Source organism: Macaca nemestrina, chromosome 10 (assembly GCF_043159975.1).
Source record: "Macaca nemestrina isolate mMacNem1 chromosome 10, mMacNem.hap1, whole genome shotgun sequence".
NCBI classification, from domain to species: domain Eukaryota; kingdom Metazoa; phylum Chordata; class Mammalia; order Primates; family Cercopithecidae; genus Macaca; species Macaca nemestrina.
The window spans coordinates 72,511,549-72,655,727 of NC_092134.1; the positions used below are offsets into that span (position 1 = coordinate 72,511,549).

The 144,179-nt window shown below is 35.7% G+C and overlaps 1 long non-coding RNA gene across 1 annotated transcript; it reads right to left on the reverse strand.

Moving 5' to 3' along the window:
• Positions 1-33,390: 33,390 nt before the first annotated feature.
• LOC105474049 (uncharacterized) lies at positions 33,391-101,407 on the reverse strand. The gene is made up of 3 exons (XR_011608551.1): positions 101,319-101,407; positions 88,707-88,954; positions 33,391-33,550 (listed from the first exon to the last, which is right to left on the reverse strand). It is a non-coding gene; the product is annotated as an uncharacterized lncRNA (long non-coding RNA).
• Between the last annotated feature and the right edge of the window lie 42,772 nt (positions 101,408-144,179).

Consider the following 144,179-nt stretch of genomic DNA (forward strand, 5'->3'; position numbering starts at 1 on the left):
ACATGACTGATGACTAGAGATATGCAAATCAAAACCACAATGAGATGCCATCTCACGCCAGTCAGAATGGCAATTATTAAAAAGGCAAGAAACGACAGATGCTGGCAAGGCTGTGGAGAAATAGAAAACCTTTTACACTGTTGGAAGGAATGTAAATTACTTCAACCATTGCAGAAGACAGTGTGGTGATTCTTCAAGGATCTAGAATCAGAAATACCATTTGATCCAGCAATCTCATTACTGGGGATATACCCAAAGGAATATAAATCATTCTACTATAAAGATATATGCACATGTGTGTTTATTACAGCACTATTTACAATAGCAAAGACATGGAACCAACCCAAATGCTCATCAATGATAGACTGGATAAAGAACATGGTATACATATACATAATGGAATACTAGGCAGCCATAAAAAGGAATGAAATCATGTCCTTTGCACACCCATGGATAAAACTGGGAGCCATCATCCTCAGCAAACTAACACAGTTACAGAAAACCAAATACTGCATGTTCTCACTTATAAGTGGGAGTTCAACAGTGAGAACACATGGACACAGGGAGAGGATCAACACACACCGGGTCCTGGGTTGGGAGGGTATGGAAGGGAGAGCATCAGGACAAATAGCTAATGCATGTGGGGAATGTGGGGCTTAAAATCTATGTGACCAGTTGATAGGTACCGCAAACCACCATAACATGCATATTCCTATGTAAAAAACCTGCATGTTCTGCACATGTATCCTGGAAGTTAAAAAAAAAAGATAAGAATGAATAAATAAAAATAAAAACAAAATAAAAAAATAAATCCTGTTATATCTAGCAACATGGATAAACCACACTGGAAAAATTGAAATCTGTCCCTTAAACCATACTCAAAAATGAACCTAAAGTAGATTAAAGACTTAAACAAATGGCCTGAAGCCAAACATTTTCTGGAAGAAAACATAGAGGAAAAGTTCATGGCATTGGTCTTAGCAGGTTTATTGGGTATAAAACAAAAAACAGTCCTAGCTACTCGGGAGGCTGAGGCAGGAGAATGGCGTGAACCCGGGAGGCGGAGCTTGCAGTGAGCTGAGATCGCGCCACTGCACTCCAGCCTGGGCGATGAGCAAGACTCCATCTCAAAAAAAATAAATAAATAATAATAATAATAATAAAATAAATAAATAAATAAATAAAAATAAAATAAAATAAAATAAAAGCAAAAGCAAAAGCAACTAAAATAAAAATATACAAGTGGGACTACATCAAGCTAAAAAGCTTCTGCACAGCAAAGGAAGCTATCAATCAAAAATATAAAAAGGCAACCTATATAGCAAGATAAAATATTTGCAAACTATATATCTGATAAATGTTTAATATTTAAAATGTATTGGAATTCCTACAACTCAGAAAAATAAAATAATCTGATTAAAAAACTGGAAATTAACTTGAATAAATTTGTTTTTTTAAAAAAATACATATAATTAGATAACAGCTAAAGGAATAGATAAGGTTTTTGTTTTGTTTTGTTTTGTTTTTTGTTTGTTTTTTATATTTTTATTTTACTTTAAGTACCAGGATACATATACAAGGCATACAGGTTTATTACATAGGTATGCATGTGCCATAGTAGTTTGCTGAACCTATCAACTGGTCACTTAGGTTTTAAGACCCACATGCATTAGCTATTTGTCCTGATGCTCTCCCTCCCCTCCTCAACCTCCTACAGGCCCTGGTGTGTGTTGGTCCCCTCCCTGTGTCATGTGTTCTCACTGTTGAACTCCCACTTATAAGCGAGAACATGCGGTATTTGATTTTCTGTTCCTGTGTTAGTGTGCTGAGGATGATGGCTTTCCGATTCATCCATGTTTCTGAAAAGGACATGATCTCATTTCTTTTTATAGCTGCCTAGCATTCCATGGTGTATATATACTACATGTTCTTTATCCAGTCTATCACTGATGGACATTTGGGTTGGTTCCATGTCTTTTCTATTGTTCTGCAATAAACATACATGTGCATATGTCTCTATAGTAGAATGATTTATATTCCTTTGGGTATATACCCAGAAATGAGATTGCTGGGTCAAATGGTATTTCTGGTTCTAGGTCCTTGAGGAATCACCACACTTTCTTTTTTTTTTTTTTTTTTTTTTTTTGAGACGGAGTCTCGCTCTGTCTCCCAGGCTGGAGTGCAGTGGCCGGATCTCAGCTCACTGCAAGCTCCGCCTCCCGGGTTCCCGCCATTCTCCTGCCTCAGCCTCCCGAGTAGCTGGGACTACAGGCGCCCGCCACCTCGCCCGGCTAGTTTTTTTGTATTTTTTTAGTAGATACGGGGTTTCACCGTGTTAGCCAGGATGGTCTCGATCTCCCGACCTCGTGATCCGCCCGTCTGGGCCTCCCAAAGTGCTGGGATTACAGGCTTGAGCCACCGCGCCCGGCCTGAATCACCACACTTTCATGCACAATGGTGGAACTAATTTCATTCCCTCCAACAGTGTAAAAGCTTTTCTATTTCTCCACAGCTTTGCCAGCATCTGTCATTTCTTGCCTTTTTAATAATTGCCATTCTGCCTGGCATGAGATGGTATCTCATTGTGGTTTTGATTTGCATTTCTCTAGTGGTCAGCGATGTTGATCTTTTTTTCATGTTCGTTAGCGGCATGATGTTTTTTAGAAGTGTCTGTTCATATATTTTGCCCACTTTTTTAAAAATTATACTTTAAGCTCTGGGATGCGTGTACAGAACATGCAGGTTTGTTACCTAGGTATACAAGTGCCATGGTGGTTTTCTGCACCTATCAACTCATCATCTACATTAGCTATTTCTCCTAATGCTACCTCTCCCCTCGCCCCCTACCCCACAACAGGCCCCAGTGTGTGATGTTCCCCTCCCTGTGTCCATGTGTTCTCATTCTTCAACTCTCACTTATGAGTGAGAACATGTGGTGTTTGGTTTTCTGTTCCTGTGTTAGTTTGATGAGAACGATGGCTTCCAGCTTCATCCATGTCCTTGCAAAGGACATGAACTCATCCTTTTTTACAGCTGCATAGTGTTCTATATTGTATATGTGCCACATTTTCCTTATGCAGTCTATCACTGATGAGCATTTGGGTTGGTTCCAAGTCTTTGCTATTGTGAATACTGCTACAGTAAACATGTGTGCATGTGTCTTTATAGTAGAATGAGAAAATTTCAGGCCAGTATCCCTGATGAACATCAACGCAAAAATCCTCAATAAAATACTGGCAAACCAAATCCAGCAGCACATCCAAAAGCTTATTCACCACGATCAAGTCAGCTTCAGCCTTGTGATGCAAGGCTGGTTCAACATATACACATCAATCAACGTAATCCATCACACAAACAGAACCAATGACAAAAACCACATGATTATCTCAATAGATGCTGGAAAGGCCTTCGATAAAATTCAACACCCATTCATGCTAAAAACTCTCAATAAACTAGGTATTGATGGAATGTATCTCAAAATACTAAGAGTTATTTATGACAAACCGACAGTCAATATCATACCCAGTGGGCAAAAGCTGCAAGAATTCCCTTTGAAAACTGGCACAAGACAAAGATGCCCTCTCTCACCACTCCTATTCAACATAGTGTTGGAAGTTCTGGCCAAGGCAATCAAGAAAGATAAATAGGCCGGGTGCGGTGGCTCAAGCCTGTAATCCCAGAACTTTGGGAGGCCGAGGCGGGCAGATCACGAGGTCAGGAGATCGAGACCATCCCGGTTAATTCAGTGAAACCCCATCTTTACTAAAAAATGCAAAAAACTAGCTGAGCGAGGTGGCGGGCGCCTATAGTCCTAGCTACTCAGGAGGCTGAGGCAGGAAAATAGTGTAAAACCCGGGAGGCGGAGCTTGCAGTGAGCTGAGATGGCGCCACTGCACTCCAGCATGGGGGACAGAGCGAGACTCAGTCTCAAAAAAAAAAAAAAAAAAAAAGAAAGAAAGATAAACAAATAAAGGGTATTCAAATAGGAAGAGAGAGAGGAAGTCAAATTGTCTCCGTTTGCAGATGACATGATGGTATATTTAGAAAACCCTATGGTCTCAGCCTAAAATCTCAAGCTGATGAGCAACTTCAGTAAAGTGTCAGAATACAAAATCAGTGTGCAAAAATCACAAGCATTCCTACACACCAATCATAGAAAAACAGCCAAATAATGAGTGAACTCCCATTCACAATTGCTATGAAAAGAATAAAATACCTAGGAATACAACTTACAAGGGATGTGAAAGACCTCTTCAAGGAGAATTTTGCCCTTTTTTGACGTAGTTTTTTTTTTCTTTTTTCTTTTTGAAATTTGTTTAAGTTCCTTGTAGATTCCAATATTAGACCTTTGCCAGATGGGTAGATTGCAAAAAATTTCTCCTGTTCTGAAGGTTGCCTGTTTTCTCTAATGACTTTTTGTTGCTGTTGTTGTTGTTTTGCTGTGCAGAAGCTCTTCAGTTTAATTAGATCCCATCTGTCAATTTTAGCTTTTCTTGCAATTGCTTTTGGCGTTTTCATGGTAAAATCTTAGCTCACGCTTATGTTCTAAATGATATTGCCCTGGTTTTCTTCTCAGGTATTTTTTCTTTCTTTCTTTCTTTTTTTTTGGGGGGGGGGGGGTTTCTGTTTTACATTTATTTCTTTAATCCATCTTGAGTTAATTTTTGCATAAGGTGTAAGGCAGGGGTTCAGTTTCAGTTTTCTGCATATGGCTAGCCAGTTTTCTCAGTGCAATTTATTGAATAGGGTATCTTTTTCCCATTACTTGTTTTTGTCAGGTTTGTTGAGGATCAGATGGTTGTAGATGTGTGGTGTTATTTCTGAGATCACTGTTCTGCTCCATTGGTCTATAAGCCTGTTTTGGTACCAGTACCGATCCCTTTTGGTTATTGTAGCCTTTTAGTATAGTTTGAATTCAGGTAGTGTGATGTCTCCCACTTTGTTCTTTTTGCTTAGGATTGTCTTGGCTGTATGGGCTCTTTTTTACTTCCATATAAATTTTAAAGTAGTTTTTTTTTTTTTTAATCTTTGAAGAATTTCAGTGGTAGTTTGATGGGAATTGCATTGAATCTATATATTACTTTGAGCAGTATGGCCATTTTCACAATACTGATTCTTTCTATCCAGGAGGATGGAATGTTTTTCCTTTTGTTTGTGCCCTCTCTTATTTCCTTGAGCAGTGGTTTGTAGTTCTCCTTGAAGAAGTCCTTCATGTCTCTTAGATAGGGTAATTTTAGTGAGAATTACCCTTCAAACTTTTGCAATGAATGTAATTTGTTGAATAGATTTTCATTTGGCTACTTAAAATTTACTTTAAATATAAAGACCTATGCATCTGTTTTAAATATTAGATATTGACATATTGTTATAAAATCTGCTTTCTCTCAGTGAATGATTGGTGAAATAAGTTACCTTACTTGGAGTCGAAATAGGTAATTGTCTCCAAGTTAAGTAATTTGATGTTATAAACGGCTAAGATAATTATTGTATATTTGAGTGAGATTCTTCTTTAATATTTTATACTTTTATATTTCCTTCTTTTCAGAGTTCTCATTTTTAATTTATCTCAATTCCTTCGTTAAAAGTTAAACTTACGCACATTCCATTGTTACCTTGTTAAGCATTACTGATTCCTCCAAAATGTTAAAATTTTGATTGCCCCATTGTATGAATTATTCTAAGAATTACTTCTTTGTCACCTTTGTGTGATCATGTGGTATGTGAGCCTCAAAGAGTATCTTAAGAATGACCTAATGTGCACATCATTTCCATTTATACTTCTTCCCTCACCAAGCTTTTCCAAATAAGCACACAACCTAACCAAATATCACTGTGATTTCATTGGTATTCCTTGGTCATTTACAGCCAGTTTGCTTTCTTTTTTTTTTTTTTTAAATATATAAACAAAGTAGCTTTCACAGGCTGAAGCTCTGTGTATCCCATCTAAACCCTGTCTATATAAACTTAAACATCTGTCTATTTTATTAGAGAACCATGTGTTTTGTCCACTGTCATAGTATTATCCTGCTTCTATTTAGGATAAAAAGATGACTTTTTAATTGGGATCTAAGTTGAAAGGATTCATTGGGCAGAAACATAGAAATATTGACACTTTGTATATGATGGCACTATTAAATATCCGATTTATCTGCAGACTCAGATGTTTTCCCATTTATTCGTTTCAGCTAATTATTATTTATTCAATATCAACACTGTCTTGGAAATATATTTTAAATTAATATCACTTTCTTCTCAGTGAATGCACAAAATGACACTTCAATGAATGCTTATTAGCTGACAATACTGATGCATGACAGTGAAGTAGTAACATCCAAATTTCAAAGTGATTACACTTATTAGAATAAATTTTTAACTGTTGACATTTTAAAACATCAGGGTCAGGGGCAGTGGCTCACACCTGTAATCCCATTACTTTGGGAGGCCAAGGCAGGTGGATCGATTGAGATCAGGAGTTCAAGACAGGCCTGGCTAACGTGGCAAAACCCTGTCTCTACTAAAAATACAAAAATTAGCTAGAGGTTTTTGTGCACACCTGTAATTTCAGCTACTCAGAAGGCTGAGGCAGGAGAATCACTTGAACCCAGGAGGCGGAGGTTGCAGTGAGCCAAGATTGCATCACTGTACTCTAGCCTGGGCTACAGAGTGAGACTCTGTTTCAAAAAAAAAAAAAAAAGAAATTTTAAAATATCAATATGACTTGAATCTTAAAACCAATGTAATTACTAATATTCACACTATAACAATAGTTTAAAAATAGATTCGATATAAACTTTTCAGAAGAAAAGACAATGAATAAATCAACAGGGTATTCTTGAAAATACAGAGAAGTAACTGAACTAACTATTTGAGGATCATCGTGGCATAGAGAAAGACAATAATAACCAACAGGTCCAGTAACACGTGATTTACCCAAATAGTAAGATAAGCATGTTTACACATAGATATTTATCAAATAGTTATTTGTCTATTGTTCTTTAAAAGATAGAGCATATAATTTTTGTCTGTGTGAAGTATGTGGTTGAATAAGCCTTGTCACCATATTCCTTATTCTAAAGTTGAGGAAACACTAGGTATTCTAGCAACTTCAGTGGATTGTGTGTCACATGATAGCTTTCTTTGAAGTTCATTTTTTACTACATTTCCTGCCATTGTGTTTCAGATTGTTTCCTTAACTCATTATTATTTGGTCCTTTATAATAAAATTGCTGAGTTTATCCAAGTGCCTGTTCTTTGTACATACTTGCCAAGTTTATATTTCTCTAAAACTCTTGCATGTCAAAGGTTCATAGAAAATATGTTATTGTTGCACACTAAAGTCTTACATTTCAGAATTACACCTTCGGTTCAGAGTTAGAGAGCTTTTCTTCCCTATTCTGACAGGATAGCCGATTCAGGGTGTCCAGTGGAAAATTATAGCCATTTATCAACGAAGGCGAGGGAGTCATCTTTTATTGTAAAACGTTAGGCTTCTGGATGATTGTAAACTACCACAGACAGAATTACTCCCATTGTACTCCTCGGGGGCGTCTTGCTTCTCAGAAAAGAAAAACAGAGATAGTAAAGTTTGTTTGTTTCTTAACCACTGTCTACCTGGAGACTCCAAATATGTCCTTGCTTCAGACCTCGTCTAGATTTTAGGCACTTTTCTCTCAGAAAGTATTAAATTGCAGCATTCAAATCAGTATGACTTATAAAGTAGTCTATTCTGCTGTTGAATTTTCTGTGTAGTTTATGCACAAGAAAGGCATTTGTTTATAAATGGATGTGGCAGTTTGCTACTAGGAGAATAAAGAGGCAAGGTAAATATTTTACTTTTGCTTTTGGTTTAATACTCTTTTTATTTCTTTTCTCAGTAACAAATTCATGGAGGGAACTCATCTGGGTGCCTACCTGAGAACCTTAATGAAGCACACAATTTCCTTCACTGTAGTGTAGAAGATGCTTTACATTTTCTATGGGAGTTCTTATATAACTAACTTACCCTCTCTATGTATTTAGTTTGGCTAGTAAAATAGAAAGGAACATTAATACTTTACTAAGAAAAAGTGATACGTTGTAATATAATGTTCCACCTTTCTTACCACGTTTATTTTCCTAACCACATCTATTTTTATTCCCAAATATTTGCCAGTCTAGAATTTTAGGGCTTTCAGAAACAAAAACCTTCAATCATCATATTTCAAGGCCAAGTTAATTTAATAATAAATAACTAAGTAGTCATTGATAATTTATTTTTTAAAAGTTAAGCCTGGAAATAGTGCCCCCTCTTTTAAACTAATTTAAAAATTTTTTATATACAAACTGATTTATTTCAGATTAGAACATTCTTAAAGTCAAGAGCCAATTATTAAAGTAAAGGAATATAATTCAACTGCTAATAATATTATTATGTGTAATAGATGCTATCTTAAATGTTAATAGCCAACATAGTTCTCGTCTCTTTTACACTAAAACCATCTGGAAATAAAATTCAGTAAAACCAGTGTGGGAGTGAAAGACAGCTAAAGGGTAACTACTTTATATGTATCTGACCACCAAAACCAACCTTAAGCTGATTACAACACAATATTCTTCAAAAGTTGAATTAAGTTAAATAACATTCATGGAGAATTGCTTAAAAGAGGGCAGTTGACTTATTTTTACAGATATTAAAAACTTCTCACAGTCTATTTGACTTGAGCCATACTCATCTACTCAATATTTTTGCTCTTCCTTATAGACATTTTTCAGACTATAAATTTATTTCTAAACATTTATTCTACAAATATATATTGAGCACATATTATGTTCCAGGAACTGTTCAAAGTGCAGGAAACAACCAACAGCAAAATAGACAGCAATCTCTGCCATTATGGGGTTACCCTTTACTAGGTGTAATAGGTATAATAGGGAAAATAGTGTAAGGTAATGGATATATTGTTTCACTGTACCTACGGAAAACTTAGATTATGATACCTAATTTTGATCTTTTCCCTAGTACTTCAATTTTTTTATTTCTATTATCTGTTTACTTTATCACAATTTTTAATTAATCTTAACTTGAAATGCTTTTTATGCTATGAACTGTCTTAAATTTCTTCTGAAACAACGTGAAGTAAACTACACAAAATTAGTGTAATATTCATCTCCCCAATTTGATAAGTGTAAATTAACAGAATCAAACTTACTAAAAATTTAGATTTATTGTAATCTTAGGCATTAAAATTTTCACAAACTACAAGGACATATGTTTATTTCAAGGAGAAAGGATGATTCATGATAGAAAACTATCACTACAGAAGTTAAGAGAACTGAGATTCATTTTTCATTGATTTTATATGTGGTTATTTATGAAGCATGACCTCTCAAGGTCACAAATGATAAAAATATATTTTACCCAATGGAATATAAAAATTCTACATAATTGTAAGTCTATTGCTAATGTATGCTAATCAATTAAGAATTACTTAGTGCTTATAAGGTATTGGCATTTTCTTTAAGTTTCTTAAATACCTTGTTTATTCAGTTTAGTCTATTAACTGACTTATATTTATCAGTTATTAACCCAAAGTAACCCTATATGATAGATATCCTTATTTTGGAAATCAAGGAAATTACAGTTTGGAGACACTAAGCCACTTGAGCAAGTTATCACAATCAATATGCAATTGTATTTGTAATTGTAGACAAACTTACATCATAGCTGACAGAACTGATCACTACCCAGCTACAGTATTTACTGTGTATGAGACATGGCAGACACATTAATTGGTATATTTAAGTGAAGATATAACTAAATATAACTAGATATACATTTAATGTATTAAATGTATTTTGTATTACATGTATTTTGGGGCATAGGAAAGTCTAGTGCAAATGGATTTTAGAGCAAGAAGAAAAATTATCTTTGAATATTGTTGAAAGGAAGTTCAAAACGTTGGACAATATAGAATGGGCATTTTCAGGAAGTTGAAATATTATTAAGAAAGCCATATTGTATAATCATAGACTTTAGAATTGAAAGAGCCTGGAACGACTACTTGTGGTAGATAGATTAACGGCCCTCAAAAGACGTCCTCACTCTAAGTATGTGGAACCTCTGAATATGTCATGCTATCTAGCAAAAGGGACTTGTAGATGTGCTTAAGCATTTAGACCTTCTGATGGGAATATTTTCCTGGATTATCAATGCAGGCCCATTCTAATTCATGAGCCCTTAAAATTAACAAAGCTCTCCCATCTAGAGTCAGAGAGACAGTCAGAGGGATGTGACAAAATGAGAAGCAAGTGAGATTTGAAGCTTGAGAGGGACTTCAGTAGATATTGCTAGCTTTGAAGATGGAGAAGGGGGCAGGAACCAGAGAATCTGGTGGACAATAGACGTGAGAATGTCTTCAGGCTGACATCCTGAAAAGACGTGGGGACCTCTGGTCTAGAATAGCAGGGAATTGAATTCTTCTAATAATCTGAACGAGTTAGGAAAACAATCCTCCCCAAGAGCCTCCAGAAAGGAATTCTGACAGCTTGCTTTTCCCTCAGTGAAACTCATATCAGGCTCTTGACCTACAGAATTGTAAAAAAGAATGTTTGCATCATTTAGACCCTTTAATTTTTGTCAATTTGTTCTGGAGGCTATAGAAAACTAATACACCACCTGAAAAAACATTCTTTACATAGGTAGGTAAGTTATACAAGGGAATGTATCTTAGATATGTGAGGTGGAGTTTTTACATGTAACATAGCTGTAATGTGGCAGTTTCATCTGAAAAACTCAATACTGACAGGTATTCATCCTGGTTTTTAAGATCCCTTGGAAAATAGGTTTAAAAATCGTTGTTAGTAATATATTCTAAGGAAGTAAACACTTCAGTAAAACTTAGGTCTGGTAAGAAGGATTTCAATTTTGTGTAATTAAATTTTTCATAAAATTATAGAACATTTAAGTTGGAGGCAAATTTGAAGATATTCACTGTCAGTCCTGTAGTCCAGCATATAAAGATGCTGAGGCATGGAAGTTGTCTATGTAAACTTTAGTTTCCAAATCAGGAAAAGATTTTGGAAATAAACTTTCAAATTGAAGAATCTACTTTTTCTTAGTGTTCATATTTGTTTATGTTATGTCTATTCTGAGGTCAGATGGAAAACCACAACCTCAGCCTCATAAGTGATTTTCTACCCATAAATCTACAGCCTGATTATAGAATCAAATGCTAGAGGGAAGTGTGAGCCTAAATTCCACTGGAGAAAGCTATTGTAATGATTTATTATGAAGATGATTCATTATATCATCACTAAGATGGGAACAACACCTGTATTACAAGGGCTACATGGCCTGCACTTTTCACACCGTATTTTAGAAACCTTAAACCCAAACTGTGACAGTTATATATAAAGGGAATTGATTTAAACTCCCTTAAAAATGCAAATGCATTCATAACTTTAAGTCTGCACATATATTCTACTACTGACTTGGACTTCTAAACAGTTTCAATTTTCTCCAGACCTTTTTATGGAGTTCCTATATTTGTTTAATATAAGGGAATCACTTCTGTCATTAGAGACACAAATGCTTCCTCAGGATCCTTACACACTGTGTATCACAAAGGAGTTTAGCAAATCATCTCTGACAGTTAATAAAATCTATATAAAAAATGATGCAAAGGCAGACAAGCATCAATATATTTTGTCTTAGTCTTCCCCATGTTGCTGATAACAAATCCGAAGAATGTCATTTATTCTTTACCCAAGTTTCTTTGGAGGAACTTGAAATAACACATGGAATGAGTATGGGAATAGCTCCAGGATGATATTCCATTCTAGGATTCTTGAACCCTATCATTATTCCCATTAATTAGGAATATGTATTAACATTAAATCAGATTGGAATCTGGCTATAAATCATTTCCACACTTGTCATTGCAACTGTTTTTGAGAGAATTGGGTCAGGAAAAATTCTGTATGGTAATTTACATCTAAAGTTCTTGGTGTATGGTCAAAGTCACTACCAGTATATATGATTACCTCCTATTTGAGGTGATATTTCTCTTTGAATCAAACACCTATTTTTTTCAAATTGAATCACAATGATTTATAGATGCTATGAATTATCACTGTGACTGAATTAGATTGTCATTTTATAGTGACACTGATGCTTCCTAAATGTTTTAAAGTAGGCTGTAACTCAAATAATCTCACAGAAATTTCTAGGATTTGAATCAAAGTATTATTGAAAACAACCATAACTTGTTTTTACATCTGTTATTGCTTCTTTATGCAGCCAACTAATCATAAAACATGAAAAGTTTTTCATGATAGAGAGATGGAGGGATAGAGAAAATGATCTCTTCCAAGAGGTCTGTCATCTTTGTAATTTAGAAATTCTTGATTTGAAGCTTAAATTTTTGGTGTTTTTAATGATATTTGTGACATTTAATGATGATGATGATGACAGCAGCAACAGTAGATAATATTTATTAACTCCCTAATTTAGGCCAGGAATGACTATACTTTATCTCATTTAACAGAGAATACTGCAATAGAAATATACCATATACAGAAATAGTTGATTATTAAGATAACAAAAATAAGAACATAATATATAACCTTGTTAAAATTTTGAGACAAATCTCAAAAATAATTTCTGAATATATATGCAAAATGCACAACCGTATTAACAATAATTTTGTTTCTAAAACATATACATTAGGAGATATGACTAGACAAATTGGGGATGCCTCATTTAACAGACAGACATGGTATTGTGATCCAGGAAAGATGTTTTAGGAGCAGAGTTACTCTAGTATTTGAGTAACAAATATGCTGTATCCTGCATAACAATTTCCAAAACCAAGGTTTTATAGGATGAAGCAGACCTGTCTGCTAGCCAGAACTAAACTTAATACAATTTAAATGTGGGCAAAAAATAAGCTTCCAGCATCTGCCTTGTTCAGGATAGAGTTAAAATTACTAGACACGTAAAGAAGGAGGTGACTATGACTCTTAAGTAATGGAAAAAAAGCTATAGTAACAAACTAGGTGACACAGATGTTTGGGGATTTAAAGATAAGTATAAACAAGTTATAAAAATTATATATACTTAAAAAAGGCTTAATAAATGAAAGATTGGGAATCTCTACAGAGATATGGAATGGATACAAAGAACTTAACTAAAATTCTAGACCTGAAGAATTCAATATCTGAAATGAAAATGTAACAGCAGATCAATTTTTGCATCTTATAAATAAGAACACCGGTTTTAGGAAATATGAGTCTGTTCATTCAGTTTGTTATAAGAAACGTCAGTTATTAGCATGTTTTCAAGGTGACTAGACCAAGTCACTTGCTTTTTTTCTTCCCCAGGGGTTGAGCCTGGGTAATTAGGAGAGAAATGGATCAAAGGCAAGTCGTTTAAACTGCTTTCTCTTTAGTCCCTTCTCTTTCTTTGTCAACATCTTCTTGCCACATATATCAGGTAGCTAGTCATTATTCATATCACAACATTTCCTGCAAAATCTTTTATAAAAGAATATGCCTAATAACATTAGAGGAGGATGAAAATTTGAACCATATGCATTCAGAATAGGAGTTTTCTGTATAAAGCATGTAAATTTTTTATGAGTCTTTTTTTCCCAGTTAAAATACTTGGTAATTCATATTACTTAACATTTTTTATATGTGTTGATGAAGGTATTTATTTGGATATCTATGACCGCAGTCACTTGTTTTCATGGCCAATGGGTTCCCATTTGAATTACATTATTTGGAATTTTCAACTCAGCTTAGTAAAATATGTTTCATCTTCACTTGCATAAAATTGTTTTTAATTTAATTACATAAATGAACTTCAAACCTTTGTTATACCTTTTAGCTATAATGGAGAGTTTAAAAATGGTCTCAGTATACAACAATTCAAGTTACAGTATCATCCGGTATTCTATCCCAACAGAAACAACCTCTTACAATGTACCAGACATTCGCAATTAATGGATTGGTGACTACAGGTCACTATTCAACAAATTCTGGCTTTCGTTTGGTTTGTAGATACAATTATATCTAAATATTACAGTGCCAGTTGTTACAAACACATGCTTCTCGGTACATGGAACAATTGAACCACAGGGGAGATAAATCTTTGTATTCATGAAATTCAGGCTATTAAAGAATAATTAAGAACATACTGCCAGGTGACTTTGTCATGATTTAGACTTTCTGTAGTTTTTTTAAAAATAAATTTACCTATTTGGTTCAGTTTCCTAGTAGCTGGAACCTGTGACCTTTACAGATATTCAATATGTTACGTTAAGATCCAATAGTCCTTTCTTAGTGAGGACATAATCTCATGCTAACTGATGTTTATATGGATGATGTACCTAAATATTCCCAACTTAACTTTTTTTTTTTTTTTTTAAAGATAGAATCTCACTCACTCTGTCGCCCAGGCTGGAGTGCAGTGGCGTGATCTCTGCTCATTGCAATCTCTGTTCATTGCAATCTCTGCCTCCCAGCTTCAAGATATTCTCCTGTCCCAGCTTTCCAAGTAGCTAGGATTGCCGGTGTGCACCACTAGACCTGGCAAATGTTTATATTTTTGGTAGAGACAGGGTTTCACAATGTTGGCCAGGCTGGTGTTGAACTCCTGACCTCAACTGATCTATGCTTCTTGGCCTCCCAAAGTGCTGTAATTATAGGCATGAGCCACTACACCTGGCCCAGATTTAGGACATTTATTTTTAAGTTATTGCATTAGTTATCTATTGCTGTGTAATGAATTGCTACATACTTATTTTTGCTTTATTTTTGATTCACACACAATAACTGTACAAATTTATGGACTAAAATGTGTAATGATCAAATCAGAGAATTTAGCATATCCATTACCTTATTTATCATTTCTGTATGGAAGAATATTAAAATTACTCTTCTAGCTATTTTGAAATATGCAATATATTATTATTAACTTTAGTCACCCTACCGTGCAATACAACATCAGAACTTATTCCTCCAAACTGTAATATTGTACCATTGACCAACTCCTCTTCTCCTAATCCCTTTCCCATTAGTAACCAAGATTCTACTGTTACCTTCTATGAGATGAACATTTTTAGATTCCATATATGAGTGAGATCATGCCATGTTCGTCTTTCTGTGCCTGGCTTATTTCATCTAGTAAAATAGGTTCTCCAGGTTAATCCATGTTGTTATGAATGAAGGTATTTCATTCACATTTATGGCTGAATAGTAATATGCCACATTTTCTTTATCCATTATCCCCAATGAACACTTAGATTGCTTCCATATCTTGGCAACTGTGAATAGTACCACAATAAATGTGAGAGTACAGGTTTCTCTTATACATGCTGATTTCATTTTCCTTTAAATATATAACCAGTAGTTGGATTGCTGGGTCATATGGTAGTTTTTTTTTTTAAATTTTTTGAGGAAACTCCATACAGTTTTGCCTAATGGCTGTAATGCTTTAGTTCTCACCAACATTGTACCAGGATTCCCTTTCTCCACATCCTCAATAATACTTGTAAATCAACACACACTTGTCATCTTATAGTTTCTAAAGTCCAGGACCAACTTAGCTGGCCCCTGTGTTTAGGAGCTCACAAAGTAGCAGCATAAGTACTGGTTGGCTGCATGTTGATCTGAAGACCAGACTGGAAAATAATTGGCTTCAAAGTTCATCCAGGTTTCGATGGAATTCAGTTCTTTGTGGGTATAGGTCTTAGAGCTTCCATTTTGTTGTTGTTGTTTACTTTTTTTTTTTCCTGGATGTCTGTAAAAAGTCACACTCACTTCCTAGTTGTCTGCAGTCTGTAGAGGCTGTTCATACTCTCTTGCCATGTGGGTTTTCCCAACATAACTGTTTATTTCATCAAGCCAGCGAGGGAAGAGGGTTTCTAGAAAGAGTCTGATTGTAAGACAGAGTCTTTTATAACATAATATATTCACACAAGTGAAATATCATTACCTTTGTCATATTTTGTTAATTGGAAACAAGTCATGGTTCTGATATACTTTGAAGAAAATGGGTTTAAACAAAGGGTATAAACACCAGCATTCAGAGATCATTCACAAGTCACCTTACAGTCAGTCAAACACACCAATGAAGCCAACGCTTAAGACCTTTCTCACCACCTCCTGTATATGTGTTTCACTTGCTCATTTGAATTTTGTTAGACCACTGTTCTGAGAGTAATAAAGAATATGGTATGCTTGTGTAATATTATGTTTCCTAGCCCATTTTGTAAATGATCATAAAACAGGCATGTAAGTAGTTCAATTTAATAGAAAATATATTGCTTCAAACTTTGAAATGTATGCTCCAGATTAGATCTACTACAGAATAAGTGCAGTCTAAAGTAGAAAAGATTTTTTTCCCACTTAATACTCACTTTAAACTTTCTCTGGCTACTGGTAGAGGTCCAATGTGATCTACTTGCTTTGGGTAATTTTACCTATGATCATTGACAAGAGACTCTATATTTGTTTATATTGGACACAGTAATTTGTCACATTAGTTGTTTTATAGAGTGTAAGGGAAATATGTGCTATCTTAGGTCTGTGATCTAAGAATCAATACACTGCTCATTTCATTAACATAGGTAGATAGTCTAGTGAACTAAATAAGTCTTTCTTGGAGAGATGGTGTTTCAGATGATCCTCTTCAATACTTCTCAACTCTCAAAAATATTTCCATGAGTGCCTCGTAAGGATGGATATTATCTATTTTCCATTTTCTAAGGCCAATGTGCCTGACCAAACAAGACTACCGGCCAACAGTAAAAAATCTGGTAATATACATAATGTTCTCCTGAGTGAGTACTTAACTCTTCTTCCACTACCAAATAAACACTTAGGAGTTCATAGTGAAGATTTGCCCTTGCCTTCTTACATCAAGGTTTTACCACTTGCAAGGTATATTGCTACTTATTTCCAAACAGCAACATGCCCTCAATACTGAATCCCATGATAGTGAGCCAGAAAGGTTGCTTTTTCTCAGCTAATAGAGAATCATAGGGTCACAGAGTTATGCAAGGTGTTGTTGGGGGATCGGGGGAAGAGAGAGAGAACAGTGTATACAACCATACAAAAACTGAGAAAAATGTGTTTTTTTAAAGTCACATGGAACATTATCCAAGATATGGCTACAAAGCAAGTCTAAATTACTTTTAAGTGATTAAAATTATAGTGAATATATTCTCTGACAAAGAATTGGATTACGAATAAATAAAAATAAACCAATTGTATCCGTAGATATTTGTAAATAAGCAACATACTTTTAACATTTTTATATTTTAAATATGGGGATACATGTGCAGGACATACAGGTTTGTTACTTAGGTATACATTTGCCATGGTGGTTTGCTACACCCGTCAACCCATCCAAAAAAATTTTAAAACCCCACATGCATTAGGTACTTGTTCTAATGCTATCCCTCACCTTTCCTCCCACCCCCCGACAAGACCTAGTGTGTGATGTTCCCCTCCTTGTGTCCATGTGTTCTCATTGTTCAACCCCTACTTATGAGTGAAAACGTGTGGTGTTTGGTTTTCTGTTCCTACGTTAGTTTACTGAGAATGATGGTTTCCAGCTTCATCCATGTCCCTGCAAAGAACATGATTTTGTTCTTTTTTATGGCTGCATAATATTCCATGGTGTATATGTGCCATGTTTTCTATATCCAGTCTATCATTGATGGGCATTAGAGTTGGTTGCATATCTTTGCTAGTGTAAGTAGTGCTGCAATAAATATATGTGTGCATGTATCTTTATGGGAGAATGATTTATAAACCTTTGGGTATATACCCAGTAATAGGATTGCTGGGTCAAATGGTAATTCTAGTTCTAGATCCTCAAGAAATTATCACACTGTCTTCCACAATGGTTAAGCTAACTTAAACTCCCACCAACAATGTAAAAACATTCCTATTTCTCCACATCTTTTCCAGCATCTGTTGTTTCTTAACATTTTAATGATTGCCATTCTAACTAGCGTGAGATGGTATCTCATTGTGGTTTTTATTTGATTTCTCTAATGATCAGTGATGATGAGCTTTTTTCCATGTTTGTTGGCGACATAAATGTCTTCTTTACGAAGTATCTCTTTATATTCTTTGCCCACTTTTTGATGTCATTTTTTTTCTTGTAAATTTGTTTAAGTTCATTTTAGATTCTGGATATTAGCCTTCTGTCAGATGGATAGATTGCAAAAAATTTCTCCCATTCTGTAGGTTACCTGTTAACTCTGATGATAGTTTCTTTTGCTGTGCAGAAGGCTTTTAAGTTGATTGTATCCCATTTGTCAATAATGGCTTTTGTTGCCACTGCTTTTGGTGTTTTAGTCATGAAGTCTTTGCCCATGCCTATGCCCTGAATGGTATTGCCTAGGTTTTCTTCTAGGGCTTTTATGGTTTTAGGCCTTAAATGTAAGTCTTTATCCATCTCGAGTTAATTCTTGTATAAAGTGTAAGGAAGGGGTCCAGTTTCAGTTTTCTACATAGGGCTAGCCACTTTATCCAACACCATTTATTAAATAGGGAATCCTTTCCCCATTGTTTGTTTTTGTCAGGGTCATCAAAGATCAGATGGTTTTAGATGTGTGGCATTATTTCTGAGGCCTCTGTTCTGTTCTGTTGGTCTATATATCTGTCTTGGTACCAGTACTGTGCTGTTTTTGTTACTGTAGACTTGTGGTATAGTTTGAAGTCAGGTAGTGTGATGTCTCCAGATTTGTTCTTTTTGCTTAGGATTGTCTTGGCTATATGGGCTCTTTTTTGGTTCCATAGGAAATTTAAAGTAGTTTTTTCTAATTCTGTGAAGAGTGTCAGTGGCAGCATGATGGGAATACCATTGAATCTTTAAATTACTTTGGGCAGTATGAGTATTTTCACAATATTGATTCTTCCTATCCAAGAGCATGGCATCTTTTTTCCATTCGTTTGTGTCCTCTCTTATTTCTTTGAGCAGTAGTCCATACTTCTCCTTGAAGAGGTCCTTCATATCACTTGTAATTTGGATTCTGATTATTTTATTATCTTTGTAGCAATTGTGAATGGGAGTTCCCTCATGATTTGGTTGTCTGTCTATTATTGGTGTGTAGGAATGTTTGTAACTTCTGTACATTGGTTTTGTATCTTGAGGCTTTGCTGAAGTTGCTTATCAGCTTAAAGTGTTTTTGGACTGAGATAATTGGGTTTTCTAAATATACAATCATGTTGTTTGCAAACAGAGACAATTTGACTTCCTCTCTTCCTATTTGAATACACTTTATTTATTTCTCTTGCCTGATTGCCTTGGCCAGATCTTCCCATACTACGATGAATAGCAGTTGTGAGAGAGGGCATCCTAGTCTTGTGTCTGTTGTCAAAGGGAATGTTTCCAGCTTTTGCCTATTCAGTATGATATTGGCTGTGGGTTTGTCAAAAATAGCTCTTATTATTTTTGAAATATGTCCCATTGATACCTAGTTTATTGAGTGTTTTTGTCATGAAGGTGTGTTGAATTTTATCAAGGGAGTTTTCTGCATCTATTAAGATAATCATGGGATTTTTGTCATTGGCTTTTTTTATGTGATGAATTACATTTATTAATTTGTGTATGTTGAAGCAGCCTGGCATCCCATGGATGAAGCTGACTTGATCTTGATGTAAAAGTTTTTTGATGTGCTTCTGGATTTGGTTTATCAATATTTTAATGAGGATAATTGCATCGATGTTCATCAGGGATATTGGCCTGAAATTTTCTTTTTTTTTTCTTTTTTTTTTTTTTTCTTTGTGGTGTCTCTGCCAGGTTTTGGTATCAGGATGATGCTGCCCTCATAAAATGAGTTATGGAGGAGTCCCTGTTTTTCTATTGTTTGGAATAATTTTAGAAGGAATGGTACCAGCTCTTCTTTGTACCTCTGGTAGAATTTGGCTGTGAATCTGCCTGGTCCTGGGCTTTTTTGGGGTTGGTAGGCTGTTAATTACAGCCTCAACTTCAGAACTTGTTATTGGTCTATTTGGGGATTCGACTTCTTCCTGGTTTAGTCTTGTGAGGGTTTATGCGTCTAGGATTCTATTGATTTCTTCTACATTTTCTAATTTATTTGCGTAGAGTTGTTTTTAGTATTCTCTGATGGTAGTTTGTATTTCTGTGGGATCAGTGGTAATATCCCCCCTTATCATTTTTTATTGGGTCTATTTGATTCTTCACTCTTTTCTTCTTTATTAGTCTGGCTAGTGGTCTGTTTTGTTAATCTTTTAAAAAATCCAGCTCCTAGATTCATTGATTTTTTGAATAGTTTTTCATGTCTCTATCTCCTTCAGTTATGCTCTGATCTAAGTTATGTCTTGTCTTCTGCTATCTTTTGAATTTGTTTGCTCTTGCTTCTCTAGTTCTATTAATTGTGATGCTAAGGTGTCAATTTTAGATCTTTCCCTATTTCTGATGTGGGCATTTAGTGCTATAAATTTTCCCCTAAACACAGCTTTAGCTATGTCCCAGAGATTCTGGTACCTTGTGCCTTTGTTCTCATTGGTTTCAGAGAACTTATTTATTGCTGCCTGAATTTCATTATTCACCCAGTGGTCATTCAGCAGCAGGTTCTTCAGTTTCCATGTAGTTGTGTGGTTTTGAATGAGTTTCTTCATCCTGAGTTCTAATTAGATTTCACTGTGGTATGAGAGACTTTTCTTATGATTTCCATTCTTTTTCATTTGCTAAGGAGTGTTTTATTTCCATTGTGTGGTCAATTTTTGAGTAAGTGCTATGTGGTGCTGAGAAAAATGTATATTCTGTTGACTTGTGTTGGAGAGTTACATAGATGTCTATTAGGTCCGTTTGGTCCAGAGCTGAGTTGAAGTCCTGAATATCCTTGTTAACTTTCTGTTTCATTGATCTGTCTAATATTAACAATGGGGTGTCAAAAACTCCCACTCTTATTGTGTGGGAGGCAAAGTCTCTTTGTAGGACCCTAATAACTTGCTTTATGAATCTGGATGCTTTTGTATTGGGTGCATATATATTTAGCTCTTTTTATTTGATCCCTTTATGATTATGTAATGCCCATCTTTGTATTTTTTGATCTTTGTTGGTTTAAAGTCTGTTTTATCAGAGACTACAATTGCAACCCTTTATTTATTTATTTATTTATTTTGCTTTCCATTTGCTTGGTAAATATTCCTGCATCTCTTTATTTTGAGCCTATGTCTTCACACTTGAGATGGGTCTCCTGAATACAGCACACCACTGGGTCTTGGCTCTTTATCCTTTTTGCCAGTCTGTGTGTTTTAATTGGAGGCATTTAGCTCATTTACATTTAAGGTTAATATTGTTATGTGTATATTTCATCCTGTCATCATGATGCTAGCTGGTTATTTTTCACATTAGTTGATGTGGTTTTTTCATAGTGTCATTGGTCTTTGTATTTTGGTATGTTTTTGCAGTGGCTGGTAATGTTTTTACCTCTCCATATTTAGTGATTCCTTCAGGAGTTCTTGTAAGGCAGGACTGGTGGTGACACAATTCCTCAGCATTTGCTTGTCTGTAAAAAATTTTATTTCTCCTTCACCTATGCAGCTTAGTTTGGCAGGGTATGAAATTTTGGGTTGAAAATTATTTTAAGACTGTTGAATTTTGGCCCTCACTCTTTTCTGACTTGTAGGGTTTCTGCAGAGAGATCCACTGTTAGTCTGATGGGCTTCTCTTTGTAACCTGACCTTTTTCTCTGGCTGCCCTTGTAATTTTTTCTTTCATTTCAACCTTGGTGAATGTGACAACTGTGTGTCTTGGGGTTGCTCTTCTCGAACAGTGTCTTTGCGGTGTTCTTTGTATTTCCTGAATTTGAATCTTGGCCTGTCTTGCTAGGTTGGGGAAGTTCTCCTGGATAATATCCTGAAGTATGTTTTCCTACTTGGTTCCATTCTCCCCATCATTTTCAAGTATACCAATCAATAGTAGGTTTTTGTCTTTTCACATAGTCCCATATTTCTTGGAGGCTTTGTTCATGACTTTTTATTCTTTTTTCTTTAATCTTGTCTTCACACTTTATTTCATGAAGTTGATCTTCAATCTTTGATATCCTATCTTCCACTTGATTTATTTGGCTGTTGATACTTGTGCATGCTTCACAAAGTTCTTGTGCTGTGTTTTTCAGCTCCATCAGGTTATTTATGTTCTTCTCTAAACTAGTTGTTCTAGTTAGCAGCTCCTCTATCCTTTTATCAAGGTTCTCAGCTTCTTTAAATTGGGTTAGAACATGCTCCTTTACCTCAGAGGAGTTTATTATTGCCCACCTTCTGAAGCCTACTTTTATCAATTCATCAAACTCATTCGCCATCCAGTTTTGTGCCCTTGCTGGCAAGGAGTAGTGATCCTTTGGAGGAGAAGAGGCATTCTGGTTTTTGGAATTTTCAGCATTTTTGTGCTGGTTTTTCCTCATCTTCATGGATTTATCTACTGTTGATCTTTGATGCTGATGATCATTGGATGGTGTTTTTGCATAGGCTTCCTTTTTGTTGATGTTGATATTATTGTTTTCTGTTAGTTAGTTTTCCTCCTAACAGTCAGGCCCCTCTTCTGCATGTCTGCTGGAGTTTGCTGGAGGTCCACTTCAGACCCTGTTTGCCTGGGTATCATCAGCAGAGTCTGCAGAACAGGAAAGACTACTGCCTGCCCTTTCTTCTGGAAGCTTCATCCCAGAGGGACACTTGCCAGATGCCAGCCAGAGCTCTCCTGTATGAAGCATCATTTGACTCTTGCTGGGAGGTGTCTCCCAGTCAGGAGGCGTGGGTATCAGAGACCCACCTCCGGAGGTAGTCTGTTTCTTAGAAGAGTTTGAATGCTATGCTGGGAGATCCACAGCTCTCTTCAGAGCTGGCAGGCAGGAACATTTAAGACTGCTAACACTGCACCCACAGTTGCCCCTTCCCCCAGATGCTCTGACCTAGGGAGATGGCAGTTTTGTCTATAAGCCCCTGACTGGGACTGCTGCCTTTCTTTCTGAGATGGCCTACCCAGTGAAGGAGAATCTAGAGAGGCAATCTGGACACGGCAGCTTAGCTACACTGAGGTGAATTCCACCCAGTCTGAACTTCCTGGTGGCTTTGTTTACACTGTGAGGGGAAAATAACTTACTCAAGCCTCAGTAATGGCAGACGCCCTTCTCCCACCAAGCCTGAGCATTCCAGGTCAACTTCAGACTGCTATACTGACAATGAGAATTTCAATCAGTGGATCTAAACTTGCTGGGCCCCATGGGAGTGCGACCCACTGAACAAGACCACTTGGCTCCCTGGCTTCAGCCCCCTTTCCAGAGGAGTGAATGGTTCTGTCACGCCGGAGTTTCAAGTGCCACTGGGGCAAAACACACACACACACACACACACACACACACACACACACACACACACAAAACAACAAAAAAACTTCCTGCAGCTAGCTCAGTGTCTGCCCAATCAGCTGCCCAGTTTTGTAATTAAGCAACATACTTTTAAATAACACATCAGTCAAGGTGGAAATCATATGTAATTGTACATGAATGAGACAATTTTCAAGTTAAATGTCAATAAAAGCAGAAAATACTAAATTTTGTGAGATACAGACAAAGCAGCTATTAGAGGAATATAATAGCTTTAAAATGTTTACATTAAAGAAGAAAAAAGTACAAAATAATGATTTAGGATTATGCATTAAGAAGCTAGATTACAAAGAGCAAATTAAACCCAAAGTAAGTGGAAAGATGTTTAATACATACCTTAAATTAATTTATGCCAACAATTTCAATCTTAGGAATGTATACTCCCGCAAAAAACAAAAATAGATGTTCAAAAAGAGATTTGCAAAATAAATGTTGTAGTAGCTTTATTCACAATAACCCATGCTGGAATAAACCTTAATGACCATAAACAAGAACAAACAAATTGAAATATATTCATAATGACATGCTAGTCTGTGATAAAAGGGAATAAATTACCAATTTACATAAGATAAATAAATATCAAAATCAAATAGAATAAGCTAGAAACAAAAATGAATTTACTGTGTCATGTCAATTATATACAATTTTAGAAGAGGCCAGACTAATCTATCATGATGCCACTGAATTGTATAAAATTTTACTATTTTATAAAGATGTTCCTTGAAACCAATGGGAACAAAGATACAACATACCAGAATCTCTGGGACACATTTAAAGCAGTATGTAGAGGGAAATTTATAGCACTAAATGCCCATAAGAGAAAGCTGGAAAGATCTAAAATTGACACTCGAACATCACAATTAAAAGAACTAGAGAAGCAAGAGCAAACACATTAAAAAGCTAGCAGAAGGCAAGAAATAACTAAGATCAGAGCAGAACTGAAGGAGACAGAAACACAAAAATCTCTCCCAAAAATAAATGAATCCAGGAGTTGGTTTTTTGAAAAGATCAACAAAATTGATAGACCGCTAGCAAGACTAATAAAGAAGAAAAGAGAGAAGAATCAAATAGATGCAATAAAAAATGATAAAGGGAATATCACCACCAACCCCACAGAAATACAAACTACCATCAGAGAATACTATAAACACCTCTATGCAAATAAACTAGAAAATCTAGAAGAAATGGATAATTTCCTGGACACTTACACTCTCCCAAGACTAAACCAGGAAGAAGCTGAATCCCTGAATAGACCAATAGCAGGCTCTGAAATTGAGGCAATAATTAATAGCCTACCAACGAAAAGTCCAGGACCAGATGGATTCACAGCTGAATTCTACCAGAGGTACAAGGAGGGGCTGGTACCATTCTTTCTGAAACTATTCCAATCAAGAGAAAAAGAGGGAATCCTCCCTAACTCATTTTAGGAGGCCAACATCATCCTGATACCAAAGCCTGGCAGAGACACAACAAAAAAAGAGAATTTTAGACCAATATCCCTGTTGATCATTGATGCAAAAATCCTCAATAAAATACTGGCAAACCGGATCCAGCAGCACATCAAAAAGCTTATCCACCATGATCAAGTGGGCTTCATGCCTGGGATGAAAGGCTGGTTTAATATACGCAAATCAATAAATGTAATCAGCATATAAACAGAAGCAAAGACAAAAACCACATGATTATCTCAATAGATGCAGAAAAGGCCTTTGACAAAATTCAACAGCCCTTCATGCTAAAAACTCTCAATAAATTCAGTACTGATGGAACGTATCTCAAAATCATAAGAGCTATTTATGACAGACCCACAGCCAATATCATACTGAATGGGCAAAAACTGGAAAAATTCCCTTTGAAAACTGGCACAAGACAGGGATGCCCTCTCTCACCACTCCTATTCAACATAGTGTTGGAAGTTCTGGCTAGGGCAATCAGGCAAGAGAAAGAAATCAAGGGTATTCAGTTAGGAAAAGAAGAAGTCAAATTGTCCCTGTTTGCAGATGACATGATTGTATATTTAGAAAACCCCATTGTCTCAGCCCAAAATCTCCTTAAGCTGATAAGCAACTTCAGCAAAGTCTCAGGATACAAAATTAATGTGCAAAAATCACAAGCATTCTTATACACCAGTAACAGACAAACAGAGAGCCAAATCAGGAATGAACTTCCATTCACAATTGCTTCAAAGAGAATAAAATACCTAGGAATCCAACTTACAAGGCATGTAAAGGACCTCTTCAAGGAGAACTACAAACCACTGCTCAGTGAAATAAAAGAAGACATAAACAAATGGAAGAACATACCATGCTCATGGATAGGAAGAATCAATATAGTGAAAATGGCCATACTGCCCAAGGTAATTTATAGATTCAATGCCATCCCCATCAAGCTACCAATGAGTTTCCTCACAGAATTGGAAAAAACTGCTTTAAAGTTCATATGGAACCAAAAAAGAGCCCGCATCTCCAAGACAATCCTAAGTCAAAAGAACAAAGCTGGAGGCATCACGCTACCTGACTTCAAACTATACTACAAGGCTACAGTAACCAAAACAGCATGGTACTGGCACCAAAGCAGAGATATAGACCAATGGAACAGAACAGAGTCCTCAGAAATAATACCACACATCTACAGCCACCTGATCTTTGATAAACCTGAGAAAAACAAGAAATGGGGAAAGGATTCCCTATTTAATAAATGGTGCTGGGAAAATTGGCTAGCCATAAGTAGAAAGCTGAAACTGGATCCTTTCCTTAATCCTTACACGAAAATTAATTCAAGATGGATTAGAGACTTAAATGTTAGACCTAATGCCATAAAAACCCTAGAAGAAAACCTAGGTAATACCATTCAGGACATAGGCATGGGCAAGGACTTCATGTCTAAAACACCAAAAGCAATGGCAACAAAAGCCAAAATTGACAAATGGGATCTCATTAAACTAAAGAGCTTCTGCACAGCAAAAGAAACTACCATCGGAGTGAACAGGCAACCTACAGAATGGGAGAAAATTTTTGCAATCTACTCATCCGACTAAGGGCTAATATCCAGAACCTACAAAGAACTCAAACAAATTTACAAGAAAAAAACAAACAACCCCATCAAAAAGTGGGCAAAGGATATGAACAGACATTTCTCAAAAGAGGACATTCATACAGCCAACAGACACATGAAAAAATGCTCCTCATCACTGGCCATCAGAGAAATGCAAATCAAAACCACAATGAGATACCATCTCACACCAGTTAGAATGGCAATCATTAAAAAGTCAGGAAACAACAAGTGCTGGAGAAGATGTGGAGAAATAGGAACACTTTTACACTGTTGGTGGGATTGTAAACTAGTTCAACCATTATGGAAAACAGTATGGCGATTCCTCAAGGATCTAGAACTAGAAGTACCATATGACCCAGCCATCCCATTACTGGGTATATACCCAAAGGATTACAAATCATGCTTCTATAAAGACACATCCACATGTATGTTTATTGCGGCGCTATTCACAATAGCAAAGACTTGGAATCAACCCAAATGTCCATCAGTGACAGACTGGATTAAGAAAATGTGGCACATATACACCATGGAATACTATGCAGCCATAGAAAAGGGTGAGTTTATGTCCTTTGTAGGGACATGGATGCAGCTGGAAACCATCATTCTTAGCAAACTATCGCGAGAACAGAAAACCAAACACCGCATGTTCTCACTCATAGGTGGGAACTGAACAATGAGATCACTTGGACTCGGGAAGGGGAACATCACACACCGGGGCATATCACGGGGAGGGGGGAGGAGGGAGGGATTGCATTGAGAGTTATACCTGATGTAAATGACGAGTTGATGGGTGCTGACGAGTTGATGGGTGCAGCACAGCAACATGGCACAAGTATACATATGTAACAAACCTGCACGTTATGCACATGTACCCTAGAACTTAAAGTAAAATAAAAAAAAAGAAAAAAAAATTTACTATTTTGCTGTAATTCCATAACATTATAACAAATGCATAATATTGTTTTATATTTACTATTAAATTATTTTAACACGTTTGAAGCTACTGTTTCCTCTCTACAGCTAAATTTTTGCATTTTAAAACTTTGTCTTTAATTTACTTATTGTTTTAAAGGCAAACATTTAGACTGCCCAAATAATGAATCACAATAGAATTGAAAACTTTAATCTTTTCCCTATTTGTCCTGAGAATACTTGCCAGCCATATTTGTGGCTGCAGCGTTTACCCTGAGAGAAATTTGCCATGAAATATTTCACTTTTATTATTATTTTTTATACTTTAGTATACTGAATTTGGAAATAAAATACATCATTCTATTTATAGAATTCTGGTTTTAGTAGCATCATTTCAATTTATAAAATATAGTAATCCTCAATTGCTGAAAATGTCAAATCCTAGAAAATGTAGCATTCCTATGCATGATGTTAACATCGCTCTTGAACAGTTGTTGGCTGAAGATTCATATAATGAATGCAATTTTCCTGAAATAGACAATTCTGATGATTAGGATGATTCTGATGTTAACTCTGTTTAGAACTAACTCCAAGAATAGTCTTTATCTTTTATTTTTACACTGAAACTCAGTCTGCTTTGCTTCAGCCTCAAAGAGCTTCCTTCTGTAAAATTAAATGAATGCTGGCAGCGAGCTGCACTTTTTTTTTTTTTCTAAACAGGAAAAGATTTAAGAAAGTAATTCATGGAAACTACATTTTATAAAATTTATTTATGCAAAAATGTTTATAAATGAATACAAAATATTGTAATTGGTGAAACTGAGTAATTTGACACTTGTTATAGCTTTTCATTATAAAATACATCAACCAATTCTTGAACAGCTTGACAATATTAGTCCTCAGTTGTAATACCTTTTTCCTTAAAAATAATATTGGGCAGTAAAGGTAAATGCTCATTACTTAAATACACCAGGTAACATACATTTAAAATATAATGTATTTCATCAATTCACAAGTACACATATAAGGTAAATAATTGTTTTATCAATATGTATTCATTGAAAGCCCATTATGTTCAAGGAACTAAAATTGTTATATGTCTCAATAGTTTCACTGCTTTGTCTTTCATTCATAAATTAATTTCCAGTTAATAAGGACAACCATTTCTTTCATTTCTATGTTAAAATTTCAACAGAGCAAACTTGGTTCTTTGGATTCTGACTGTATATTTAAATACATAGACATTCTTTATTTTTTCATGGAAATATTGGTAATATTAATTGACTAACTGAGCTAACAGATAGTTATGGAATGCTGTAACCAATACTTTAAAGTACATACTCCTTATCGAGTATTAAAATAAAAAACTTAAGTTTTCACCTAGAAATATGAGTGAACTTTACCAAACATAATACAAAACAAATGTTATAAAAATTATTGTGGTGGAAATGAAATAAAAATTAAAAAAATATAAATAAGAAATGAGACCAAATTTGATTGATTTAGAGCATTAATAATATTTTCAACCACCTATTAAAAATCATATTAGAGGAGATACAATTTACCAATACTAGAAATGAAAAGGTGAGCACCACAATTGATTTTTCTGACATTAAAATGATAACAAATATTATGAACAATTTCATGTCAATAAATTTGTTGATTTATTAAATAGGCAATTTTCTTGTAAAATACAGACCAAGGTAAAATATGGACTATTTACAACAACTCGTAAAATACAGACCATAAGGTAAATACGCATTTTACCTTATAGTTGTTTAAAACATTGAAGTTTTACCTCAAAGCTTTCTCAGGAAAAGACTAGATGTTTTCATCAGGTGAACTCTATCAAATAATTAAGGAAGGCCAGGTGAAGAGACTCATGCCCATAATCTCAGCACTTCAGGAGGTAGAGGTGGGCAGATCACCTGGGGTCAGGAGTTTGAGTCCATCCTGGCCAACGTGCCGAAATCCCGTCTTTACTAAAAATACAATGAATTAGGTGGGCATAGTAGCTCATGCCTGTAGTCCCAGTTGCCCAGAAGGCTGAGGCAGGAAATCACTTGAAATCAGGAGGGAGGGTTTGCAGTGAGCCAAGATCACACCACTGCACTCCATTCTGGGTGACAGAGTAAGACTCTGGCCCAAAGAACCAAACAACAAACAGATCATTAAGAAAAAAAAAAATGTCTGTATTATGTAATTTTATAGAATAGATGAGGTAAATATTACAACTGGTTTCAAATAACCAACATCACCTCATTACTCAACATTTAAAAGAACATAGCTAAAAAAACAGCAACTACAACAATAAAAAATACATGTCAATGCCCTTTACAAAAATAGATGCCAAAATATTAATAAAATATTACATATTGGTTTCATAAATATATAAAAAGGGCAATAACTCACAAACAAGTGACTTATTTCTGGAATGGAGTTTGCATTACCATTAACAAGCCAAACAAACAGTAAAGGAGATCCAAAGGTAGCCATTTGAAGTTTCTGTAGTAAATACACACACACACATATAGATATATAAAATAATTTATATCCAGGCAAAGAATTGGGGAGGGGGGAGAGAGAGAGACACTTAAACCCTTTGTTATTTTATATGTCTAGTTCCTGTTTTTATATAAATAATATATATTAAATATATATAAATTATATATATAAAAATATACATATATAGCTGACAAAAAGTTTAAGCATTTCTTGTCATTAATATTGAAAGTTTTCTAGTTGTTTTATAATTGGCTATTTAAAATAAATGTTATGGTTTAGCTGTGTCCTCACCCAAATCTCATCTTGAATTGTGGTTCCCATAATCTTTAGGTGTCTTTAAAGGGACCCGGTGGAAGGTTATTAGATCATGTGGGCAGCTACTCTCCTGCTCTTCTCATGATAATGAGTGAGGTCTAAGGAGATCTTATTGTTTTACGAGGGGCTTTTCCCCCTTTTGTTCAGCACCTCTCTTTGCTGCTGCCATGTGAAGAACATGTTTGCTTCCCCTTCCACCATGATTGTTAGTTTCCTGAGTCCTCCCTAGCCATGCTAAACTGTGAGTCAATTAAACCACTTTCCTATATAAATTACCCAGTCTCGAGTATGTCTTTATTAGCAGCATGATAATGGATTAAGATAGTAGCTTGATACCACAGTGAAGGGGGCATTGCTGTAAAGATAGATACTGGATATGTGGAAGCGATTGGAACAGGTAATAGGCAGAGGTTGGAACCTTTTGGAAGGCTCAGAAGACGACAAGAAAATGTGGGAAAGTTTGGAACTTCCTAGAGACTTGTTGAATAGTTTTGACCAAAATGCTGATAGTGATATAGACAATGAAGTTCAGGCTTCTTTGGTCTCTGATGGAGATGGGGAACTTATTGGGAACTGAAATAAAGGTCACTCTTGCTACGCAAAGTGACTGGCAGCATTTTTCCCCTGTCCCAGAGATCCGTGGAACTTTGATCTTGAAAGAGATGATTTAGGGTATCTGGCCGAATAAATTTTGAAGTGGCAAAATGTTTGAGAGGAAGCAGATAATAAGCATTTGGAAAGTTTGCAACCTGACAAAGCCATAGAAAAGAAAATTTCATTTCCAAGGAAGAAATTCTATCTACCTGCAAAAGTTTGCATAAATAATGAGGAGCTGAATGTTAATCACCAAGACAATGTGGAAAATGTCTCCAGGACATGTCAGAGACCTTCATGGCAATGCCTCCCATCACAGGCCCAGAGGCCTAGGAGGAAAAATGGTTTTGTGGGTGAAGTCAAAGCCACCCCCACTGTGTATGGCTTTGGAACTTGGTGCTCTGTATCCCAGCCACTCAAGCATGACTAAAAAGGGCCAAGATACAGCCTAGGCAATTGCTTCAGAGGGTGCAAGCCCCAAGTCTTGGAAGCTTTTATGTGGTGTTGGGCCTGTAAGTGAGCAGAAGCCAAGAACTGAGGTTTCGGAAACTGCCTAGATTTCCAAGGACATATGGAAACACCTGGATGTCCAGGCAAAAGTCTGCTGCAGAGGCAGGACCCTCATGGAGAACCTCTGCTGAGGCAATGCAGAAGGGAAATGTGAGATTGCAGCCCCCAGAAACAGTGCCTGCTGGGGCACTGCCTAGCGGAGCTGTAAAAAGACAACCACCATCCTCCAGACTCCAGAATCATAGATTCACTGACAACTTGCACCATGCTCCTGGAAAAGCCACAAGCACTCAATGCCAGGCTGTGAAAGCAGCCAGGAGGGGGATGTACCCTCCAAAGCCACAGAAGCAGAGCTGTCCAAGGCCATAAGAGCACCCCTCTTGCATCAGTGTGACTTGGATGTGACCATGGAATCAAAGGAGACCATTTTGGAACTTTAAGGTTTAATGACTACCTATTGGATTTCAGACTTTCATGGGGCCTGTGACCCCTTTGTTTTGGACAATGTCTCCCATTTTAAATGGATGTATTTTCTTAATGCCTGTATCCCCATTGTATCTAAGAAGTAACTGACTTGTTTTTGATTTTACAGGGACGTAGGCAGAAGGGACTTTCCTTGTCTCAGATGAGATTTTGGGCTTGAACTTTCAAGTTAATGTTGCAATGAGTTAAGATTTTGGGTGGCTGTTTGAAGGCATGATTGTGTTTTGAATTGTGAAGACAATAGATTTGGGAGAGGCCAGGGGTGGAATGATATGGTTTGATTGTGTCCCCACCTAAATCTCATCTTGAATTGTAGTTCCCATAATCCTCCCATGTCCTGGGACATACCTGGTGGGAGGTAATTAAACCATGGGGATGGTTACCCTTATGCTCTTTTCATGACAGTGAGTGAATTCTCATGAGATCTGATAGTTTTATAAAGGGTTTTTCTCCCTTTTACTCAGCACTTCTCCTTGCTGCTGCCATGTGAAGAAGGACATGTTTGCTTCCCCTGCCACTATGATTGTAAGTTTCCTGAGGCCTTCCTAGCAATCCTGAACTGTGAGTCAATTAAATCTCTTTCTGTTAAAATTACCCGGTCTCAGGTATGCCATTATCAGCAGTTTGAGAATGAATTAATAAAATAAATAACAACATCTATCTTTTTCACACTAAGTCCTATATTCATTGGTAGCCTGCCATAGAGAAGACTTTTTAATTCTCTCACTTTAACCTTCTCTTTTGTGAAATACTCAGGTAGTTGCATAAGAAGCAGGAATTTGCCAAATGCCTTTTAGGGCAGTTTTTTTTTTTTTAAATTAATTATTTTTGTGTCCTCCTGCTTCTCTTTTTATAATATTTTGTAATAAAAACGGAATCCTCCTTATTATGTATTTTATTTTTCTTAGCTTATAGGTTACATTGATAATTAAATATAAATAATTATTCAAATTTATCTAACACAAATGAAAGTGTTCTGGGAATTCTGACACACAGATGAATCAAGTCAGAAATGATGGAACAGTTGCACCTGTGCTTCCTAGGTGATCATTCTGAGGATAAGAGAATAATGATATATTTCATAATGAAAAATGCAAATTTAACTATGATATCCTTCAAGAGAGAAATATTGAAATCTATCCTTATATCTTATGAATTATTCTTTTTTTTTGTGGTGTATATGCTATGTATAGTGATAGACTGAATTGATCAAACACAGAAAAAAACCCAACTTATATGACTGGTTCATTCAGCACATCATTTTAAATATTATTTATTTGAGCTGAACATGAGATCATGAGTTTTAAATCAAATTGTCCAAGTTATTGTGAATCGATTTTTTTCTCTATACTGTGTTACTCCCAGTAACCTAGCAATGATCAAAAAGTGTATGTGTGTGTTTTGTTTTGTTTTGTTTAAAGGGCCAGGGAAGCAGAAGGAAGAAAGTAAGCTAGTAATAGTAACAAATATTTAGCATATTAAACAGGAAAATATTTATTTTCAAGATATCCTATTATTGTTTTGTTTAAAATGGTCTATTTCTTTATAAAGAAGGTACAATATTCAAAAGATTTATTAATTTAGGAATTTTAATGGAGATTGGCTTCCTGTTACATGTGCCTTGCTTAAATAAATATAGAAATCTTATCATGAGCAAGAAAGACTTATCTTGGAGTGTAGTGGATTTATGATCATGAAACACATCCTGAAGTTCGAAGACTTTGCTTCTCTGGGGTCCATTTGAGAGGGACATGTCTGCTTCCCCATTCCTGTTGAAACTCTCCTCCACAGATGTCCCCGAGAAAAGACAACAACAAAAAAGGAGCAAAATAAGGAAGAACTGGGAGCAATAAAATCTCCTCTTAAGCCTCCAATGTGGATTTAAAATACAACTAGCAGCTCAGCCTCTATCTCTAATTTATTATATTAAACCTAAATTACTTTGTATTTAATAAAAAAGCACATTCCACCGAGTTAGATGAAACCCAAAGCCTTTCCATGTTTATTTTTTACTTCGAAATAAATGCCTTCACTGTTAACACAGATCTGTATTCCCTTAAATTCTATGTGGATTTAGTAGCGGACTTTTTATTTCACAACAGTTACAAAGAAAATATACAATATATAACCCTGTGTAACTACCATAAAAATACATTCAATAACAATAGAAGTGATACTTTTTATAGCCAAAAGACAATTATCTTTAAAGTACTCCATATCACTTTCTAAACATTAGATGAATAATTTTCAGAAAATTAAGAGAAAGTGGTAACATGCAGAAAATTCAATCATACAGATAATTTTTATCATGAATCCGAATACTGAGAAGGTTGGATAGACTATCTCCACTGATCACGTTCTAGCTGGAATTTACTTGCTGTATTTTCTTTGTTTCTCAGTTTAAATGTAAAGACCAGAGAAATTATTTTATTATTTCTAAAAATTTATACACACATACACGCATATAAAATTAGGACTTTCTATTACATATGTAAATAATATATATTATATAACTATATATAATATATACCTTTCATGCAAAAATCTAAAGACATTTAAATTAAATATATTAATATTTTTTAATTCATTGATTAATTTATTTCAAAGTGGCAGGTAAAAGTAAATTTGCCTTTGAGAACTAAAAAGTAATAAACAGGTATAGAATGTATTTTCCATACTATTTTATCACTAAGAGAGTATTTCATGCCTTTGGGAAAATAGATATTGATTTTTTTTAGTGAATTGTTCATTTAAATGTTGCTCTTCTAATTCTGTCTTAACTAGAGGTAATACCAATTTCTAAATGAGCAAACCAGAGGGACAGATTAGAATTATAGACCATATACTTCTAATCTGGTCCTTCTAACCATAGGGGACTAAGAGAGAAAATATTGGCTTAAATATAATTCAAAATAATTGAATTAAATTATGTTAATATTAATCATTTCTATTCACTCTAAAGGGTTGGCTTGTTTTCCACATGCCCGTGAACTATCCCAGAGGTGCCCAAATTACCATTGATCAATAGTTTGAAATCATGGTTTTTAAACTTTAACCTTCATTTTTGCTATGTAGTATTCTGTGTTCTATCATTAGATTTTGTGGAATTATTTTTTCTGAAATCAGGTAAATATTGTTCAGACACAGAGAAAAAATGTGAACTTCTTTTTATATATAGGGACATACAAATTGAAGAAAACTCTGTTTGGAAATATAGTGGGCTGATGGCCCTTAATTTCCAGCTAAGAGGCATTGAGTAGATTGGAAAAATATAGGGTACAAAAAGATTCAGACACTTGGTTATTTAATACTATTATTTTGATAAAAGAGGACAGAAGGAAACTATGTAATATTACACAACTACTATTTTTCATTGGAAGCAGTCCCCTGTAGTGGAAAGAAAACTGAATGAGCTTTGCCAACACTTAGTAAGGACTCCCTTACTAGTTTTTTTTTTTTTTTTTAATTTTGACAAATTATTCAACTAATTTGAACCTCAATTTGTTCATTTACAAGGTAAGAGCATTAGCGTATTAAGACCCTTAACTGTGAAATTTTATGCTCCTTGATAACAAATTGCCATAGAAACCTGAAACTACTGACTTCATTAAGGTGATAATTTAGAATGAATGCATATACACTTTATCTTCTTTACCCTACCAATAGGTATATGTAACAAAGTGGTAAAATAGTCCTCCCTTATTCCAGTGTAATAACCCGTGGAATGTTATATGGAGCATGGAATATTTGTCTTGTATTTGAATTTAAAATGAGAACCTGAATGCCTTACATTATGGAATATCTATTTCAAAAAATTTGAAGAGGAGGAAATACATCCTAACTGATGCTATGAGACCAGTATTACCAGTATGCCAGACAAGGACACAACCAAAAAAGAAAACTGCCAGTCAATGGCACTGATGAACATAGATGCAAAAATTCTCAACAAAATGCTAGCAAAATGAATTCAACAACACATTAAACAATCATTCACCATGATCACATGGGATTTATACCATGTATGGATAGTTCAACATATGCCTATCAATAAATGTGATGCATCACATTAACAGAAGCAAGAATGAAAGTCATATAATTATTTCAGTAAATGATGAAAAAGCATTAGATAAAATTCAATATCCTTTTATGATAAAAGTCCACATCGAAACGAGTCTAGAAGGAACATTAGTCAAAATAATAAAGGACATATAAGACAAACCCACATCTAACATGGTACTGAACAAGGAAAAAATGAAGGCCTTTCCTGTAAGGATTGGTACAGGAAAACGATGCCCACTTTCACCACTGTTGTTCAACATAATATTTGAAGTCTTGGCCAGAGCAAGTGGGCCAATGAAAAAATAAATAAATAAAAGGCAACTCAAATTGGAAAGGAGGAAGTTATATTAGTCTTGTTCACAGGTGACATGATCTTACACCTAAAAAAATCTAAAGGCTACAGCAAAAACTGTTAGAGCTGATAAATGAATTCAGTGAAGTTGTAAGATACACGATCAGCATACAAAAATTAGTAGCACTTATGCACATTAACAACAAACAACGTGAAAAAGAAATCAAGAAAGATATCTCATTTATAATAGCTACAATACTTAGAAATCAATCTAAAGGAAAAGGTCTGTACAAGGAAAACTGTAAATTTAGAAATCAATCTAACTAAAGAAAAAGATCTGTACAAGGAAAACTGTAAAACTGATAGAAGAAAGGGAAGAGGACACAAAAAAGGGAAAGATACTCCAGGCTCGTGGACAGGAAGAGTTAATATCCTTAAAATGACAACACTACTCAAAGCACTTTACAGATTCAATGTAATGCTTATCAAAATGCCAATAACATTTTTCACCAAAATGGAAAATAAAAACCTTAAAATTTACATGAAACCACAAAAGGCCCACAATAGTCAAAGCAGTCCTGAGCAAATAGAACAAAGCTGGAGGCATCACACTACTTAACTTCAAAATTTACTGTGAATCTTTGGTAGCCACAATGGTCTGGTAGCAGCATAAACAATAGACATATAAAACAATGGAAGAGAATAGATAACCCAGATATAAATTTATGCATTTTCAGCCAACTAATTTTTGACAAAGGCATTAAGAACATGCAGTCTTTTCACTAAACAATGTTGGGAAAACTGGATAACCATATACAAAAGAATGAAACTAGATTCCTCTTTCCATAAACAAAAATCAAATCAAAATGAATTAAAGATTTAAATTGGTCTGGCATGGTGGCTCACGCCTGTAATCTAAGCATGTTGGGAGGCCAAGGCGGGCCTATCGTCTGAGGTCAGAAGTTTTAGACCAGCCTGACTAACATGGTAAAATCCCATCTCTACTAAAAATACAAAAATTAGCTGGGCATGGTGGCCCATGCCTGTAATCCCAGCTACCTGGGAGGCTGAGGCAGGAGAATCGCTTGAACTCGGGAGGCAGAGGTTGTAGTGAGCCGAAATCACACCACTGCACTTCAGCCTGGGCAGCAGAATGAAACTCCATCTCAAAAAAAAAAAAAAAAAAAAAAAAAAAAAAAAAAAAGACTTAAATCTAGAACCTGAAACTATGAAACTACCAGAAGAGGAAAATGGAAAAATGCTTCCTAGGTAATTTTTTTTCTTTTTTCTTTTTTTTCTTGGTAAGATTTCAAAAGCACAGGCAACAAAAACAAAAATAGACAAATTTGATTATATAGCAAGATAAAAAGCTCTGTGCAGTAAAGCAAGCAATCAACAAAGTGAAGGGACAACCCACAGAAAGGGAGAAAATATTTGCAAACTACTCATCTAACAAATAACCAGAATTCACAAGGTGCTCAAACAACTTAGCAGCTAAAAAAATAATAATAATAATTCAGTTAAAAATTGGGTGAAACACTGAACAGACATTTCTGAAAAGAATACATACAAATGGCACACAGGTATATGAAAAAAGCTCAATATCACCAATCATAAGAGAAATGCAAATCGAAACCACAATGAGATATGATCTCACCCAAGTTAAAATGTTTTGTATCAAAAAAAAAAAAAAAAAAACAGGGATTAACACACCAGTGAGCATGTGGAGAAAGAGGAACCACTGTACACTATTGGTGGAACTGCAAATTACTGCAATCACTATAAAGAACAGTAGGAATGTTCCTAAAAAGCTAACAATATAACTACAATATGATTCAGCAATTCCTCTACTGGGTATATATCCAAAGGAAAGGAGATCAATGAGGGATACTTGCACTTCTGTGTTTATTGCAGCATTATTTACAATAACCAAAATATGGAATCAACTTAAGTGCCTAGACAATAATAACAGCATATTATTTAACCATAATAAATAAAATACTGCCATTTAAATGGAGCAACATGGATGGAACTAGAGGTCATTATATTAAGTGAAATAAGCCAGGCAAAGAGACAAATATCTTATGTTCTCACTTATATGTCAGAGCTAAAAAAGTGGATCTCACAAAGATAGAGAATAAACTGGTGATTACCAGAGGTTGAGAATTGTAGAGGGAAGGATGAAGGATAAAAAGAATATAAATATAAAAGCACAGTCAGGCCGGGCGCGGTGGCTCAAGCCTGTAATCCCAGCACTTTGGGAGGCCGAGATGGGCGGATCACGAGGTCAGGAGATCGAGACCATCCTGGCTAACACGGTGAAACCCCCTCTCTACTAAAAAATACAAAAAACTAGCCAGGCGCGGTGGCGGGCGCCTGTAGTCCCAGCTACTCAGGAGGCTGAGGCAGGAGAATGGCGTGAACCCGGGAGGCGGAGCTTGCAGTGAGCTGAGATCCGGCCACTGCACTCCAGCCTGGGCGGCAGAGCGAGACTCCGTCTCAAAAAAAAATAAAATAAAATAAAATAAAATAAAATAAAATAAAATAAAATAAAAGCACAGTCATGTTGGTAACTTAATTGATTTATACTATCATGAACATTGTCCTTGTTTTGTAATGAACCTAAAATAATGATTAAAAGATAAATAAATAAAATGGTAAAAAAAAAATTAGAATAAAAACTGAATAGAAAGGTAATTTAATGGAACTTCACAGTATTTGGAAAATATATAAATTTTAAGCTAATTGAAAATATTCTATGAAAACTAAAATGACTGCCTTTCATGAGGATAGACACCATGCTAGGTTAAAACCTTCTAACAAATAGCATGTCTTCTGACTATGAAAATGCAGAACTTGGCTACTATTGTGACAGCAGAGTCTTTCCCCACTGTTTTGATGTCTTAGTACATTTGGGCTGCTATAAGAAGATACCATGGACTGAGGCTTTTAAAGAAGATAAACATATTTCTCACAGTTCTGGAAGCTGAAAGTCTGAGATCAGAGTGCCAGCATGGTCAAGGGTCTACTCATGGCCCCTTTCCAGTTTGCAGACTAGCTGTTTTTTCTTGCATCCTCATATGGTAGAAAGTGGATGAGATAACTTTCTGGGGTTTCTTTCATAAGAGCACTAATCCCACTCACAAGCATTCCACTCTTATGACCTAATCACCACCCAAAGGCACCTACCATGACATTGGGGTTTGGGTTTCAATGTACAAATTGTGGAGGTACACAAACATCCAGTTAATAACATGAATTAGAGCAGTTTCTAATATGGTTTGGCATAGAAGTAGATGTAGTGATTAAGAGCTTAATCTTGGAGTTCAGAATTAATTCAAGTCTTGACTCAGTCACTTTTTCACCTTTTTAGCTTTATGCATGCTTTCTGTGTACGAATCCAAAGTACAGATATTCAAATTAATTGTATCAGTACCTACCTTGGTATATCAGTAGATGTTTTTCTTACTAAAAATATTTCATGACTTTGAAAAAGGACTTTAAAATATATTAAAACAATCTACGCATATCTATCAATCTATCTGTAAAATTTGGAATTAGGTTTATTCTTGGGTTTTTTCACATCAGACTTGAAATCCTACTTGAAAATGTAGTATTGAATCTCCAGCCAACAAATGCTATAGGGAAATTGTTCTTATTAGTACTGGGCTTTTGGAACTCAGCTGATTTCTTCCAAGTAAGGCTCTGGAAAGGAAAGAAAACAGGCAGTACGAAGCAGCTTCATGGTAGTCTGAATGAGAAAGCACAGAAATTATTAATGGTGCCAATCACAAGTCATTAGAGTTGTTTCCAGCCTGCAGCTTTACACCCATACCTCATATAAATTAGCCCCTTTTGAAGTTATATTATTGGGAACAGGTTTACCCTCAAAGAGCAAATATATTTCCTTTTCTGCTACACAGTTTATTTATCAAATTTTATAATGGAAACAGAAGCACTGAGTCAACTGATTTAAAAGTATAAAGGATACACATATTCAAACAACTTACAATAGCTAAATGCCAAAAGAAAGCTAACTCAAGCACAAATTAGAAAATTCATCAATTTTATTCTATTTAAATTATTTGCATTGTTGCAATAAAGCATCCATTGTTAAGGCATTAAAATCTTGATTACATTTGTTATGCCATAAGAGATAAGTGTCTACAAATTTAATACCCTAGGGAGACAATATTATAAAGTATAGTATTGTCAGAAAAATTAGGCACCAAGCATAGGATTAGTATACCATGAAATGTAATTTATTTTTATTTGATTAAATGCCATTTATTTTATGTTATAGTCTCATGTTCAGAAGATCGAGTTATTCTTACTTCTCAGTACACAGGGCACTATATTATTTGTATTTCCTTTATGCACTATTCTTACTAAGTTTAGTAACAAGCTATAACTTCTATTAAATCCATTTGGAGTTGTTCTTCTGTTTCCCGATTATGTATAAAAATGCACAAAATTGAGTAACTTGGTAAATTCACTTAAAATTATTCAAGATCTGAGGTTTTTCTTTGAGCTATTTAATCAACCATCAATAGTTTTCTAAATTATTGGTTTTTCTGTCATCAATTTACATTTCCTCATACTGATTTCAGTGCTTTACTTTTTTTCCCAAAACGTATGGTTCATCAAGATATTCAAATTATTTTACAAAATATTTTGTGCTTGTATATATATTCCTTTTTATTTTTTGTTCATTTTTGCCTTCTCTGTCTTACATTGACTTTCTCATTCTCATCAAAACATTGTCTAACTTCTCAATTATTTTAAAGTTTCAATACTATCCATTATTTTCCTGGCTTTATTATTATAGATTTCTAGTCATATTACATTTATTCATATTTTGTTATTAGCTCTTTCTATTGAATATTAATTCGTGTTCAAATAAATTAAAATTGTGTCCAAATACAATTTAAAGCTATAAACTTCTAAGTTCTGCTTTTGCTATGCCCTACAAATTTTAACATGCATTGCTTTGTTACTTAGCTTTATTTTATGAATTCTTCTTTAAATCAGTGTTTCATTACTAGAAATATAGGATCTTTATGATAGTTTTGCTATTGGCTTTCCAATTTTATTTTCTTATGATTAGAAAATTTTACCTGTTAATATTGCAGACCTTAAAGTAATTGAGAAATATAATTTTGGAAACTGCATTCAACCATGTACCAATATAAGATAAATTAAATATACATTTACAATTAAAACACACACACACACACATTTCTGGAAAATTTTTGGTAAAACATATTGTGATATGTTCATGGGATTAACTATGTTTTTGAAACAAGATTTTAGTTCATAAATCTTATAGCATAGCATATTTTATTATATCTAGTAAATTTCAATTATACATCATAACTCTAAAAATGTCTGGTTTATGTCATTTATAACATGGAAAAAGCCATCATACACTTCAGTAAATTTTGTTTTTGTTAGTTGTTTATTTTTTTTATTTATTTTTATTTTTATTTTTAATGATCAAATGAAAGATGGTAAATTTATTTTTAAAACATGCAGGAGGATTTTTGTAAACATTTTGCATTTTAAATATAGAAATGTGGAAACAAGGATTAATACATCTCATGGGGAACATGAGTCCAGTGTGGTTATTTAATAGCAGTGATGATGTGAGTTACAAAAGCCCCCAAATTTGCTGTTTAGTGGAATACAAATAATTGACTCAAGAGTACCTAGAAGAAAACTTCTCATTATGGTAGGGAAGTCAGCAGAGAGGCCAAGCAATTATTTCTGTAGCTTTAGAGACTTTTTAAAGTGAGCATTAACATATAGACTTAGAAGCATTAAATACTGTTGTTTACTTCTGCCTCAATAGTAAAACCAGCTCTCCTCTGCAGAAGTAGCCAGCTCCTTGTGGGCATCTGCCCTAAACACTAGATCTTACTGAACTTTTCTCAGCTTAGCACAGTTTGCTATTACTTGGTTGATTCCCTTTTTTTCATCAGGGACTCATAATGGACTTGGTGGGCATTTATTAAGTAGATATTGCTCCCCACGAAATAGTAATAAATTTTAAAAATAAAAAATCACTTGTGTCATTTGATTACCACTATGCTATTTTTAAAATTCATCAAAAGCCCATATATAGAGGGAAAAAAGGTTCTTAGGAAATGCTCCTAAGTTATTAATAGTAATTTATTTCTTTTGCATAGTGAAAGAATTATTTTATTCTGATTTTATGTTTTAAGAGCTTCTGTGATAAATATCTTATTTATGCTTAAATAAACCTGCTTAAAATGCTATGTAGATTGAGATATTGTTTAAATATCAAAAATAGAGGAGGAAGAGGAATATTTGTCTTTGGTTTTTGACTATTTGATTATGATGTGTCTACTGGAAATTCCTTTAACTTGTTGTATGTGCAGATCAATGTTTTTCACGAATTTGAGAAGTGTTCAGTCGTTCTTTCTTGAAATGTTCTGTTTGGCCCTTTTCTCTTTCTTCTTCTGGGAGTCAAGAAAATACTGTATCTAATATGGGAAAAGGTGATAGTTTGGGGATATAGATAGGCTTTGTATGAGATTCATGTTGCAAAAATCACCCTCGTTTTTTCTAGTAGTTTCCCCATTGAAAAATTTAATATTAATGCTGTTTTTCCTTGTTAATATCAATAGTTTATGCGGTTTTAGTGAACTTTTTAATCTCTGATAATTTCCAAGACTTTGTGTTCATTAAACATTTTGTTCATCTTTGTTTACTTACATTAAGATGGAAAGTAATTGTGAAATGTTACTAAAAAATTAAAACAATACTTTTGAAAAAATATATAACTTACCTGTTGGTTTTTATATTTTAATCATATAGTCACAAATTTATATTATTTATATTATTATTATAATATAAATTATATTATAATTTATAATATATTATTATAAATTATTATAATTATTATATTATTATAATTTATATTATTAAATGAGTACTTCCTCTAATATGTTTTTAATGGAAGTATAGCATCAATCCACTTTTTGATTGAGATGTTTTTAAGAAAGTTATGCTATGTTTGGTTTTACATGGATATTTTAGGTCACATGTCTGACCATGCCTTTTGTAGGTAACATCAAAAAACAATGAGTTTCTATTAAGAGCAAAATATGCTATACTTATCTATTATCTGTCCAACTACACTCAGTAGCCTTTGTAAATCTTTGCATCTATTAGAATCCCACAGAAGCAACATTAATAACATTCAAATTTACATAAATACTTCTTCAAAGTTATTTCAGAAATGGTTGGATGCTTACATAACTGCATCTTTTTGCAGATGTAGCACTGGTTTATAGTCATAGAGTTTATTCCGATATTGCCATCTGCAACAATGATATGGAATATATAGTACATGCAATATGAAACTGATTAATAATGCACTAATTATTGAATTACTTCACAATAATTCACAGTGATTCTGGTGTTCTTTCTTCCCAACTTTTATTTCAGGTTTAGAGTGTACACATGCAGGTTTGTTACTTGGGTAAAGTGCCTGTGTCATGGAGGTTTGGTGTGCAGATATTTTGCCACCCAGATAGTAAGTGTAGTACCTGATAGGTATTTTTTTAAAAATCCTTATCCTTCTTCCAGTCTCTACCCTCAAGTAAGCCCAGTGTCTGTTGTTCCCTTTTTTGAGTCCATGTGTACTCACTGTTTAGCTCCCACTTATAAGTTAGAATGTACGATATTTGTTTTTTTGTTTCTGCATTAACTAACAATGATTCTTTAAACTAGGATTTTCACTGCTTTCACAGTTATCTAACTTCTCCTGAAAATAGAAATAGAATTAAAATTTATTAGTCCACAAATTGTCCACAATGGTATTTTTACTTGTTATTTATTACATTTGTTTAGATCATTGTGCTAATAAAGCTAAGGACATAGGTTTTGACATTTTGTTTATAAAGTAGCATTGTTCTGTTATATTTCCATTGGCAGTACTTCTGATCAACCATCTCACAAATATGTGCCTGGTTACAGCAGTCTGGTTATAAAACAAATGAATTCGTTCTTCCATTATATACTTTTTTCTAACAACAATACAATAATAATACACTTCTTCTATATACCTGGAAGTAAAAATATACTTCTTCTATGACAATAATACATTTCTTCTATGTACCTAGAAGCAGCCAAGATATCTGGTGTAATACAAATATAAATGATTGAATTCTTGACAAGTATTCAAGTACTTCATTCAAGTAAAGACAGACTTTCTTAAACTTAACTAGAATGTAATTCTTAGTATTTTATTATTAGTGTATATTACCTCCTGGTTTCACAGTGTTGGTTTCATTTGTTTGTCCTGAATTTGTCATTTTTACCAAGCATTATTAATAAATGTTGTCATTAGAATGGCCATGTTGGGCTTGGGAGATTTATACTATATTTCCAGTTTCAACTGTAGTCTTTTCTAGCAATGTGACACATATGCAGAGAATTTTCACTTTCACATTTGCTTAAATCCAAAAGATGACTGACAATAGGTTTTTTCTCTTTTCCCAAACCTTTCTATACAGTCATGTACTGAAACCTCCCTGTCAAGAACAGTACACAAGGGACTCTCAGACAAAAGAAAATGCAATAGGACAAAATAAAATGGAGACAACTAATTTGTTTTAGGAGGTGGTGAGAAAAGTATTTCATAATGCTGCTTCCCATAGCATTTTATTCAAAACATCTTTACCAATTTACATTTCTACCAACAGTGCACCACATCCTCACCAACACTGTTATCTTTAGTCTTTTTGATAATAAGTGTGAGGTGATGTCTTTTTGATAATAAGTGTGAGGTGATACCTCATCATGGTTTAGATATGCATTTTCCCTGATAATTAGTTATTTTGAGAATTTTTTGATATACCTGTCAGTCATTTGTGTCTTCTTTTGAGAAATGTCCTTCCAGCCACATGGGGTACAGCTTATGCTATTATTTATGGGGTAAATAGGACACATTAAGCCACCTGTCACTAGGGTCAGTAGAGAAATGAAAAAGTATATGCAAAGTAAATGTAAAAATAGAAGCTGTGCAGCCCTGTTTTTCAGTCTGTGGAATAATTTGAATGTTCTTGCAAGAGTGAAATTATCATTTCTTATTTGACAGAGCTCTGTAAATATTTACTTATTTTAGTGTTGAACAATGAATTTTATTTTACAAAAAATATATCTGCAAAAATAAACTCATAAATGAATAAGCAGCCAAACAAATTAGCCAAAGTAACAAAGAGGTAAGGAGCTAATACCCAACCACCTCTAAGCCAACTCAAATAATGTATTCCTGTATTGAAGATAAAAGTAGATGCATTCATAAAACTTAACCTGAACAGCTTGTAGGTCAGTTTTACAAAAATGTCCATACTACCCAAAGCAATTTACTGGTTCAATGTATTCTCTATCAAAATTCCAATGGGATTTTCTTACATAAATAGAAAAATCATCCCTAAAATTTATATGAAACCATGAAAGATCTGAAACAGCCAAAGTAATTTCGAACAAGAAGAAAAAATCTGGAGGCACCATACTTTTTCATTTTAAAACATATTAAGAAGTCACAGTACTCTAAACAGCATGATATTTACATAAAAAGAGACATACAGACTAATGGACTAGAATAAAGAACACAAATAAGTCAATATATACATGGCCAACTGATCTGTAATAAGCATGCCAAGAATACACAATGAGAGATTGGATCCTTACCTCATATCACATACAAAAATCAACTCAAAATGAATTAATGACTGACGAAATAAAAATCCTAGAAGAAAAAGAAAAAATGCTACTTCACATTGGCCTTAGCAATGATTTCTTGGACATAACACGGGAAGCACAGGCAACAAAAACAAAAACAGACAAGTGGAATTACATCAAACTCAAAAGTTTCTGCACAGCAAATGAACAACCAATAAACTAAACAGGCAGCCTATAGACTGGGAGAAAATATTTGCAGACATATAACTGATAAAATTTCAATATTGTAAATATTTTTTAAAACTACAACTCATTAGGAGAAAAGCAAATATCTTAATTATAAAATGGGGAAAAGACCCAAATAGACTTATCTCAAAGGAAGATATACAAATGACTAAAAGGCAAATGAAAAAAAAAAAATCCCAAAATCATGAATTACTAGGGCAATTCAAGTTTAAACAAGGTAACACATCACATCATACCTGTGAGAATGGTTACTAACAAAAAGATAAAACATAACAAGCGTTGGTGAGCATATGGAGAAAAGAGAACCCTGTATGCTGTTGATAGGATGTAAATTGGTATAGGAAGTATGGGTAAAACAATATAAAATTTTCCTCAAAATTAAAACTAAAACTACCATGTGATCCAACATTTGTATCTCTGGATATATATCCAAAGGAATTGAAATCAGGATCTCCAAAATATATCTAAACTCACATGTAAATTGCAGCATTATTCACAATAGCCAAGAGCTGAAAGCAACCTAAATGTTCATCGATGGGTAAAGAAAATGTGGTATATACACATAATGGAATATCATTCAGCCTTTGAAAAGAAGGAAATCCATCATTTGTGGCAATATGGATGCACCTAGAGAACATTATGCTAAGTAACATAAGATATACACACAATTATCAAATACTATATGATCTCACTTTTATGAGGAATATAAAATAGTCACATTTATTCAAATAGAGACTAGAATAGTGATTGTCAGGATTTGGAGGCAGGGAGAAATAAGGAGGCACTGGTCAAAGGGTACAAACATACAGTTATACAAGATGAATAAGTCCTAGGGATCTATTCTACAGCATAGCGACTATAGTTAACAATACTCTATTGTAAACTTAAAGATGTGGTAAGTGGGAAGATCTTCCGTGATGTGTTCTTATCACACACAAAAAAATAAATAAAGATGATAGGAGAAAAGTTGAATGTGACGGATAGGTTTATGGTATTGATTATGCTGAGAGTTTCACCTGTGTATACTTTTCTCCAAGTCATACATTGAATACGTATGTACAGCCTTTTGTGTATTGGTCATAACTCAGTAAAGTGAATTTAAAATAAATGAAAAGAAAATGATAATGGATATCTTATATGAGTTGTTTCTCTAAGAAAGAATACAAAATTCCAAACATCTGAAACATTTTCCAGGAAAATATATTCTGATGTAGAAGTTTTGCTTACTTAATAAAACACAGAATTTGTTTCTGCTAATAATGATTGTACAATATAGGGAAATACAGAATAACTCCAAAAATAACTAAAAGAAAAACAATTTGCTAACATAAGACATACACACACACACACATACACACACACACACACACGATAAGAGAAAGTGATCAGAAACGAAATAACTAAATAATGGGGTGCTTTATAAGGTAGATCCATATGTCTTCGTTTAGTCATAGTCCATACATTATGTTTTGATTTACATTGTTATCAAATTAAACATACAAACAAATAATTTGTAAAGATGTTTATGGCATCTAATTTGCCTTGCTTCAATTGTTCGAGAACGCAAATATTTACAAAATAAAAATTTAAGAGAACACAAATTTGATACACATTATCAAAAAGAAAAGCTACAGAGAAAATAATCATAGATTAAAAATTAAAATTGATGAAAGAAAACAAGAAAAAAGTGACACAATTAAAATGGCATGTAGTTAAAAATTCATGGTATAAAACATTCTTAAACTATATGAATATGTAAAATACTTAAGCTAGAAATAAAAGTCAAATATGTTTTAGTCCTCAAGCACAGGTAGTGGTTTATAGTTTACCTTTACTGCTATTATAATTTAATTTATTATTTGTTTAGTTAATTGGTTTTGACAACCAGCTTTTGAAATTTGAACTTTGTCATTTGGTGACATGCAAAATTTTCTCTTTTGCACATATTTTGTAATATATTTTATTATTAATCCTCAACTCTATATAGAATTTATTATATAATAAAAGATTACAAGATACTAATTTAAAAAAAATAGTTTGACTAAGATGAAAAATAATGAGTACATATTACCTAAATAGGTGATGAACTGTATTCTCATAAAATAAACAGAGATACAAGGCAACAATATGGGTTCAAGAAATAAATGTCTACTATGCATCATGCATGCCAGGGTCTTTGTCCATTCTTCTGAGTCACTCAATATAACTGTTCTCATTACAAGTCCTGTGATAAACAGTAGTTCAAGATATTCTATCAAAAATAATCATAAACAAGACCATACTTCTTTTTAATCAGTGTTATCAATTCCAAATAAAACCTTGTTTATTTTACTTTCCAATGTATTGTCACACATCTTAAGTTGAAGATAAAATATAAGGCTTATAGAGATTTAGTTTTAGACTTTTCAAATCAATCTAGCTGGGCGTGGTGGCTCACGCCTGTAATCCCAGCACTTTGGGAGGCCAAGGTGGGTGGATTGCCTGAAGCTTCTCAGGAGGCTGAGGTGGGAGGATCGCTTTAGTCTGGGAGGCAAGGGTTGCAATGAGCCGTGATTGCACTCCTACACTCCAGTCTGAGTAACAGAGTGAAACCTTCTCTCAAAAAACAAACAAACAAAAAACTAAAAATCAAAAATTAAAGTAAAATCAATCTAAGATGCTATTTCAGTATCATTGGAATTGGTCACTGTAAGAATAGGGCTGCATGATTGTTAAGGGAAAATAAATTACTTGGGCTTGAAAATTTGAAAGAGAGTCAGAGATATTCCAAATAGTATAGCCGTCTGTGCTATTTAACAAACCGTCCTCTCTCCTTTATCTATGAACACCTGCTTTATAAGGTGTAGTTTGTGTCACCTCCTGAAAGCCAGACTGTTTTTTTTTTTTCAATCTGAAATACATGCATTTTTGTTCTTACTGTACCTCACATATTCTTCCATTATAACTTTTACTGCAAAGCTATGTTAAGTCATGTGATGTTGTCGATATGCAAACATTTTCTTACTTGCAAAATAGCAACTCCATATGGTTCAATTTACTTCTTAATTTATCAATTGAACTAGATACTACTTGAAGTCATGGATATTGTCTTATTTGTCTTTCTGTATCTAGCACTTATAAAATATCCCAAATAATTTAGATAAATAAATGAAAAGTGAATGAAGGAATACCCTCTACCAAAATAGATTTGACAGAAACTCATTGATGACTTCCATTTCCTAATTATAAACACAAAACTATAACATTTACTGCAAGATACCACTCCTCAAAAACAAAGGAAAATGGAGAATATTGGAACCTAAACTACTTGTTATTAGATATGTGAATACAAAAACTGTTTTCTAAAACAAGTTTTACCAAACAAATTTTGTCATCATGTATATGCCACTTTTCCTCTTAAATACATCCTTTATTGCATCCTAAGGATTAAATATTTTCTCCAAATTGCTGTTTGCTACTCTCTAACTTTATTTTCCAAATATTCTTTTCTGTTCCTTAGAGTTCCAATAATAGTTATTAAATCACTTCCTTCTTTTTCAAATGATCTGTACATTAGGATCAATGGAAAGTAACTTCTATTCTTCTCAATATTTCATAAGACACTGAAGTCTCCTACTGCTAGATTAATGCTTTCTTCATTGCATCAGCTGATTCAAAAGAGATGTAATCATCTGTGCTATATTTTAAAACCAGTAAGACAAAGCATAGAATGTTCTAAATTGAAAAAAAAAAAGAATTTTCATGGTAAAGTGATATATTTTCTAAGTTTTGGTAGGTATACCTTTTTAATTATTTGAAACATATGTAGCATAGTCAGGAACCTTGTATACCCTATATAATTACTCAGATCCTCAGTCAATGGAAACAGGATGGACACATGTTTAAAGAATATATAGAGAAGGTAAAGGATTTTTTTAATAAAGGACCTTCTCCCCTTAAAAATAGAATTACTTCAACATTTCTTACAGCAGCTTAAAAAAGCAATTGAGTTCCTAAACCTGTACTTCGGTATCTCGGCAGACAAATATATTATTTTGGCTTTTATTCCCGCCTTTAGTGATGAAAAATTCAGCAAATAAATATAATTCACAACTCACTTTTCTCCAAGGAAATTGCATAGTAGCTCATTTATAAGTTAACATAGACATGTAAACGTATCTTTCATTCACTTAATACTCTGTATTCTTTGCTTTAGAGAAAATTAGCAGGGCACTTTTTATTAACACTTATCTAACTTCACAATAATTTGGAGGACAATTGAATCTCGACACAATGTAGAACAAAGCCAATTACACTAATTGCAGCTCCTTTATGCTTACCATCGATTGATTCATTTATTTTCATATTTGGTGGACAATTAGTTTAATTCTATCACATAAAATGTTTCTGTCATATGATCTCAAACAACTCAAAGAACAAATACAAAAAATACTGCAAGGGAGAATTTTTCTAGGAATAAATCTAAACAAAGCATTGAATAATCTATATTATTCTGTACTGAAAATTACTGTATATTGAGTTCAACAACAAAAGTGACATGCAAATAAACAGGAAAGTATAACTGAGACACAGAGAAACAACAAGTAATAGAAACTCTCTCTGAGGAAGCCCAAACAATGGACATACTAAAAAGTAATTTTAATCAATCTATTTTAAATATATTCAAGGAGCTAAAAAGTTTATACAATGATCTAATGCTAAAATTAGACACATGTAAAGTACAACCATAATTGATTTTTTATTTGTGATAGTTAATATTACATAAAGTTGCCATGAACACTGAATTGGCTTGAACTGAACCCATTGCTCCAAGTGAAGGTAAAGGGTTTGGTTTCTATACCGTGAGCCTCTGGTCATGTTTGGTCAACTGAAATGCCATTTGCACTTATATAGACTCTTTTGCTGACATCCTTGGAAACAAGCCAGTCTCATCAGCATTAAAAACCTGGTCTTTCACCTAACCCTAGAATACCTTACTAGCTATTTTAATAACTCTTCTCCAGCCTGCTAATCAGCAGAAACTGCCTCACTGCAAATTTAACACATTTTATGCCATATTTTATAATGTAGGAGGCAGCCAGTACTGGCTGAAAAAGGTTTAACATTTCCTGAGCCTGGGTAAAATGATCATAAATTTCTTAGACTTTCAGCATCACAACAATGCTGTCCACTATGCTTTTTCTTTTTTAAAAAATTAATGTACCTTAATTTTTAACCAGTTTTAGGTTTACTAGAAAATGAGTACCAAGTACAGAGAGTTCCCATATATCCAAAGTTTACATTAGGATTCACTTTTTGTGTTGTACATTTTAAGAGTTTTGACAAATGTATAATGACATGTAGCTACCATTAAAGTATCATAAGAAATAGTTTCACTGCCCTAAAAATTCCCGATGCTCTAAACTACTCATTCATCTCTCCTCCCCAAACCTGTGGCAACTACTGATCACTTTACTACATCCATAGTTATGCCTTTTCCAAAATATCATATGGTTGATATATAGTATATGGCTCTCCCAGATCAGCTTCCTTTACTTAAAAATAGGCATTTATTATAAATTTTTTTCATGCCCTTTCATGGCTTAAGAGATCACTTTTATCACTGAATAGTATTTCATTCTATAATGCACCACAGTTTGTTAATTAATGTAGTCAAGGAGATCTTGGTTGCTTCGAAACACTGGTGATTATTAAAAAAAAAAAAAAGTTGCTATTTGTGTTCATGTCCAGATTTTATATAAATGTAAGCTCTCAATTCAATTGGACAAATACAAAGGAGTGTGATTGCTTGACCATATAATATGGTAAAAGTACGTTTAGCTTTGTAAAATACTGCCAAACTATCTTCCAAAGTAGTTGTAGCATTTTATATTCTTATTAAAATTAATGATAATTCCTGTTGCTCCAAGTTCTCGCAGCATCTGGTGCTGTGAGTGTTTCAGAATGTAGACATTCTAATAGGTGTGCATTAATATCTCATGGTTTTTAAAATCTGCAATTCCTAAATAGCATACATTTTTATTGGCTGTTGTCTCGTGAATTCTCAAATTTAGCCTCCTTTGAATCTCTTCCATAGCCTCATAATATGCTATAGATGCTATTTTAGCATTTTCCAGGTTGGCCTCCTATACAGATCAATGAACTTCCTCTTCCTTTTTTCTGGCTTTACCATATGTGAACTCAAAAACCTGGAACTCGTGGTCAATAGTTCTGTAATGCTTGCCTGAACAAGGGTTATCTGACCGATGTGTTTTTTTCTATAAGGCACATCACAGCCTTCTTGTATTTAGGAACAGTAGAAAGCAGTGCAGCACTGTTTGAGGTCACTTTAAATGCAAAATAATCAACAGAAAATAACAAAATCTGAAAAATGTGGTATTAAATTGATTGAAAAGAATACTTATCTATAAGAACTGAAACTAGAAGGCAGATCATTGCCTTGTTTGACCTTAGGTGGGAACATACGTGTTGGAGACTCAAATTTTGTGCCTCTGTACATATTGTCTGCAAATGATTGTAAAAGAGCTGTGAGTATTGACTTTGGAGTTACAAATACATTTTTGTTACTGCTAAATTAGCAAATACAGAATCCACAAATAATGAGGATTGACTGCATATTCTTGGGGTCCATGCTATAGCATAAATTGTACATAAAAGTCTCTAAATAGGTCATCAAATATTAATTAAATCACATAGAATTTGGATTAAAAAATCCTTCAGATGCAAAATGGTCTTTTTTTTCTAGGACTTGCTAGGACTGTACCATTCCACTTGATCTTCATACAGCAGAACACTTTCCTGCACTTTTCTCAAAGAGAAACTCTGTGACTAAAATGCTCCATAATCCTAAAAGAGGATTCACAATAAAATAACATCAGGAAGCCTAGTCATTGTTGGAGAGAAATCTTTAAGGGAGGGAACTTGATGTGTCTGAAATCAGAAACATTCTACCAAAGGCAAATCTCTGAGTTCCGCACAGTGCTAGAAAGAGAGATTTCACCACTGAAGTTCCCATGTTTAGGCAGCAGAGCCCGTTTCTTTCATGAATTCTTGTATTTCTTTTTTAAACAGTTGATGATATGGATGTCACAAAAACATCTATTGAACATATACTGAACAAACTTAATGCCTATTATTTCCATTAGCAAGAATACTAAAATGTCAGAACACATTTTGATTATTATTTGAAAATCTTGGACCAGAGGCTCACAAGTAAGCATTTTCATTATATTCTATTACTATAATTTTTTGTAAAATAAAATATAAATGGTAGTTACTTTAGAAAATGGTGCCACATGAGTCTAAAAGGAAAAATATTTAATTGTAGACTAATGAATAATCGTGGGATAAAACATCGCGTTTCATGTATATGATCATTAGTGGCTAAGGAGATTTTTTTTTTTTGTATACACATTCACATACCTGATAAAACAATGTATTTCTAAGTACATACTAAATATGCCCCTCAAATTGTTTTATGCATCGGGAAAAATATTTTTAAAGGAAACAGTGACTAGTGACTGACAATGATGCTGTTTATATTTTTAACTAAAATTTTAAATATTCCAAACAAAGCTGTGTATAATTCAAGTTGATAACCAATGTTATGACTTGGAGCCATTAAAAAAATGATGCAATTTGCAACAAATTTAATAAAGCAGAATTTCCTTCAAAGTGCAGAACATTAGAAAATAGCTCTCGGTGCCCATAAGGCAGCTGGCAAGGCTGTTGACTGAATTCCTATTTTTTATTTTGGTAGTTCAATATATTTCTAAAAATAAAACAAAACAAAGGGAAGAAACAGCTACACCATTGTACAAGTTATTTCTTCAATTGCATCAAAATATTTGCCAGCACATCAAAGATATAGCAATGAATCTAGGAAAGGAATATTTACTATGAATTCCAAATTATGTACTCAGCAATTGCATTTATTTCCTTGTGTTATATAATAAACTTTTGTTCTCTTCTCACACCTCACTAACTTACTTCTTATCACAAGACTAATTAACTTGTCCTAATTGTAATCTAATTTTTAAAATCTTAGATGCTGTTGCTACCAACAACTGAGTATGAATTGAATGCAAAAGCCACGGTAATCCAAATCATACTTTTATAATACAGCATTATTTAAAAGGAATTATTTCAGGTGTAAATTCTATACAAAAATTTGCTGCCTGAGCATTTTTTCATACTTGAGTTCTCATATTAAACGAGCTGTTACGGATCAGATGGCTCTAAATGACAAATATTGAATAATTAATTTTCCTATTAAATATAAAATTTCTAGTTATATTTCATGAAATATGGTATCCTTCTACATAATTTCATGAAAGGTTGTGTTAAAAAGAATTCACTTTGGAAAAAATTGTTGAAATATTTTAGAAAAACATATGTGCATGTAGTGGACAAGAATCTCTTCAAAAGTTGGCAAGGAACATATTCCATGCCTTGCACAATGCCTGTCTTGGTCATTGATATATGTGTGAATAGCAAATAAAGTCTACACAAGTGTGATATCCTGCTAGAATTAACAGAAAACAGAAGAATACTGAAGATATTTGTAGAAGTATTAGTTTATATTGTCTGAAGAATCTTGTTAAATTTTCCGGTTGCAGAGACCACTAAAAGAGTTTATAATGTGTAACATTTTGAAATACAGCATGATTACCAACGTTTGAGAATTAGCAAGAGTATCTGCAGATTGGATAAACTTTTCAACAGATGTATCTCCTTTGTGTAGTAAAACACCTCTAAATAGTACAAAACCAATTAAACGTGTCATATCTTCGAAAAATGACAACATTTTCACCAGCAAATAATATCTAAAGCAACTGTCTACAAGGAAAAGCACATCTCACCATCATACAAACCCTACAAAATTAAATGATGAATCAAATATGTAAACAGCAATAGGCTTTAAAATGATAGCTATAGAAGGCAATAAGAGAATTTTACTCCATATATGTAAAAACAAACATATTAATTAAAACCAAAAAGAAAATGTTGCAATGGAGTACTAATAGTACTAATTTGAGATTCTAAAGTTTCCTGTAAGACTGAATTGGTTTTATAGATGCTAATGTGAGAACATTTGCCTTTGTTTAATTTCAATTTTAGGTTAGTATTTTTAGTCAACTTATTTTGCATTTAGTTTCTAAAATCTGCTTTGCAGGGGTTTATGTTTTCTGAATTAAAGTTGGTTGTTTACATTTAATTCTTACCCTAAGTATTCACACAAAAGAATACAAGATAATTTAATTGTGCCTAGAAACCTATTATTGAATCAGAACATTAGTGAAAACACGGACTTTGAAAGTTTAGTCCTCCAAAAAGTAATTTTAAAAACTGACAAAAATCCTAAGAATCAACATTTTCAGAACTCTGGAAATTAACCAAAGGCTCACACCATCTTGGTCAATGTTTAGTCAAGAAACACAATTGAATCTTAATAAAAATATGAGCTTTGTGACATTTTAACTAGCTTTCAGTCCACTTTCCACCTGTTCAAACCAGCAATTTCCTCAAAAAACATCATTTCACATTTTTGGTACAAAAGGAGAACTAACATCATTACCAAGGAAGGATCTTTGTTTGATTCGTTTGGCAGTGCCCTGGAAGAGTAACTTGAAAGGCTTGTCTTTACTTAGCTACATTCAAATTTGTCCAGAGGTAAACATATCTCTTTGAAATGGGGGATATGGTAGAGGGATGTTTGCAGAGTGTTTTAACAACATAGGTATCTGAAATGAAGGATAAGACTGGGGACAAACAATAAACTAAAATCAAAAAGCTTAAAAAGAAAAGCTGAGGAAGAGGATTTCCACAAAGGCTTTGAAAAGCTCCAACAAATTCCTGTGAATCGGGAAGGCCATATGCACATGTAGGTCTATGTGTGGCAGTGTGCATGCTCAGGAAAGACTTGAAAAGGACCTATGTTCTCTCCTCTGACAGGTTGACCATAAGACTCTGGGAAATCATGAAGTGAAGGTGAGGAAAATTATAAACTGTCTGGTTGAATGTTGAATGCAGCTCAACACTCCCAAGGAGCTCCTTGGGAAAGACTTGGAGACTTATTGGTTCCAGATACTTAAGGAAATTTCTTTCTAATGACTAGCTGATCATTCAGCTAAGTAGAGACTTTAGTGACTACACATGATAAAGATACTGACTTTACAAAATTATTCTAGAAAAGTCACTAGACAAGGAAAGAACTCTGTAAAAGCAACAATAATAAAAACTGAAAAGAGAGAAACCCATTTTCAAATTTGCCTTATTGTATTATTTGAAATGTTCAGAGTACAACAACAACAACAAAAATGACATGTAAATAAACAGGAAAGTATAACCAAGACACAGAGAAAAAAAGCAAGTAATAGAAACTCTCTCTGAGGAAGCCCAAACAATGGACATACTAAAAAATAATTTTAATCAATTACATTCAAAAAGCTAAAATAAATCATGTTAAAATTACTAAAAGGAAGTGTGATAACGTCTCACCAAAGAGAAAACATTGACAAATTATAAAAAAGAACAAACTCTGTTTCAACTCTATTACAACTTCAGAAATTCTGGAGTTGAACAATAAATGGAATGAAAATTTTCTTGCAGTTCATGAGCATGGAATTTTTTAAATTTTATTTGTATAGTCTCTGATTTTTTTCAGTTCTCCTTGTAGAAATATTTCTCCTCCTTGAAAAACCTAGAAAATATTCCTAGGTATTTCATTTTCTTTGTGGCTATTGTAAATGCAATTGTGTTTTTGATTTGATTCTTAGCTAGAAAGTTATTCGTGTATAAAAATGCTACTGGTTATTGTACCTTGATTTTGGATCCTAAAACTTTATTGAATTCATTTATCAGTTCCAGAAGCCTTTTGTCAGAGTCTTTAGGGTTTTCTGAATATAGAATCATATCATAGCAAAAAGAGATAGTTTAAATTATTTTCTCATTTGGATGCCTTTTATTTCTTTCTCTTCCCTGGTTGCTCTGGCTAGGACTTCTATACCATGTTGAATAGGAGTGGTGAGAATGGGCATTCTTGCTTGTTCCAGTTCCCAAAAGGAATGGTTCTAGCTTTTGAACATTCAGTATATTGACTTTTGGTTTGTCATAGAAGGGTCTTATTATTTTGAAGTGTATTCTTTCAGTGACTAGTTTATTGAGGATTTTTATCATAAAGGGATATTGAATTTTATCAAAGGCTTTTTCTGCATCTGTTGCGATGGTCATTTTTGGCTTTGATTCTGTTTTTGTGGTGAGTTATTGTTGTAAGCCATTATCCTAAGCGAACTAATCCAATAACAGAAAACAAAATATTGCATGTTCTCATTTATAAGTGGGAGCTAAACATTGACTACACATGAATGTAAAGATGGGAACAATGGACACTGGGGATCACTAGACAGGAGTGGAGGGAGAGGGTGTGGGCTGAAGGGCCACCTGTTGAGTACTATCCTTGCTGCTTGGGTGATGAGATCAATGAGACCCAAGCCTCAGTGTCATGCAGTTTACCCGTGTAACAAATCTGCACATGTACCCTTTAATCCATAACAAAAGTTGAAATTAAAAAAAATATTAGAAGAGTTCAAAACAAGATACGAGCAGGCAGAAGAAAGAATCAGTGAATGTGAAGACAGGTCAATAGAAATTATCCTATCTGAGAAACAGAAAGAAAAAATGATTTCAGACCTGTGGGGCACCATCAAATGTACTGACATATAAAAATGGGAGTCCATTATAATTAATCCATCTTGAAATAAAAGTACACACACACACACACACACACACACATGCATATATCTTACGAACTTGACTAGATTGTAAGCTTTTTGAAAACTAGGACTTTATCAATGTAGCTTTTTATTCTCAAAAACCAATATAATAGATTAACACACACACGCATATATATACACACACACGAATGTATATATTAATTTGAACAATTTTTCTATATTTTGCATTATGGAAAATTTCCTAATATTGTACTAAATTTAGGCTGGATTTGTGAATGTCAGTTAACACCCAGAAATTCCTCATTTTAATAATATTTAAGGCAATTATTTTCTTCTTAAAAGTTTAGCCTAATTTTCCTCATTTTTTCCTGGAATATGAGATGGTATTTGATTTGCAGATTCAGTTCCTCTTGCGTTTTGATTGAATTTTCCAGAAATATATCTCTAAATGTTATGTTTCATGTGCTGGCTGAGTTGTCTACTTTAGGAACCCAAATCAAATTTTATTGCAGTTTTTTTATATGCCATATTTACCATTCCTACTTCAACTACTTCAGTTTTTAGATCTTATTTTGGTCCGCATTCATTGTGATTGTTGCAAGTCATTGTTTCGTATTGTTAATTTGCATGGAAGGAGAACTCTCACATAGTGCTCTATAAGATTCTTTCAGATCAGCCTGGCCAACACAGTGAAACCCCCATCTCTACTAAAAATATGAAAATTAGCTGGGTGTGGTGGCTAATACTAGTCTTTCCAGCTACTCGGGAGGCTGAGGCAGGAGAATCACTTGAACCAGGGAGGCAGAGGTTGTAGTGAGCCGTGATGGTGCCACTGCACTCCAGCCTGGCTGACAAGAGCAAAACTCTGTCTCAAAAAAAAAAAAAAAAGATTTGATTTCCTTTATTGACAATTGTTATTATACTTTATATTCTATGATACTATCTTCTGTTGACTAGATTTTTCCAATTAATAAATTGTGTGTACTTATTTTGCTATTGTATTGTTGTTGAATATGATAAAAGTTTTTCCTTTCCTTCTTATTTTCATCTATTGCTTTGAAGAGGTTGAATCTGTTTTGGCTCTTTCATGAGATATTGTGAGAGAGATCCTGTATTTGTCTTCAGATCATTATCCAGTATATTCACATAGAAGTTTCAAAATACCTTATTTGCCCAAATTGGTACATGTATAAAATTAGGAAATTTATAGATGAATTAGGTATGCTAACTCCTTAAAATTCTTCAGATCTATCTCAATCGTATATTTAAGCATATTAAGAACTTTTATAATATTGATATAAAAACAGTGTTCCCTCTCTTCATAAACAACATTGAGCACTAGCAAAAACAAATGTTACTATATGCTTCCAGATTAACTGTTTTTCTGGTAAAATTTGAGAAGACAGTGATTTTCTATCACTTCTATATTTTAATATTTTGTCAATTAATTATTTATTGGTAAGCTAAGCTTTCCCAATGACATCATAAAATATTTTCTGCATTTCTTCAATGACATACTTTAGTAATGCAAATCAAATTAGCTCAGGACAAATGATTGGTATGACTTATGACATTGTCCTGCTCTTTATTGGCCTCTCTCCTGTTCTTGAATAGTCTATCTAGTGGCTTATCAATTTTGTTTATAGTTTTAAAAACTAACTTTATGCTTTGTTGATTCTTAATACTGTTTTTGGTGTCAATTTCATTTAGTTCTCCTCTGATCTTCATTATTCCCTGTTTTCTTTCTTATAACTTTGTGTTTGGGTTGTCTGCATTATTCTAGTTTCTCAAAGTACAATGTTGGTTTCTTGGGATCTTTTCAAATTTTTTGATGTAGGCATTTAATGCTATAAATGTCCTGCTTAGGAACGTATTTGCTATATCTCAGAAGTTTGGACATGTTGTATTTCCATTTTTACTTATTTCAGAACTTTTTCAATTTTCATCTTAATTTCATCACTGTCTCAAAGATCGTTCAAAAGGATATTTAATTTTCATGTATTTGTGTAGTTTCAAAAGTCCTTGGGATTGATTTCTAGTTTCATTACAATGCAGTCTGAGAAGATACTTCATATGATTTTGAGACTTGTTTTATGGCCTAATATATGCTCTATCTTTGAGAATGTTCCATTTGCTGATGAAGATAATGTATATTCTGTAGTTGTTGGGTGGAATGCTCTGTGAATATCTTGTTATGTTCATTTGGTATAGAAGTCAACTTAAGCCCAATATTTCTTTGTTAATTTTCTGTTTTAACGATCTTTCTAGTGTTGTGAGTCAGCTGTTGACATCTTCTATTATTATTGTATTACTGTCGGTTTTTTGTTAGGTCTAGTTTTAGGAATCTGAGTGTTCTGGTGTTGGATACATATATATACTTAATGTTCTTATAGCCCATTGTTAAATTGATTCCTTTATTGTTGTGTTATGAGCTTTTTTGTCTTTTTTTTACTTTTTTTTTTTTTTATTTGAAGTCAGCTTCATCTGATATAAGTATAGCTACTTCTTGCTTTTGGTTTTCATTTGTGTGGAATATATCTTTCCTTTTCTTATCCTTCCATCTGTAATTGTCTACCAGAAAAGTAAGTTTCTGTTAAGCAGCATATAGTCACTTCATGTTTTTTAATCCATTCTGGTAATCTATATCTTAAAGTAAAGCATTTAACCCATTTACCTTTGAAGTTAATATCGATATGTAAAGTTTCATTTCTCTCATAATATTAGTTGCTCTCTAATTTTTTGTTGTAATTTTTTGATTTTTTGTTTTTCCTCTGTTTATAGTTTGGTGGATTTGACATGTTACCATTTGATTTGTTTATCTTTCTCCTTTGTATGATTGTTTTACGAGACCTGTGAGTATTAGTTTTATGTGTTTTTATGATGGTGAATATCAACCTTTAGTTTCCTAGTTTAGAACTTTTTGAGCAGTTCTAGTAGGGCCTGTCTAGTGGTGATGAATTGCCTTAGCTAAATCATGTGTAAAATATAATCACAAAAATATTCACCTAGTTAGATATTCATTAGTTAATCTCAGTGGAAACAAAGGTTATTCAAACTTGGTGGAAACCAAGGCTCTAGAAATCAAGTAAGGAATGGATCCATTTATAGAATTGACTTTGATAAATGATGTCTGACACATTAAACATAGTTAAGTATCCAGGTGGGCTGTTTTTGTTTAAAAGATTTCCTTTAAATCTACACATGATAATTTTTTTAATCTCTAGGTTTTCCCTTAGAAAATGAAATACATTGTTTACTGCAGGTCTAGAAATTCTGAGGAGAAAATAAGAGTAATTTTTTTTTTTATGGCTTGTATGACTTACTCTAGTAAACTTTAAGGAGAGTATGTACTAGAAGATGCAAGTCTTTCTCATTTTTCTTTTAAAAATCCTCTACACCTGGTTTTATTCTGCCAGCATGGTTATAGTAGAGAAAAAAAATCCACTTTATTAACAAACTGCAAGTTTTTGCTAAATTTTATTGTCCAAATGTAAAAATGAAATAGAAATGAATTAGGGGGTTACTTCAGCAACATGTAATGGGAAGCTCCTGACCCACCATCCACCCAGAGAAAAACCAAATAAACCTCTATTCATGAATCAGTTTTCTTTGAGAGAAAGAGAGAGACCAATTGGGAGACTCCTACACACTAGCAACTGAGAAAATATCCATGATGCATAAGTAGAAAAATGTGAGGAACACTCAGATACTGCCTTTGCCCTATGCAATGCACCATAAAATCAGGAAAGGAATCTCTAACATCCAATTTCTCCCTGTGGAGAAGAAAGTTTGAATCTTATATATACCACCCAAATTCTAAGACTTCCCACCTGTTTCCATTCTCCTTTGCTGCCAATATCCAGCTCTGGAAGCAGAGGTGATTAGACATATATGAGCCTTTACAGAACACAGAAAAAATAGTGATGATTTTCCATGGGTGTGCATGTACTTTCAGAGACTTCATTACCCAGTAACAGAACAAACAAACAAAAATAAACAACAACAACAAAACCAACCAAATCAACAACGACAACAAATTGGGCTTGAAAAGTCACAGTCCCTGCCAGGCACAGTGGTTCCTGTCTGTCCTCCCAGTACTTTGGGAGGCTGAAGCTTAAGGCTAGGAGTTTGAGATCAGCCTGAGCAACATAAGATACTGTCTTTTCCAAAAAATAAAATTAAAAAGTAACCCAGGTGTGGTGCACATGCCTGTAGTCCCAGCTACTTGGGAGGTTGAAGCAGGACAATTGCTTGAACCCAGGAAACTGAGGCTTCAGTGAGCTATGATTGTGTCACTGCACTCTAGCCTGGACAACAGAGTTAGACCTTTTCTCTAAACAAATAAAAATTTAAAAATTCACAGTCCCCTCTTTCCAAATGGAAGGGACATGGTCTTCACTGGTTACTTGGCTTTTCTCTCCAGAAGAACCTATGGCACACACTTTTGTCCTGGCTTCTAACACATTTACACAGGAAAGGTAATGGGAAAAGCAAACAATAGCTTTCTTGGCAGCCAGAGTCAGAGTTTGGCATTTCACAAGTCTTTCCTTCAGCTCACTCCAGTGATAAATCTAGGTGTACCCATTCGTCCCGGAAGGAGTTTGACCATGTATCAATTGGCACATTTTTAATAATGCCCACCCAAGGGATTATCTCCTTAATGTCCTATCACTGGTAGTTGATGGTGCTTTGCATTTTGGAGTGTCCCTAAAACACAGAAAGAAGAGATGGATTTACAATGGACTTGCTTCCAGCAACTATCTTCCCAGGATCAGAGGGTATAGCCTGAATGTAAACACAGCATTTTCCACAGATCCTTTCCCTAGCTTAGTGCAGAAACAGTGGGAGATAAACATCTATACTCAGCTTCATTATGAGGCTAAAAGAAACTGGAACACATATCCAACACAGCAACCATTCCAACTACATCTATAGAGTCTCATTCCTATCTTACTGGTCTCGAAGTGCTGACAGGATGCGGCACACACTAAGCTTCAGGGGGCCACTGAAAACATAGACAGTAGTCTAGTAAAAGACAAATATTTGAGAGGCACCTTAAAAATCTCTCGTCAGACATATTGGTAAGATCCTTCCTTACACGAGGCCAGTCTAACAAGACTTGGAGACATGGTTTAGATCTCCTAAAACCAACACAAGTTAAGTGATGATATATGATATACCCAACAGAGGATTCAAAATAGTAGTCATAAAGATGCTTTCTGAGGTAAGCAGAACAATGCAAGAGCAAACAGAATTTCAACAAAGAGATAGAAAGTGTAAAAAGTACAAAACAGAAGTCAAAGAGTTAAAGAATACTATAACTGAACTAAAATATTCACCTGAGGAGTTCAGTAGAAGACTGGATCAAAAAGAAGGAAGAATTAGTGAACTTGAAGACAAGTTACCATAAATCAAACAAATCTGAAGAGTAAAAACGAAAACAAAGAAAATGATTCAGGATAATTTAAGAAACTTATGGGACACTATCAAGCATAACAACATTTGCATTATAGGTGTATGAGGAGAAAATACAGAAAATATATTTAATGAAATAGTGGCAGAAAAATTTCTAAGCCTAGGGAAGGAAATAGAAATTAGATGCAGAAAGCTCAAAGGGTGTAAATTAAGTTAAAAAACCAAACAAATCAACACTAAGACACATTAAAATCAAATTGTCAAAAGTTGAATACTGAGAAAGTTCAAAGCAGCAACATAAAAGTGAATTGTTACATACAAAGAAACTGCTATAAGAATATGAGTGAATTTTCCAGCAGAAACTCCATCCATATGCCAAAAAGGAGTGGGATAATATATTTAAAATCATGCAAGAAAATAATACCAACCATGAACACTATATTCAGCAATACTCTCTTTAAAAAATGAGGGGGTAATACTTTCTCAAATGAACAAAAGTTGAGAGAGTTTGTCACCACTAGATCTGCCTAACAAGAAATGCTAAAGGACATTCATCAAGTCAAAGGAAGAAGATGGTAATTCGTAACATGAAAACACATGAAAACAAAAAATTCACTGGTAAAACTAAGGACAATTTTAAATGCAAACACTCTAAAACAAATGGCAGTGGGTAAACCCATTATATCTTTAGTATAAAGTTTAAAAGCTAAAACTATTAAAAACAGCTAAAACTGCAATAATTTGTTAAATATAAATATTATTTTAATAGTGTAAAAGTTGACATCAAAACATAAAACATATCTATAAATCAACAAGAAAATATCCAAATAACCATTTTTTAAATGAGAATAGTATTTAAATGGAAACTACCCCAAAGGAGATATATAAGTGGCCAAAAAGTATATTAAAAGATGCTCAACATCAGTAATCATTAAGGAAATAAAGTCAATACTAAAATAAGATACCACTCACCTCACACCCATTAGGATGGTTTGGCAAGGACAATAGGGAAACATTGGAACACTTGCATGCTGTTGTTGAGAATATAAAATGATATATGCACTATAGAAACAGTATAGAAATAATTTTAAAAATTAATAATAGAAATGCCATTTTATTCAGCAATCCCACTTCTGGCTAAAGATCCAAAGGAATTAAAATTAGAGTCTTGAAGAGATCTGTACTCCATTTTCATTATTCACAACAGCCAAGACATGGAAGCAACCTAAATGTCTATTAAACTGATGAATGAGTGGAGAAATCAAATATGTTATACACATGCAATGGAATATTATTCAGCCTTTAAAATGAAAGAAATTTTCTCATATTTCAACATGGTTGAAACTTGAGAACATTTACTAAGTGAAATACACCAGTTACAAAAGGACAAATACAGAAGAATTCCACTTATATAAAATTATAAATACAAACTCTTACAAACTGAAAGTATAATAGTGGTTGTCAATGGCTAGTGGCAGAGAAATGGGAAACTACTGTTCAAGTTCCCATAGAGTTTGAATTTTGCAAAATTAGAGATATATTGCACAGCAATGTGCAACATAAATTAACAATGCACTATTGGACACTCAGAAATGGCTAAGATTGTAAATGTTATGTTATTTTTTTACCACAATAGAAATCTAAAAGATTATAATCATAAATAAACTCAGTTAATGTACAGTAAGGTGGAAGAAATAAAGAGAGCAAAGAACAGATAGGACAAGTAGGAAGAGCTAGATTTAGACAAAACCACTTGGATAATCACAATGAATATAAATCACAACCTATGCTAAAAACCAGAGATTCATTGCCAACTTGGAATAAAAAGCATTATATATATATACACACATACATACACACACACACACACACACACACACACACACACACACACATTGTCATGTTTGGAGGTCTTGGGTGGTCCTAGTTAACCAGCTTGCCCGGAAGCAACTTCTCCCTTTTAGTCCAATTCATATCATAGATGAGTCTTAGGTACCTTCCAATACTCAGTTTATTGTGGTAGCATTTCCACAAGGTAGAAAGTGTGAGCAGGCCAGTGTCATGGGACAGATACAGACAGGGCACCAGGTAACCGAATCACAGGCAGGACCTCTTATTGGAGATTATTTTTAGAGTTTCCGAGATTCTTTCCTCTTTCTTATATCTATATTCAGTACTGATCAGTTAGCAGGTGTTTGTTGTTTTTGTTGTTGTTGTTTCTTTTTTTTTTTTTTTTAACAAAGGGTGTTTAAGCTATTCTTGTAAGGGTAAGATTTGCCTTAAGGTTTCTTAGGGTTGCATCTGTGCTGAGGTGGATTGTTTCCTGAAAATCCATAGGCTAGGTTGCATCAAACTGCTAAGTGATATGTAGTATCGGCTCTGTGAGACACTTGAGTAGACCTTATAACTATCATTCATCTTATAGCCATGATATGTTTCCTCTAGTAAACTATACACATACACATACACTACTCACGAGAAACCCACTTTAAGTACAGAGACAGTGAGGTAAAGGATGGAGAACATTATACCATATCAGTATGAGGTGAACTGTTTTCCTCATAAAGATATGTTGTACTAATGCCTAATACCTCAGAATGTAAACCAATTTAAAAATAAGGTCAATGAGAATGTAATTATTTCATTTTATTTTATTTTTATTTATTTACTTTTTTGAGATGGAGTCTTGCTTTGTTGCCAGGCTGGTGTGTAGTGTCGTGATCTATGCTCACTGCAACCTCTACCTCCCTGATTCAAGCAATTCCCCTGCCTCAGTCTCCAGAACAGCTGGGATTACAGGCACATGCCACCACGCCCAGATAATTTTTTTTGTATTTTTAGTAGAGACAGAGTTTCACCATGTTGGCCAGACTGGTCTCGAACTCCTGATCTCAAGCAATCCACCCGCCTCAGTCTCCCAAAATGCTGGCATTAAAGGCAGGAGCCACCACTAGGGGCTGAGAATATAATTATTTAAGTCAAGATCAGGTTACACTGGAGTTGGTGGAGTGTTAATCCAATATGACTGATATGGTTCTTAGAAGAGGAAAAGAGGCTCCACCTCTTTTATAATAGCATTCATCCCATTCATAAGGGATGTCTTCCCTCATTAGCTAATCGCCTGCCAGAAGGCCCTTCCTCCTAATACTATTGCATTGGGATTCGGTTTCAGCACAAACATTCAACCTATAGCAATATGTATATGTATATTTTTATTTAATGTTCAGTATTGGTATATAGAATCTCCACTAATTTTTATGTGCTACTTTGTATCCTAAAACTTTACCAAATTTGTATATCGGTTCTAACATTTTTTTTTTCTTTTTTTCAGTGGAATCTTTATAGAATGCTTCACATAGCATTCTCCCTATTCTCTCACTTAGGGAGAATGCTATGTGAAGAGGGAGGCAGAAGCTGGAGTTATGCTATCCCTACATGTCAAGGAATGCCTGGAGTACCAGAAGCCAAAAGAAGCAAGTAAAAATATTTCCTACAGGCTTCAGAGAAAGTATTCTTCCTCTAACACCTTGATTCCAGATTTCTATCTTTTAAACAGTAAGAGAGTAAATTTTTGTTATTTTTAGCCGCCCTGTTTGTTATACTTCACGATGCCATTCCTAGGCAACTAATATAAATTTAAACACTTGATGAAAGTTTGACTGGCTTTATAATTATCAAAATAAATTTCAGAGCAAGGTGTATATACATACATATTGCTATGGTTTGAATGTTTGTGTTGAAACCTAATCCCTATGCAATAGTGTTAGGAAGTGGGGCTTTTTAGCAAATGAGTAGGCAATGAGGGAGGAGTGCCCTTATGAATGGGATTTATGCTATTATAAAGGTTTCCCAGAGAGCAACCCTACCGCTTCCATCAAGTGGGGGCACCAGGAAGAAGGTACTGACACCAGACAGAAAGGGGCTGTCACCAGACACTGAATCTGCTGGTGCATTGGTCTTGGACTTCTCAACTTTGAGAACTATGAGAAATAAATTTCTGTTATTCATAAGTCACTCAGTGCATGGTATATTTTATAGCAGCCCAAATGAACTAAGGCACATGCACAAACACACATACATATATACTTTGCTCTAAAACTTTATATATACATATACTATTTTGAACTGGATATATATACACACACACATATATATATGTCATTTTATATTGATAAAATGGTCAATTAATCGAGAGTCCAAACAATCTTAAATGTCCCTACACTTAATAGCTTTCAAATGTATGAAGGGCAAACTCAATAAACTTCAAGGAGCAATAGACAAATTTACAAGTATATTTCAGCATTGAAACATCCATCCCCCAGGTAGCTTATAAAACATGTAGACCAAAAATAGCAAGAACACGGACTTGAATAATACTTGAATAAACCATGTTGACCTAAATGGCATTTATAGAACATTCCAAGAAACAACAGAGTACACATTTACATGCATTTGGATAATCTACCAAGATAGTCTTTATTATGGTCCGTCAAATAAGGAAAGCAATACATTTAAAATATCTCAAGTAACCCAAAGCATGTTCTCTAACCACAAGAGATTTAATTTAGAAGTCAGTAACAGAAAGATATCTGGAAAACTTCCAAACTTACAAAAACTAAATAACACTTCTAAATAACCCATGGGTCAAGAAAAAATTAAAAGGGACATTAGAAAGTATTTTAAACTCAATAAAATGGAAGAGACATCATAACAAGTTTCATCCACAAATAAGGTGATACACAGAAAAAAATTAGAGTGCCAAACACTTATATCATAAAAGACAACATATCAACAAAAGCCCCTGAACTTTGACCCATACCTCACCATATGCAAAAATTGACTCAATAATTGTCTAAAACTGAAATTTAAAACTGAAACTATAGAACTTCTAGAAAGAAAATAAAATCCTTAAGAACGTGGGTTATGCAAAGTTTTTTATATTTAACAAGTACATAATTTATAAAATAAAAACATTATAAATTGTGCTTCATCAAACGTAAACTTTTCAGCACTTCAAAAAGCACTGATAAGACAATGAAAAGACAAGTTATAGACTGAGAGAAAATATTTGCAAATCTTGTATGTGATGAAAGTCTTGTAACAGAACTATATAAAGAACTATATAAAGAACTGTCAATACTCAATAAGAGATTAACCCAATAAAAACTGGGCAACATGTCTGAATAGATACTTCACCAAAAATATCCAAGTGGCAACCTAGATTATGAACTATCAAATATACAGAGGACAATAATAATGCTTAACAGTCCCATGGCATGTGGCCATTTATTACAGAAGTTAATGCAGGTAATGTTAAGGAATCAAAGCATTTACTTACTTTTATTAAAGACTCTAACTTGTTAACTTTAGTATTTGTGACCTTGTGGCATCTTTCCAGAAATAGGCTCAAATTCATTTGTTATTTTAATTCTAATAACACATTAATTTGATTTCAAAATGGCTTGATCTTAAGCATTCTAGTATATTTGTACTGTTGTATTTTATGAAAACATAATTTCCTTAGTGAAGCCTTTTCTGATTTCCTCAGGTTTTTATGAATTTCAAATTCCATAAGCCTCTGATTCTAGCACTATTAGAGCATTTATCATATAATATTACTAGGATTTGATGGTTTGCATCTTTTTTCATCTTTATTGTGAGACCCTCAAATTAGATGTCATATTATAAGCACCTTTGAATTTTTCATGCCTTGCTCGTTGTCTGGTTCAAAGCAATTTGTCAATAAAAAGTTATAGAATAAATTAATAAATAAAACTGCTTATAGGTGTGGTTTATATTTACCTAAAGTTAATGATATTATGTAACAGCCTTACAATATCTTATTTCCTGAATATTTACTAAGACCTTAATAATTACCAGTAAAAACCTCAATTTCTCTCAGCCTGCACGAAATGATCACACACTTTTGACACTCTTCTGTTATTGTGTGTAAAAATCTCTGTATTTTACAGCATTTTTAAAATTTACATAAATTGTCTTTAAGAATAGTTTCATTTTTAACCATTAATTTCACTGCCAGATATCCTAAGTTATGTGACAAGTTAATTTAAAACCTAGGACTGTCAATCTTTCTAAATTAAGTTTAGGATCAAAGAGTGTGGTATGGGTCAATCCAGTGGATTTGCTTTGAGGGAGAGGAACTGCCTGTGGGGATCTAATTAAAGAAAGTAAGATTTCCAGCCTCTTCCCTCTACCCACTCCCCAGCCCATGTTAGGCTTGGAGCAGTCTTAATCAGGACTTCGAGACATATTCTCATCTACTAACTGTGTGACCTTAAATAAAGTACTGAGTTTTTAAAACTGTAGTTATCACACTTTAAAAGGAAATAACTTTTTCTTAGCATTACCGTGAGAAATGAATGAAATAATGAAGATAACATACACGGCATAAAATGACAGGAAATAGAAATGTAGTTTCTTAATTTTGTTTGCTCCCATTTTAAAATAAAAATTGTGAAATAAGCAAGAAACAGAAAGTTAAATACTCCATGTTCTTGCTTATATGTGGGAGCTAAAGAAAAAAAAAAGTTAATTTCATGGATGTTAAATGTAGAACAGAGGTTATTAGAGGCTGGGAAAGGTATAGGAAAGTGGGAGGGGATAGGGAGAAATTTGTTAAGGGATGCAAAATGTGGCTAGGTTGGAGGAATACATTGTAGTTTTCTATAGCACTGTACGGTTACTATAGTTAACCATAATATATAAATTTTAAATAGCTAGAAGAGAGGATATTGAATCTTATTAACACAAATAAATGATAAATGTTTGAGATGATGGATATGCTAACTACACTAATCTGATCACTGTGCATTGTATTTATTGAAACATCACTACACCCCTTAAATATGTACAAATATGGGTAGATTAAAATAATAAATTTTAGAAAATGAAAAAGAAACGTCATAAAATACAAATAATAGTTCTGACATAGAGTAAGAGTAAAGCTATAAAAATCTGTACTTAAAATATTTACATAAAAGGCCTATAACTGGCCGGGCGCTCAAGCCTGTAATCCCAGCACTTTGGGAGGCCGAGACGGGCGGATCACGAGGTCAGAAGATCGAGACCATCCTGGCTAACACGGCGAAACCCTGTCTCTACTAAAAAATACAAAAAACTAGCCGGGCGAGGTGGCGGGCGCCTGTAGTCCCAGCTACTCCGGAGGCTGAGGCAGGAGAATGGCATAAACCTGGGAGGCGGAGCTTGCAGTGAGCTGAGATCGCGCCACTGCACTTCAGCCTGGGCGACAGAGCGAGATTCCGTTTCAAAAAAAAAAAAAAAAAAAAAAAAAAGCCGATAACCTAATCTGCAAAACTCCTAAACAGCTAGAGAAAGTCTTTGGTTTATATTAAAAGTAACCCAAAATAATTTTTAAAAATCTGAAGCAGAGCATTTTGAGGGTCATTTCAACAAGCATTTCTCAAAAAGAAGATAAAAGCTGCATATCTAAGGACGGTTTATATACTACATTAAGAAATTTTAAAGTCAGAAAACTCAAATTCTAACCTTCAGTTCTCACTGATAATTTTTTTGTTTGAATGAGGGAATTTTATATTTTTACTAGCTTCGCACAGGGCATAATTTGAATACTAACAGCAAAAAAGAATTGCTTGTCTTTTCCTGAGAAATCTTTGGTAATCTAATTTACAGTCTTCAAGTAGCTGCCAGAGCTGCATAACGGATGTTCTATGTGATATGTGTGTGTGTATGTGTCTGTATGCAGGTGCATGAACATATGTGTGTGCATATATATATGCATGTACATATATATAGATATGTATGCACGATTTTACATACAATATTTTATCATTATTTATTCATTTTTATTTTAGAAGACCTATAGAATGAGGTTGGCATAAAATATCACATATCTAAAATGTCTTTCATGGTAGATATAGAAGGACCTGATAAAATATTATTTTGGTTTAATAGCTGGAAAATTCTGGCTCTAAAAATTTTCTAGCAATATTAAAAATCTAGGCTTTCTTTAATACATTCAATCTGAGTAATTGTTTAAGAATGAGTTTTCTTAGTCAATGTTAATTGATTTCCTATCAAGTAATAATATTTGAAAAGCCTATAAATGATTATTATCACTCAACACTTTTTTTCCCAACGATTTTAGGGTGTGGAAAATTGGTTAGTAATCATTCTGATAGAGTTTTCAACTTGAGGTTATTGGTATAGGCTGCCCTGATTAATATTCTGCTATTCTTGTTGTTTAAAAATAGTTTATGCTCAAACATTCATTTTTGAATGAGGACTATGACAATTTAATTAAAATTAAAACTCTAGTAGCTGTTGAAGAACATACATAATCCCATTACATTTTACTCAATTAATTTAATAGCAAACCACTTTGCTATAATTAGTGTTAATCCCCTGATTTTTTTCTTCTTAGCTGTTTATCAATGATCTGTGAGATATCTTAGAGGAAATCATATTGGGACATAATTATCAGCAGTGTAGTTAGAATTAGTGATTAAATAATATTTAATTACCAAGAGTTCTCTATTTCTACATTAGTTAGAAAAGGAGATAATGGGAATATAATTAAGAGACTTGCATCTAACTTTAAAGATAGCAAATTCCTTGATTTAACAATACCATTATGTAATTTCTATACCAGAAAAAGTAAAATTAAAATATCATGTCAGGATGAGAGTGATACAGTAACACTTAACACTTCACACACAAATATAGGCAAATTGGGCTCTGAAAACCAAGGAAAGAGTTTTCCGTATTCCTGGTACATTTTGAAATCTTAAGTATATAAAAGTCTTACCTCATTTCATTTTTGTTAGTACTTTATTTTTTTATTTTTTTTAAATTATTATTTAAGCACATTCTTTATTTGTGCCCAAAATCAAAATTCACAACATATTTTATCCATGATAATTGCAGGAAGACATGCAAACTAAGTTATAATTGGGACTTCCAGAAGATGAAACAAAGTTCCTTGGATCAAAAGATAGCTTCTTTGGATAAAAATGTCAAGAATGGCAGCTCTATTCAGCTCACCATGCTCTAACCAAATATTCTAAAGTGCAATAGAAAGTACGGGTTCTAGGATGGTCCTACCTATCACAAATATGGTATTTTTAAATGTATTAAATAGCGCAAACTTAGTGTCCCAAATATAAGAGAACACACATCTATAGTGTGTCATTAAATTGTTTTATGAAAAGAATAAGAGACAGATTTTGTGTCTTTTTTTTTATATGAATTTTTTTTTTTATTATTATACTTTAAGTTGTAGGGTACATGTGCATAACGTGCAGGTTTGTTACATATGTATACTTGTGCCATGTTGGTGTGCTGCACCCATCAACTCGTCATTTACATCAGGTATAACTCCCAATGCAATCCCTCCCCCCTCCCCCCTCCCCATGATAGGCCCCGGTGTGTGATGTTCCCCTTCCTGAGTCCAAGTGATCTCATTGTTCAGTTCCCACCTATGAGTGAGAACATGCGGTGTTTGGTTTTCTGTTCTTGTGATAGTTTGCTAAGAATGATGGTTTCCAGCTGCATCCATGTCCCTACAAAGGACACAAACTCATCCTTTTTGATGGCTGCATAGTATTCCATGGTGTATATGTGCCACAGTTTCTTAATCCAATCTGTCACTGATGGACATTTGGGTTGATTCCAAGTCTTTGCTATTGTGAATAGTGCCGCAATAAACATACGTGTGCATGTGTCTTTATAGCAGCATGATTTATAATCCTTTGGGTATATACCCAGTAATGGGATGGCTGGGTCATATGGTACCTCTAGTTCTAGATCCTTGAGGAATCGCCATACTGTTTTCCATAATGGTTAGTACTTTATTTTTAATGAAATTTAGAACAATTTTCCATGTCTAATAGTGATACATGTTAATTTTAAAAGTCTACATTATGCACTAGTAACCGTTGTCAAAATGGTGATTCATTTCCTTCAGTCTCTGTGTACATGTTTACAACTTTTAGGTCATGCATTATTTACAATTGGTTATGGTATTTTATCTAGAAAATTGCTGCCATTAACTATTCCTTCAACATTATTTTAATGCCAGTATAATATTTCACTTTATGGGTGATGATTTATTTTTGCCATCCTTCTACTTTTCAAATTTAGATTGTTTCAATCATCTTTTATTCTTATATAAAAGGACCCATTCTCTGCATATATTTTGTGTGTGTTGTTATTTTTTCTTTAAAGTAGGATTACTATATCAGAAAATGTAAGAGTTTTAATACATTATATACATAGAAAATTAGCCTTTAAAAATGTTGCACCAACTTACATTCCCATAGCACTGTATGGAAAGCCAGAGTTCTAAATATTAACCAATTTTATGTCTAACAGTAATTTCTGTTACTGTACTACATGACATTAGAATTAGCATAGGATCATTTTATTTTTTGTATACTTAATACCAGTGTGTTGCATAATAGAAGCAAATAAATGACATAATCATTACATTATTTTAGAAAATGTTTCTCTATAAATCTTAGGCTAAGTTGTGCGGTGATTAAAAAAAAAAATCATTGAGGTTCAAATCTTGGTGGCTTACACAATAATAGATATTTACTTCTACTAAGTCTCTGTTCCATATCTACTTCACTGCAGAGCTAGGCTGACAGAGCAGGCCATATCTGAAACATTGCCCAGTTCATGACTAAGGGAAAAGAGACATGATGATGCCATTCAATGACTCTTAAAGCTTATGCCCGGAAGTTCCACATAACACATTCAACACATTCGTGGGCAAAGCAAAAATAGGCCTAAGCCTGGGATCCATGATATAGTAAATATTCTCCTATAAGGAGGGGCTGAATAGAAGGGACAGCAAATATTTGGAAAATACTTCAATCTAGTACATACAGTTCATGAAATACAATGAAAATTGTATATACTATTGTTTAGATCAATGCCTAGACTATTTAAATAGATGAAAATTTTATCCAGTGGTTGACAACTTGTCAAACAACCTGGGTGAATAGAACTAGTAATTGAGTAGATCTAATTTAGGAATTTCCACAAAATATATAGTAATTATATTTCACAGGAAAAAGAAGTGAGAGTCATATTAATTATGTTATTGTGTGGAATGCCTGCTTTGATTAATACATTGGATTTTATAAAGTAATTAACAAAATCTGGAGTCATACATACATTGACATACAATCACATACACACTATATAATATATATAACTATATACATATATATTATATAGTATATGGGTGTATTATATGCATATATTTCCTAGTACTAATATATCTGACTTCTTAAGTAAGACAAATCTCATTTGAGCCATAATCACTTTAATCTTCTTAAATCTTAATAGTAAGTGAATAATGTGAAGTAAAAACCTCACTTCTGATGGAGGAATCTTAGGAGAAAATAAGGGGTAGCCCTACTTAGGATAGACAGACGTAAGGCTGTTGAAAAAGAAATTACGAGAGGATTAAGTACCGTAAGTGGGGTCTAAACTGGGTGTCTCACTACAGTCTAGTTATTCTTAGAAATGATGCCAAATACACTTTTTTCAGAACAACTCTCCTCAAGAAGAAGCCTTAATGGATCTTCCAGCTTGCAAAATCAGGATCCATAAAGATGATTACTTCTTTTCAATTACGCTACCTTAAACAATTCTAAAAAGGTCAGGTACTCAGCACCCAGATGTAGCGTTAAATTTTCCCTAACAAGTGACTCCAAGGCACAGAATTTCACGTGATCATGTCCCTGACAAGAATAGTATATGTCTAACCATGCTGAAAAACTCTAAGGCATGGTCAGACACCCAGAAGAAATAAAATAACAACTGGAAGACTGAGTAATTGGATTATGTAGAATTTAAAAATGTGTTCTATGCATGTGATAGCAATCTAGCCACTATGTCTGTTATCTCCTATTGATGAAATAATTGACTACTCTGTCTATATAAAGTCCAATGTTTATCATTTTTAAGTTTTCCAGGAAGAAGACTACTACTTATAGGCAAGGGTATGTGAATTCCATTAGTTTATGACCAAGACTTAGAGAGATTGATCAGTACCAGGTTTAGGCTAATTGTTTGACCAATGATGTAACTTCAATTCCACCTTGCCAGTCACTGCTATGACATTCAGTCCTAAAACTTATAATTTTTCCTAGACTACCGACTTTCTGGCTTCATAGTTCTTTATGACAACATCTTGATAGCATAAAAAACCTCGGAAACTTTGTGAAAAGTTCCTGAACTTACACTGGTTCTTTAAAAAAAATCAGTTTATGTTAATATCACCACTGTAGATGAATTAATTAGTGATCTCTCATCTTTAGGAAACTTAGTTTCTTAAAATTCATACTACATCTAACCAGGAGTGTTTAACAGGGATTTTATAGCTTATATTTATTCTTCATTTTAAATGATCTATTATTTTATAAAATTTAAGGCAATATTAATCTTCATAACCCTCTGGCTCTTAATAGAAGTGGCAACACCATGAGTCTTCTAAGTTTTTTTCTTTTTTTTAGTTTTTTAAGTTTTTTTTTAGTTATTATTTTAGTGCAGGGGTACATGTGCAGGTTTTGTATATAGGTAAACTTGTGTCATGGCATTTGGTGTACAGACTATTCTGTCACACATGTAGTAAACACTGTGCTCAATAGACATTTTTTTTCGATCTTCTTGCTCCTCCAACTTTCCACCCTTGAGTAGGCCCCAGGGTCTGTTGTCCCCTACTTTGTGTCCACGTGTTCTTGTTATTTAGTTCTCACTTATAAATGAGAACATATAGCATTTGGTTTTCTGTACCTGCATTAGTTTGGCAAGGATAATAATCTTCAACTCCACGCACATTGTTGCAAAGGACAGATTTTATTCTTTTTAAGGCTGCATAGTATTCCATGGTGTACATGTACCACATTTTCTTTATACATTCTATCACTGACAGGCATTTAGGTTGATACTATGTCTTTGCTATTGTGAATAGTACTGCAATAAACATACTGGTGCATGTGTCCTTATGGTAGAATGAATTATATTCCTGTTGGTATATATCCAGTAATGGAATTGCTGGGTTGAATGTTAATTCTGTTTCAAGTTCTTAGAGGAATTGCCACACTATTTTTCACAATGGCTAAACTAATTTACACTGCCACCAGGAATGTGTAAATGTTCTCTTTTCTATGCAACCCCACCAAAATATTTTTCTATTTTTTAATAATAGCCATTCTGACTTGTATGAGATAGTATCTGATTGTGGTTTTTATTTGCATATCTCTAATGATTAGTGACATTCTTCAGTTTTTCATGTGCTTGTTGGCTGCATATATGTCTTCTTTGAAAAGTGTCTGTTCATGTCCATTGCCTACTTTTATAATGGGGTTCAATGATTTTTGTTTGTAAATTTAAATTGCTCATAGATTCTAGACATTAGAACTTTGTCAGATGCATAGTTTTCAAGTATTTTTCTTTCATGTATGTTGTCTGTTTACTCTGTTGTTAGTGTTTCTTTGGTATGCAGAACCAATTTAGTTTAATTGGATTCCACTTGTCAATTTTTGCATTTGCTGCAATGCTTTGCTGTCTTCATCATAAAATTTTTACCAGTTCCTATATCCAGAATGGTATTTCCTAGATTATCTTCCAGGATTTTTTTTATAGTTTTAGGATTTACATTTTACCATTTAATCTATCTTGACTTTGTTTTTGTATATGGCATAGGGAAATGGTTCAGTTTTAATCTTCTGCATATAGCTAGCCTGTTGTCTTAGTACAATTTATTGAATAGAGAGCCCTTTTCCCATTTATTGATTGTGTCAGCTTTGTCCAAGATCAGATGGTTGTAGGTGTGCAGCACAATTTCTGGTCTCTGTTATGTTCCATTCATTTGTGTTTGTTTTTGAAGCAGTACCCTGGTGTTTTGATTACTGTAGCCCTGTAGTATAGTTTGAAGTCAGATAACATCATGCCTCCGGATTTTTTTTTTTTTTTTTTTTGCCTAGGATTGACTTGGCTGTTCAGATTCTTTTTTGCTTCCATAAGAAATTTAAAATAGCTTTTTCTTGCTCAGAGAAGAATGTTATTAATAGTCTGATAGAAATTGCATTGAATCTATAAATCACTTTGGGCAGTATGGCCATTTAAACAATATTGCTTTTTCCTAAACATAAGCATGAGATGTTTTTCCATTTGCTTCTGTCATCTGTAATTTCTTTGAACAGTGTATTGTAGTTGTCACTGTAGAGATCTTTCACCACCCTGGTTAGCTGTATTCCTAGGTATTTTCTTCTTTTTGCAGCAATTGTGGGATTGTGTTCCTGATTTGATTCTCAGCTTGGATCTTGTAGGTGTACAGGAACACTATTCATTTTTGTGTGTTAATTGTGCTCCTGAAATTTTACTGAAGAATGTATCAGCTAAAGCAGCTTTTGAACTAACACTGTGGGATTTTCTAAACATAAAATTATGTGATCTGCAAAAGATAGTTTGGCTTCCTCTCTTCTTATTTAGATGCCTTTTAATTCTTTCTCTTGCCTGATTGCTATAGCTAGAACTTCCAATATTGTGTTGAAGAGGAGTAGTGAGAGAGGGCGTTCTTGTTTTTTTGGCAATTTTTAAGAGGAATGCTTCCAGCTTTTTCCCATTTGATATGGTGTCAGCTGTGGGTTTTTCATAGATGGCTCTTATTATTTAGAGGTATGTTCCTTCAATGCCTAGTTTATTGAGGATTTTTAACATGAAGGCATGCTGAATTTTGTCAAAAGCCTTTTTCTGTATCTATTGAAATAATTTTGTGGTTTTTGTCTTTAGTCCTGCTTATGTGATGAATCACATTTACTAATTTGCATAGGTTGAACAAACCTTGCATCCCAAGATAAAGTCTACTTGATTATAGTGGATTAACTTTTTGATGTGCTGCTGGATTGAGTTTGTAAGCATTTTGCTGAGGAATTTTGCATTAAAGGATTTTCACCTGAAGTTTTCCTTTTTTTGTTGTGTATCTGAATGATTTTGGTATCTGGTTGATGCTGGCCTCAAATAATGAGTTAGGGAGCAATTCCTCCTCCTCAACTTTTTGTAATAGTTTCGGTAGAAATAGTACCAACTCTTCTTTATAACTCAGGTAAAATTCAGCTGTGGATCTACCTGCTCTTGAAATTGTTTTTGTTGGTAGCATATAGCTTACAGATTCTATTTTGGAGCTCAACAGTGGTCTGTTCACAGATTTAATTTCTACATGATTCAGTCTTGGGCGAATGTATGTGTTCAGAAATTTATCCATGTCTTCTGGATTTCTTGGCTTGTGTGCATAGAGATGTTCATAGTAGTTTCTGACGGTTATATATTTCTATGGAGTCAGTGGTAACATCATCATTGTCATTTCTGTGTTTTCTTAGATCTCTCTTTATTAGTCTATCTCAATTTCTTAAAGACAAACTTTTGGATTTGATGATCTTTTGTGTGTCTCAATCTCCTTCTGATCAGCTCTGATTTCAGTTAGTTCTTATCTTCTGATAGCTTTGGGACTGGTTTCCTCTCACTTCTCTACTTCTTCTAATTGTGATGTTATGTTGTTAATTTTAGATCTTTCTGTATTTTTGATGTGGGCATTGAATGCTATAAATTTTCCTCTTAACACTGACTTAGTTGTGGTCCAGAGATTCTGGTATGTTTTATCTTTGTTCTCATTAGTTTCAAAGAACTTCTTGATTTCTGCTTTAAATTTCATTATTTATTCCAAAGTTTTTCAGGAGCAGGTTGTTTCATTTCCATGTAATTTATGGTTTTGAAAAATTTTCTTAATATTGTATATCTTTTCATTGTGTTGTGGTTCAAGAACTTTATTGGTATGATTTTTTTTAATTGGCTGAGGATTATTTTATGTCTGATTCAGTGGTTGATTTTAGAGTATGTGCTATGTGGCATACACTGTGCCATACATGGCAATGAGAACAATCTATACTCTGCTATTCTGAGGAAGAGAGTTCTATAGATGTCTTTTAGATCTATTTGGTCAAGAGTTGAATTTAGGTCATAAATATCTTTGTTAATTTTCTGCCTCAATGAACTGTCTAATACTGTTAGTGGGGTATTGAAGTCTCCCACTGTTATTACGTGGTTATGTAGGTCTCTTAGAACTTGCTTTACGAATCTGGGTGATATGGTTTGGCTCTGTGTCCCCACCCAAATCTCATCTTGTAGCTCCCATAATCCCCATGTGTTGTGGGAGGAATGAAGTGGGAGATAATTGAATCATGGGGCCAGGACTTTCTTGTGATGTTTTTGTGATTGTGAATAAGTCTCATGAGACCTGATGGTTTTATAAGATGGAGTTTTCCTGCACAGGTTTTCTCTTTGCCTGCTGTCATCCATGTAAGACATGACTTGCTCCTTATTGCCTTCCACCATGATAGTGAGGTTCCCCCAGCCATGTGGAACTATAAGCCCATAACCTATTTTTTCCCCAGTCTTGGGTATGTCTTTATCATGTCTTCATGAAAATGAACTAGTACGGTAAATTGGTACCAATAGCATGGGGTGTTGCTGAAAAGATACCCAAAAAAGTGGAGGTGATTTCAGAACTGGTAAGTTGCAACAGTTCTGAGGGCTCAGAAAAAGACAGGAAAATGTAGGAAAGTTTGGAACTTCCTGGAGACTTGTCAAATGGCTTTGACAAAAGTACTAATAAAGATATGAATAATAAGGTCCAGGCTGAGGTGGTCTCAGATGGAGATAAGGAACTTGTTAGGGACTGGAGCAAATGTAACTCTTGTTGTGTTTTAGCAAAGAGACTGGTGGCATTTTGCCCATGCCCTAGAGATTTGTGGAACTTTGAACTTGAGAGAGATGATTTAGGGTACTAGTAGAAAAAATTTCTAAGCCCCAAAGCATTCAAGAAGTGACTTGGGTGCTGTTAAAGGCATTCAGTTTTATAAGGGAAGCAGAGAATAAAAGTTCCAAAAATTTACAACCTGACAATGCGATTGAAAAGAAAATCTTATTTTCTGAGGAGATATTCAAGCCAGCTGCAGAATTTGCATAAATAACAATGAGTCAAATGTTAGTCCCGGGATAATGGGGAAAATGTCTCTAGGGTATGTCAGAGGTTTTCAAGGCAGCCCCTCTCATCACAGGCTTAGAGGCCTAGGAAGAAAATATGGTTTCATGGGCCTGACCCAGGGATCTTATGCTGTGTGAAGTCTAGGGACTTGATACATCGTGTCTCAGCCACGACTAAAAGGAGCCAAGATACAGCTCGGGCCATGGCTTCAGAGGGCACAAGTCCCAAGCCTCGGGAGCTTCCATGTGGTGTTGAGTCTGCACGTGCATAGAAGTCAAGAATTGAGGTTAGTGAACCTCTGCCTAGATTTCAGAGGATATATGAAAATGCCTTGATGTCCAGTCAGAAGTTTGCTGCAAGGGTAGAGTTTTCATGGACAACATCTGCTAAGTCAGTGTAGAAATGTGGGGTTGAAGTCCCACACAGACTCCAGCCTGGGGCACCACCTACTGGAGTTTTGAGAAGAGGGACACCATCGTCCAGGCTCCAGAATGGTAAATCCACTGACAGCTTCGGCCTGAGCTTGAAGAAGCCACAGATGGTGTACCCTGCAAAACCACAGGGATGAAGCTGCCCAAGGCCATGGGAACTCACCTTTTGCACCAACATGATCTAGGCATGAGACATGAAGTTAAAGGAGATCATTTTGGAGATTTAAGATTTGATTCCCCCATGAAATTTCAGTTCTTGCATGGGGCCTGTAGTCCCTTTGTTTTGGTCAATTTCTCACATTCGGAATGGCTGTATTTACCAAATGCCTGTACCCGCATAGTTTCTATAAGTACTCCTTTCCATATTTACCTCTTGTAAGGCAGGTCTGGTGATAATAAATTCCCTTGACAATTGTCTGTCTGAAAGGGATCTTATTTCTCCTTTATTTATGATGCTTCATTTCACTGGTTATGAAATTCATAGTCAAAGATTTTTTTTTCTTTAAGAATGTTGAATATAGGCCCTCAAACTCATCTGGCTTGTGGAGTTTCTGCTGAAAGGATCACTGTTAGCCTTATGAGGTTTCCTTTTTAGGTGACTTGCTCTTTCTCTTTAGCTGCATTTAACTTTTTTTTTTTCATTTTGACCTTGCAGAATCTGATGATTATCTCTATCGAATATGGTTTTTATTTATAGTATCTTGCAGGGATTATCTGCATTTTCTAAATTTGAATGTTGATCTTTCTAGAGAAGTTGGTGAAGTTTTTAAGGATAATATTCTAAAATATGTTCAATATGGATTGGCTCTGTGTCCCTACCCAAATCTCATTTTGAATTGTAATTTCCACCTGTAAACAAAGGGACCTGGCTGGAGGCGATTGGATAATGGGGGTGAATTTCTGCCATGCTGTTCTCATGATAATGAGTTCTCACAAGATCTGATGGTTTAAAAGTGTGGCACTTTCCCCTTTGCTCTCTATCTCTTCTTCCATGATGTAAGAGACGCCTTGCCTTTCCTTCACATTCTGCATGATTGTAAGATTCCTGAGGCCTCACCAGTCATGTGGAACTATGAGTTAATTAAACCTATTTTCCTTATAAATTACCCCATCTCAGATAGTTCTACATAGCAGTGTGAAAATGGACAAATACAGAAAATTGGTACTGAGAGAGTAGACACTGCTATAAAGCTATCTGAAAATTTAGAAGTGACTTTGGAACTGGATAACTGGCAGAGGTTGGCACAGTTTGCAGGTCTCAGAAGAAGACAGAAAGATGAGGGAAAGGTTAAAACTTTCTAAGGATTGTTGAATGGCTTAGACCAAAATGCTGAAAGTAATATAGACAATGAAGTCCAGGCTGAGGTGGTCTGAGATGGAGATGAGATATTTATTGGGAAGTGGAGTAAAGGTCACTCTTGCTATGCTTTAGCAAAGAGAATGGCAGCATTTTGCTCCTGCTCTAGAGATCTGTGGCACTTTGAACTTGAAAGAGATGATTCAGGGCATCTCCTAGAAGAAATATCTAAGCAGCAAATTATTCAAAATGTGACCTGGCTGTTTCTGAAGGCAAATAGACTTACGTGTTTGCAAAGAGATAATTTAAAATGGGAACTTAGGTTTTTTTTAAAAAAATGCAGAGTATAAAAGTTTAGAATATTTATAGCATGATCATGTGGTAGCAAAGAAAAACCCATTTTCTGGGGAGAAATTCAAGCATGCTGCAGAAATACGCATAAGGAAAGAGAAGCCAAATGTTAACAGTCAAGACAATGTGGAAAATGTCTTCAGGGCATGTTAGAAACTTTCCTGTCAGCCCCTCCCATCACAGGCCCAGAGGCCTAGGAGGAAAAAATAATTTCATGGGCTCAGCTCAGGACCCTGCTGCTCTGTGAACCCTTGGGACATGGGACCCTGTACTCCAGCTGCTCCAGCCCAAGCTCTGGCTAAAGGGGCCAAGGTAAATCTTGGACCATTGCTTCAGAGGGTGCAAGCCCCAAGCACTGGAAGCTTCCATGTGGCCTTGGGCCTGTGGATGCACAGAAGACAAGAGTTGAGCTTTGGAAAACTCCTCCTAGATTTCAGAGGATATATGGAAACATGCGGATTTCCAGGCAGAAGTCTGCTGCATGGGCAGAGCCCTCATGAAAGACTCCTACTAGGCAAAAGCAGAGGGGAAATGTGGGGTTGGAGCCCCAACACAGAATTATTATGGGGCACTGGCTAGTGGAGCTATGAGAAGAAGGCCACCGTTCATCAGACCTCAGAATGGTAGAACCACCAACAGCTTGATCCATATATCTGGAAAAGCCACAGACCCACACTGCCAGCCTGTAAAAGCAGTCATAAAGGTTGCACCATGCAGAGTCTTGGGGGCAGAGCAGCCCAAGGCTGTGGGAGCCTACCCCTTATTTCAATGTGGTCTGGATGTGAGACTTGGAGTCAAAGAAGAATATTTCAAATACTTAAGATTTAATGACTACTCTATGAGGTTTTGGACTTGCATGGGGCCCATAGTCCCCTTTTTTGGCCATTTTCTCCCATTTGGAATGGGAGCATTTACCCAATTCCTGTACCCTCATTGTATCTTGGAAGTAATTAACTTATTTTTGATTTTATAGGCTTGGAGGCAGAAGGGGGTCCCCTTGTCTCAAATTAAACTTCAGACTCTTGGGTTAATGCTGGAATGAGTTGAGACTTTGGGGTACTGTTGAGAAGGCATAATTGTGTTTTAAAATGTAAGAAGGATGTGGGATTTTGCAAGGACAAGCTTTGGAATTATATGGTTTGACTCTGTGTCCTCAACCAAATCTCATCTCCAATTGTAATCCCCACATGTCAGAGGAGGAACCTGGTGATTGGATTATTGGATGGATTTCCCTCATGCTGTTCTCTTGATAGTGAGTGAACTCTCTCTAGATATGATTGTTTAAAAGTGTGGCACATCCCTCTTCTCTCTCTCCTGTCACTATGTAAGACATTCTTTGCTTTCCCTTTGCCTTTTGCCATAATTTTAAGTTTCCTCAGTCCTCCTCAGCCATGCAGAACTGTGAGTCAATTAAATCTCTTTTCATTATAAATTACCCAGTCTCTGGTAGCTCTTCATAGCAGTGTGAAAACAGACTAATACAATGTTTTCCAAGTTGCTTGCTTTCTACCCGTCTTTTTCAGGGGTATCAATGAGTCATATATTTATTCTCTTTGCATAAGCCCATATTTATCAGAGGTTTTGTTCATTACTTGTAATTCTTTTTATTTTTGTCTAATTGTCTTATTTCAGAGAGCCAGTCTTCAAGCTCTCTTGAGATTCTTTTCTCAAAAGTTAAGATTCTTTTCTTAACTTGGTCTATTTGGCTGTTAATGCTTGCAATTGCATTTTGAAATTCTTGTAGTGTGTTTTTCAAATTTATCAGGTCTGTATGCTTCTTTTTTGTATACTGACTATTTAGTCTATGAACACCTATAGAGTGTGTGTGTGTGTGTGTGTGTGTCTGTGTGTGTGTGTGTGTGTGTGTGTGTGTGTGTGTGTGTTTGATGTTTAGCTTTCTTGGATTGGGTTTTGACATTTTCCAAAATTCAGATTATCTTTGTTTCTATCCATGTTCTGAATTTTATCTCTCGTTTCAGCCATCTCAGCCTGGTTAAGAACACTTGCTGGAATAGTAGTGCAGTTGTGTGGAGGAAATAAGGCACTCTGGCCTTTCAAGTCAGAAGAGTTCTTCTGCTAGATTTTTTTCATCTATGCATGCAGGTCTTCCATTAACTGCAGTAAAAATTAAGTACAGCCAGCAAACGTATTTTCTGGATTTATTCAGAGGGCCTTGGCTTTGTGCAGGGCCATTATTTGTAGGCAATTTCTTATTTGTGGTTTCACAGTGGGGTATGTTAGCAAAATACTTTTTGATGCTGAAGTTTGGCGGTGTGCCAGTAGGTGGCACTTCAGTGTAATGGTCAGTAGTAGGCTGTTGCTAGGTCACATGGCTCCTCTGTATTTCCTCACAGTTGCAGTCATGCTCCCTGTCAATGCTCTGAAAGTGTGGAGTTCTCTCCCACTTTTATGCTGTCTGCAGAGAAATGTAGAACTGGAATTCATCAGTGCAATCAGCCCTAAATAGGGTAGCTGCACTGGGGCCCACGCTGGGGAAGCCCTGCCTCATGACAAGCAAGGAGAGTTGGTTGGACCCATGAGAGACAGACTGGCCTCCTCTCCTTAAGGCAACTGCAGCTATGTGGAATTTTGGATAAAGCATCCAGGGTCTTAGCTCCTTTCTCATTCTGAAGATAGCAGGAGTGATTCCACTGCATAGGCAGTGGCAGAGGGGCTTTTAGTTGTCCCGTGATATGGTTTGGCTCTGTGTCCTCACCCAAATCTCACCTGAATTGTAGTAATCCCCATATATCATGAGAGGGATGCAGTGGGAGGTAATTGAATCATGCGGGTGGAATTTCCCATGACATTCTCATAATAGTGAATAAGTAACTCAAGATCTGATGGTTTTATAAAGAGGAGTTCCCATGCACATGCTCTCTCTTCTACCACCATGTAAGATGTGTCTTTCTCCTTCTTTGCCTTCTGCCATGATTGTGAGGCCTCCCCAGTCATGTGGAACAGTGAGCTCATTAAGCCTCTTTCCTTTAAAAATTATCCAGTCCTGAGTACGTTTTTAATAGCAGTGTGAGAAGTAACTAATATACCCTGGGGTCTCCACCTCTGAGAAACACAGAGCTGCTGTTACTGGGAGTGTTCAACCAGAGTGTTGGGAGGCAGCACTACTAGCCTGAGCTGGGTGCTCTGCTTGTTGTGAAGAGGGGGTCGAGGGCTCACAGGGAAGAGAGTTTGGGATCCTGTATGGTGGCTGTGGTGACTTGTAAGCTTGGGTGAAACCCTTGGGCTCTTTGTTCCCCAGACCAAGAGCAACACGGGTAAAACCATGCTGTGGTAGTGGCAGAGGGACTTTCAGTTGCCTCTGGGAGCCTATTTCTAGGGAAACTCAGAGCCACTGCCAATGGGTGTGCTTATCTGTGGGTGGGGTAGCTGTTCTGCGGTCCTGAGCCAGGGGTGTGGGGGGAGGATGGCTGGAGTTTTAGTTCGAGAGATCTCACACAGTGAAGAGAAACAGGATCAGGAACCCATGTAAATAACAATCTGGCCATTTGTTCATAGAGTGACTGCACTATGCTGAAGTTCTGTGCCACACCCTAGTCACCTTGGACTCTCCAGAGCCTGAAGGCAGGAAGAATGAAGGTTGTGAAACAACAAAGAGCTTCCTGGGAGCTCTGTCCCAGGAAGGTGTGGAGCTGTGGCAAGGTTACCCTGTCAGAATAGCTGGAGTCCCAGGTCAGGAAGTCCATCCAGCAAGGAGAAATGGGATTGGGGACTCATGTAGGAAACAATCTAGCTGCTTTTTTGTGGGGTTTTTAAATACTGTGCTGGGTGTCTGCACCTATTTGCAATCGCTTCGGAATCTCCAGTGCCTAAAGGTAGCAAAGGCTAAAGCTGTGATTTAGCAAAGGTGGTGGCCCTCACCCTCTGTGGGAGATCCATCACAGAAAGGTACAGAGCTAATACCCACTGAAAACCCTGGTAGGGGGTGGTTGAATTCCCAAACCAATGGGCCTTATCCTGCAATGTGCAGTGGAAGCAAGGCCTGCAGACCATTGCTGCTGGGTCCCTGGATTCACCCCTTTTCCTAGGGGTGTGTAAGGGAGCCTAACTTTCTCATGTGCTAGAGTTACTGCCACTAATATTAGGGATGCAGGGGATTCAAGTCCTTCAGGACTTCATGTGTACCTGAGAAGAGAGCTGTGTACGTGATATGGTTTGGCTGTGTCCCCACCCAAATCTCATCTTGAAATATAACTCCCACAATTCCCATGTTTCATGGGTGGAACCCAGTGGTAGGTAACTAAATTATGGGGGTGGGTCTTTCTTGTGCTGTTCTCCTGAGAGTGAATAAGCCTCATGAGATCTGATGGTTTTAAAAATGGAAGTTTCCCTGCACAACCATTCTCTTTGCCTGCTGCCATCCATGTAAGATGTGACTTGATCCTCCTTGCCTTCTGCCATGACTGTTAGGCCTCTCAGTCAAGTGGAACTGTAAGTCCATTAAAGCTTTTTCTTTTGTAAACTGCCCAGTCTCAAGTATGTCTTTTTCAGAAGCATGAAAATGAACTAATACAGTAAATTGGTATCAGGAGTAGGGTGCTGATGAATAGATACCCAAAAATGTGGAAACGACTTTGGAACTAGGTAACAGGCAGAGGTTGGGAGAGTTTGGAGGGCTCAAAAGAAGACAAAAAAAAATTGGGAAAATTTGGAACTCCCTAGACACTTGTTGAATGGCTCTGGCCAAAATGCTGATAATAATATGGACAACAAAATCTATGCTGATGTGGTCTCAGATGGAGATAAGGAACCTGTTGGGAACTGGAGCAAAGGTGACTCTTGTTATGTTTTAGCAAAGAGACTGGCAGCATTTGCCCCTATCCTAGAGATTTGTGGAACTTTGAACTTGAGACAGATGATTTAGGGTATCTAGCAGAATAAATTTCTAAGCAGCAAAGCATTCAAGAAGCGACTTGGGTGCTGTTAAAGGCATTCAGTTTTATAATGGAAGCAGAGCATAAAAGTTTGGCAAATTTGCAGCATGGCAAAGCAATAGAAAAAAAAATCCCATTTTTCTGAGGAGAAATTAAAGCCATTTGTAGAAATTTGCATAAGTAGCAAGGAGCCCAATGCTAATCCCCAAGACAATGGGGAAAATATCTCCAGGGCAGGTCAGGGGTCTTCATCTTCAAGGCAGCCTCTCCCATCACAGGCCCACAGGCCTACGAAGAATATGTAGTTTAATGGGCTGGGCCCAGTGTCCCTCTGCTGGGGCTCTCATGGAGAACCTCTGATAGGGCAATGCAAGAGGGAAATGTAGGGTCAGAGACCTCACACAGAATTCCTACCAGGGCACCACCTGGTGGAGTTGTGAGAAGAGGGTTATCATCCCCAAGACCCAAGAATGGTAGGTCCACTGACAGTTTGCACCATATGCCTGGAGAAGCCACAGACACTCATCACCAGCCAGGATGAAAGCTGTACCCTGCAAAGCCACAGGGGAAGAGCTACCCCAAACCATTGGAACCCACTCCTTACATCAGCATTACCTGGATGTGAGACATGGAGTCAAAGGAGATTATTTTGGAGATTTAAGACTTTACTGCCCCACTGGATTTTGGACTTGCCTGCCTGTAGCCTCTTTGTTTTGGCCAATTTCTCCCATTTGGAATGGCTGTATTTACCCAATGCCTGTACTTCCATTATATCTTGGAATTAACTAAGTTGCTTCTGATTTTACAGGCTCATAGGCAGAAGGGACTTGCCTTGTCTCGGATGAGACTTTGAACTTGGACGTTTGAGTTAATGCTGAAATGACTTAGGACTTTGGGGGATTGTTGGGAAGGCATAATTGGTTTTGAAATGTGATGACATGAGATTTGGGAGGGGTCAGGGGTGGAATAATATGGTTTCACTGTGTCCCCACCCAAATATCATTTTGCATTGTAACACCCACAATTCCCACATTTTGTGGGAGAAACCTGATTGGAGGTGATGGAATCAAGGGGGTGGGTCTTTCCCATGCTGTTCTCTTGATAGTGAATAAACCTCATGAGATCTGATGGCTTTAAATATGGGAGTTTCCCTGCGCAAGCTCTCTCTTTTCCTGCTCCTATCCACCTGAGTAGTGACTTGCTCCTCCCTGCCTTCTGCCATGATTTGGAGGCCTCCCCAGCCATGTGGAACTGTAAGCCCGTTAAACCTTTTTTCTTCCCAGTCTCAGGTATGTCTTTATCAGCAGCATGAAAATGGACTAATACAGCATGTCAGTCTGAAGGTCTTTGTGGAATGGGCTCATCGGAGAATGATCCCAGGGTTGTAAAATCTATAGAATAAGTATGCATCCATTGTGTATCTTACTCACTCACCAATCCCCAGGGAAAGGGAGCCTCCTATGGCTCGGTGCCACTCCTGCATCATCTGTCTTGTCCCTCTCCATTCCCTGTGGGCCAAATTTGTTTTCTGGAAGAATCTCAATGTCTCCTCCTGGATGTTTCAGTTGAAGATGTAGTATTTATATGAAACTTCTTCTCTCCATGAGAGCAGCCCACACTAGCTTCTTCTAGTCAGTCATCTTCTATTTTTTGGCCATGGTTTCTAATATCCTACTGGTCACCTAAGAATCAGTATAAAACATTAGTACTTAGAGATTATTTTAAATTTATTAGAGCTAGAGTTCTAGCAGTGAACACCTTATTTCTTAATTGCATTTCTAATAAAGTCTCAGATTTAGGGATGGTAAATATAGTCACTTTCTTTTTTTTTTTTTTTTTTTTGAGATGGAGTCTTGCTGTGTCACCCAGGCTGGAGTGCAGTGGCACAATCTCAGTTCACTGCAACCTCTGCCCCCTGGTTTCAAGTGATTCTCTGCCTCAACCTCCCAAGTAGCTGCGATTACAGGCGTGTGACCACGCCTGGCTAATTTTTGTATTTTTAGTAGACACCAGGTTTCACCGTGTTGATCAGGCTGGTCTCAAACTCCTGACCTTGTGATCCTCCCTCCTCATCCTCCCAGAGTCCTAGGATTACAGGTGTGAGCCACTGTGCCTGGCCAGATATAGGCATTATATGAGATAAACAAGTAGATTTTCTTTTATTATTTATTGAAACAGTAAACTTTGCCATATACTATTTATGAGCACCTTAAGAGCATTATCTTATTTAATTTTCAGAACAGGTATTTGAAGAAAATGTTTCTACTATTCTCATTTTCCAAAGAGAAAAAGTTTCAAAGAGGTCATATAACTTTCCATGGTTGTGTAACTGCTAGATGGCAGGACTGGGAGTTATAATCAGATCAGTGTGACGTCTGAAAATGCTCTTAATGACTAGATAATTTTTTAGTGAATTCTGGGGAATTTGTATACCCTATCCTCAATTCATTTTTTCCATACTCAGATTTGCATCAAAGACCTAAACACAAGTCCAGGAATTATCATTTAACATCACTGTTTTTGGAGATCAATTACACATTTTGTGGTTTCAACATTGTGCACATTTCTATCAAACTTTCACTTAACAGATTAATCAAGTTACTTTGCAAAGGTGCAAAAACAATTATTTGGATTGAAGAATTGATGATAACTATTCTAGACTCACAAACAATTAAAAATAGGGATGATATAATTCCCAAAGTACCATCCCAGTTTCATGTTTCCAATACATATTGATACCATCTTTAATAGTGGAAATAGAAGGTTAATTGAATGATGCAAATGAAAACTATAGCTTCCCAGTTAAAACTGTATGAGTTTATATTCATAATATCCTTTACCAGCCATGTGTTTTAGGAAAATTCATTCCAATGTTTTAGTCTTCATTTGTTTAGTAAAATGATGATTAAAATCTATATTAAAGATTACATTAAAGATTACATATATAATAGCACAGAGCTCTGTATACAGTAAGGAATCCATAAGTATTACAATTTGTCCCTCTTTTTAAAATCTGATGAACCAAAGTGTAATTTTTTAAATAATATTTTATCCTCATACAAAAAAAGATGGACAAGCGCATTAGTCCATTCTTGTGTTGCTATAAAGAACTACCTGAAACTGGGCAATTTATAAATAAAAGAGGTTTAATTGACTCATAGTTCCCCAGGCTATACAGAAGCATGACTAGGGAGACCTCAGGAAACTTATAATTTGGCAGAAAGTGAAGGGAAAGCAGTCATGTCTTACATGTCTGGAGAAAGAATAGAGCAAAGGTGGAAGTGCTCCATGATTTTAAACAACCAGATTTCATGAGAATTTTCTCATTATCAGGTGAACAGCAAGGAGGATGTCTGCTTCATGCTTCAGTAACCTCTACAAGGCCCCTGCTCCAACACTGTAGTTTACAATTCGACATGAGATTTGGGTGGGGATACAAATCCAAATCATATTACCAAGTATGATGGCTTACCATAAATTTTATTTTTGTTTGAGTGTAACTGCCTTACTTTTCCAAAGCATTAAGAATGTTAATTCAGCCAGGTGGTTTGGCTTGTACCTATAATCCCAGCACTTTAGGAAGCGAGGTGGAAGGATCACTTAAGCTCAGGAGGTTGAGACCAGCCTGGGCAACAAAGTGAGATCCCATTCTAAACAAAATTTAAAAATTAGTTGCACATTGTGGTACATGCTGGTGGTCCCAGGTACTCAGGAGGCTGAAGCAGTAAGATCACTTGAATCCAAGCAGTCAAGGCTGCAGTGAGACAGTGAGACATGATCACACCACAGCCCTCCAACCTGGGCAATGGAGTGAGACCCTGTCTAAAAAAAAAAAAGAAAAAAAGAATGTTAATTCAACTTCAGGGAAAGAGAGGCTTTTTTTAAATTATTATTTTCCCTTGTATACTGAGTCCAAAAAAAGATCATGAAATTTTGTACCTTAATGGCTCTCAGCTACACTTAAGACATTTCAAGGTAACTTTAAAGTTTTGGATAAATATAATAAAATATTCAAATATATTCTATGTTTATCTGCCCCCAAATGATTTTAGTAAGAAAAATACTTACTTTCTTTTACTCCATCAAAACTTCAGGCGTATTCTCAGATTTCAGACACCACTTTATTTCAAAAATTATCTAGGAAATACTTTACCTACAGTCATCAGGTTCTACTCAAAACTACACATGGTCAGTTGAGATTTCATAATTATCATAGAGGAAGGGAAATAGGCTTTCTGAAAAGAGAAAATGTAACTGCTAATGTCAGAGAAGTCATTTTTTGAAAGCCTAACAATTGTATAAAAATTCATGCCAGGGAAATGAGTCAGTAAAGCATCATAGATTGCCATGGGCCTTGGTAGACTGAACAAAGGAAGATGAACGTGGGAATAAAGACAAAGACAAAAGAGGATATTTGGAGTAAGGGGTCGGGGACTCCTTGCTTCTAGTGAACAAGGGCCCTGAGCTTCTATAGCCCTTCATATTTATTGAGTAAAGAACATAGGGAGAAGGGGGTGGTTGTGGTCAGCTGCCTGACTCAGTGCAGCCCTGCATGACTGCATTCTCTGAGAAGTAGTCTCCAGATGTTCCAGTAGATAACCTCAAGGAGCATGGTGCCAGGGAGTGATTGCCCTCAGCAAACCTTCTGGCAGCCAGCACAGAAGCAAGTTTGCCCATATTCTGCAATCATGATAAACAGTTGGCTGTTTGATCATATAGCCTCAGTGGAATGCTGAGTTGGTCATGACACTCAGGCTTTCAACTCTCTATAATAGATGTATTTTTATTGTACATTCAGGGCCACTCCCTCAGGAAAAATTATTTGTATTTATCCCAATGACTTCCAACTTCATAAAATGACTTGCTTTTCCCAATGAAACAGTAGCAAAAGTAACATGTACCCTAAGGATTTGATCTAAAAGACAGCTCGTGTTTCACCACATTCTAGGAACTTTCACCACATCAAAGTTCCAGAAAGAGGCTATTGATTTAGCTTGGATCCTGCAGTAAAAATGATGTGGAACAGGGCCTAAGGCAACCAATGACATATATATGGCAGAAAATAAGCATTTGCTGTATTAGTCCTTTAATATTTTAAGGTTGCTGCTTAATGTAGAACAATCTACCCTATTCTAAATGATATATGAATTTAATAAAACTTAGTATAAAATACAAACTTAGTGCAAATATAAAATAGTTGTAAATAATTAAAATTTAGATATTGTAAAATATTTGTCAGAGATGCTTACCAAAGTATATAAAAATATACAATAGAAAATGTTGAGTGTATGTTTAAAAAAAATTGAACCTATATATGTAGGTTGTGAATTTTTAATAATAGGTATTTCTTAAGTATATATGTAGAATCAAAAACCATTATTCTAAAGAGTGTAAGTGCAACCCATATAATTAGGCACTACTTAATTGTCAAAATATTTAGTGTAGGATAAATTAATGATCAGTTATTCAATATTTGGTATGAGTTACCAAAACTGTAATTGAGCCAAGGCTAGATCTATTATGGACAATATATTTTTTGAAATTTTCTCCACATACTTGAATCTTAAAAGAAAATAGATATATTTGACTAAGAGTCTTAGCTCTGTACTTTATTAGTTACATAATCTTAAAAAATGCCTTTAATCATCATCTATATCTCAACTTCCATAATAAAATTAATTTATCTAACAGAAGTTGTAAATACTTAGAAGCATTTGGCATGGTGCTAGGTTCTGATTAATCAATAATTAATAAGTCAAACTCTATTGCTGACCTCACGAAACTTAGATTCTAGTAGAAGAGACAGATAACCAACAGATAAATTAATAAATATATAACCAAAATTGCAATAAGTGTTAAGACAGACACTGACAGTGTGATTCTACTTACTTAGGTAAGTATCAGAAATGCATTTCTGGGGAGATGACTTTTGAGTCAAGAACTGAAGTGTAAGGATCATGGAAAGTAATGTGAGGAATATCTTTTCAGTAAGGGAAAATTTGAGAAAAGGACATTTAAGAAGGCCCTAAGAAGGAAAACAACTTGGCATAAAAAAAAGATGCCTAACTGGTTTGTGTATAGAAAACTATGATATCGGCCGGGCGCGGTGGCTCAAGCCTGTAATCCCAGCACTTTGGGAGGCCGAGACGGGCGGATCACAAGGTCAGGAGATCGAGACCATCCTGGCTAACACGGCGAAACCCCGTCTCTACTAAAAACACAAAAAATTAGCCGGGCGAGGTGGCGGCGCCTGTGGTCCCAGCTACTCGGGAGGCTAAGGCAGGAGAATGGTGGGAACCCGGGAGGCGGAGCTTGCAGTGAGCTGAGATCTGGCCACTGCACTCCAGCCTGGGCGACAGAGCGAGACTCCGTCACAAAAAAAAAAAAAAAAAAAAAAAAAAAAAAACAAAGAAAACTATGATATCCAAGAAGTAGGTAAAATTCTCTTAAACTGTAACAAATAATTTTATTTGAATTTATTTGAATTTTATTTGAATTTAAGTTTAAATGAATTCCATTAAGAGGTGCTGAACAGGGAACATAATATTTTAGAATTGTGTCTTTAAATAACTACTTTGATTAATATGTGGAAGAGTTTACCGGAGAATAAGAGTGTATTGGCCAGTCTTACCAATATAAAAAGGCATACACACCCATAACCTCAGTGACAAACAGTTTTTATTCTTCACTAATAGATTTATGTGTCAGCTGGAATAGCTCTTTTTCCCTCATTTTCAGATCATATTGACTCCACATCTGACATTCCCAGGGCCTGTATGTAGGGTATTAGCTGTCTGGGGGCATGTACGATGGTGGAGACCAGAAACTCCCAGAGGGAGGAGTAGACAAGTGATGTTACTAGAAGCATAAGCTTGCAACTAGCACCAGATCATTTCAGACTGTATTGTATTAGCCAAATCACATCACATGAGAAAAAGCTAACATCAATGGTGTGTGGAAGCATACTTTGTCCATAGAGAAGGGATAGAGCAGGAGAAAGTTCGTATGGAATTATCTACATGAGGCTGAGGTTTATTTCTTGTGATTATTTGCTGAACAATAATCTAAACTCCAAAAGAAAACAATGTATGCATTGAATCTATCATAATAATTCAACTTAGAGATAATAACAGTACTGTTTTTTATTTTAAAATAATGTTACCTCATATTTAATAAATAATGATAATATCCCATGCACTATTTATGTAAATTACTTTTATTAATTCACCTTAGTCTCACAACAACCTGTGATTAGATTTCAAAACTGACATTGAGAGAGGCCAAGTGTCTTTTCCAGTTTTACAGTTTATAAGCCAAAGAGCTCAACTTTAAAATCAAGCAGTCTCTGTGGAACGTGAAGTCTCAAAAACTGGCTAGGGACATTGTAAGAATTAAATAAGTGAAGTACATAAAATGATTAATAGATTGTCTACCATGGTAAATATTAAATAAATGTTATCATTGCAAGTAGTTAGGAAAAAATGATTATTTAAAAAGCATAATTCCTGATATGAGTTTTCAGATTTAAATTAGGCAAGGTGGCTGATATGGTTTGGCCCTGTGTCCCCACCCAAATCTCATGTAATCCCCACATGTTGGGTGAGTGATGTGGTGGGAGGTGATTGAGTCATGGGGGTAGACTTCCTCCTTGCTGTTCTTTGATAGAGTTCTCACAAGATCTGATTGATAAGTGCCTGGTGTTTCCCCCTTCTCTCCCTCTCTCTTATGCCACCATGGGAAGACTTAGCTCCACTTTGCCTTCCACTATGATTATAAAACTCCTGAGGCCTCCCCAAACATTTGGAATCATGACTTAATGAAACTTCTTTTCTTCGTAAATTACTCAGCCTCAGGTGTGTAGTTATAGCTGTTTGCAAATGGACTGACACAGAAAATTGGTACCGAGGTAGTGGGGCATTGCTATAAAGACATGTGAGAATGTGAAACGGACTTTGGAACCGGGTAACCAGCAGGTGTTGGAACAGTTTAGAGAGATAACAAGAAGAGAGGAAGATGGGAGAAAGTTTGGAACTTCCTAGAGACTTGTTGAATGTCTTTGGTCAAAATGCTGATAGTGATATGGAAAATGAAATTCAGGCTGACTGGTCTCAGACGGTGATGAGGAACTTTTTGGAAACCAGAATAAAGGTGAAACTTGCTATGCTTTAGCAAAGCTATTGGCAGGATTTTGCTCCCACCCTAGAGATCTGTGGAACTTTGAACTTGAGAGAGATGAGTTAGGGTATCTCCCACAAGAAATTTATAAGCAGCAAAGCACTCAAGAGGTAGCCTGGCTTTTTCTAAAAGCATACAGTCACATACATTCACAAATAGATGATTTAAAGTTGGAACTTATGTTTAAAAGTGAAAAATAGCATAAAAGTTTGGAAAATTTGCAGCCTGATCATGTGGTAGAAAAGAAAAAACCCATTTTCTGGAGAGAAATGTAAGCTAGCTGCAGAAATTTGCATAAGTAACCAGGAGCCTAATGGTAATAGCTAAGACAATAAGGAAAATGTATCCAGAGCAATTTCAGAGATCTTTGTGGCAGCCCCTCTCATCACATGCCTGGACACACCTAAGAGAAAAAAATAAAAACGATTTCATGGACAGAGCTCAGTACCCTGCTGCTCTGTGCAGCCTTAGGCATGGAACCCTGTGTCCCAGCCACTCTAGCTTTTTCAGGCATAGCAGAAAGGGGCAAGGTACAGCTTGACAGCTTGGGCCATTTCTTCAGAAGATGCCAGCCCCAAGCACTGGTGGCTTCCATATGGCCTTGGGCCTGTGGGTATACAGAAGACAAGAGTTGAGGTTTGAAAACCTTTGCCTAGATTTCAGACGATTTATGGGAATGCCTGGATATCCAGGCAAAAGTCTGCTGCAGAAGCAGAGCCCTCATGAAGAACCTCTACTAGGGTGATGCAGAGGGTAAATGTGGGGTTGGAAACCCCACACAGAGTCCCCACTGAGGCACTGCCTAGTGGAGCTCTGAGAAGAAGGTCACCATCCTCTAGACCCCAGAATGTTACATCCACTAACAGCTTGCACCATGCACCTGGAAAAGCAGTAGGCATTCAATGTTAGCTGATGAAAGCAGCCATGGGGGCTGTACCCTGAAGAGCCATAGGTACAGAGCTTCCCAAGGACTTGGGAGCCCACACCTGGTGTCAGTGTAGTCTGGATGTGAGATATGGAGTCAAGGGAAATTTTGGAGCTTAAGATTTAATGGCTGCCATGCTGGCTTTAAGACTTGCATCAGGCAGGCCGGGCGCGGTGGCTCAAGCCTGTAATCCCAGCACTTTGGGAGGCCGAGACGGGCGGATCACGAGGTCAGAGATCGAGACCATCCTGGCTAACACGGTGAAACCCCGTCTCTACTAAAAAGTACAAAAAACTAGCCAGGCGAGGTGGCGAGCGCCTGTACTCCCAGCTACTGGGGAGGCTGAGGCAGGAGAATGGCGTAAACCCGGGAGGCGGAGCTTGCAGTGAACTGAGATCCGGCCACTGTACTCCAGCCTGGGTGTCAGAGCTAGACTCCGTCTCAAAAAAAAAAAAAAAAAAAAAAAGACTTGCATCAGGCCTGCCTGTAGCCCCCTTGTTCTGAACAATTTATCCCGTCTGGAATGGAAGCATTTACCGAATGCCTGTATCCCCATTGTATCTTGAAAGTAACTAACTTTTTTTTTTTATTTTACAAGCTCCTAGGTAGAAGGGATTTGCCTTGTCTCAGATAAAACTTTGGACTTGGACTTTTCACTTAATGCTGGAATGAGTTAAGACTTTGGAGGATTGTAGGGAAGGGATGATTGTTTTTGAAATGTGAGAATGTCATGAGATTTGTAAGGGGCCAGGGACAGAATAACATGGTTTTGCTTTGTGTCTTTACCCAAATCTCTTGTCAAATTGTAATTCTCATATGTTGGAGAAGTTAACTGGTGGAAGGTGATTGAATTGTTGGGGCAGACATCCCCCTTGCTGTTTTAGTGCTAGAGTTCTCACAATATCTGGTTGTTTGATTAAGTATCTGGCATTTCCCGCCCTCCCCCGTCTGTCTCTCTCCTGCCACTGTGGGAAGATGCACCTTGCTACCTCTTCACCTTCCACCATGATTGTAAGATTCCTGAGGCCCCCACAGCCATGCAGATATATGAGTCATTTAAACCTTTTTTCTTCCCAAATTACCCAGTCTCAATGTCTTTACAGCTGTGTGAAAATGGACTAAAACAATGGTATTATACAGAATATATTTAAAACATTAATTAAATAAGAAAAGATTAAAGAGTGACATCAACAGGATGGGTGATTAAAGGAGCCTTAAGTTCATTTCTTCTACAAGAAAGCAACAAGGCAAAAAATAACAGCCAAGCTTCAACTGGAGTATCACAGGGAGAGTGCTGGAGTGTAATGAGGGAATAGAGAGATGCCTGTTTTGCTAAGGAATTCCAGGAAGGCACCGTGAAGTTACCCTACCTTTGCCACTCTCTCTTTCCTACTTGGATTTGCCTGAAGTAAAGAAAAACTTCTTCTTGCAGGAGAAAGGTTAGCAAAAGAACTCCAGCCATCCCCATTGCCCCTGAAAACACCTAAAGTCCTTACTGCATAAGAATCCCAGTTGTCACTAACCCCAAGCTTAGTTTGGGAAACTGCCAGGAATTCACACAGATGCTTTTCTCTGGACCATGAGCACAAGATGTTCACTCCCCAACAACACAACCCCTGTTACTCAAGATGCTGCAGCATGGTGGCATCCTGAGAACTAAGCCACTCCTGGAATGTCCCTTCTCTGGGGGCTGGTAGTCATTGCAGCTCTCTAGCCCTGGGAATCTGTATGTATTCCATCACTCCCATATGAGTGGTTACAAAGCCACAACCCTGGTCGCTCTGTTCCTGGGCTCAGGACTGGCTGCGAGGTCCTGCACAGCAAGAAAACCAACCCCTGACACTCACATTTCCAGCTGGAGAAACTGTCTGACAGACCAGAGAAGGTCAGAGCTGCCCTTGAGCCAGCCAAACCACTATATACTTTCCACAGAACAAAAGAGGCTCCCAAACTCCCAAGCAGCTGACACACCTCCAGGCCAGCGAAGAAGCTACATGCCCATGCCTCTGGCCTATCTAGCAGCCCCATGCCCATACCTGGGGTCTGGGAAACATCCAGGAGATCACTCCTGGTAGGTATTCCCCAGATCAGACCAGCAGTCAAGTAGTTACACCCAGGACCTGAGAAACAGCCTGGTGGTACCAACCGTGGTGGGCCAAGCACCTGTATCCATGTCCCCAGCAAGAGTAACAGCTCTGGCCCTAAACCTAGCAAGCCAGAGCCCAAATAGGCCAACACAACTTGTGCATACATGTGTGCTCAACCTGAGAAACAGCCCAGGAAGTTCACACTCAGTAATGTCATGCTATTGCCACTACAATCGCTTACAACCTAGGTTACTGAGACACTCAAAATATTACTAGCATAAATTATGGCTAAATAAAATGCATAAATATTCTACTACTGTGTCCTCCTCGAACCACAGCCAAGGCTCCCTACCCAATTGACACCCCAAGACTAATCTATAGGAACAAGTCTTTCCCTATGAAACCTACTCTATAAAATTAGCTGTGTCAACTTTTCTACCAGAGGCATAGAAATCAACATAGGGATAAAATAAACAGAAAAAATAAAGGAAACATGACACATCCAAATAAACAAAATAGGTATTCAGTAACATACCTGAAGTATAAGGAAATACATACAATACCAAAAAAGAACACAAAATAATAATCTCAAATACTCAGTGAGATGTAAGACAATATGCATAGATAATTCAATAAAGTCAGAAAAACATTTAACAATTAGAATGAGAAATTCAAAAGAAAGCTATTATGAAAATAACCAAATAGAAATCTTAGAACTGAAACAATAATGAATTAAATAAAAAATACAATTGAGAACTTCTAACAGGCTAATCCAAGAAAAGGAAAATATCTCTGAACTTGAAGACAGTTCTTTTGAAGAAATTCAGGAAGATGAAGAAAATTGAGAAAAAAAAGAAAGAAAGAAGGAAAGAAAGAATGAAAAGAGAGAGAAAAAGAGGGAAGGAGGGAAGGAAGGAAGGGAGGGAGGGAGGCGAGGAAGGAAGGAAAGAAGGAAGGAAGAAAGGAAGGCTATAGGATTTATGGAACACCATCAATTGAACAAATATTCACATTATGGGTATTCAAGAAGGGAAGAAGTATACAAATTAATAATAATAATAGCTAAATAAAGTACCAAGTTTTGGGAGAAAGATGGACATCCAGATCCAAAAAGTTTGAAGCTTTTGAATAGATTCAACACAAACACATTCTGTCTAAAGCACATTACAGTCACATGCTCAAAAATAGAGACAAAGAAAGAATTCTAAACACAGCAAAAGAAAAATGTCAAGTCAAATATAACGAAATGTCCATAGATTAAGAGCACATTTCTCAGCAGAAATCTTCCGTACCAGGACAGAATGGAATAAAACATTCCAGTTAGAGAGTGAAAAAACAAAAAGCAAAAGACAATAAGTTTGTCGTCTAAGAGTTCCGTAACCAACAATGCTATCCTTTAGAAGTGAAGGATAAATATATTTTCCCAAGCAGACGAAAATGAAGATTTATGACCACTATTCTGGCCTTACAAGATGCTCAATGGAGCACTGGATTTGGAAGTGAAAAGATGATAACTATGATAATGAAAACCTGCAAAATGATAAATCTTGATCTGACACAGAAAAGAGAAAGATAAAAGAATCAGAAATTACTACAGAAAACCACAAAACTTTAAAAATAAACATTAAAAGAGAAAGTGAAAAAAAAAGCAATACAAACAAAACAGAAAACAATCAACAACACGACAGGAGTATGTCCTCACACACCAATAAAGCATTGAATTTAAACTGATTTAATTCCTCAATTAAAATATATAGACTGGTCTAATGGTAAAAAGGAACAACCAACTACATGATGCCTATAAAAACAGACGTTCCATGCAAACAAAAAGCAAAAGTGAACAAAAATAGCTATACTTATAGCAAATAATATAGACTTTAAGGCTGTCTATAAAAAAAATAGATCATTATATATTGACAAAGGGATTATTTCAGCAAAATGATATAACAATTATAAACATATATACACTCAAGACTGGAACACTCAATATATAACTAATACTAAATCTAAAAGGAGATATAAACCCCAATGCAAAAATCACTGGGGACGTCAACACTCTATTCTCAGCAGTGGACAAATCATTTAGATAAAAAATCAACAAAGAAACATTATTTAAACTGAACAACAGATCAAAAGGACTTATCAGACATGGACAGAATTTTTTTTTTTTTTTTTTTTTTTTTTTTTTTGAGGCAGAGTTTCACTCTTGTTGCCCAGGCTAGAGTGCAATGGCACGATCTCGGCTCACGGCAACCTCCGCCTCCCAGGTTCAAGCAATTCTGCCTCAGCCTCCCTAGTAGCTGGGATTACAGACATGTGCCACCAGGCCCAGCTAATTTTATATTTTTAGTAGAGACGGGGTTTCTCCATGTTGGTCAGGCTGGTCTTGAACTCCCGACCTCAGGTGATCCACCCGCCTTGGCCTCCCAAAGTGCTGGGATTACAGGTGTGAGCCACTGCTCCCGGCCTATGGACAGAATATTTAATCCAACACTGTAGAATACATATTTTTTTCCAACAGAACATATTCTATCCTTCAGGACTAATCATATATTGGGACACAATACATGGTTTTGAAAAAAAATTTAAATTGATTTGGTTTGTTTTGTTTTCCCAAGATGGCAGACTAGAAATGTTTAGTGTGCCTCAGCCACGTGGAAGTAGCTAGATAATACATAAAGATAAATTCTGTGAGCTTTAATTCGAGAAGCTAAATAGGAATCAACTAGAATGGTGAAGGGTACCCCAGATCCCAGGGAGGAGAATGTCAGCACAAACCCCCATGATGCTATCTGACTGATAAATGCGAGTGAATTCCCAGTACATTAGAGAGATAGAGAGCCTCCCCCTGTAACTTACCTTTCCACAAGGAATCTGACCAACCCAAGCTGAGAGAGAGAGCACTTTGTTTCTTCTAAACTCTGTATTTAACATGGGGTAAGGTTTGGAGACACTGTGAGGGGAACACACAGGGAAAAGTTGTCAACATTTTCCCAGACACAGGACTGACAGCAGGACATCATTTTGAATCAAGGCACTTACAAAGTCAGCCATTCAAGCTGAGAGCCAAATAAAGAACACAATCACATTTACAATAGTCGCACCCAAAAATAAAATAGCTAAGAATACAGCTAACCTAATGAGAAAGATCTCAAGAACTACAAAACAGTGCTAAAAGGAATTATATATGACAAAAGCAATGGAAAAACTTTAAACGTTTACGAACTGAAAGAATTAATATTGTTCTGTAGAAGCCCAGAGCAATCTACAAATCTAAAGCTATTTCTATCAAACTACCAATGTCAGTATTCACAAAACTAGAAAAATCTATTCTAAAATTTATATGGAACCAAAAAGACCTAAATAGCCAAAGCTAGCCTAAGTAAAAATAATAAAGCCAGAAGCATCCCAGTATCTGACTTCAAATTATAACATAAGGCTACAGTAATTAAAACAACATGGTACTCTTACAAAAAACAGACACATAGATTAATGTAAAAGCATACAGAACCCAGAAATAAAGCCTCACACCTAAACTTATCTAATCTTTGACAAAGTTGACAAAAATAAGCAATGATGAAAGACATCCTATTAATTACAGGATACTGAGAGAGCTGGCCAGCCAAATGCAGAAGAATGGAATTGGACTTATACCTTTTGCCATATCCAAAAATTAACTCAAGATGAATTAAATATTTAAATGTAAAATCTCAAACTATAAGTATCCTATAATAAAACTTGGAAAGCATCATTTTGGGCATGGGCCTTGGGAAAGAATTTATGCATTAGTCTTCAAAATCAATTGCAACAAAAACAAAAAATTGACAGGTAAGACCTAATTAAACTGAGGAGCTTCTGCACAGCAAAAGAAACAATCAACAGAGTAAACATACAACATAAAGAATGGGTGAAAATATTTACAAACTATGCATCCAACAAAGGTCTAAGAAATCTACAAGGAACTTAAATAATTGGATAAGCAGAAACCAAATAATTACATTCAAAATGGGCAAAAGAAATGAACAGATACATCTCAAAAGAAGACATACAAGTGGCCATGAAATGTGAAAAAATGCTGCCTATTATTAATCATCAGAGAAATGCAAATCAAAACTGCAAATAGATACCATCTCACACCAGTCAGAATGGGTATTACTAAAAAGTCAAAACACAACAGATGCTGGAAAGACTGCAGAGAATAATGGACACTTATATGCTGTTGGTGGAAATGTAAATTAGTTCAGCCACTGTGGAAATAAGTTTGGAGATTTTTCAAATAACTTAAAACAGAACTACCATTTAACACAGCACTCCCTTTACTAGATATACAGAAAAAAGAAAACAAATCACTCTACCAAACACACACTTGCACTCACATTTTCATTGCAGCACTATTCATAATACCAAGAAAATGGAATCGAGCTTGGTGCCCATCAATGATGAATTGGATAAAGAAAATGTGGCATATATACAACATTGAATACTAGGCAGCCATAAACATAATAAAATCATGTCTTTTGCGGCAACATAAATGTGGTTGGATGCCATCATCCAAACTAAATAACACAAGAAAAGAAAACCAAATACCTAATTATTTAGGAAGTATTTCAACCCTATTAAGTTAAGAAAAAGAAGTCTGTTTGTTCGCTTTTATTTCTCAGAATTTATTATTAGATTTAAAAATATCTTCAAGTATTTGTCATTCTTCAGGCTATAAAATATAAACAACAACACTCCTGGGAAGTTTTGCCTCCATATAGTTTCATTTTTTATAAGATGTATGATTTCTAGAGATATCTGTCAACATTTTAAAGTTGCTGTTGTTGTTACTAAAATTAAATACAACATACTTCAGTTATTAAAAAAAGAAAAGAAAATCAAATACCACATGTTCTCACTAATAAGTGGGAGCTAAATTTTGGGTATTCATAAATATAAAGATGGCAACAATAGTAACTGGGAACTATTATGGGGGGATGAAGGGAAGGGGTCAAACATTGAACAACTACTGGTTAGTGTGCTCAGTATCTAGGTAATGAAGTCATTCATACTTCAAACCTCAGCATTATGTAATATACCCAGGTAATACACCTATACACATACTAATTGAATCTAAACTAAAATTTGAATAAGAAATAAATTATATGTAATATTTTATCTGAACACAATAGAATAAAACTAAACAGTTAATTTAAAAAGAAACATTTGAAAGTATGAAAATACATAGAAATTAAACAACATGCTCATGAATGACCAGTAAGTGAAGAAAAAAATTCAGAAATGTTAAAATTCCTTGAAACAAATGAAAATAGAAATACAGCATACCAAAATCTATAAACTACAGCAAATATAGTATTAGGAGACAAATTTACAGCAATAAATGCCTACATCAGAAAAGTTAAAAGATTTCAAATAAGGAACCTAACAATTTCCCTTCAGGAGCTAGAAAAGTAAGAACAAACTGGAATGATCCAAGATGGTCAATTAGAAGCAGCTGCACTAATGGGGAAGCATGAAAAGGGGCAAATGAATTCAGCACCTTCAACTAACATACAGGTTCTCGCATTGGAATTGACTAGACAAACAACTTTACCAATGGAGAATGAAGAAAAGTTGGGGGAAGGGGCAGCGATGGCCTACCCAGGGAGTGGCACAAAGCCAAAGGAACACCCACCGCCAGCCAAGGGAAGTAGTGTATGATTGTGTGATCCTTGCTGGGAAACCATGCTTCTCCCATGGATCTCTGAAATCAGCAGATCAGGAAATACCCTTATGAACCCACACCACCAGGGTGGCCCTTGGGTCTGATACACACAGCTGTGTAGAGTCTCGGCAGAGCAGCTGCTCAGGCACACACAGAGACCCAGGAGTTTTACATACTCCAGCCCAGCAATCCCCAGCAAGGCAGGAAATCCATCCATTCATATCCCTAGAAAGGAGGCTGACTCTAGGGAGCTAAGCAGCATTTTCCTGTGGGCCTCACTTCCATGGCAACTCACATGTTAAGACCCATTGGCTTGGAATTTCAGCCAGCCAATGACAACAGGCTGGAATCTGCCTGAGAGGGGTCTGAGTTTCTTGGGAAAAGGGCAGCCACCATCTATCTCTGCAGTTTGATAGACTCAGCCATTCCAGCCTGCCGGCTTTGGAGACTACAAATGATCCAGACAAGAAAGGATCCCGACAATGCAGTACAGCTGCCTTACCAGATCATAGCCAGATGGCTTCTTTAAGCGGGACCCCTATCCATTTCTACTTACTGGGTGGTACCTCCCTGTGGAGGTCCACCACAACACAGCCAGCTGCCTTGCCAGATTGTTGCCAGACTACTTTTTTAGTGAGACCCCAATCCATTCCTCCTCATTGTGTGGGACTTCCCTATGGGGCTTCAGCTACTCCAGCAGGAGTTGTAGGATAGAGGTCTAATCTCTCCCTGGGATGAAGTTCCCAGGGGAAGGGACAGCCACCATGTCTTCTGTTCAGTTGACTCAGTTGTTCCAACCTGCCAGCTTTGGAGAATATAAATGGTCCAGACAGGAAAGGGTTCCCCTCAATGAAGCACACCTGCTCTACCAAAAAGCAGCCAGACTACTTCTTTAAGCAGGTCCTTGACTGTGTGAGGCCTCTCAATAGGGGTTCTAGTCAACTCGTACAGGGGCGTTTGGGCCAGCAACAGGTCAGTATGCCGCTGGGACACAGCTTCCAGAGGAAAAAGCCGGATGACATCTTTGCTGTTTTATAGCCTTTACTGGTGATACCTCCAGGTATGAGAAATACTGAAGCAACTAGGGTCTGGACCAGGCCCCAAGCAAACTTCAGCAGCCTTATGGAAGAGTGGCCTGTTAAAAGAAAAACAAACTTAAAATATCAACATCAAAAAAAAAAAACAAAACCCACAAAACCCCATTCAAAGGTCAGCGACCTCAAAGATTGAAGGTAGATAAGTCCACAAAGATGAGAAAGAATAAGTGCAAAAATACTGAAAACTGAAAATTCCAGAGTGCCTCATATCCTTCAAATGACTGCAACACCTCTCCAGCAAGGGCAAAGAACAAGGTTGAGGCTGAGATGGCTAAAGTAACAGAAGTAGGCTTCAGAAGGTGTGTAATAACAAACCTCATTGAGCTATAGGATCGTACTGTAATCCAATGCAAAGAAGCTAATAACCATAATCGAATACAGGAGCTGATAGCCAGAATAGCCAGTTTAGACAGAAACATAACCAACCTGATGGAGCTGAAAAACACAAATTGAGAACTTCATAATGCAATCACAAATGTCAATAGCAGGACAGACCAAGTGGAAGAAAGAATCGCAAAGCTTAAAGACTATCTTTCTGAAATAAGACAGACAAGAATAGAGAAAAGCATAAAAAAGAATGAACAAAACCTCTGAGAAATATGGGACTGTGTAATGAGACCAAACCTACAATTAATTAAGAGTGCCTGAAAAGATGGGAAGAACAAAACTAAGTTGGAAAACATACTTCAGGATATCATCCAGAAGAACTTCATTAACCTAGCAAGACAGGCCAACATTCAAATCCAGGAAAAATAGAGAACTCCAGTAAGATACTCCATGAGCAGCTCAAACCCAAGACACATAATCATCAGATTTTCCTAGGTCAAAATGAAAGAAAAAATGTTAAGGGCAGCCCAAAAGAAAGGTTAAGTCACCTTCAAAGGGAAGTCCATCAGACTAACAATGGACCTCTCAGTGGAAACCCTACAAGCTAGAAGAGATTGGGGCCAATATTCAACTTTCTTAAAGAAAAAAATTTCCAACCCAGAATTTTATTCCTGTCAAGCTAAGCTTCATAAATGAAGATTATTTTCAGACAAGCAAATGCTGAGGGAATCTGTCACTACCAGGCCTGACCTGCAAGAGCTCCTGAAAGAAGCACTAAATATGGAAAGGAAAAACCATTATCAGCAACGACAAAGACACCCTGGAGTATGCAGACAAATGACACTATGAAGCAATTATATGAACAAGTCTGCAAAATATTCATCTTGCATCATGATGATGGGATCAAATTAACACATACCAATACTAACTTTAAATGTAAATAGGCTAAATTCCTCAATAAAAAGACATAGAATAACAAGCTGGATAAAGAGCCAAGACTCATTGGTATGCTGTCTTCAAAAGACACAGATCATTTGCAAAGGTGTACAAGTTCAAAATAAAGGGACAGAAAAAAATTTATCCAGCAAATGGAAAGCAGAAAAAGAGAAAAAAACAGGGGTTTAAATACTAGCTTTACAAAACAAACTAAACCAACAAACATCAAAAATACAAAGAAGGACATTACATAATGGTAAAGTGTTCAATTCAACAAGAAAAGCTAACTATCCTAAATATATATGCACCCAATAAAGGAGCACCCAGATTAGTAAAGCAAGTTCTTAGAGACCTACAAAGAGACTTAGAATCCCACACAATAATATTGGAAGATTTTAACACCCTACTGACAATATTAGACAAATAAATGAGACAGAAAATTAACAAGGATATGCAGGACTTGAACTTAGCTCTGGATCAAGAAGGTCTAATAGGTATCTACAGAACTCTCCATCCCAAAACAATAGAATATACATTTTTCTCATTGCCACATGGCACTTACTCTAAAATTGGCCATATAATCAGAAGTAAAACACTCTTCAGCCAATGCAAAAGAACTGAAATTACAACAGTCTCTCAGACTACAGCACAATCAAATTAGAACCCAAGATTAAGAAACTTACTCAAAACCACACAACTACATTGAAATTGAACAACCTGCTCCTGCATGACTCCTGGGTAACTAATGAAATTAAGGCAGAAATCAAGAAATTCTTTGAAAATAATGAGAACAAAGAGACAACATACCAGAATCTCTGGGCTGCAACTGAATGTATAGCACTAAATGCCCACATCAAAAAGCTAGAAAGATCTCATTAGCAACTTAACATTTCTATTAAAAGAACTAGAAAATCAAGAGCAAATGAACCCCAAAGTTGATCAGAGCTGAACTGAAGAAGTCAGGGATACAAAAAAAGCCTTCAAAAAATCAACAAATCCAGGAACAACATTTTTGGAAAAAAAAAAAAAAGTAGGATATACCACTAGCTAGGCTCATAAATAAGAAGAGAAAAAAGTCAAATAAACACAATCAGAAATGATAAGGGGATATCACCATTGACCTCACAGAAATACAGACAACCATCAGAGAACACTATGGAAACCTCTATGCACATAAACTAGAAAATCTAAAAGAAATGTATACATTTTGTACCCATAGACGTTCTCAAGACTGAACCAGGGAGAAATTGAACACCTGTATAGACCAATAACAAGTTCTGACACTGAAACAGTAATAATATCCTACCAACCCCAAAAAGCCCAGGACCAGATTGATTCACAACTGAATTCTACATGAGGTACAAAAAAGACCTGGCATCATTTCTACTGAAACTGTTCCAAATATTTGAAAAGAAAGAACTCCTTCCTAACTCATTCTATCAGGCCAGCTTCATCTTGATAGCAAAACCTGGCAGACATACAATAAAAATATGAAATATTAAGTTAATATCCTTGAAAAACATCGATGGAAAAGTCCTCAATAAAATAGTGGCAAACTGAATCCAGCAGCACAATAAAAAGCTTATCCAACATGATTAAGTTGGCTTTATCCCTGGAATGAAAGGTTGATTCAACATACACAAATCCATACGTGTGATTCATTACATAAACAGAACTAAAGACAAAAACCACATGATTATGACAATAGAGGCAGAAACGGCCTTTGATAAAATTCAACATCACTTCATGTTAAAATCTCTCAATAAAGTAGTTATTGAAGAAACATACTCCAAAATAATAAGCCCTGTATATGACAAACCCACAATCAATATAATTCTGAATGGGCAAAAGTTGGAAGCATTCTTCTTGAGAACTAGCACAAAACAAGGATGTCCTTTCTCATCACTCCTATTCAACGTAGTATTAGAAGTTCTGGCTAGGGAAATCAGGCAAGAGAAAGAAATAAAACCTATTTGGATATGAAGAGAGGGAATCAAATTATCTTTGTTTGCAGATGTCATGATTCTACATCCAGAAAGTTCCATTGTCTCAGCCCAAAAACTTCTTAAGCTGCTAAGCATGTTCAGCAAAGTCCAGGATACAAAATCAATATGCAAAATCACTAGGATTCCCATACACCAAAACAGACAAGCAGAGAGCCAAATTATGACTGAACTCACATTCACAATTTATACAAAAGAATAAAATACTTAGGAATCAGTTAATAATGGAAGTGAAAGCCCTCTTCAATGAGAGATACAAATCACTGCTCAAAGACATCAGAGGGGACACAACAAATGGAAAAACATTCCATGATCATGAATAGGAAGAATCAATATTGTGAAAATGACCATACTGCCCAAAGTAATTTACAGATTCTATGCTATTCCCATTAAACTATAATTTATATTTTTTGCATTCTTCAAAGAATTAGAAATAACTATTTTAAAACTTACATAAAGCCAAAAAATAGCCAGAATAGCTAAGAAAATTCTAAGCAAAAGAACAATGCTGGAGGCATCACACTACCTGACTTCAAATTATACTACAAGGCTACAGTAACCAAAACAGCCTGGTACTGGTACAAGAACAGGCACATATACCAACAGAACAGAATTGAGAACTCAGAAATAAGACCGTGCATCTACAACCATCTGATCTTTGACATATCTGACAAAAACAAACAATAGGGAAAGGACTTCCTTTTCAATAAATGGTTCCAAAGTAACTGGCTAGCCATATGCAGAAGATTAAAACTGGACTGCTTTCTTACACCGTATACAAAAATTAACTCAACATGGATTAAAGACTTAAATGTAAAATCTCAAACTGTAAAAACCCTAGAAGAAAATCCAGGCAATACCATTAAGGACATAGGCACAAACAAATTTTTTCCTAACAAAAACACCAAAAGCAATTGCAACAGAAGCAAAAATTGACAAATATGATCTGATTAAACTAAAGAGCTTCTGCACGGCAAAATCAACTATCATCAGAGAAAACAGGGAGCCTAGAGAACGGGAGAAAACTTTTGCAATCTATCCATCTGAAAAATGTCTAATATCCAGAGCCTAAAACAAACTTAAACAAATTTTCCAGAAAAAGAAACAAACAACTGAATTAAAAAGTGAACAATGAACATGAACAGACACTTTTCAAAAGAAAACATACATGCAGCCAACAAAAATATTTTTAAAAGCTCAACATCGCTGATCATCAGAGATGTGCAAATCAAAACCACAATGAGATACCATATTATACCAGTCAGAATGCTATTATTAAAGTCAAGAAACCACAGATGCTGGTGAGCTTGCATAGAAAATGGAATGCTTTTACACTGCTGGTGGGAATATCAATTAGTTCAACCATTGTGGAAGGCAGTGTGGCAATTTCTTAAAGACCCAAAGTCAGAAACACCATTTGATCCAGCAACCCCATTGCTAGGTATACACCCAAAGTAATGTAAGTTATTCTATTATAAAGATACATGCACACAACTATTCACAATATCAAAGACAAGGAATCAACCTAAAGACCCATCAAAGATAGACTGGATATAAAAAAGGTGGTACATATACACCATGACTATGCAGTCATAATAAAGAATGAGATCATGTTCTTTGCAGGGACATAGATGGAATTGGAAGCCATTATCCTCAGCAATCTAACACAGGAATAGAAAACCATATACCACATGTTCTTAATTATAAGTGAGAATTGAATGATGAAAACACATGGACACATTGTGGGGAACAACTAACATTGTGATCTGTTGCCATGTGGGGATTGGGTTGCAGTTATGAGGAGGATATACATCAGGAAGAACAGCTAATGCATGCTGGGCTTAATACCTATGTAATGGAATGATCTGTTCAGCAAACAACCATGGCACACGTTTACCTGTGTAACAAACCTGTACATACTGCACATGTACTCCTGAACTTAAAATACAAAGTGAAGAAAAAAAAAATTCCAAATTAGAACTGAAGAAATAATGAGGATCAGAGCCCACATTAACAAAATTGAGATTAAAAATATTAGAAAAGATTATCAAAACAAAAAGTTAGCTTTGTAAAGATAAACAAAATCCAAAAACTATTAGCTAAACTAATTAAGAAAACAATAGATAAGGCTCAAACAAATAAAATCAGATATAAAAAAGAAGACGTTACAACTGATACCACAGAACTACAATGGATTATTAAAGACTGTTATAAATTACTACATGCCAATAAATTTGAAAACCAAGAGAACAATAGATAACTTCCTGGACACATACAAACTACCAATATTGAACCAAGAAGAAACAGAAATTCTGAACAGACCAATTAGTAGTAACAAGGTTGAAATAGTAATAAAAGAAAAAACAAGCTTTCCAAAAAATTAAAGTTGAGTAGCAGATGGCTTCACCACTAAATTCTACCAAACTTTTAAAAAATAATTACTACAAATTCTTCTGAAACTACTACAAACATTTGAATGTGAGGGAATTTTGCCAAACACGTTCTGAAAGGTCAGCGTAATCCTGATACCAGTTATAGAAGGGCACAAAAACTGTGATACATCACATCCACAAAATGAAGAACAAAAACCGTATGATCATTTCAATAGATGCAGAAAGGCATTTGATAAAATTCAAACTTTCTCCTTGATAAATACTCTCAATAATTTGGGTTTAGAAAGAAAGTGACTCAACACAATGAGGGCAGGCCATACATGATGAATCCACAGCTAACATCATACTAAATAGAAAAAAGAAAGAAAAACCTGAAAGCTTTTCCTCTAAGAACTGGAACAAAACAAAGATGCCCATTGTCACCTCTCTTGTTCAACACAGCACTGGAGATTCTAGCCAGAGCAATTAGGCAAAAGAAAGAAATAAAGGGCATTCAAGTTAGACAAGAGAAAGTAAAATTATCTGTGTTTGCAGATGACATTACCTTATATATAGAAAAACCTAAAAGCTCTAACACACACACACACACACACACACACACACACACACACACAGAGAGAGAGAGAGAGAAAAAAAAAACTTAGAACTGATAAACAAATTCAGTAAAGTCTCAGGATACAAATCAACATACAAAAATCAGCAGCTTTTCTATACATAAACAATGAACTAGCTAAAAAAAATAGGCAAACAATTCAACATATAACCGCTGTAAAAATGCCTAGGAGTAACTTTGACGAAGGTGAAGAAATATATCTATGATACAAATATAAAATATAAAACACTGATGAAAGAAACTGAAGAAAACCCACAAAAAAATGAGAAGACATTCCATGTTCGTGGACTTGAGTAAGTAATATTATTAAAATGAGCATACTAACCACAGCAACCTACAGATTCAATGCAATCATTATCAAAAAGCCAATGACATATTTTACACATATTTTTAAAATTCCAAAATTTATATGGAGCCACGAGAAACCAAATAGATAACTCCTAAACAGAAAGAACAAAACTAGACACATTTCACTACCAGTCTTCAAAATATACTATAAACCTATATTAGCCAAACAGCATGGTACCAATGAAAAGCATGTATGCAAATTGATGGAACAGAATAAAGAACCCAGAAATTAATCCATTTATTTGCAACCAACTTATTTTTGACAGAGACACCAAGAACACTCATTAGGCAGTCACTTCAATGAATGTTGCTGGGAAAACTAGATCCCTATGTGCAAAAGAATAAAGCTATACTCTCTTCTTTCACCACAAATGAAACCAAAATCTACTCAAAATGGGTTAAAGACCTACATGTAAGACTTAAAACTTAAAAACTACTAAAGGAAAACACAGAGAGAACACTTCAAGACATTGGTCTGAGAAAATATTTTATGAATAAGGCCTTAAAATCACAGGCGACAAAAGGAAAAATAAGCAAACAGGATTATATCAAACTAAAAACTTCATAGCAATAGAAATAATCGACAGTGTAAAAAGACAACCTCCAGAATGAGCAAAATTATTTGCAAACTCCTCTTCCCACATAGTATCAATGTCCAGAATATACAATGAACTCAACTGTCTCAACAGGAAAAAAAAAATTGATTTAAAGAGGGCAAATGGTCTGAGCAGATATTTCTCAAGAGAAGACATTCAAATAGCCAACAAATACATGAAAAAATTCTTAACATCACTAACCATTAGGAAAATGTGAATCAAAATCATAATGAGAGATCATCTCACACCAGGTAAGACAGCTATTATGAAAAAGACAAATCACAAATGCTAGCAAGGATGTGGAGAAAAGGAAACTCTTATACACTCTTGGTAAGAATGTGAACTAGTACAACTACTTTGAAGAACAACATGGAGGAGTCTCAGAAAACTGCAAATAGAACTACTGTATGATCCACAACCCTGCTACTGGGCATTTATCTAAAAGAAAGGAAATCTGTATTTCAAAGAGTCATCTGCATCCCCGCTACTGGGCATTTATCTAAAAGAAAGGAAATCTGTATTTCAAAGAGTCATCTGCACCCCTATATTTATAGTGGCACTATTTACAATAGTCAAGGTATGGCATCAACCCAAGTGTCCAACAGATACATTTTTAAAAATGTGGTTATACATACAAAATGAAATACTACTATTCATCCATAAAAAAAGAATAAAATCTTGTCATTTTTGTAACATGGTTAGACCTCAGGGACATTATGTCATATGAAATAAGCCAGTCACAGAAACTTAAACCCTGCATATTCTCACTCATATTTCGAAGTTAACAGTGTTGTTTCATAGGGGTAAAAAGTAGAATAGAGAGTGCTAGAGTCTGGGAAGTATATGGGGATGGGGGAATAGAAAAAGATTTGTTAAACGATGTAAAATTATAGCTAGATATGAGGAATAAGTTCTAGTGTTCTGTAGCACTGTAGGGTTACTATAGTTAACAATAATATACTTTATATTTTCAAAGAGCTAGAAGCAGGATATTGAGTCTTCCCAACACAAAAACATGATGTTTGAGATGATTGATATGCTAATTACCTTTATTTGATCACTTTACATTGTATGTATTGAAATATCACTATGTACCCTATAAATACAAACAATTATGTGTCTATCAAAAAACAAATGAAAGCAAATCTATTTAAAAACTGAAAAAAGACTCATCTTCATCAAACAGGTGTTATTAACTTTATGTTATGAGTGAAACGAGGTATATAAAGCGTAAGGAATGTATCACACAGTTTTAAAGTGTTGACCTTGAATTTGCCTCTGGTATGACCTGAATTCAAGTCCACGGTTCATTCAACTCTATGCTTGGAAATGTTATATTACCACCAGTCACAAAAGATGATAGAACAGAGACACATACAAATGTGTACCCACACAAATATTTATTTATCCCTATCTCTTTATTATTCTAAGAACACTGAAGAATCAATACATTATACAAACATCTGTATAGGATATAATAGAGTGGGATTCATTATGATTACTTAGTAGTTCATCAAGCCAGGAGACTACAATATAAATGTTTGTGTGGTCTTTCTGATTATCATGATTCTACTAGTAATACTCCATCCTCCATCAAAATTGCCTTTCCTTAAGTGATGAAGCTTGAACTGCTCTGGGTGTGTCAGGTAGAAAATTCAGGTGCATTTCCAAGGGAAGAGGTGATTTTCTACTCTTGCTTCTTTACAACTGATCTTTTCAATTGACATGATAGCGGATATCTGGCACTAGAGTTTTTGTCAGATTTATCTTTTTAAAAAGCAGCAGATGCATTTTTCTTGCTCCATTTTTAGAAGAATGCCTTTCCCAGAAATGTGCTCAATTAATCTTTCTTAAATTAACTAAAAAAAGAATGTCAAAGATTATTTCCTAGAATGTAGGAAGATGTTTTCCTACATCCAACTCTGGTGAAAAATTTCTAATTACATGAATTACTTGACATATTACAGGTAAGTTCTTACCTTGTGTACATTCTTGGGATGCCACAGACTGTATTAGAGATCATTCTGCTCAGACTGTCTCTCACAGATATGCCCAATTGGGAAAGTTTTCATATAACTGTGTGAATGGGTAGGTGGGAGTAGTAGGGATGGAAACTATAGCTGCTAGAAATGATGGATTCCTGCTTACAAGAGTATTGCAAGTTATTAAAATAAAATTATTTTAGAGTGAGTTAAAAAGTTAAGTCTTGTTAAAAAGCAATGCTGAAATATTGTTTTCATACAGGCTGACCTTTTTCAGTTGGGACTTAGTTAAGGGTAACAAAACATGTACACTTTAAATAATATCCTCTAGACCAAATACACATCGTTGGTATTACAGTCATATATCAGGTGCTCCCCTACTCACACACTCAATTTGTATATTTTCAAGCAAATCCAGTATTCCTGGGCCTTAGGCTAATAAAATGCTGGACTCTGTAAGAATTATAAAACAAAATAAAGGTATTTACATAATATAGAATTAGGAAAGTAATTGCAGCAAATAGCAAACACATTTTTACGAACATAAATTTTACAAACATATGTGAATCCATGTACACATGTGAGAACCCTTTCCAGGGTCACAGAAAAAGCTCTGTCTGGAAGGCCAGAAGTTTAATACATTTGCTCATGGCAAACCCTCCTTTGTCTGTAAAGGATGTCCACTAACAGTGTCTAATAACACTCTCCTGTTCTTGAGATCAAATGAGAATTAGGACTTGATAGGGCAGAAATTGAATACTATAAATCTGACTAATATTCCTAACCTAGGGCATAATTTTCATGTGGATATGAAATGCTAACTATATGGGCCCCTAAACTAAAAAAAAAAGAGTTAGGGAAGATATAATAAAAGGTGAAAATATTAGCCTCACCCTGAATACATTACATATTTATTAGATATGTTACATTAATTGCATATGATATACAACCATGTGCTTAAATAAACAAACAAAAAAGCATGGTATTTGGGCAGTTTTGTAAAGCTAAATTCCTGGCTCTAATGAGAAATTCTTTGTTTTTAAAAAACTCTTTTTTTTAAAAGAAGTTATTGATTTGTCTATTCTGCTGTCAATAAGTCATATAACTCCAGAATTCAGTCACATAGAGCTGTTTGAATTTGAGAGTTAGTAAAAATGTGATTGCTCTTACTTCTGATGTCACATTATTAAATATACCTCTTGATATTTGGTGTATTCCCCTTCCTTTCCACCACACACTAGAAGTTTCAGGAGGATAAATGTGTATTTTACATTGATTTTGATCAAATGGCTTTTGCCCTGAGTAGTATTAGATGGATAGGTCACTGCAGCAATTATATGGCAGTATTCCCCAAAAGGACCTTTCATCTACTTTTAATATAAAATCAATAATGGCTAAACAAGGACAGAGATGGCATTTTAATGTTTACCAAAGAGCATTTAGATATCTGAGATGCCTCAGAAGTGGTTTCAAAATCCATTTTGAGAATAGGGACAAAAAATGTTCTTTATGTTCTATTTGTACCCTGAAAATACACCTTTTTAGGGTGCTAAATGATGAGAGCACATGGACTCATAGAAGGACACAACACATACTGGGGCCTTTCAGAAAGGGGAGGGAAGAAGGAGACAGAGGATCAGGAAAGTGTAACTAAGAAATTTGAGACTCAATACCTGGGTGATGAAATAATCTATACAACAAACTCCCATGACACAAGTTTACCTACATAACAAACCTGCACTTGTACCCCTGAATGTAAATTAACATTAAAAAATTTATATATATCTAATTGTAGAGTTATGGTGTATGCTCATAAACTTCAAGTTAACTGTTGTTTTTATTCACTATTAGAAAATAAGACATGCCACCATTTTTATAAGACTGTATTCATACATCATTTCTACAAGATTACTTGTAAGATAATTCTTACAAGAATTCTTTTATGCTATATATTAAACAAATACGAGTTATATATGAGGTAAAAAGTTTTAATTTACTTTTCCTATGACAAAGACCTGAGCAAATAATGACCTTTATTATCTATATTCCTTTTTTTACTATCTATATTCCAAATTAATTAAAGAGAAGTATTTTCAAAATAAATAGTTTAATACTACTTCTTTTGTTTTCTTCTATCAGAGCTAAAAAATATGAGAACTTAGTGATTAATGAAGGCAACAGTTTTATTACTGGGTAACAACCAGTATTATACACAGGAACCTAGAATGATGCTTACAAAGTAAACTCAGAAGTTCAGAAGGCATTTCAAGCTAATGGCCTTTTATTGAATGAGGTTAAACTGAAGAAAAATGCTACTGAAGGCACAAAACTCCTCTGAGAAACCCTTCATTTCCGTCTGTGCAATCAAGAGACCTAATTAATGTTTCACCTCCTGCAATATTTACAGATCCTATGTAAACAGGTCAGCTTGTTAAACCAACTTACCTCTGCAAAGCACATCATTACATCACAAGTCAGTGACTAGACAGAAATAAGCTAGTCACCACTTTAATGAATTACCGAATCAACTAAAACCCTAGGATATCCCAAAAGCAATCACGTCTCCCTTTTTTTATTAAAAAAAAAAAATTATCAATGTCATCCTAATGTTTTACTATCATCATATCACTATGTTTATGCAATGTATAGTGAATTACCTAAGCTGCCAATTATTCGAATTCCTAAAGCTACTAGAATTTACCATAGATGTGGTTCTTTCATTGCCATGAAGGCAGTCACATTCTTAAATATTTATACTCACTAGATTTTTTGTCTATAAATTATCTGTAAGTTTTAAAGGTCAATGACTAAGATCTTTCCAGGATTTTGCAAACATACAGGTTAGAAAGTTTTAAAATTTACATGAAAATATTGAATGTGTCGCTTTTAAGCTATTAGCACCTCCGAAGTGCCTCATTTATTGTAATCCCAGCCAGTAACTTAGGTAGTGAGACTATATATATTAGCGAATACTATAGTGAGTAAACTGAATTGGTATTTTCATTCTGAAACATCAAATTAGTAACATCTGTTTACTTTCACTTGTATTTTGTAGCCATAATTCTCTGATTAAGTGATTTGGATAAGATTATAAAATAAAGGTCTTTAAATATTTTGATAGTTCAACAACATTCTAGAATCCCTGTAATGAAATATTTCTGTAACTATTTTTTAATCATTTTAGGAAAAAAATTACCAAGATATCCTAAGATCTATCTTTCCATCAACATGCATACCACCTGTACATTTACTATGTATTGATCATGTCATAGTAACCATCATATGCTGGAATAACTCAACATCTATTTATCTTGTGTCATTTTTCAGCTTCTCCTTCCAATCTTTTGATTACTGTGATAATCTTTTGAGTGCTGTGTTTAAATTAGTTTTTGTCTCCCCTTTTGCCATTAGCGTCCTCAGAAATAACTCATGATGTTTATTAGGCAAATTCTAACCCAAATGTTATCTTCTTCCAGGCTATTTTGCAAAGTTCCATACCTGCAATATTGTGCTTGGTATAGATGTCATAATTTTTTAGGAACTTTGAAAAGATTGTCACATAAAAAAGGACTTTGGTGTAGCTCAAAAATTTCACCCAAAGTTTTCAAAGACTATTGCAAAAAGGAATAATTTGACTCAGTAAAAGATTTTTAAAAATGCAAAACTTTAACTGTGTGGAATTGGAATTTTTAAAGTTTCATACATAAATGTTTGAATCTGTACATTAATAAGGTTTTGAATTTAATATTTAAAAATAACCCAGGAACCCAAAATTTGAAGAGAATTAACAATTACTGCTAAGGTACCTACAGAGAATTAGCATTCCGTACTCATAAAACTTTTTCCATGAACCCCAACATACACTGTACATAACTGAAATGTATGTAAAAGATCTATGGTTATCAAGTGATAGATTTTTCCATTTCTATGTTGTTTTAATGTTGAGTAGAACTGGGAACTTCCAAATAGTTAGCAAAACACTTATTGTCAAGCACACAGGTGTAACAATAAAATAAATACAGAAAAAAATTATTATTGCATTCACAGAAATATATTACAATAGATGATGTTTGAAGTTACTTTTTACTTAAGAATTGTACTATATATCATTAAATGCCATGCTAAACATAGTATTTGAAAGCAAGAAACATTAATGGAGTAAATATAAGAATACATCAGAGTAAAAAAACAAACTAGAATAACACTACATAATGTATAGAATTTCATCTGGACTCGAATGCATTCTTATCTTCATTACATTTGCCCCTGCTATAGACCTGTTTTGGCCAGAAGAGTTTTGAAGAGACCAACTAGCGTAAAACTACTGGGAGATACGTGAAACAAATGAGTCAGATAAAACTTGTGCCAGTTTTTTCACCTCTAAGGTGAGGGTGTTCATAAAATCATGCCATGACACATACTACAAAGTGAATGGAGTCCACATGTTGTTCATGAATTGAACTGATTCACATAATCTTTTTTTTCTGGAGAAATTCAAGAGAGAGTTAAACCAAAACCAATTCGTGTTGACCCTTGTATATAAGAACTTCAGGGTTTCTTAATTAGTTTTGTTATAATGTGGGGTCTGTAGTTCTTAGACCCTAGATCATATCAAGCACTATCAGTCAGAAAAGAAGCAGACAGATATTGTTGACCTTTTTTGAGTTTCTGTAAATGTATCATAAGTGTTTGCCTTCTGAGGATGATCCAGGAAGAAATTAAGCATTTGAGATAAAACAAAGTAAGCTTCTGTTTTCTAAAGATTCCACAGAAAGTTCACAGATTACAAAATTATTATTTTGACCACATTGTGTGGAAATTTTCTTTTTCCTTGAACATAGTGCTTGATGGAATGTCAAATAGAAAAATATGATAATGTGACATCTTGTAGCTAACAGTGACAAGGTATTTTATGTAGTGAAAATTGTAAAGAAAATAGTATAAATAGCATGATATTGTTTTTTTCTGTCCGTGTGAAATTTGATTCTTGTAGCCCTTAGAATTTGCGGCATGTTGGCCAAAATGAGACAGATTGATTGTGTTCTTGCTACATCCAAGGAAAAAAAGAAAAAACCTGAGAAAGAAAAAGCCTGGCTATATTCTTCCTGGATTTCTTATATATCATCTTCTACACTGAGAGATGGTTATGATATAGTTTGCTTCTTATATATATATATATATGAATACATTTATGTTCCTGGGTAGCAGTTTGTTCGTACATTTTTTTAGGATTTATTGGCTCCAGTTATAACATATATAAGTAGAGGAATATGAGCTAAAAACCATAAAATCTCTTATAAACACCTAAAGTCATTTTCCCCAAAAGATTTTCTTGAGAATCTTACTTTTTGTCCACTTTCCCAAAAAAATCACTGCATTTTCTATTTCCCCTTAATTCATATGAATTATAATTATAATGCTTAATTGTCTTTAAGCATAATTTTCTTTCTGCCTCTCTTAATACTTGATATTCCTTCGGTAGGACAGACAACATATCTTTCTCTGATATGTACTTTGAAGTGCTTGGTAATGTTCTGTGGACAGTTTGTATGTTGGCTGACAAATATAAAGGTAACCAATTGTGCAATAGGCTATTATCTAATTACCTAAATAATTATGTAAATGCTGCATGAAATGTATTTCCTGATAACATGACCATAACTAAGTATCTAAATAAAACATAAACATTATAATATAGAGATATTTAGCTACATACTGCTGGAGAGACATATATTCGTGATATCTAGCTGATTTGTATCTTATATAGTTTTGAGTGTCTTGTTCCCACATCTGGTGAAAGTAATTTATTTTTTTAAATGGTATTTTATGATGTTAGCAATCTTCCTGATTGTGTAGAGAAGAGTTGTACTTTATATCAAAACATACTTAGTATTATAACATGAAAATATTACAGAAAGTCAAAGGTAGTTGTATTTGTCTATTCTCACAATGCTATAAAGAATTACCTGAAACTGGGTAATTTATAGAGAAAAGTTTAATTGGCTCACAGTTCCACAGTCTGTACAGGAAGCCTGGGGAGGCCTCAGGAAACTTAGAATAATGGCAGAAGGCGAAAAGCAAGGAGGCATATCTTCACATGAATAGAGCAGGAGGAAGATGATGAAGTGGGGAGGTGCTATACACTTTTAAACAACCAGATCTCATGAGAACTCTATCATGGGGCAGCACTAGGGGAATAGTGCTAAAGCATTAGAAACCACCCCCATAATCCAATCACCTCCCACTAGTCCCTACCTTCAACACTGGGGATTATAATTCAACAGGAGATTTGGGTGGAAATCAATGTTATGATTTTCACAGAGCAAAATCATAACAATAGTCATTTAATTATTTACCATTATTCACCAGTATTTTAAGCCAATTGCTTGTTCATACATTAATTTCTTGTTAGTTCTTATTATATCTTATTTCATATCTTATTATTACACAAAATGTGGTTTGAGGGTTCAAGTTTTATTAGAGATGCGTAGAAACCTGGAAAGAGCATCACTCTAAATCTTGCTTAAACAAAAATGATGGAAATACACAATGATAATTTTTCTTGAACCCATTGAAGACCTGAGTCCACAGAGTGTAATGGGTTGAGAAAATTTGAGACCATGAAAAAGGACCATTCACATAGGACAGACATAAATTTTGGGGAACTGGAAGACAAACTGTGGTAGGTAGAATAACGGTCTCTCCAAATATGTATATGCCCTAATCCCAGAACCTGTGAATATGTTATATTACATGGAAAAGTGGGATTCAGGCAGAAGAGTGATGTGATATGAGGACTCAGCTCACTTTTGCTAACTTTAAGGTGAAGAATAGGAGCCACGAGTGAAAGAATGTGAGTCTTCTCTAGAACCTGATAAAGAAAACAAATCCTACTTAGAGCCTACAGAATAGAAGAGCCCTAATAGTACCTTTATGTTGACCCAGAAAGATTCATGCCAGGCTTCTGACATATAGAAATGTAAGATATAAGATTTGTGTTGCTTAAGTTTCTAGTTTTTGGTAATTTGTTATAGAACCCATGAAAAACTGATAAACAGGAAAATAACCAACACGGAATCTTCAGAGTGCTAGATGCATGCAGACAGCAACAGTATCCATGCATTAGTTCACCAGGGTAGATGCTGTTGGAAATTGTACATGCTGATAATAAACATTCAGCTATATTTTGTTAAGTTGAATGTATACTAGTGTGTGAATTTCAAGCCCCTAAAGGCCACAGGCATAGGGAAATTTGTAGCCTCTTGCAGACTTTTTTTCCTCCACAAAGTTTACAGGTAGCTATAGGAAAGATCAGGAAGAATACTGGGAAACCTGCTCTTGTAGTACTGGCTCAGGGAGAGGAAAAAAAGCTACTGCTGATATTCTGCCAAGACTCCCCTCCTTTGGCATTTCTCTTATTTGTGGAATTAAAGTTTTCTTATTTTTATTTTTTTATTTATTTATTTTTTTAATTTATTTATTATTATTATACTTTAAGTTGTAGGGCACATGTGCATAACGTGCAGGTTTGTTACATATGTATACTTGTGCCATGTTGGTGTGCTGCACCCATCAACTCGTCATTTACATCAGGTATAACTCCCAATGCAATCCCACCCCCCTCCCCCCTCCCCATGATAGGCCCAGGGGTGTGATGTTCCCCTTTCTGAGTCCAAGTTATCTCATTGTTCAGTTCCCACCTATGAGTGAGAACATGCGGTGTTTGGTTTTCTGTTCTTGTGATAGTTGGCTAAGAATGATGGTTTCCAACTGCATCCATGTCTCTACAAAGGACACAAACTCATCCTTTTTGATGGCTGCATAGTATTCCATGGTATATATGTGCCACATTTTCTTAATCCAATCTGTCACTGATGGACATTTGGGTTGATTCCAAGTCTTTGCTATTGTGAATAGTGCTGCAATAAACATACGTGTGCATGTGTCTTTATAGCAGCATAATTTATAATCCTTTGGGTATATACCCAGTAATGGGATGGCTGGGTCATATGGTACATCTAGTTCTAGATCCTTGAGGAATCGCCATACTGTTTTCCATAATGGTTGAACTAGTTTACAATCCCACCAACAGTGTAAAAGTGTTCCTATTTCTCCACATCCTCTCCAGCACCTGTTGTTTCCTGACTTTTTAATGATCACCATTCTAACTGGTGTGAGATGGTATCTCATTGTGGTTTTGATTTGCATTTCTCTAATGGCCAGTGATGAGGAGCATTTTTTCATGTGTCTGTTGGCTGTATGAATGTCCTCTTTTGAGAAATGTCTGTTCATATCCTTTGCCCACTTTTTGATGGGGTTGTTTGTTTTTTTCTTGTAAATTTGTTTGAGTTCTTTGTAGGTTCGGGATATTAGCCCTTTGTCAGATGAGTAGATTGCAAAAATTTTCTCCCATTCTGTAGGTTGCCTGTTCACTCTGATGGTAGTTTCTTTTGCTGTGCAGAAGCTCTTTAGTTTAATGAGATCCCATTTGTCAATTTTGGCTTTTGCTGCCGTTGCTTTTGGTGTTTTAGACATGAAGTCTTTGCCCATGCCTATGTCCTGAATGGTACTACCTAGGTTTCCTCTAGGATTTTTATGGTATTAGGTCTAACATTTAAGTCTCTAATCCATCTTGAATTAATTTTCGTATAAGGAGTAAGGAAAGGATCCAGTTTCAGCTTTCTACTTATGGCTAGCCAATTTTCCCAGCACCATTTATTAAATAGGGAATCCTTTCCCCATTTCTTGTTTCTCTCAGGTTTGTCAAAGATCAGATGGCTGTAGATGTGTGGTATTATTTCTGAGGACTCTGTTCTGTTCCATTGGTCTATATCTCTGTTTTGGTACCAGTACCATGCTGTTTTGGTTACTGTAGCCTTGTAGTATAGTTTGAAGTCAGGTAGCGTGATGCCTCCAGCTTTGTTCTTTTGACTTAGGATTGTCTTGGAGATGCGGGCTCTTTTTTGGTTCCATATGAACTTTAAAGCAGTTTTTTCCAATTCTGTGAAGAAACTCATTGGTAGCTTGATGGGGATGGCATTGAATCTATAAATTACCTTGGGCAGTATGGCCATTTTCACGATATTGATTCTTCCTATCCATGAGCATGGTATGTTCTTCCATTTGTTTGTGTCCTCTTTGATTTCACTGAGCAGTGGTTTGTAGTTCTCCTTGAAGAGGTCCTTTACATCCCTTGTAAGTTGGATTCCTAGGTATTTTATGCTCTTTGAAGCAATTGTGAATGGAAGTTCATTCCTGATTTGGCTCTCTGTTTGTCTGTTACTGGTGTATACGAATGCTTGTGATTTTTGCACATTAATTTTGTATCCTGAGACTTTGCTGAAGTTGCTTATCAGCTTAAGGAGATTTTGGGCTGAGACAATGGGGTTTTCTAAATATACAATCATGTCATCTGCAAACAGGGACAATTTGACTTCTTCTTTTCCTAACTGAATACCCTTGATTTCTTTCTCTTGCCTGATTGCCCTAGCCAGAACTTCCAACACTATGTTGAATAGGAGTGGTGAGAGAGGGCATCCCTGTCTTGTGCCAGTTTTCAAAGGGAATTTTTCCAGTTTTTGCCCATTCAGTATGATATTGGCTGTGGGTTTGTCATAAATAGCTCTTATTATTTGGAGGTACGTTCCATCAATACCGAATTTTTTGAGCATTTTTAGCATGAAGGGCTGTTGAATTTTGTCAAAAGCCTTTTCTGCATCTGTTGAGATAATCATGTGGTTCTTGTCTTTGGTTCTGTTTATATGCTGGATTATGTTTATTGATTTGCGAATGTTGAACCAGTCTTGCATCCCAGGGATGAAGCCCACTTGATCATGGTGGATAAGCTTTTTGATGTGTTGCTGAATCCGATTTGCCAGTATTTTATTGAGGATTTTTGCAGCGATGTTCATCAGGGATATTGGTCTAAAATTCTCTTTTTTTGTTGTGTCTCTGCCAGGCTTTGGTATCAGGATGATGTTGGCCTCATAAAATGAGTTAGGGAGGATTCCCTCTTTTTCTATTGATTGGAAGAGTTTCAGAAGGAATGGTACCAACTCCTCCTTGTACCTCTGGTAGAATTCAGCTGTGAATCCATCTGGTCCTGGACTTTTTTTGGTTGGTAGGCTATTAATTATTGCCTCAATTTCAGAGCCTGCTATTGGTCTATTCAGGGATTCAACTTCTTCCTGCTTTAGTCTTGGAAGAGTGTAAGTGTCCAGGAAATTATCCATTTCTTCTAGATTTTCCAGTTTATTTGCGTAGAGGTGTTTATAGTATTCTCTGATGGTAGTTTGTATTTCTGTGGGTCGGTGGTGATATCCCCTTTATCATTTTTAATTGCGTCGATTTGATTCTTCTCTCTTTTCTTCTTTATTAGTCTTGCTAGTGGTCTGTCAATTTTGTTGATCTTTTCAAAAAACCAACTCCTGGATTCATTGATTTTTTGGAGGGTTTTTTGTGTCTCTATCTCCTTCAGTTCTGCTCTGATCTTAGTTATTTCTTGCCTTCTGCTAGCTTTCGAATGTGTTTGCTCTTGCTTCTCTAGTTCTTTTAATTGCGATGTTAGAGTGTCAATTTTAGATCTTTCCTGCTTTCTCTTGTGGGCATTTAGTGCTATAAATTTCCCTCTACACACTGCTTTAAATGTGTCCCAGAGATTCTGGTATGTTGTATCTTTGTTCTCATTGGTTTCAAAGAACATCTTTATTTCTGCCTTCATTTCGTTATGTACCCAGTAGTCATTCAGGAGCAGGTTGTTCAGTTTCCATGTAGTTGAGCGGTTTTGATTGAGTTTCTTAGTCCTGAGTTCTAGTTTGATTGCACTGTGGTCTGAGAGACAGTTTGTTATAATTTCTGTTCTTGTACATTTGCTGAGGAGTGCTTTACTTCCAATTACGTGGTTGATTTTGGAGTAAGTACGATGTGGTGCTGAGAAGAATGTATATTCTGTTGATTTGGGGTGGAGAGTTCTATAGATGTCTATTAGGTCTGCTTGCTGCAGAGATGAGTTCAATTCCTGGATATCCTTGTTAACTTTCTGTCTCGTTGATCTGTCTAATGTTGACAGTGGAGTGTTGAAGTCTCCCATTATTATTGTATGGGAGTCTAAGTCTCTTTGTAAGTCTCTAAGGACTTGCTTGATGAATCTGGGTGCTCCTGTATTGGGTGCATATATATTTAGGATAGTTAGCTCTTCCTGTTGAATTGATGCCTTTACCATTATGTAATGGCCTTCTTTGTCTCTTTTGATCTTTGATGGTTTAAAGTCTGTTTTATCAGAGACTAGTGTTGCAACCCCCGCTTTTTTTTGTTCTCCATTTGCTTGGTAAATCTTCCTCCATCCCTTTATTTTGAGCCTATGTATGTCTCTGCGTGTGAGATGGGTCTCCTGAATACAGCAGACTGATGGGTCTTGACTCTTTATCCAGTTTGCCAGTCTGTGTCTTTTAATTGGAGCATTTAGTCCATTTACATTTAAGGTTAAGATTGTTATGTGTGAACTTGATCCTGCCATTATGATATTAACTGGTTATTTTGCTCGTTAGTTCATGCAGTTTCTTCCTAGCCTTGATGGTCTTTACATTTTGGCATGTTTTTGCAATGGCTGGTACCGGTTGTTCCTTTCCATGTTGAGTGCTTCCTTCAGGTTCTCTTGTAAGGCAAGCCTAGTGGTGACAAAATCTCTAAGCATTTGCTTATCTGTAAAGGATTTTATTTCTCCTTCACTTATGAAACTTAGTTTGGCTGGATATGAAATTCTGGGTTGAAAATTCTTTTCTTTAAGAATGTTGAATATTGGCCCCCACTCTCTTCTGGCTTGGAGAGTTTCTGCCGAGAGATCTGCTGTTAGTCTGATGGGCTTCCCTTTGTGGGTAACCCGACCTTTCTCTCTGGCTGCCCTTAAGATTTTTTCCTTCATTTCAACTTTGGTGAATCTGGCAATTATGTGTCTTGGAGTTGCTCTTCTCGAGGAGTATCTTTGTGGCGTTCTCTGTATTTCCTGGATTTGAATGTTGGCCTGCCCTACTAGGTTGGGGAAGTTCTCCTGGATGATATCCTGAAGAGTGTTTTCCAACTTGGTTCCATCTTCCCCCTCACTTTCAGGCACCCCAATCAGACGTAGATTTGGTCTTTTTACATAATCCCATACTTCTTGCAGGCTTTGTTCATTTCTTTTTCTTCTTTTTTCTTTTTGGTTTTTCTTCTCGCTTCATTTCATTCATTTGATCCTCAATCGCAGATACCCTTTCTTCCAGTTGATGGAGTCGGTTACTGAAGCTTGTGCATTTGTCACGTATTTCTCGTGTCATGGTTTTCATCTCTTTCATTTCGTTTATGACCTTCTCTGCATTAATTACTCTAGCCATCAATTCTTCCACTTTTTTTCAAGACTTTTAGTTTCTTTGCGCTGGGTACGTAATTCCTCCTTTAGCTCTGAGAAATTTGATGGACTGAAGCCTTCTTCTCTCATCTCGTCAAAGTCATTCTCCGTCCAGCTTTGATCCGTTGCTGGCGATGAGCTGCGCTCCTTTGCCGGGGGAGATGCGCTCTTATTTTTTGAATTTCCAGCTTTTCTGCCCTGCTTTTTCCCCATCTTTGTGGTTTTATCTGCCTCTGGTCTTTGATGTTGGTGATGTACTGATGGGGTTTTGGTGTAGGTGTCCTTCCTGTTTGATAGTTTTCCTTCTAACAGTCAGGACCCTCAGCTGTAGGTCTGTTGGAGATTGCTTGAGGTCCACTCCAGACCCTGTTTGCCTGGGTATCAGCAGCAGAGGTTGTAGAAGATAGAATATTTCTGAACAGCGAGTGTACCTGTCTGATTCTTGCTTTGGAAGCTTCCTCTCAGGGGTGTACTCCACCCTGTGAGGTGTGGGGTGTCAGACTGCCCCTAGTGGGGGATGTCTCCCAGTTAGGCTACTCAGGGGTCAGGGACCCACTTGAGCAGGGAGTCTGTCCCTTCTCAGATCTCAACCTCCATGTTGGGAGATCCACTGCTCTCTTCAAAGCTGTCAGACAGAGTCGTTTGCGTCTGCAGAGGTTTCGGCTACGTTTGTTATTGCCCTGTCCCCAGAGGTGGAGTCTACAGAGACAGGCAGGTTTCCTTGAGCTGCTGTGAGCTCCACCCAGTTCGAGCTTCCCAGCAGCTTTGTTTACCTACTTAAGCCTGAGCAATGGCGGGCGCCCCTCCCCCAGCCTCGCTGCTGCCTTGCCGGTAGATCACAGACTGCTGTGCTAGCAATGAGGAAGGCTCCGTGGGTGTGGGACCCTCCCGGCCAGGTGTGGGATATGATCTCCTGGTGTGCCTGTTTGCTTAAAGCGCAGTATTGGGGTGGGAGTTACCCGATTTTCCAGGTGTTGTGTGTCTCAGTTCCCCTGGCTAGGAAAAGGGATTCCCTTCCCCCTTGCGCTTCCCAGGTGAGGCGATGCCTCGCCCTGCTTCAGCTCTCGCTGGTCGGGCTGCAGCAGCTGACCAGCACCGATCGTCCGGCACTCCCCAGTGAGATGAACCCCGTATCTCAGTTGAAAATGCAGAAATCACCGGTCTTCTGTGTCGCTCGCGCTGGGAGTTGGAGACTGGAGTTGTTCCTATTCGGCCATCTTGCTCCGCCCCCCAGGAATTAAAGTTTTAATCTGCAGAGACAAGGACAACAAAATCTACCACCTTAGGACACTGGAGGAAACCTCTTGGAACTGTTTACTTTTTCCAAATAACATGTTTTAACTATAAAGGCATACATAAATTAAGAGGATGAGAAACATATGTCATACGGACCCTAAACAGAACAAAAACAGAAATGGTATATAAATTTCAGACAGAGTAGACTTTAAAATAAGGAGGAAAGTCAGAAAAACATTGTATCACAATAAAGGAATAAATTCTTTATGCAGACATAACAATCATAAATGTGTATGCACCTAACAATAGAGTTACAAAATAAATGAGGCTAAAACTGATAGCTCTAAAAGGAGAAATAAACACATTTACAATTATAGTTGTCAGATTCAATAATCATCTCTCAATAATTCAAAGAACAAGTGGGACAAAATTAGTAAGAATATAGGTGACCTGATAAACACTATTGACCAACTTGACCTAATTGAAAGTTATAGAAAAGTCAACTCAAAAACTTAAGAATACACACTGTCCACCAGGACATATGGACATTCACTAAAATGTGCCATTAAAAAAACTTAACAAATTTAAAAGAAGAAAAATAAACTCGAATGAATAAGGAAGACTGAAGGGATATTTTAGAAACATTTTTAGTAAGCAAAAATGAAAATAAAACATTGCAATTGTCAAATGTAGCTGACAAACTTAAAGGAAAATGTATAGCATCAAGCGCTTATATTAGAAAAACAGGAAATAAAATTGGTTACCTTAGTTTCTGATATAACCATAGCTAATCTAACCAAAACAAAACAAAACAAAAATTAAAGAAAATGACAGATATTGTCAATGTTGGAATGAATGTGGAATATTGTTATATACCCTAAATACATTAAAAGAAAAATAGAAAATATGATAAACAACTCTACGTGTATAGTTTACAAACTTAGATAAAAGGCTCCAATTCCTTGAAAGACATTACTTAAAAACTATCTCAAGCCTGGGCGTGGTGGCTCACACCTATAATCCTAGCACTTTGGGATGCTGAGGCAAGCAGATCACTTGAGGTCAGAAGTTCAAGACCAGCCTGGACAACATAGTGAAACCAGTCTCTACTAAAAATACAAAAATTAGCTGTGCATGGTGGTGTGCACATGTTACCCTGGCTACTCAGGAGGCTGAGGCAGGAGAATTGTTTGAACTCTGGAGGCAGAGGTTGCAGTGAACCGAGATCATACCACTGCACCACTCCAACCTGGAGTACAGAGTCTCAAAACAAAACCAAAAAATGAAAAACCCTAATTAAAACAAAAACAAAAACAAAATCTAACCTAAGAAGAAACAAACAACCAAAATAGCCTAATGCATATAAAATAAATTGATTTTTTTTTTTTTTTTTTTTTTTTTTTTTTGAGTAGGAGTCTCACTCTGTAGCCCAGGCTGGAGTGCAGTGGTGCGATCTTGGCTCACTGCAAGCTCCGCCTAGCGGGTTCACGCCATTCTCCTGCCTCAGCCTCCGGAGTAGCTGGGACTACAGGCGCCCGCCACCACGCCTGGCTAATTTTTTTGTATTTTTAGTAGAGACGCGGTTTCACTGTGTTAGACAGGATGTTCTCGATCTCCTGACCTTGTGATCCGCCTGCCTCGGCCTCCCAAAGTGCTGGGATTACAAGCATGAGCCACTGCGCCCCACCAGAATAAACTGAATTTTGTCACTGAAACTCCTACAAAAAAGAATAATCCAGGTACATATGGTTTAACTAGTGATTCTATGAAGCATTTAGAGAAGAAGTGATACGAATTTGATATAATCACTTCCAAATAAAATAAAAGAAGAAAACATTTACCAGCTGATTTTATGAGTTCAACATTACCTGAATGCTAAAACTAACAAAAATATCACAGGAAAAAATTTAGAAACATGTAGAGCAAGTATTTTAAAACTACATAAAAGGCCATATAGCATGTTGGGCTATGAGGCCCACACAAACTCTGTCAAACTGTTAATTTCTGACTGTGTAGCATAAAACCAACCATAGACAATTTATAAATCAATATCCAACATAATATATAAAATGTCCTGTAATTAAAAGTTTAACTTAGCAAATTTATAGTATACAAGGTAATATACAATGTCAGTCTAATTTTTGTATAGTGATGAACATGTGGAACTTAAACTTAAAAATCAATCAACAATAGAAACATTTAAAATGAAATACTTTGTATAATCTTATAAAATGTGCAGAATATGTATGCTTAAAAGTACAAGAACTGATGAAAGTAATGAAAGAATCACTGTGCAATGGTATTTTGTGTAGGTAATGTAAGGTTAAAGACAATTGGTATACTCTAGTTGGTAAATTTCTTTCTCACCGGGGTGTCATTTAGCAATTTTAAAAATAACTTACATATATGTTAGGGTTCAATAAATGATAAAAAGATTGAAGATGATTAGAACCAGATTTCTAATTCTCAAATCAAGAAGTTATAAATAAGCAAGAATAAATGTCAGAGTGCATCCTATAATGTTAATTTAGAGGTATCAGTATAAACTTGTATTTGGCTATAGATAGGTATAGAAAACTCATAGCCATGGGTTTATAAACAGGTTAGCATGTATACTGTGCCTGTTTTAATACATGTCCATAAATCCTTTGATACTCTTTTCTCTAAGAGTTAAAGCTTAATTTCTGTCCTCTTGAATATAGACTGGATTTAATAACTCATTTCCAAAGAATAGGTATATTAAATATAGTGAACCCCAAGTTTCTCTTCAAGTAATCAGTATGTCAGTATGTTCAGCTCTCTTATTCCTAATAATCTATTTTCTCTCTCTCTCTCTTTTTTTTTTTTTTTTTTTTTTGAGACAGAGTCTCACTCTGTCACCCAGGCTGGAGTGCAGTGGCCTGATCTCAGCTCACTGCAACCTCCACCTCCCGGATACAAGTGATTCTCCTGCCTCAGCCTCCTGAGTAGCTGAGATTACTGGGTGCACACCACCACATCCACCTAATTTTTGTATTTTTCGTAGATATGGGGTTCACCATATTGGTCAGGCTGGTCTCAAACTCCTGACCTCAGGTGATCCACCCACCTCGGCCTTCCAAAGTGCTGGGATTACAGGCGTAAGCTACCATGCCCGGCCCTCTGTTCTCCATTTTAAAGTTCAACTTCCTGGTTCTCTTTGCCCCTTTGTCTCTAGTTTTAGTAAACCACTTTCCTGCCAGTAGTAATCAGTAGTTCACATCTGTTCCCCTGGTCACCAGCTTTGCCCTGAGTCACCCTCGGTCACCTGCTCCGTCCTGACTCGTCCTGAGTCACCTGTTCTATAACCATCCTTCCCACCAAAATATTTACCTTGCCACTCCAACTCATACCCCTGCTCTCTTTAAAATAGCCAATTGAAATTAGCTTAGACTGTGAGGTCCAAACCTAGCCAATAGAGGAATGACACAGCAGTAGGGGCTACTTGTGTCAGGAATAAGAACCCCTTCCCCTCCCTCGTTCAGGTGTGCTCTTGCCATTGCCTCATGCAGGAGTCGCACCCTCACATAGAAGTAAAAATTGCCTTGCTGAGAGAATTAAATTCTTTGTCTGAGAGCTTATTCTTCTTTTCAGCACCAAGGAACAAGCATTTGTTTCTAACAAGCATGAAAAATAAAACAGTAACTTTTCATTGAAGCAAACTGGCACACTACCTTAAGTAAGTGATCAACTTTAAGGTTATAAATAACTCATGCTGATATCATGTACCCTGATATGATGTGATGACAGAAGAACTTTTCTTCTATGCTATTTCCCCCTAAAATCAGTACACTTATCCAATCGTGTGGAAATACTAGACAAACCTAAATTGAGGGGAATTCTACAACATTTTTTAATATTAATCATTAAAAATGTTATGAAATACAAGCAAAGACTGAAAAACTATTACAGTTTGGAGAAGATGCAAAAAGAAGTGAAGATATAGTTTTTAAAATGCCTCCTGGAATAACAGACAAAGAACATTAGTGGAAAATGTTGAAACCGGAATAAAGTCTATGTTAATACTATCAAACTAATATTAATTTCTTAGTTTTGAAGGAAGTTCCATTGTTATGTAAGGTATGTGCCAGATTTTAATTTAGTATAGGAAAGAAACCAATATTGCTTTTTTTAAAAAAAATATGTTTTTCTTTAATGCCATCAGATTATATGGTGTAAAAGATTTGACAAGGTTAATTAATTTATATTCATGTGATCATCACCTCTTTAAATATTGAGAAAATGTACTATTAGATCATTGACACACAAAAAATGTGTTGGTCTATTTTCACAGCTAAATGTTACACAAATTACAATATAACACCTGTAGAGTATAATAATTACAATCTGTGATGACTGCTTTGAGTTTATATGGCACTTACTGAAAGTTAAAGACTAAATTTCTGTAATTTTTAATTCATAAAATACAAGATTTTTTTTTAAAACAGGTGCTACTATTAGTGTTGAATCAATAAAATGGTTTAAAACATTTTATATGAAGGGGCTTTTAAAGTACTAGAAATGCAGGTTAAAGCTTACACATATAATAATGCTTTCAATAATCATAGTATATAAATACCACTGGGAAAATGGCTTTTATTAAATTTTTACTGGTAAAAATATACGTATAATCTAACTAATTTTCTCTAGCTTATAAGTCATTACCTGTGATTATATCATAGACCTCAGATTTTTATTCTACCTGCAGTAGTAAGTTATATGTGAAAGAATGACACATAACTTTTGGAATCATTTCAGATATCCTTGATTGACTGTTATTTAAGGAGTTTTTAATAATAGATATTAAATAGAAAGTTTAAAATATTTCTATGGTGTTATATTTAACATTAGTATTAATACACATTGGAGAACAACAAAGACACACCCAACATTTACTTGATAACAAAAGATAGACCAGGATCTCTCCCATAGAACTGAATCTTTCCTATCAAGAGAACTAAACCAGTATTATTGACTTAAAACTCTATCATGATTATTGTGCATCCTATCATGGGATAAACTGTATTACCCCAAATTTCATATGCTGAAGTTCTAATCCTCAATATTACACAATCTGAGCTTATTTGAAAATAGGGTCAATGCAGTTGCACTTAGAAAATGTGTGGTCATATTGGAGCAGGGTGAGCCCCTAATCCAATATGACAGGTGCCCTTACAAAAAGAAAAAAAATGAAAACACACATACATGAAGAACACTATGTGAAAAATGAAGGCACAGACTAGTTGATTCTTCTGCAAGCCAAGGGGCTCTCTGATTGCCAGCAAACCACCAGAAGGTAGAAAAGAGGCATGGAAAAAAGTTGTTTTTGTTTGTTCGTTTGTTTGCTTGTTTTCTCACAGCCTTAAGAAAGAAGTAACCATGCTAATACTTTCATCTGGAACTTCTAGATTCTAGAACTCTGAGCCAATCACTTTTTATTGTATAATTCACCTACTTTGTGATGCTTTTTTTTTTTTTTTTTTTTTTTTTTTTTAACAGCAACCCATGAAAACAAATACAAATACTTTCAGTCCTTTTGAGTGAAGACTGACCAAGGCACAAAGTAGGTTAGGAGACAACACAATCTGAATGTTTGTTTCCAGAGTGTTACTTTATAGTCCCAGTAGATTAAAACCCTGAGCATTAATACTAATACTAAATTATAAGATTTCCTTTACTGTCACATCAATATTCTATATGATAGAATTGTTTTCACAAGATTCTTATTTGTTACTCTAAATCCCTAAGGAAAAGGCATTCCCAATGGAACTTGATAATATTAACAAAATACAAAAATAAAACAAAACAAAAGAAAACAAAAACAATGTTGAGAATATCCATATTTCATTGATATAGAAGATAAAAAGAAATTATTTAGGCAGATACTGAGGGTAAGGAAGTCCTCAGTAAGGTTTTCATTTCAATGAAAGCAGCTCCAAAGTCATTTCTTGTCTATCAAAAAGCAACCTAAAACATCTAGCTGCAAGCATAGATAAGCAAGCTGGAAGCTTGCATATGTGAATGCCGGCAGTAACGCCAATAGGAAAGGGATACCTGAAAGCCAGGTATATTCAACAGGGAGGTTTCCTCTTTCCTTTTCTTGTCTCAACATACGCAGACAACATTGAGTCAGATAAAGACTGCATTTGCATAAAAGATGATGGTGGGATGACCCGCCTCTTCATTCACTAAGTAAATGGCACACCTGGTCCAACCAATCCCCTGCACCCTGTGTAAATCAGACACTGCCTCCTCAAGCCAGTCTATAAATCCCCTTGCACTCTGCCATAGATGAAACGTCCCACTTGAGCAACCCTCTCTCTCTGTAAGAGAGAAAGTTATTTTCTTTTCTCTTTCTTTCACCTATTAAACCTCCACTCTTAAATTCATTTCTTGTGTGTCCACGTCTCCTTGGTGTGAGATAATGCACCTTGGGTGTTTCCCCGGACAAACAACACTGCTTCATTGTGGGACCTTGCTCAGGATTGGAAGGTAAATTCATCAGAACGGTGAGTATAGGAGCAGACCTCAACTCTGTCCTTTCATTTTGAGGCTCTCGGCTTCCATTTTAAAATCAATTCAAACAGAATGCTGTGCTTCTGTCAACCATTTTAAAAATGATTAGCATGGCTGCCAGCCTTACAAAACTCAAGGAAGGAAGAGGCTTGCTAGGGAGAATACAGAGAATCCCCCAGTACCCATGGGTTACTGGGCACGTTGGCCATGCTTCAAACTAGTTTCCTTTCACAGAGGACACAGCTGTTGCAGGGGGCTAGAAGAGATTCTGAAGTAGCTTAAAATTTCTGGTCAGTGCTATCCCCTGGTGCTATCTGAAGGCTGGACGGACCCCAGCAAAGTGAAGGAAGTCAAAGGGGAATCACAAGTGGAGAACTAGGGCTGCATGGGTATGTGTGACTAAACACATTACTTAGTTCTTCCAATTCCATAGCTGGTGGGAGGTCACACCCAAAACTATGTGTACCACATTTAACAAGGTGTCAGGACCTCAGCGAACTAAAGAGGGAAAACAGTTTGAGGGACATCTCCGCTGTCTTCCCCTCTACCCTGGGTTACAACAAAAGGAAGGAGACTAAAAAGATGCTTTTTTTTTTTTTTTCACTTCTCTTTATAGATGGGTAATAAACCATCTTTGGCCTGCATTCCTCTGGAGTGCATTCTGAAGCAGGGGGCCTCATTTTACCCCCAGACTTTGAAGAAAAGGTGGCTCATTTTCTTTTGCATAAGGGGATGGCATTCTTACTAGACCTTTGAAGCACTGCAAAATCAACCCAGCTCTTTTAGCAGTCATATCAGGCAGGCCTATAGAGAACGATTCCCCAAAATTAGCGAAGTAACTTTGAAGGGAATCGTCTGAGGATCCCCCTTAGTTGGGGCTCCCTCAGGTTCCCTTCTTATTATAGAATTTATGCAAATAAAGGGAGACTTAGGACAATTTTTTGATGACCCTGCTAGCTATATATATAAATCTTTCTAAAATTTAACGCAGGTGTTTAACCTCATATGGAGGAATGTTATTCTGCTCCTAAACCAAACCCTTACCTCGGCTGAAAAACAAGCAGCTGTGTAGGCAGAAGAGAAATTCAGAAACAAGCAACATGTCTTCTATAGTAGACTGAAAAGGAAAAAAGGAGATAAGGCAGGTGAAGAAGGAATGGAAACACTATTCCCAACAGGAAGGAAAGCAGTTCCTCTTGACAACTTTGATGGAATCCCGATTGCTCTGCAAATGAATTGAAAAGGAAACACTGTTTAATGTGAATATCGGAGGGCCCACAAGAAATTAGGACCAAACCTCTAAACCGTCCATAATAGACCAAAAGCCAGATGAGAATGCCACAGCTTTTATGGAAAGGCTGAGCGAGGTACTAATAAAACACACCTCCTTATCCCCTGATTCATTTGAGGGACAGCTCATCTTAAAGGACAAGTTTTTTACACATGCAGCTCCTGATATTAGAAGAAAACTATCAAAGCAGGCTATAGGACCAGATAGGCACCTTGGAGAACCTCCTGAAGGTGGCCACTTTGGTCTTTTATAATAGGGACCAGGAAGTGACCCAGGAGAAAGAGAGAAAACACAAGAGAAGGACAGAGGGTCTAGTAGCTGCTTTGCAGGCATGGAAAGTCTAGGATCCCCAAGGTGCATCCACTAGTTGCTATTGATGTGGCAAATCAGGGCACTTTAAAAAGGAGTGACCAAGCAGCAAAAAAAAAAAAAAAAAAGCCACGTCAACCCTGTCTAGCCTGTGGTGGGAACCACTGGACATCCAAATGCCCCCAGAGATGGAGGCTACCAGGTTCAGAACAAGTCTCACAGATGGTCCAACAGGACCAACAGACTAACAGGTCCCAGGGCTCAAAGCCCTGACTCCAGTGGCTCAAACTGCCATCACAGCACAAGACTCTTGGGTGATTCTATAAATCGAAGGAAGAAAAGTAAATCCCCTTCTGGACACTAGAGCCAGTCTCTCCATTATTTTCTCTAATCCAGGCTTCCACTCTTCCTATGGCACGACTGTGAAGGGCATCTCAGGAAAAACTCTAATCTAATATTTTTCTCAACTCCTTAGTTGCAGTTGGGGGAACCTACTATTTACACATGCTTCCAAGTCATCACCACAGTGGCCCTACTGGTCCCAGAAGCTGCCAAGTTAACCTTGGGAAGTAACTTGTTTACACGCCATATAATGTGGCAGGATTACTGTCCTCCAAGGGAAGCCTTTGGCTAACAGCCAGCCAGCTCCTTAAACATTAGGCTCTACTGTTAGAGGGTTCCTTCATGCAGTTAAAAACTCGTTCTCACCTAAACTCATCCACTTTTCTCCCTGAGGAAACGGGGGAATCTGACCATGGTTGTGAACAAGTTATAATGCAAACCTATGCATCCAGAGTTGATCTCAAGGAAACTCCCCTAGAAAATCCAGACTGGACCCTCTTCACAGATGAGAGCTCTCTCATAAATCAGGGAGTCCATATGGCAAAATATGCAGTAGTCACTCTAAATAACGCCATTGAAAGTGTGTCTGTCTCTCTAGGCACAAGCGCTCAATTAGCTGAACTGATAGCTCTTACAAGAGCACTTGAATTAAGTAAGGAAACGGTAGCTAACATTTACACTGACTGCAAGTATGCTTTCTTAGTTCTCCATGCTCATGCTGCCATTTGTAAGAAAAGACACCTTCTTACCATTAATGGATCCCCTATAGAATACCATCAGGAAATTAACAGATTATTGTCCCCAGATTTCCCTCCATGAAAGCTAGCACTGATGCATTGTAAGGAACATCAGAAGTAAACAGATGAAATAGCCAAAGGAAACAAGTTAGCTAATCAGGCAGTCAAGTCAGCAGCAAAGAAGCCTCAGGGCATCAAAACACTTGAAGCCCCTCTAATCTGGGAAGGCTCCATAAGAGAAATCAAGCCTCAGCACTCTCTTACAGAAATAGAACAGGCCACTTCCAGGGTACAATATCAAGCCCTCAGGATGGCTATAGTCAGAGAATGGCAAATTCCACTTGCCAGTTTCCAGCCAATAGAAAGTCCTTAAAATCCTTCACCAAGCTTTTTACTTGGGAAAGGATAAAGTTTATCAGTGTGCTCGGAGATTGTTTTCAGGAGAGAATTTATTAAGAACAGTCTAACAGGTTGTTAATGCTTGTGAAATCTCTCTTAATAATAATCCCCTCAAGAAATGGCTCCTTCCTCCTCAGACTGAGAGGATAGAAAGCTATTTAGGGGAGGACTGGCAGATAGACTTCACCCAAATGCCAAAGACAAAGGGCATCCATTGCCTTTGGGAATGGGTAGATATTTTCAATAACTTTTCTGTATGGTATTCCATGCCATACAGAAAAGGCCTCTTAGGTAATAAAAGTGTTAATTACTAAAATTACTTCCCATTTTGGTCTGCCTATGTATCTCCAAAGTGACAATTGCCCCTTGTTTAAGTCAGCGGTCACAAAAAGGGTCTCAAAGGCACTAGGCATATAATATCATCTCCACTGTGATTGGAGACCCCAGTCCTCAGAAAAGTTGGAGAAGACCAATGATATTATCAAAAGACACTTCAGCAAATTGTCCCAAGAAATTCACCTTCCTTGGTTCACTCTTCTTTCCATGCCCTTACTTCATGTTAGAAATACCCCTTTAATGTTAGATCTGAGCCCTTTTGAGATGCTGTATGGATGACCTTTCCTTACCAATGATTTTTTTAGACCAAGATACTTCTGAATTGGTTAAGCATATAACCTCTTTGGTCATTTTCAAAGGAATTTACTAAACTAGCAAAAGCCAAACCCCAAGAAATAGGATGGCATTTATTTATCCCAGGATGTTTGATATTGGTAAAAGCTCTCCCTTCTCTCTCTCCCTCTCTAAACCCAAACTGGGACGGGTCTTATGCTATTTGCCTTTCAATCCCGTCAGCAGTAAAAGTTTAGGTATCAACTTCTGGATACATCACACATTAGTCAAAGCCTGAAAAGCTGAGAGAGAAACCCTTGACGGCCCAGAGGAATGTCCTGAATATCAATGTGAAGAAATAGGAGATTTAAGCTGCAAATCACAAAAGATAAGCAAATTAGTAAGGGGTATTTATCCTACTCAGTCCCACCTCTGCCTTACCAGATACTTTCAGTTATTTCTACCTTTCCTCTCGAGATTTGCCACTAGATATTAGAGCTTCTTTTTGATGCACACTTGCAGGGAGATTTTAATTATTTATCGGATTGCATTTGTAACTTTTAGACACCCCCAAAGGGAAATGTTATATCTTGGCGAGTAAAATTTTAGGTGGAAATTTTCTACTACACCATACTTGTGGGAATTGCTATACATACTCTACTATTTGCATTATGGTTATACATAATAACACCTTCTAACTGGAATACCAGACAGAGGGTTTCCATTGCTATAATATTTTGCTTAATTATTATCCTTTTAGCAGGGATAATAGTTACCAAAAAAAAAAAAAAATAGCATGAAAGTTTTGCTATCACTGAGTCTGCTAGAACATTTTATCAGGTTTGGTAATATGTCACACCCTAGCTATGCAAAGAAGGTTATAAAGAAAAGAGATTTTATATAAGAAAGGATCCTGTATGGCAAACACCTGTCCTAAAGAGATAATTGGTTGTTTAAAAAGAGGGATGTTTAAGACAAGTCAGAAAGTTTAAGCATGTTGTAGATGGTATGTGGAAGTTGTGGAATTATTAATAATTGCAGGAGAGATTTAGCCAAGGGTAACACTACAGTTACTCTAGCCACCCAATAACGTATTTCTCCCAATATGTCACAAATTATAAAAGATGGCCTATACCTGAAATTATCCCTGAATGGCAAGTCAAGGGGGATTATATGTTTTTCTCAAAGAAAAATATTACTTTTATATCAACACTTCTGGTAAAGTTCAGCAACATCTGGTGGAGGTAAACCATATTAAAGGCCATTGAAATGGCTGATGCGTATCAAACTCTACTGTCGTGGTTGTGGCCTATAGTACCCCCAATAATAGTGATAATATTAATACTGATATTTAAACTAAAATGTATCTCTTGTTGCATGGAAGCAATCAAACTCCAAATGGTGCTGCAGAAAGAATCACAGACAGACATGCCTTTCTTCCAAGGACTCTTAGATAGGCCCCAGAAGGAACCCCAGCCACTGTTTCCACACAACAACCCTTTTCAGTGGGAAGTAGCCAGAAAGAGTCATCATCCAACACCTCTAACAGCAGTCAGAGTTACCAATCCTGAAGGAGGGGAACGATATAGGAGTTAAAAAGAAATTGTTTAGGCAGATAGTGAGGGTAAGAAAGTCTTCTGTAAGGTTTTACTTTTAATGAAAGCAACCCTAAAGTCATTTATTTTCTAACAAAAAGCAGCCTAAAAAAATCAAGCTGCAAGCATAGATAAGCAAGCTGGAAGCTTTCAAAAATGAAAGTTGGCAATGGTGCCAATAGAAAAGGGACACCTGGAAGCCAGGTATATTCAACATAGAGGCCCCCTCTTCCCTTTTATTTGTTGCCACATGTGCAGGGAACATGACACCAGCCAGGTAAAGATGACATTTGCATAATAATGTCAGCCTCTTCATGAATTATATAAATGGCACACCTGGTCCAACAAATCCACTAAGCCCTATGTAAATTAGGCACTGCCTCTTCAAGCCAGTCTATAAAACTCCATGCACTTCACTGTGAACTGGAAGTCCCACTAAGGAACTCCTCTCTCTCTGCAGGAGTGAAAGCTATTCTCTTTTCTCTTTCTTTCATCGATTAAACAACTGCTCTTAAACTCATTTCTTGTGTGTTCACATCTTCAATTTCCTTGGCATGAGACAATGAACCTCAGGTATTTCCCTAGACAAATAGCACAGCTTCATTATTAAAAGAGAAGAATGACTGAGCACTTTGGGAGGCCAAAGCAGGTGGATTCCTTAAGGTCAGGAGTTCGAAACCAGCCTGGCCAACATGTTGAAATCCTGTCTCTACTAAAAATACAAAAAGTAACTGTGCATGGTGGTGGGTGCCTATAATTCCAGCTACTCGGGAGGCTGAGACTAGGAGAATCGCTTGAACCCAGGAGACGGAGATTGCAGTGAGCTGAGATCATGCCACTGCACTCCAGTCTGAGCAACAGAGTAAGACTCTGTCTCAAAATAAATGAATACATAAATAAGAAGAAATAGTTATCTTAAGTGCTTAGTTTTTAGCAAACATCTTAGTACAAAAAGCTATATAAACTTGAAACCCAATCATGTGATTCCATTGCTGTTTGTTCACATTGCCTAATTCAACTTGACCACCTTAGATATAGATTCTAATTCTATTAACATTATAATGCAGTCCTAGATTCTTCCTTTTCCCAGCTTAGTTAAATTAACTATATATATATATATATATATATATATATATATATATATTTCTGTGATACAGAGTGTAAGAAACTCCATTGTATGTTTAAATTAGAATGTTTGTTTTCTGCTAGCATCATAAGAATGAAATAATAATCAGCTGGGACCATTTTCAGGGGTTGGCAGCCTATGTACTGCACATTCCACATTTGGGCCATTGCCTGTTTTGTAAATAAGGTTTATTAGAGTACAACCACGTCCATTTGTTTGTGCATTGTCTAAGTCTGTTTTTGTGCTACAACTACAGAAATGAGTCATTGCCACAGAAACTACATGGCTCGAAAAGTTTAAAATATTATTTACTGTCTGGCACTTTAAAGAAAAATTTTACCAATCACTGCCATATATTACAACATTAATATTGATTATCTCAAACAACAGAGTCCATTTTTAACTCTGCTTTAAAGCACAGTGGTTAACAAAGCAGGCTTTTACCTTATATCACATAATAAATTCTGACTAAGCAGCAAGTGTGTTGTATGACCTTTGTTAAATTATTATCAATTTTTCATTTCATTATTTGGAAATTAAGGGAAAACACCGTAGACTGTTTACTCACAGATTATTCATAGAACTTAATATACCCACACAAAAGTATTAGCCTGGCACCTACCACTCAGTAAATACTCACTGAAAACTAGTTTATATTAAGAAAGTTGAACTCAAATTCAATCTTCTTTGTGAGGCTTTTAGGGCCCACTCTGGGAATGGTTTGTAATCTTGACTTTTAAGCACGTAGTTTTGTTCTAATTATTTCAATTTTTGTAATACTTGCTTGTTATTGAAAGTTTAAGCATTTCAATGGTATAATCTGTGTCCCCAGATAATAAAAATAAATATTCAAACTCTCTACCAAACATAATTAAGGAAAAGAAGACACAGGTCAATCAGTGAAGTTTATCCAGAAAAAAATCCAAGAGGATCTTTTATTTTAGTTTCTTAGCAACTGAAAAATATCTAGTTGGTATTGGATAGTTGAAGTGATATATTTGCTAACTTCTAGGATAGAATTTTTAAGGAGATAAAAAGGGGGACTGACAACAAGTTGGGTTCAAAGAAAAAAAGAAATTTATTGTATACAATTTCATGCTGTTGTTCTCATTTGAAATATCTATTTAAAAATCCAATATTAATAATATGCTGAAATAAAATAATATACATTTAAGGCACTCACAAAAACAAAATATGTTCTAAGCTAGCTCAAAAATGAGCTACTACATAACTATTATTACCCTAATGCTATGATCAAATTCTTATCATAATATTAATGATGTAATTATATAACAATAGAATTATGGCATGATTAAGTTTCTATAACTTACTCAAAATCTGAAATGTGAGCAATGAAGACAAATATAATATGTTTACATATATTATAATGTGATGTAATATTGAATTTCATGATTAAAATGCTGATGTACCCATGAGATAAAATGCATTATATGAATATTATTTTCTCCAGAACAATATAATTTCATTAGAAGTTTTCCTATTCCAAAGGGAGAGCACACTCCTAATTTACATTTTCAAAAAAATACACTTTATTTTACAGTTCATGTTTGAAACTGTAAATAGAACATATATGTGCAAACAAATACAGTGTGATGGAAAAAGAAAGTAGAATTTTAATTTAGTGAGGAGAAGAATGTAATTTTCTTAAGGCAATGCTGGTAAGCAGTTTGGTGTCACAAATAATTTTTTACAACCATCTATTCTAAGTCACATGGCTATAAATTTAATGCTGTTATGAAAATGACATGAAAATGAATACAATAGAGTCTATAGCTAATATTTAAAATGGCAAGCCCCTGTTCCAAAACAGTAGACTTTTTAGTATTTAAAGTATTTTATTGCACTCCTAATGACAAGGAAATATTAGTTTTGGTTTCACCATATCCATAACACATATTTCTGTCATTTTATTCTCTGATTTTTCAGTTTTAAAACAGATAAATAGTCACCTGGTCTCATTTACTTACATTAAAACCACCAGATGATACATAGAGTATAGATCAAGAATGCCAAAGAGAAAGAGAAACTTGATTATATTCTCTTTGGCATTATATACTATCCACATTAGAAGATACATAAAATTCAAAAATTTTATTATGTGGGTCTATGTTATATCAAGTTTAATGAAATGACAAATTTGCACAAATAGTGCCATGGTTGAACGCTTGAAATCAAATTTTACCTCCTAGTTGCAGTGCTGGATTTTTTGTCTAGCTGAAGTAACAAAGGGTACTTATAATTGTATCCATGAAAAATTAATGAATACTGAATATATTCTACAATCATAAAAACAAACAACAAAAAACCAGACAACTGGAAAATAGTTTTCAGGACTTGGATAGCAAACAACACAGAACTGTTGTCTTTGAGTGTAACAATTAGATATGCTCAAATGTTTTGGTCAGAGTTCTCCATAAGGACAGAACTAATGGGAGATATATACATATATACGGGAGTTTATTAAGAAGTATTAACTCAAATGATCATAAGGTCCCACAATAGGCCACCTGCAAGCTGAGGAACAAGCTAGTCAGTCCGAATTACAAAGCTGAAGAATTTGGAATCTCACGTTTGAGGGCAGAAAGTATCCAGAATGGGAGAAAGATGTAGGCTACGAGACTAATCCAGTCTATTCTCTCCACATTTCTCTGCCTGCTTTTTATTCTGGCTGCACTGGCAGCTGATTAGATGGTGCTCACCCGGAATAAGTGTGGATCTTCCTCTCCCAGTCCACTGACTCAAATGTTAATCTCCTTTGGCAACATCCTCACAGACACACCCAGGATCAATACTTTGCATCCTCAATCCAATCAAGTTGACACTCAGTCTTAACCATCAAAAGTCCACTCTTTGTCAAGTTGGACCCATACAAATCTCCTGAGATCATATATAATCTTCAAATAAAAACAATAAGATCATCATTATGTGAAACATGATACAACTGTTCTTCGTACCAGCAGAAACATACCTATCCCCGATTCAAATGCTATTACATGAAGTTAACAACACTTAAATGCTGATATGCAGTCAATAAATCTTATCTCACATGATAAAGGAAAAAATAAAATGAAGATATTTCCTTAATACGAGTGTATATATGGCACAAACATGTTTTTTAACAAAAGAAGAAGGAAATACTC